Below are 137,526 nucleotides of genomic sequence, written 5' to 3' on the forward strand. Positions count from 1 at the left end.
TGGATCCAGCGCAGCGCACCCTCTTTGGGTCCAGCTCTTCTTTCTGCGCTGCTTAGAATAGTTATTAACCAATTAATTAATCATACAAACTAAGTCACAACAGCTCTGTCGGCTCCATCGTGGTTCGGAGCTCTGAATCGGTTTCACTTGGTGTCTAACATGTTTTTTCCCCGAGGAGAGGCTAAGTTTCAAAGTTAATTAGTTTTCTCATAAGTGTGTCAGTCAATAAAATTGAGTTACGATTGTTAAAACCACAAAGGTGACAGGAGTCTCACGGATCTGGTCTATTTCTGAAAATGTATTCATCCCATGCAAATGTCATCGGGATACAGATCATCTGCACTTCATGCTCTGACAAGACAAGATGCTGAGACAGGGATGAGCTCCAAAAGGACTGCTGAAAAGAAAAAAAACGCATTCCACAGTCATGGGGTTTTTTTGGTTGCGTTTGGGGGGGCGGGGTGGCTTTAACAAAAGAGTGCAGTGTTGGCCGGCAGCAGCCTGCAGAGCACTTTTGCTGCCTGATCTCTCCTTTTCTTCTCTTCCACTCCTCTTTCAGGGCTGTAATTGTCATTTGGATAGTTTTAGAAGAGCAGTTAAGTTGCTCGCCTGTGTCAATGTGCTGGTAATACCAGGAAGGTGAATGCTTGAACCGGTCGGGCGGGTAGGAATGAATAACTTGGCTGCAGGTAGAACTTCTGAGGGAAGACCAGCAAAACCAGGAAGCAAATAGCAAGTTCCCAAAAAATGTGCGGGTGTCAAACACATAAAAGTTTCATTGCCGAATGTTTTTGGGAATATGTTCCCAATGGCTATTTTTAGTAAACATAAATTTTCAGGAGATTCAGGGTTGTGCGTGGCAAAACATGTCCCTCTGTTTTTGTGTCCTGCCGCACAAACGGCCGGCGGCAGGGCTCTTGTTCCCTGCTCTCGCTATTGCCACAGCAGGGCTGCGATATTTAGACCTAAGAGATGGGTTTAGGAATGGAAGGAGAGAGAACGCCTGTGTTCTGTAAGGGCTATGAATGCTGACCCTTTGTCTCCGTCTGCCGCTTTTCCTGTGCGGGTGATGAAGCTGTTTTACTTTTCTCTGTTGTTCCAGGTCTAAATAGCTGCGAAGCTGTCGCCGCTGTGGGTGCGCAATTTGTGTTGCTGTGTTTCTGTGGAGTTCTAGCTACGGCTCGCTTCTAGTGTGGCCAAGCGTCAAGGTAGGGCTTTCAGTTTAAAGCTTCAGAAGCGCTGCGCGCCGAGATGGGTGTAGGTGAAACTGCTGTTGCGCCTGCAGCTGTGCTCGCAGGGATGCTGGGTGGCTCTGCATCAAACCGGCGAGGTGCGCGTGGACCTCCGTCGGGCTGCGCCCTGGGTGCGCGAGCGTGCGGTGTTTTTGCTGTTCCGGCTTGTAGGTGCGAGGGCTTAACGTTTGATTTAATGCATTTCCTTTAACGGCAGGCTGTAGTTGGGCTCTAGACGGTATTCCTACGTGGGCACAAGAGCTGTGGAATGGTTAAGCTGTTGCTGTGCCTCCAGGTGACTTGTTCAGTAACGCTGTTTTTCCAGGTGCAGATGGATGAGTCGTGCAGGGCAACGGAGGAGGGCCCAGGGGAGCGCTGTAAGAAGGTGAGTCTGTGTAGTACTGGAGGGAAGATGTGACTGATGGCTATAGGGCTCCATTATGGGTTTTACTCTTTTTTTTTTTTGTGATCTGAGGGTGCTAAGCGATGAGCCGAGCGTGATGTGGGCCCTGGAGGTGAGTCAGGCAAGGTGACCGGTGCTTGGTGGGCTGGAGTAGGTGTTCTTTTTCAGGTTATTCAGGGTTTTTTCTCCTTCTCTTCACTTTCCCATCCCAATTTGGGGCCGATTCCCTCAAACGGGGACTTCCCCCTGTGGGGCTGCTTATGCAGCCTGGGAGCTGCTGCCTGGGCACAAAAATACCTCAAACCCCTTACTCTGGGTCTGCAATGGGGGGTGAAAAAACAGAAAGAATTCTGGTGGAAAGAAAACAACTTGGGGCTTCTGGGAAAGCCAACTCCAGCTGGATTTGTGCAGCTGGAAAGGAAAAAAAGGGTGGTGGTGGGGAAGGAACAACCACCTAAAAGCACCCACCAACCATTCTCATGCACAAAACCGAAAGTGAAAATGACCATTTTTTGTAGGGTAAAAGCACAAAAAGTCCACAGAACTCAGTAGTTTGGAAAAGCAACCCCAATTATTACATTATGTAAAGAAGGCGGGGAAAAAAAGAAAACCAAAACAAAACCCTATCACAACCCTGATGCCACATGCCTACCAGCAGTTCCTGGGGCTTATTCTGCGGGGGTGGGGAACCCAACCTTGTTCCCCAGGTTTGCTGTGCTGCTTCTCCTCCCTCGGGCATGGGGGGGGGCAGTGGCATGGACAGTAGCAAGCACCAGATGTTTTTAAGCGGTCGAGAGGAAAGGACAAATGCTCGAGACGCTTTGCTGTTTGGTGCAGAGGCAATGAATGGTGCTGCTGGGGCTGCGAGGGGGAAAGGTGCAGAGGAATAGAAGCTCTGTGGATGCAGCCAAGTTACGGTTTCTGGATGGTATTAATCGAGAAGAGTAATTCAGATAATGCTGCTGCCCAGCGACCAGAATTGGGTACTGAGCCCGGGAGCCGCGCACGCGCGGTGGCGTCCCTGTGATCCCCATTGCTCTCTCCGCAGGTAACAGCCCTGCGATGCTGCGGTGCCTGCGAGGTGATGCCGCCGTGCTCGTTGCTGCTTCCTGGTAAGGAAAGGCCTCCTCCGCTCCTGCTGCAGCGTGGTGGTGTGTCGGACACGATTCCCTGTGTCGGGTGAGGCCTAGGGCTGCCGGCGAGGTGAGCGAGCGCCTTTGGTGGGTGCAGGGGTGTCTCCTTGTGTGCCTGCACTACTGGGGCTGGTGGGATGGGAAGCTTCAAACGACCCGCCGAGGCAGGCTTCTGGTATGCTAAAGGCGAGTGGGTGAGGGCAGCCCTAGGAGTTACTCGGGAGCTGATAGAAGGGAAGAGGGAAAGGAGGAGGAGGATGATGACCTTTTCCCCCTGCCCAGGGTGCAGAAGATGGCCGACTCTCCAGCTCACCAGAGCTCCCCCTCAGCCTCCCCTGGCCCCCCTTGCCCAGTGCGCCTGCTCCCAGCTCCAGCACGAGCGAGCTAGGCTACGTGCCGAGGAAGCCTCATCTCGTAAGAGCTGTAAGACACCCATGTGTTCTCTTCAGGTGGAGGACGGCCTAGAGTCTGGAGCTGCAGAAGAGGCAGGGAGGAGAGAAGGGGAAAGAAGCATGTGAACGGCTAAATTGTGCCAGCAGCGCTGAGAGCGAGAGTCGCGGTGAGTCCTGGGCCACTGGGGCCCTGCTGCCTCTCTTGTGCGTCCTGGGCCCTCCCTGTCTCTCCCCCGGCCCCCTCTCTTTCCTTACCTGCTGCAAAATATTATTTTTTCTTTTGGGCCCCCCCCGCACCTTCTTTCTCCATCTCGCTCTGAGTGGCTCCCTGCCTCCCCGTCTTTTTCAGTCCTCCCTCTCTCTGTCCTGTAGCCTGTGGCTCCTTTTTCTATCTCCGCCTCTCTCTGCCTGGCTCTGGCTCCGTTTTTTTATTCCTCCTGCTCTGTCCTGTAGCCTGTCGGTATTTTGTCTTTCTCTGGCCCTCTTGGTCTGACTCCCTGTGTTACCGAAAAACGCGGTAAAATCGGAAACGACTCCTCAACGCCAATTTAGTATTAAAGAGCAGGCATTCTTTATTCACGGCGCCGGATGCACGGGGGATCGCTCCTCCTGGCGTGCGTACCTCACGCACCTTTCCCGTACAATTTGTAGATCAAAATTTTAGGTATTCATACATATTCATTATTGTCCTGTCTACTGATCGGTACAAACTTGCTCGTTCCGTATGTAAATCGCTGCGCAGGCTCGGTTGTCCTCTTCCGTTGTTCTCTTCTGAGTAGGTGGTATTACTTGGGTTGGTGGTGGTCTGTGAGTCGGTGGTCGCGATCTCCCCCTGCGTAAAGGAATTACCTTTTTACCTTCTTGGCTAGTTTTCTCAGTCCGCTCCACGAAACCGTGTTTTGTCATCCTTTTCTGACAGAAGCACATTGTCTGTTCTGTTCGCATTAACGATCGCCTAGGGACTAAAATGCAGATCGACGGATGCGCTGATTCGTACGCTCCATGTTCCCGTAATGGAACACTGTCTCTGGTTGGTTGATTTCATGGCTTTGGTTACATTTCCCCCGTATGGAAGTTCTGAAATAATAATTTTCTCACTACTTCCATCCTAGATCAATAATATTCCACTATGTCAGTTCGGTGTTTGGTTCATCTTCTCAAAGTTTTCACTTGATGGTGGTCTCCAGGGTGTATGCAGGTCCCATTTTCTACCCAAAATTTTATTAATTTGTTGAACTACCTCTGCAAAAAAATGTGGTGCTCTATCAGAGGACATTCCCGTTGGCACTCTAAATCTCGGTATTATTTCTTTCAGCAACGTTTTAACTACTACTCTAGCTTTGTTGGTGCAGCACGAGAAAGCTTCTGGCCATCTAGAAAATTTGTCAATCGGCACTAACAAATACTGCTCTATCTATTTTGTCTGGGTAACTCAGAGAACTTAATTTGCTAATAATTTCCGGGAGAATTTTTTGTTTTGTTACTCCTAAAGGTGGTTTCCTTTGGTTCAGGGGATTATTTCTAGGACAGATTGGACACTTAGCTACTATGGGTTTAACTATTCTTGTCATGCCTACACACGCTACAGATGTTTTTAAACTCAAAACCGTAGCGTCTACACCCCAATGTGTTTGATCATGCTTTTCTTTTCAAGTTCTGTCATAACTTGTGGGGTTGTTATTATTATTACTTGTTTTTCTGGTGTTATCTACCACCTCTCTGTGTTTTGTGATGTTTCCAATTGTTCTGCTAATTGCTCATCCAATTTATTATATCTCGGTTTCAACTTTGGAATTCTGATCTGTTTTACTGGTACTAGCGCAAGGATACCTTGCTCTGCAGTCCTCTTTGCAGCTTTATCTGTCGATCGTTTGCTTATGTTTACAGCCGTCTGGCCGAATTGATGAGCTTTGCAACGCTTTACCGCCACTTCTTTTGGTTTCTGCACATCTTCCGGAAGTTGGAGAGTGTCGTCTTTATGCTGTATCGATGATTTTTGGGCTGATGGCAGTCCTTTCTCCTTCCCAATAGCTCCATGATCGTGGATCACACCAAATGCATGTTTGGAATCAGTCTAGATATTTATCCTTTGTCCTTCTGCCATTCGCAGAGCTCGCTTCAATGCTACCAATGCTGCTTTCTGTGCTGAGGTGTTTGCAGGCAGCACCCCTGACTCCGTTCCCTCGGCGGCGATAACGACAGCATATCCGGCCATTCGCTTCTCTTCTCGCCCAGAGCTTCTTCCATCTGTAAACAACTCCAGATCAGGGTTTTCCCAGAGGTTTGTGTCTCAGGTCTGGTCTGCTGGAATAGACTTGTTCAATAGTTAGCAAGCGATCGTGTTCGAAATTGTCCGTAAGGTTTTCTGTTGTTAAAAACGTAGCAGGATTCAGTATAGCAGTAGTCTTCGATTCCACATCGTCTTGTTCTAACAGAACAACGTGATATTTCAACATTCTGCTAAGGGATAGCCAACGACCCCCCTTTTGTCCTAAAACAGTCACCGCTATGTGCGGGACACATACTGTCATCTTCTGTCCCATTGTTAACTTTGGGGCTTCCCGGATCGGCAGCGCTGTTGTTGCTACTGCCCGTAAACACCTAGGCCGTCTTTTACTCACGTGGTCGAGTTGTTTGGAGAAGTAGCCCACAGGTCTCTTCCAGGTTCCCAGTCGCTGTGTCAGCACTCCAAGGGCTAAATGTTGTCTTTCGTGGACAAACAACTCAAAAGGTTTAGCGAAATCAGGTAGGCCTAATGCAGGGGCCATCATCGAGGCTCTTTTCAGTTCTTTGAATGCCGCTTGGCATTCGGGCGTCCGGGTTAAATATTTATCCTTTGATTCTTTCAATGCCTCATATAATGGTTTTACATAGAGTCTGTAGTTCAGAATCCAGAGCTGACGCCATTTCACTATTTTCAGAAAAGCTCTCAATTCCTTCGGGCCGCTAGGTTTGGGAATTTGACAAATAGTTTCTTTCTTTTCACTTTCTAATTGTCTTTGTCTTTGAGATATTTCAAATCCTAAATAAATGGCTGCTGCTTCTCCTATTTGGGTTTTGTTTCTGGAAACTCTGCATCTTCCTTGGCCCAGAAAATTTAAAAATTTCAAAACATTATTCTTTACTTTCTGCCACTATCAGAATGTGACCTGCATTCTGTAACAATATGCCTCTCCCTGGGTTCTGTTTTTTCTATACATTTCTACATTTCTAATTTTTTTCTTGCCAGCTGAGTCCCAAATATCGTAGGACTAATTTTAAATCCTTGTGTAAGTACGGTCCATGTTAGCTGTGTCTTTCATTCTGTGGTGGGGCTTTCCCATTCCAAAGCAAATAGGCTTTGACTTTTTATGCCTGGAGGTATGCAAAAGAAGGCATCCTTCAAATCTAGTACAGTAAACCATTTATGCTCCTCCTTTAAAAGAGGTCAGTAAAGTGTATGGATTAGCTACTACCGGATGTATGTCTTGGGCCACCTGATATATAGCCCTTAAATGGTGAACTAGCTAATACTCCTTGCCTCTAGATTTCTTTACTGGCGACACAGGAGTACTATATTCTGATTCACATTCCACTAAAAGCTCATATTCTGAAAAATTTTATAATTAACTTCTCTAATCCTTCTTGAGCCTCTCGCTTAATAGGGTATTGTTTTTGTCTTACCGGCTTGGCTCCAGGCTTTAAGGTTACTTTTACCGGCTCTGCCCACTTAGATCGCTCCGGAGCTCCGCTCGCTCAAACCAAAGGAGAATTACTACGTTTTCCACTTCTTCGGGAACCTGTTCCTCCCTGGAGGAATCCTGTAACATAAACGCTCTCGCCTCTGTGGCTTTAGATTCTGGTATTAGTAATTTAATCTCTCCATCTTTAAAAGTTACTTGAGCATCTAATTTACTTAATAGATCTCATCATAACAGAGGCAGTGGACATTCAGGCATATACAGAAATTGGTGAGTTGCCCATTGCTTCTCCAATTTAAACTTTAATGGCTCTGAGAGGGGCTAATTTTTCTTTGCCCTGTCGCACTAACACCACCTACGGATTTATGATTAAATTTCTCTTTACGTGTATTCAATACCAAAGAAGTGGCTCCCGTATCTACCAAAAATTCTATTTCTTCATTCCCTAGCTTCAGTGTAACCAGGTGTTCAGCTAGGGTTGATTCCCCTGGTCTCCTTCATGCCAAGCTACTTCAAGCATTTTACCCAGATCTCTGGATTCGGGTTCTTCTAGCTTCTGAAGGTTTCTTCTCCCCCCCGCCCCCCCCCCCCCCCCCACTATCTGGGGCTGATTGTCTTATGAATATAGAGACCAACTGAATTGCTTTTTCTGGTTTTTCTGCGTTCAAATGAGTATATTTTCTGGCAGTCACCTTCAGTCTTTCCATAAAGGCTGAAGGGGACTCCTTTAATTCTTGTCTCGCTTCAGAAATTTTGACCCATTTATTGCTTTTGGCATTGCATGTCTTACTCCAAATAAAATCTCTCTCTGACATCTAGTCAACATTCCCCTGGGTCCTGGCTGATTCGGGTCCCACTCGGGATTTGTAGATGGAAAATTCTTATTAATTGTTCTCTGTAAATTCCTGTTAGCATGTGCTCCCTGCACCTGCCTTCTGGCTGTATTCAATACTATTTTCTTGTCAGTTCCATCAAGTGAAGTATCCAGTATCACAAGTAGAGCAACACTTCAAGTTCTCACCACATTTTCCTCTCTCCAAAAACATTGCCGTAGAATCCTGTGGACGTATCTCACGCTGTTTCTGCCACGCTGGATGATTCCACAGTGTAAAGAGCAAATCAACATATGCCACTTCTTCCCATTTGCCTTCCCTTTTTACAAAACAACATTAATTGCAAGATGGTACGATATTGCAACGTCTCACGTTCTGGCCATTTGTGCCCACCTTCCAATTGATACGTTGGCCACCAATGATTGCAATATTCAATTAATGGTTTCCGAGTTAGTAGGTCATCACCCCCGATGTCTTTCCAGTGCTTCAAAATACATCCCAAAGGTGTTCTCTGTGGGATAGGTTTCTTACTCAGAAATGCTCCCATCTCCCAGTCAACTAGCAGTTGTGATTGTGCGCTATCGCAAATAGTAGTCAGAGGGACTCCAACCCCCGTTAGAGGTCTCACTGGAAATCCGCCACTGGGATCTGTAGCGCCCTGCTAGATATCCCTGGAGACTTCAACCCCCTGTTGAAGACCCCCCTACCCTCGGGTCCCGCTCCACAGGCTTTCGCCTAGCAGAGACTTACCAACCGAGGTACCTCTTGGCCCCAACCCTGCGTGGCTTTTGCCGCGCCTTACGGGCAGGCCCGTGGGACTCAAACCCACTATCCTATCCTATGTGGGAAGCTAACCCCATGTATTATTCTACCTAAGTTTCTTCTTAAAAGAATGCCTTATTTACTTCAGTCCAAGGGATCTTGCTCAGAATTCTCTGGCCTGGGGATCGGAAGCTCTCCCCGAGAATTCCTTGGGGCTGGCTGCAGGTCCCACGGTCCCGCGGATCCGTCGAGATTCAAAAGCAGGGTCCCATCTGGGGTGCCAAAACTGTTACCGAAAAACGCGGTAAAATCAGAAATATCTATTCAACACAAATCTAGTATCAAAGAGCAGGCATTCTTTATTCACAGCGCCAGACGCACGGGGGATCGCTCCTCCTGGCGTGCGTACCTCACGCACCTTTCCCGTACAATTTGTAGATCAAAATTTTAGGTATTCATACATAGTCATTATTGCCCTGTCTACTGATCGGTACAAACTTGCTCGTTCCGTATGTAAATCGCTGCGCAGGCTCGGTGGTGGTCCGTGAGTCGGTGGTCGCGATCTCCCCCTGCCAGAATTGCCTTTTGCCTTCTTGGCTCTTAATCTTGGCGGTCTTGGCTAGTTCTCTCAGTCCGCTCCACGAAACTGCGTTTTGTCATCCTTTTCTGACAGAAGCACGTTGTCTGTTGTTCTGTTGACGTTAACGATCGCCTAGTGACTAAAATGCAGATCGACAGACACACCGATTCGTACGCTCCATGTTCCCGTAATGGAACACCGTCTCTGGTTGGCTGATTTCATCGCTTTGGTTACACCTGTTCCTGTTGTTCAGTTTCTTCTTTTTTGGCTTTGTTTGATTCTCTCTGTGATTCCGTTTTTCTCTGCCTCGCTTTTCCCAGCTCCCCGTCCCTCACTTTGAATGCCCGTTATCCTTCAGCAGCTCACTCTCCCTTGGTTGCCATCCCCGTTTCTGAATTCCTCCTGCTTTGCCACGTAGCCCGTGACTTTTTTCTTAATCTCTGTCTGCCTCAACGCTCCCCCCGCGCTTTTTAATTCGTCTGCTCTGCTCTGTACCCTGCTACTGTTCTTGCCTTTCTGAGTTCTTCTCTGTCGAGCTCCCTTTCCCTATTTGTGAATTCCTGTTCTTCCTGCAGCCACCGCTGTTCCCTGTGACCTCCGTCTCTCTCTGTCCAGCTCCCTGTCCCTAGGTTTTAATTCCTGCCTCTGCCCGCTGTAGCCCGTCTAGATTTTTCTCTCGGCCTCTCTCTCTGTCCGGCTCCCTCTGTCTGTGTTCTAATTCCACGTTCTCTGTCACGTAGACCCGTGCTATTTGTTTGTCCTCATCTCTCTCTGTCCAGCTCCTTGCTGCTATGTTTTATTTCTTCCCTCTCTCTCTGTCTTTGTAGCCCGTTGCCGTTGTTGTGGTTTTTTTTTTTTTTTTCCCACTTGTTTCTTCGTTTGTCTCTGTCTGCCTCCCAGTGCCTGATCTTTAATTCCTCCTTCCCTGTTGGGCCGCTGTTCCTTTTTTCCATTCTACGTTGTGTTCTCTTTGGTCTCCTGTTCTTATTCATCGGTTCCCTCCTCGCCGCCCTGTGGCTTGTCCCCATTTTAGTGTTGCCTCTCCCTCCCTCTCTCTGGCTTCTTGCCCCTGTTTTTAAAATTCCTCCCTCTCTTCTCTCTTCCCTGTTGGCCGTGTGATCGTCAGCCTTTCTCCACCTCTTTCTGCCCAGCTCTCTGTGTCTATCCATTAATTCTTCCCTCTCTGCCCTGTAGCCTGTAGCTTTTGTCCTTTCTCCATCTTGCTGTCTCTGGCTTCCCCGTGAACCTGTTTTAGAATTGTTTCTCTCTTCTTTCTGTACGCATTGCGATTCCTTTTGCTCCCCATCTCCCTTTGTTTTGGGTGTTGTTTTGTTGTTGTTTTTCTGGCTCCCTGTCCCTAATTCTTAATTCTCTGCCTTCTCGTGCTCTGTACCACGTAGCCCCGTGGTTTGTTTTGTCGTGTTCCCTCCCCGGCCCCTTCCCTCTGTCGTTGGCTGTCTCGGCTCCCTGTCCCCGTGGCTTCATTCTTCCCTTTCTGCCCTGTTCTTGTCGCTTATCTTGTCTGTCTCCATCTCGCTCGGTCCAGCTTCCTGCCCCTGTTCTTCTTTCCTCCCTCGCTGTCGTGCTGCCTGCCCCAGGTTCTTTGTGCGTCTCCAGCCTGCTCCTCTTCCTTCTTTGTTGGTCTGTGTCCTGCTCTTCCCTCTTTCTGCTGCCTCTCTTCCCCTCTCTCTGCTGCTTTTATCTCCACCTCCGTCAGGCTCCCTGTCCTTCTCTGGCCGTCCTGTTCCCTGCCTCGTGCCTTCTCACTACACGCACACACGTCCCCCCCGCCCCCGTCCAGCCGGATGCCGCTCTTCTCTTCTCTCTTCCTACTGTCCCGTGCCCTGCTCCTCACCTTTGGTGGCCTCCCCCTCTGCCCAGCAGCCCGTCGCCCCAGGAGCCAGGCGACGGACGGTCCGTTCCCTGCCAAACCGGGACAAGCGCGTGCCGTGGCTTAGCCCCAGCTGGCAACTCTGCACCAGGGAGCTGCTTGCTCGCTCCACCCTCAGTGGGCTGGGGGAGAGAGCTGGAAGGGTAAGAGTGAGAAAAATCATGGGTTGAGATCAAGACTGTTTAATAGGTAAAGCAAAAGCTGTGCGTGGAAGCAAAGCAAGGAATTAATTCACTCCTCCTTTTCGGCGGGCAGGTGTTGAGCTGTTTCTGGGAAAGCAGGGCTCTGTCATGTGTAACGGTTACTTAGGGAGAGAAATGCCGTAGCCCCCAAGGACTCCCCCTTCTTCCCCCAGCTGCGTGTGCTGAGCATGATGTCAAATGGTATGGAATATCCCTTTGGTCAGTTAGCTGGGAAAGCTTTCCCAGCTGTGTCCTCTCCCAGCCTACCTGCTGGTGGGGCACTGAGAGAACCAGAAGAGGCCCTGACTGTGGAAGCAGTGCTCAGCAAGAACCAAAACATCTCTACATTATTAACGGTGTTTTGAGCATAAATCCAAAACGTATCCCTTCCTAGCTACTGTGGCGAAAATGAGCACTATCGCAGCCAACACCAGCTCCGTGCGGCTGCGGCAACGGCGGCCGAGGTGGCCTTGGGGCAGGGGGGGAGCGTTGGGGACCCTGAGCCACGAATGGCTCCTGGGACTTGTTACGTGTGCGCCTGCACAAACACCTGCCCTCTCGTTTGCCCTCAGGGCTGCGTTTGCGCTGCCTTTGCGTGGGGCAAGGGGCTGTGATGGAGCCCAGGGGAGGAGGTGGTGCACTGTGGGGGTGAGGGGAGGGGGCCCCCCCGTTGCTGCTGCGCCTCAGCTGTGGGCGGGGTCTGGATGGAGGGGCCCCAGGTGCGGGCAGTGGGGCTGACGGCCCGGTTCCTCCCTGGAAAAGGGGTGGTGCCCGGCTCCGGGGGGCCAGTGTGAGCCGAGGGCGGAGCGGAGCGGAGCTGTGGCCGAGCGTCAGCGGGCTGCGACTGTAGCGAGGGAGGAGGTGAGCGGGGGCTGGGTGGTGGAGTGCTGCGTCCCGGGTCAAGCCCCGAGGAGGGCTGCGGCGGGGCAGCGCCGGGTCGGAGCGGGCGGTGGGGAGAGCGAGGCTGTGGTGAGGGCTCGGTGGGGCTTCCGGGTGCATCGGCGGGAGGGACGGTGGCCCGCAGGGTCCGAGAGCGGGGAGGGCGGGCTGGCGGCGTGCCGGGAGCTGTGGTGGTGCGCCTGGAGGCTGGCCGTGCGGCCGTGTTGTGGCGCAGAGCATGCCGGGAGGTGTAGTCCTTGCGGCGCGCGGCTGCCGGGCGGCCGTGTTGTGGCGCAGAGCATGCCGGGAGGTGTAGTCCTGGCGCAGTGGCTGCCGGCGCTGTCACGTGGTTCGCCGGGGCGTGGCGGGAGGCGCGGTCTTTCGGCGCTCGAGCGCCGGGCGGCCGTGCCGCGTACGGTAGGCGCGGTGTATTTGGGGTTGGATTCGTGTTGATTTCTGGGGGCTTGCGGGTGCGGCCGCTCCCCGAGAAGCGGTGAGTTCCCCGGGAGCTGACAGAAGGGAAGAGGGAAAGGAGGAGGACCTTTTCCCCCTGCCCAGGGCGCAGATGATGGCCGCCTCCCCGGCTCGCCGGAGCTCCTGCTCAGCCTCCCGCTCAGCCTCCCCTTGCCCCCCCCTTGCCCCGTGCGCCTGCCCCCAGCCCCGGCACCTCCCCTGAAGCGTGCTGCGTAGCCCTTGGCCGCCCCCAGGCCCTGTCGTGAAGGCAGCGAGCCGGCCCTCAAGCGCACTGGATTCCCCCTCGGCGCAGGGGCCCTTAGCAGTAGTGCGGTGAAGGGGCGCTGTGTCCGGAAGCCCCTGCGCAAGGAGAGGCTTTGGTCAGGGTCGATCGACGGTAATGACGGTCGCTGTTTCTTCTTTCCCTCTCCCAGAGACTGTGCTGAGGACGTGGCTGTCTGTCCTTCCCCCGGGGACGCCATCGACTGCGGCCGTCTCAGGCTTGCGTGGCTTCTCTCTGCCCGGCTTTGCCATCCTCGCGGCGCCGGGGCGAAAAGGGACACACAGAGCCCTTCCCGGCTGTGGACAGGAGCTGCCTCGGCTGAAGCTGGAGACGCCAACGAAAGGTAAAGCAGAAGAAACTGAAGGCGCTCTGGCTGCCAGCTGCCTTCCTGCTGCGGGCAAGAGAGAGCCTGTCCCTGCAGGTGAGGGAGGAAGGATCCCCCTTCATAGTCCGCAGCGGGCCAGGCCACCAACGTGCACCGCAGGGTCCGTACGCGTAACCCGGAGTTGGGTACGGGCGTGTAGGGCACGAGCGAGCTAGGCTACGTGCCTAGGAAGCCTCATCTCGTAAGAGCGGTAAGACACCCACGTGTTCTCTTTAGGTGGAGGTCGGCCTAGAGTCTGGAGCTGCAGAAGAGGCAGGGAGGAGAGGAGGGGAAAGAAGCATCTGAACGGCTAAATTGTGCCAGCAGCGCTGAGAGCGAGAGTCGCGGTGAGTCCTGGGCCAGTGGGGCCCCGTTGCCTCTCTTGTGCGTCCTGGGCCCTCCCTGTCTCTCCCCTGGCCCCCTCTCTTTCCTTACCTGCTGCAAAATGATTTTTTTTTTTTTTGCGCCCCCCCCGCACCTTCTTTCTCCGTCTCGCTCTGAGTGGCTCCCTGTCTCCCCGTCTTTTTCAGTCCTCCCTCTCTCTGTCCTGTAGCCTGTGGCTACTTGTTCTTTCTCCGCCTCTCTCTGCCTGGCTCTGGCTCCGTTTTTATTTTTTTACTCCTCCTGCTCTGTCCTGTAGCCTGTCGGTATTTTGTCTTTCTCTGGCCCTCTTGGTCTGACTCCCTGCGTTACCGAAAAACGCGGTAAAATCGGAAACAACTCCTCAACGCCAATTTAGTATTAAAGAGCAGGCATTCTTCATTCACGGCGCCGGATGCACGGGGGATCGCTCCTCCTGGCGTGCGTACCTCACACACCTTTCCCGTTCAATTTGTAGATCAAAATTTTAGGTATTCATACACATTCATTATTGTCCTGTCTACTGATCGGTACAAACTTGCTCGTTCCGTATGTAAATTACTGCGCAGGCTCGGCGGTGGTCCGTGAGTCGGTGGTCGCGATCTCCCCCTGCCAGAATTGCCTTTTGCCTTCTTGGCTCTTAATCTTGGCGGTCTTGGCTAGTTCTCTCAGTCCGCTCCACGAAACCGCGTTTTGTCATCCTTTTCTGACAGAAGCACGTTGTCTGTTGTTCTGTTGACGTTAACGATCGCCTAGTGACTAAAATGCAGATCGACAGACACACCGATTCGTACGCTCCATGTTCCCGTAATGGAACACCGTCTCTGGTTGGCTGATTTCATCGCTTTGGTTACACCTGTTCCTGTTGTTCAGTTTCTTCTTTTTTGGCTTTGTTTGATTCTCTCTGTGATTCCATTTTTCTCTGCCTCGCTTTTCCCAGCTCCCCGTCCCTCGCTTTGAATGCCCGTTATCCTTCAGCAGCTCACTCTCCCTTGGTTGCCATCCCCGTTTCTGAATTCCTCCTGCTTTGCCACGTAGCCCGTGACTTTTTTCTTAATCTCTGTCTGCCTCAACGCTCCCGCCGCGCTTTTTAATTCGTCTGCTCTGCTCTGTACCCTGCTACTGTTCTTGCCTTTCTGAGTTCTTCTCTGTCGAGCTCCCTTTCCCTGTTCATGAATTCCTGTTCTTCCTGCACCCGCCGCTGTTCCCTGTGACCTCCGTCTCTCTCTGTCCAGCTCCCTGTCCCTAGGTTTTAATTCCTGCCTCTGCCCGCTGTAGCCCGTCTAGATTTTTCTCTCGGCCTCTCTCTCTGTCCGGCTCCCTCTCTCTGTGTTCTAATTCCACGTTCTCTGTCACGTAGACCCGTGCTATTTGTTTGTCCTCATCTCTCTCTGTCCAGCTCCTTGCTGCTATGTTTTATTTCTTCCCTCTCTCTCTGTCTTTGTAGCCCGTTGCCGTTGTTGTGGTTTTTTTTTTTTTTTTCCCACTTGTTTATTCGTTTGTCTCTGTCTGCCTCCCAGTGCCTGATCTTTAATTCCTCCTTCCCTGTTGGGCCGCTGTTCCTTTTTTCCATTCTACATTGTGTTCTCTTTGGTCTCCTGTTCTTATTCATCGATTCCCTCCTCGCTGCCCTGTGGCTTGTCCCCATTTATTGTTGCCTCTCTCTCCCTCTCTCTGGCTTCTTGCCCCTGTTTTTAAAATTCCTCCCTCTCTTCTCTCTTCCCTGTTGGCCGTGTGATCTTCAGCCTTTCTCCACCTCTTTCTGCCCAGCTCTCTGCGTCTATTCATTAATTCTTCCCTCTCTGCCCTGTAGCCTGTAGCTTTTGTCCTTTCTCCATCTTGCTGTCTCTGGCTTCCCCGTGACCCTCTTTTAGAATTGTTTCTCTCTTCTCTCTGTACGCATTGCGATTCCTTTTGCTCTCCATCTCCCTTTGTTTTGGTGTTTTTTTTGTTGTTTTTCTGGCTCCCTGTCCCTAATTGTTAATTCTCTGCCTTCTCATGCTCTGTACCACATAGCCCCGTGGTTTGTTTTGTGGTGTTCCCTCCCTGGCCCCTTCCCTCCGTCGCTGGCCGTCTCGGCTCCCTGTCCCCGTGGCTTCATTCTTCCCTCTCTGCCCTGTTCTTGTCGCTTATCTTGTCTGTCTCCATCTCGCTCGGTCCAGCTTCCTGCCCCTGTTCTTCTTTCCTCCCTCGCTGTCGTGCTGCCTGCCCCAGGTTCTTTGTGCGTCTCCAGCCTGCTCCTCATCCTTCTTTGTTGGTCTGTGTCCTGCTCTTCCCTTCTCTCTGCTGCTTTTATCTCCACCTCCGTCAGGCTCCCTGTCCTCCTCTGGCCGTCCTGTTCCCTGCCTCGTGCCTTCTCACTACACGCACATACGCCCCCCCGCCCCCACCCCCCCGCCCCCGTCCAGCCTGATGCTGCTCTTCTCTTCTCTCCTCCTACTGTCCTGTGCCCTGCTCCTCACCTTTGGTGGCCTCCCCCTCTGCCCAGCAGCCCGTCGCTCCAGGAGCCAGGCGACGGACGGTCCGTTCCCTGCCAAACCGGGACAAGCGCGTGCCGTGGCTTAGCCCCAGCTGGCAACTCTGCAGCAGGGAGCTGCTTGCTCGCTCCACCCTCAGTGGGCTGGGGGAGAGAGCTGGAAGAGTAAAAGTGAGAAAAATCATGGGTTGAGATCAAGACGGTTTAATAGGTAAAGCAAAAGCTGTGCGTGGAAGCAAAGCAAGGAATTAATTCGCTCCTCCTTTTCGGCGGGCAGGTGTTGAGCTGTTTCTGGGAAAGCAGGGCTCTGTCATGTGTAACGGTTACTTAGGAAGAGAGATGCCGTAGCCCCCAAGGACTCCCCCTTCTTCCCACAGTTGGAACCCGCAGTTCGGTACGGGCGTGTAGTGCACGAGCGAGCTAGGCTACGTGCCTAGGAAGCCTCATCTCGTAAGAGCTGTAAGACACCCCCGTGTTCTCTTCAGGTGGAGGTCGGCCTAGAGTCTGGAGCTGCAGAAGAGGCAGGGAGGAGAGGAGGGGAAAGAAGCATGTGAACGGCTAAATTGTGCCAGCAGCGCTGAGAGCGAGAGTCGCGGTGAGTCCTGGGCCAGTGGGGCCCCGTTGCCTCTCTTGTGCGTCCTGGGCCCTCCCTGTCTCTCCCCCGGCCCCCTCTCTTTCCTTACCTGCTGCAAAATTTTTTTTTTTTTGCGCCCCCCCCGCACCTTCTTTCTCCGTCTCGCTCTGAGTGGCTCCCTGCCTCCCCGTCTTTTCAGTCCTCCCTCTCTCTGTCCTGTAGCCTGTGGCTACTTGTTCTTTCTCCGCCTCTCTCTGCCTGGCTCTGGCTCCGTTTTTATTTTTTTACTCCTCCTGCTCTGTCCTGTAGCCTGTCGGTATTTTTGTCTTTCTCTGGCTCTCTCGGTCTGACTCCCTGTGTTACCGAAAAACGCGGTAAAATCGGAAACGACTCCTCAACGCCAATTTAGTATTAAAGAGCAGGCATTCTTTATTCACGGCGCCGGATGCACGGGGGATCGCTCCTCCTGGCGTGCGTACCTCACGCACCTTTCCCGTACAATTTGTAGATCAAAATTTTAGGTATTCATACATATTCATTTTTGTCCTGTCTACTGATCGGTACAAACTTGCTCGTTCCGTATGTAAATCGCTGCGCAGGCTCGGTTGTCCTCTTCCGTTGTTCTCTTCTGAGTAGGTGGTATTACTTGGGTTGGTGGTGGTCTGTGAGTCGGTGGTCGCGATCTCCCCCTGCGTAAAGGAATTACCTTTTTACCTTCTTGGCTAGTTTTCTCAGTCCGCTCCACGAAACCGCGTTTTGTCATCCTTTTCTGACAGAAGCACATTGTCTGTTCTGTTCGCATTAACGATCGCCTAGGGACTAAAATGCAGATCGACGGATGCGCTGATTCGTACGCTCCATGTTCCCGTAATGGAACACTGTCTCTGGTTGGTTGATTTCATGGCTTTGGTTACATTTCCCCCGTATGGAAGTTCTGAAATAATAATTTTCTCACTACTTCCATCCTAGATCAATAATATTCCACTATGTCAGTTCGGTGTTTGGTTCATCTTCTCAAAGTTTTCACTTGATTGTGGTCTCCAGGGTGTATGCAGGTCCCATTTTCTACCCAAAATTTTATTAATTTGTTGAACTACCTCTGCAAAAAAATGTGGTGCTCTATCAGAGGACATTCCCGTTGGCACTCTAAATCTTGGTATTATTTCTTTCAGCAACGTTTTAACTACTACTCTAGCTTTGTTGGTGCAGCACGAGAAAGCTTCTGGCCATCTAGAAAATTTGTCAATCGGCACTAACAAATACTGCTCTATCTATTTTGTCTGGGTAACTCAGAGAACTTAATTTGCTAATAATTTCCGGGAGAATTTTTTGTTTTGTTACTCCTAAAGGTGGTTTCCTTTGGTTCAGGGGATTATTTCTAGGACAGATTGGACACTTAGCTACTATGGGTTTAACTATTCTTGTCATGCCTACACACGCTACAGATGTTTTTAAACTCAAAACCGTAGCATCTACACCCCAATGTGTTTGATCATGCTTTTCTTTTCAAGTTCTGTCATAACTTGTGGGGTTGTTATTATTATTACTTGTTTTTCTGGTGTTATCTACCACCTCTCTGTGTTTTGTGATGTTTCCAATTGTTCTGCTAATTGCTCATCCAATTTATTATATCTCGGTTTCAACTTTGGAATTCTGATCTGTTTTACCGGTACTAGCGCAAGGATACCTTGCTCTGCAGTCCTCTTTGCAGCTTTATCTGTCAATCGTTTGCTTATGTTTACAGCCGTCTGGCCGAATTGATGAGCTTTGCAACGCTTTACCGCCACTTCTTTTGGTTTCTGCACATCTTCCGGAAGTTGGAGAGTGTCGTCTTTATGCTGTATCGATGATTTTTGGGCTGATGGCAGTCCTTTCTCCTTCCCAATAGCTCCATGATCGTGGATCACACCAAATGCATGTTTGGAATCGGTCTAGATATTTATCCTTTGTCCTTCTGCCATTCGCAGAGCTCGCTTCAATGCTACCAATGCTGCTTTCTGTGCTGAGGTGTTTGCAGGCAGCACCCCTGACTCCGTTCCCTCGGCGGCGATAACGACAGCATATCCGGCCATTCGCTTCTCTTCTCGCCCAGAGCTTCTTCCATCTGTAAACAACTCCAGATCAGGATTTTCCCAGAGGTTTGTGTCTCAGGTCTGGTCTGCTGGAATAGACTTGTTCAATAGTTAGCAAGCGATCGTGTTCGAAATTGTCCGTAAGGTTTTCTGTTGTTAAAAACGTAGCAGGATTCAGTATAGCAGTAGTCTTCGATTCCACATCGTCTTGTTCTAACAGAACAACGTGATATTTCAACATTCTGCTAAGGGATAGCCAACGACCCCCCTTTTGTCCTAAAACAGTCACCGCTATGTGCGGGACACATACTGTCATCTTCTGTCCCATTGTTAACTTTGGGGCTTCCCGGATCGGCAGCGCTGTTGTTGCTACTGCCCGTAAACACCTAGGCCGTCTTTTACTCACGTGGTCGAGTTGTTTGGAGAAGTAGCCCACAGGTCTCTTCCAGGTTCCCAGTCGCTGTGTCAGCACTCCAAGGGCTAAATGTTGTCTTTCGTGGACAAACAACTCAAAAGGTTTAGCGAAATCAGGTAGGCCTAATGCAGGGGCCATCATCGAGGCTCTTTTCAGTTCTTTGAATGCCGCTTGGCATTCGGGCGTCCGGGTTAAATATTTATTCTTTGATTCTTTCAATGCCTCATATAATGGTTTTACATAGAGTCTGTAGTTCAGAATCCAGAGCTGACGCCATTTCACTATTTTCAGAAAAGCTCTCAATTCCTTTGGGCCGCTAGGTTTGGGAATTTGACAAATAGTTTCTTTCTTTTCACTTTCTAATTGTCTTTGTCTTTGAGATATTTCAAATCCTAAATAAATGGCTGCTGCTTCTCCTATTTGGGTTTTGTTTCTGGAAACTCTGCATCTTCCTTGGCCCAGAAAATTTAAAAATTTCAAAACATTATTCTTTACTTTCTGCCACTATCAGAATGTCACCTGCATTCTGTAACAATATGCCTCTCCCTGGGTTCTGTTTTTTCTATACATTTCTACATTTCTAATTTTTTTCTTGCCAGCTGAGTCCCAAATATCGTAGGACTAATTTTAAATCCTTGTGTAAGTACGGTCCATGTTAGCTGTGTCTTTCATTCTGCGGTGGGGCTTTCCCATTCCAAAGCAAATAGGCTTTGACTTTTTATGCCTGGAGGTATGCAAAAGAAGGCATCCTTCAAATCTAGTACAGTAAACCATTTATGCTCCTCCTTTAAAAGAGGTCAGTAAAGTGTATGGATTAGCTACTACCGGATGTATGTCTTGGGCCACCTGATATATAGCCCTTAAATGGTGAACTAGCTAATACTCCTTGCCTCTAGATTTCTTTACTGGCGACACAGGAGTACTATATTCTGATTCACATTCCACTAAAAGCTCATATTCTGAAAAATTTTATAATTAACTTCTCTAATCCTTCTTGAGCCTCTCGCTTAATAGGGTATTGTTTTTGTCTTACCGGCTTGGCTCCAGGCTTTAAGGTTACTTTTACCGGCTCTGCCCACTTAGATCGCTCCGGAGCTCCGCTCGCTCAAACCAAAGGAATTACTACGTTTTCCACTTCTTCGGGAACCTGTTCCTCCCTGGAGGAATCCTGTAACATAAACGCTCTCGCCTCTGTGGCTTTTGATTCTGGTATTAGTAATTTAATCTCTCCATCTTTAAAAGTTACTTGAGCATCTAATTTACTTAATAGATCTCATCATAACAGAGGCAGTGGACATTCAGGCATATACAGAAATTGGTGAGTTGCCCATTGCTTCTCCAATTTAAACTTTAATGGCTCTGAGAGGGGCTAATTTTTCTTTGCCCTGTCGCACTAACAACACCTACGGATTTATGATTAAATTTCTCTTTACGTGTATTCAATACCAAAGAAGTGGCTCCCGTATCTACCAAAAATTCTATTTCTTCATTCCCTAGCTTCAGTGTAACCAGGTGTTCAGCTAGGGTTGATTCCCCTGGTCTCCTTCATGCCAAGCTACTTCAAGCATTTTACCCAGATCTCTGGATTCGGGTTCTTCTAGCTTCTGAAGGTTTCTTCTCCCCCCCGCCCCCCCCCCCCCCCCCACTATCTGGGGCTGATTGTCTTATGAATATAGAGACCAACTGAATTGCTTTTTCTGGTTTTTCTGCGTTCAAATGAGTATATTTTCTGGCAGTCACCTTCAGTCTTTCCATAAAGGCTGAAGGGGACTCCTTTAATTCTTGTCTCGCTTCAGAAATTTTGACCCATTTATTGCTTTTGGCATTGCATGTCTTACTCCAAATAAAATCTCTCTCTGACATCTAGTCAACATTCCCCTGGGTCCTGGCTGATTCGGGTCCCACTCGGGATTTGTAGATGGAAAATTCTTATTAATTGTTCTCTGTAAATTCCTGTTAGCATGTGCTCCCTGCACCTGCCTTCTGGCTGTATTCAATACTATTTTCTTGTCAGTTCCATCAAGTGAAGTATCCAGTATCACAAGTAGAGCAACACTTCAAGTTCTCACCACATTTTCCTCTCTCCAAAAACATTGCCGTAGAATCCTGTGGACGTATCTCACGCTGTTTCTGCCACGCTGGATGATTCCACAGTGTAAAGAGCAAATCAACATATGCCACTTCTTCCCATTTGCCTTCCCTTTTTACAAAACAACATTAATTGCAAGATGGTACGATATTGCAACGTCTCACGTTCTGGCCATTTGTGCCCACCTTCCAATTGATACGTTGGCCACCAATGATTGCAATATTCAATTAATGGTTTCCGAGTTAGTAGGTCATCACCCCCGATGTCTTTCCAGTGCTTCAAAATACATCCCAAAGGTGTTCTCTGTGGGATAGGTTTCTTACTCAGAAATGCTCCCATCTCCCAGTCAACTAGTAGTTGTGATTGTGCGCTATCGCAAATAGTAGTCAGAGGGACTCCAACCCCCGTTAGAGGTCTCACTGGAAATCCGCCACTGGGATCTGTAGCGCCCTGCTAGATATCCCTGGAGACTTCAACCCCCTGTTGAAGACCCCCCTACCCTCGGGTCCCGCTCCACAGGCTTTCGCCTAGCAGAGACTTACCAACCGAGGTACCTCTTGGCCCCAACCCTGCGTGGCTTTTGCCGCGCCTTACGGGCAGGCCCGTGGGACTCAAACCCACTATCCTATCCTATGTGGGAAGCTAACCCCACGTATTATTCTACCTAAGTTTCTTCTTAAAAGAATGCCTTGTTTACTTCAGTCCAAGGGATCTTGCTCAGAATTCTCTGGCCTGGGGATCGGAAGCTCTCCCCGAGAATTCCTTGGGGCTGGCTGCAGGTCCCACGGTCCTGCGGATCCGTCGAGATTCAAAAGCAGGGTCCCATCTGGGGTGCCAAAACTGTTACCGAAAAACGCGGTAAAATCAGAAATATCTATTCAACACAAATCTAGTATTAAAGAGCAGGCATCCTTTATTCACAGCGCCAGACGCACGGGGGATCGCTCCTCCTGGCGTGCGTACCTCACGCACCTTTCCCGTACAATTTGTAGATCAAAATTTTAGGTATTCATACATAGTCATTATTGCCCTGTCTACTGATCGGTACAAACTTGCTCGTTCCGTATGTAAATCGCTGCGCAGGCTCGGTGGTGGTCCGTGAGTCGGTGGTCGCGATCTCCCCCTGCCAGAATTGCCTTTTGCCTTCTTGGCTCTTAATCTTGGCGGTCTTGGCTAGTTTGCTCAGTCCGCTCCACGAAACCGCGTTTTGTCATCCTTTTCTGACAGAAGCACGTTGTCTGTTGTTCTGTTGACATTAACGATCGCCTAGTGACTAAAATGCAGATCGACAGACACACCGATTCGTACGCTCCACGTTCCTGTAATGGAACACCGTCTCTGGTTGGCTGATTTCATCGCTTTGGTTACACCTGTTCCTGTTGTTCAGTTTCTTCTTTTTTGGCTTTGTGTGATTCTCTCTGTGATTCTGTTTTTCTCTGCCTCGCTTTTCCCAGCTCCCCGTCCCTCACTTTGAATGCCCGTTATCCTTCAGCAGCTCACTCTCCCTTGGTTGCCATCCCCGTTTCTGAATTCCTCCTGCTTTGCCACGTAGCCCGTGACTTTTTTCTTAATCTCTCTGTCTGCCTCAACGCTCCCGCCGCGCTTTTTAATTCGTCTGCTCTGTACCCTGCTACTGTTCTTGCCTTTCTGAGTTCTTCTCTGTCCAGCTCCCTTTCCCTGTTCATGAATTCGTGTTCTTCCTGCACCCGCGGCTGTTCCCTGTGATCTCCGTCTCTCTCTGTCCAGCTCCCTGTCCCTAGGTTTTAATTCCTGCCTCTGCCCGCTGTAGCCCGTCTAGATTTTTCTCTCGGCCTCTCTCTCTGTCCGGCTCCCTCTGTCTGTGTTCTAATTCCACGTTCTCTGTCACGTAGACCCGTGCTATTTGTTTGTCCTCATCTCTCTCTGTCCAGCTCCTTGCTGCTATGTTTTATTTCTTCCCTCTCTCTCTGTCTTTGTAGCCCGTTGCTGTTGTTGTGTTTTTGGTTTTTTTTTTTTTCCCCCCACTTGTTTCTTCGTTTGTCTCTGTCTGCCTCCCAGTGCCTGATCTTTAATTCCTCCTTCCCTGTTGGGCCGCTGTTCCTTTTTTCCATTCTACGTTGTGTTCTCTTTGGTCTCCTGTTCTTATTCATCGGTTCCCTCCTCGCCGCCCTGTGGCTTGTCCCCATTTTAGTGTTGCCTCTCCCTCCCTCTCTCTGGCTTCTTGCCCCTGTTTTTAAAATTCCTCCCTCTCTTCTCTCTTCCCTGTTGGCCGTGTGATCGTCAGCCTTTCTCCACCTCTTTCTGCCCAGCTCTCTGTGTCTATCCATTAATTCTTCCCTCTCTGCCCTGTAGCCTGTAGCTTTTGTCCTTTCTCCATCTTGCTGTCTCTGGCTTCCCCGTGACCCTCTTTTAGAATTGTTTCTCTCTTCTTTCTGTACGCATTGCGATTCCTTTTGCTCCCCATCTCCCTTTGTTTTGGGTGTTGTTTTGTTGTTGTTTTTCTGGCTCCCTGTCCCGAATTGTTAATTCTCTGCCTTCTCGTGCTCTGTACCACGTAGCCCCGTGGTTTGTTTTGTGGTGTTCCCTCCCCGGCCCCTTCCCTCCGTCGTTGGCCGTCTCGGCTCCCTGTCCCCGTGGCTTCATTCTTCCCTTTCTGCCCTGTTCTTGTCGCTTATCTTGTCTTTCTCCATTGCGCTCGGTCCAGCTTCCTGCCCCTATTCTTCTTTCCTCCCTCGCTGTCGTGCTGCCTGCCCCAGGTTCTTTGTGCGTCTCCAGCCTGCTCCTCTTCCTTCTTTGTTGGTCTGTGTCCTGCTCTTCCCTCTTTCTGCTGCCTCTCTTCCCCTCTCTCTGCTGCTTTTATCTCCACCTCCGTCAGGCTCCCTGTCCTTCTCTGGCCGTCCTGTTCCCTGCCTCGTGCCTTCTCACTACACGCACACACGTCCCCCCCGCCCCGTCCAGCCGGATGCCGCTCTTCTCTTCTCTCTTCCTACTGTCCCGTGCCCTGCTCCTCACCTTTGGTGGCCTCCCCCTCTGCCCAGCAGCCCGTCGCCCCAGGAGCCAGGCGACGGACGGTCCGTTCCCTGCCAAACCGGGACAAGCGCGTGCCGTGGCTTAGCCCCAGCTGGCTATTCTGCACCAGGGAGCTGCTTGCTCGCTCCACCCTCAGTGGGCTGGGGGAGAGAGCTGGAAGGGTAAGAGTGAGAAAAATCATGGGTTGAGATCAAGGCTGTTTAATAGGTAAAGCAAAAGCTGTGCGTGGAAGCAAAGCAAGGAATTAATTCACTCCTCCTTTTCGGCGGGCAGGTGTTGAGCCACCTCTGGGAAAGCAGGGCTGTCATGTGTAACGGTTACTTAGGGAGAGAAATGCCGTAGCCCCTGCCCCCTCCCCCCCCCAAGGACTCCCCCTTCTTCCCCCAGCTGCGTGTGCTGAGCATGATGTCAAATGGTATGGAATATCCCTTTGGTCAGTTAGCTGGGAAAGCTTTCCCAGCTGTGTCCTCTCCCAGCCTACCTGCTGGTGGGGCACTGAGAGAACCAGAAGAGGCCCTGACTGTGGAAGCAGTGCTCAGCAAGAACCAAAACATCTCTACATTATTAACGGTGTTTTGAGCATAAATCCAAAACGTATCCCTTCCTAGCTACTGTGGAGAAAATGAGCACTATCGCAGCCAACACCAGCTCCGTGCGGCTGCGGCAACGGCGGCCGAGGTGGCCTTGGGGCAGGGGGGGAGCGTTGGGGACCCTGACCCACGAATGGCTCCTGGGACTTGTTACGTGCGCGCCTGCACAAACACCTGCCCTCTCCTTTGCCCTCAGGGCTGCGTTTGCGCTGCCTTTGCGTGGGGCAAGGGGCTGTGATGGAGCCCAGGGGAGGAGGTGGTGCACTGTGGGGGTGAGGGGAGGGCGCCCCCCGTTGCTGCTGCGCCTCAGCTGATGGCGGGGTCTGGATGGAGGAGCCCCAGGTGCGGGCGGTGGGGCTGACGGTGCCGGCTCCTCCCTGGAAAAGGGGTGGTGCCCGGCTCCGGGGGGCCAGTGTGAGCCGAGGGCGGAGCGGAGCTGTGGCCGAGCGTCAGCGGGCTGCGACTGTAGCGAGGGAGGAGGTGAGCGGGGGCTGGGTGGTGGAGCGCTGCGTCCCGGGTAAAGCCCCGAGGAGGGCTGCGGCGGGGCAGCGCTGGGTCGGAGCGGGCGGTGGGGAGAGCGAGGCTGTGCTGAGGGGCTCGGTGGGGGTTCCGGGTGCATCGGCGGCCGGGACGGTGGCCCGCAGGGTCCGAGAGCGGGGAGGGCGGGCTGGCGGCGTGCCGGGAGCTGTGGTGGTGCGCCTGGAGGCTGGCCGTGCGGCCGTGTTGTGGCGCAGAGCATGCCGGGAGGTGTAGTCCTGGCGGCGCGCGGCTGCCGGGCGGCCGTGTTGTGGCGCAGAGCATGCCGGGAGGTGTAGTCCTGGCGCAGTGGCTGCCGGCCCTGTCACGTGGTTCGCCGGGGCGTGGCGGGAGGCGCGGTCTTCCGGCGCTCGGGTGCCGGGCGGCCGTGCCGCGTACGGTAGGCGCGGTGTATTTGGGGTTGGATTCGTGTTGATTTCTGGGGGCTTGCGGGTGCGGCCGCTCCCCGAGAAGCGGTGAGTTCCCCGGGAGCTGACAGAAGGGAAGAGGGAAAGGAGGAGGACCTTTTCCCCCTGCCCAGGGCGCAGATGATGGCCGCCTCCCCGGCTCGCCGGAGCTCCCGCTCAGCCTCCCCTGGCCCCCCCTTGCCCCGTGCGCCTGCCCCCAGCCCCGGCACCTCCCCTGAAGCGTGCTGCGTAGCCCTTGGCCGCCCCCAGGCCCTGTCGTGAAGGCAGCGAGGCGGCCCTCAAGCGCACTGGATTCCCCCTCGGCGCAGGGGCCCGTAGCAGTAGCGCGGGGAAGGGGCGCTGTGTCCGGAAGCCCCTGCGCAAGGAGAGGCTTTGGTCAGGGTCGATCGACGGTAATGACGGTCGCTGTTTCTTCTTTCCCTCTCCCAGAGACCGTGCTGAGGACGTGGTTGTCTGTCCTTCGCCCGGGGACGCCGTCGACTGCGGCCGTCTCAGGCTTGCGTGGCTTCTCTCTGCCCGGCTTTGCCATCCTCGCGGCGCCGGGGCGAAAAGGGACACACAGAGCCCTTCCCGGCTGTGGAGAGGAGCTGCCTCGGCTGAAGCTGGAGACGCCAACGAAAGGTAAAGCAGAAGAAACTGAAGGCGCTCTGGCTGCCAGCTGCCTTCCTGCTGCAGGCAAGAGAGAGCCTGTCCCTGCAGGTGAGGGAGGAAGGATCCCCCTTCATAGCCCGCAGCGGGCCAGGCCACCAACGTGCACCGCAGGGTCCGTACGCGGTAACCCGGAGTTGGGTACGGGCGTGTAGTGCACGAGCGAGCTAGGCTACGTGCCGAGGAAGCCTCATCTCGTAAGAGCTGTAAGACACCCCCGTGTGCTCTTCAGGTGGAGGTCGGCCTAGAGTCTGGAGCTGCAGAAGAGGCAGGGAGGAGAGAAGGGGAAAGAAGCATGTGAACGGCTAAATTGTGCCAGCAGCGCTGAGAGCGAGAGTCGCGGTGAGTCCTGGGCCAGTGGGGCCCCGTTGCCTCTCTTGTGCGTCCTGGGCCCTCCCTGTCTCTCCCCCGGCCCCCTCTCTTTCCTTACCTGCTGTAAAAATTTTTTTTTTTCTTTTGCGCCCCCCCCGCACCTTCTTTCTCCGTCTCGCTCTGAGTGGCTCCCTGCCTCCCCGTCTTTTCAGTCCTCCCTCTCTCTGTCCTGTAGCCTGTGGCTACTTGTTCTTTCTCCGCCTCTCTCTGCCTGGCTCTGGCTCCGTTTTTATTTTTTTATTCCTCCTGCTCTGTCCTGTAGCCTGTCGGTATTTTGTCTTTCTCTGGCCCTCTTGGTCTGACTCCCTGTGTTACCGAAAAACGCGGTAAAATCGGAAACAACTCCTCAACGCCAATTTAGTATTAAAGAGCAGGCGTTGTTTATTCACGGCGCCAGACGCACGGGGGATCGCTCCTCCTGGCGTGCGTACCTCACGCACCTTTCCCGTTCAATTTGTAGATCAAAATTTTAGGTATTCATACACATTCATTATTGTCCTGTCTACTGATTGTCCTTTTACCTTCTTGGCTGTTAATCTTGGCAGTCTTGGCTAGTTTTCTCAGTCCGCTCCACGAAACCGCGTTTTGTCATCCTTTTCTGACAGAAGCACGTTGTCTGTTGTTCTGCTGACGTTAACGATCGCCTAGGGACTAAAATGCAGATCAACAGGTGCGCTGATTCGTACGCTCCATGTTCCCGTAATGGAACACCGTCTCTGGTTGGCTGATTTCATCGCTTTGGTTACACCTGTTCCTGTTGTTCAGTTTCTTCTTTTTTGGCTTTGTGTGATTCTCTCTGTGATTCTGTTTTTCTCTGCCTCGCTTTTCCCAGCTCCCCGTCCCTCACTTGGAATGCCCGTTGTCCTTCACCAGCTCACTCTCCCTTGGTTGCCATCCCCGTTTCTGAATTCCTCCTGCTTTGCCACGTAGCCCGTGACTTTTTTCTTAATCTCTCTCTGTCTGCCTCAACGCTCCCCCCGCGCTTTTTCATTCGTCTGCTCTGCTCTGCACCCTGCTACTGTTCTTGCCTTTCTGAGTTCTTCTCTGTCGAGCTCCCTTTCCCTATTTGTGGATTCCTGTTCTTCCTGCAGCCACCGCTGTTCCCTGTGACCTCCGTCTCTCTCTGTCCAGCTCCCTGTCCCTAGGTTTTAATCCCTGCCTCTGCCCGCTGTAGCCCGTCTAGGTTTTTCTCTCGGCCTCTCTCTCTGTCCGGCTCCCTCTCTCTGTGTTCTAATTCCACGTTCTCTGTCACGTAGACCCGTGCTATTTGTTTGTCCTCATCTCTCTCTGTCCAGCTCCTTGCTGCGATGTTTTATTTCTTCCCTCTCTGTCTGTCTTTGTAGCCCGTTGCCGTTGTTGTTTTTTTTTTTTTTCCCACTTGTTTCTTCATGTGTCTCTGTCTGCCTCCCAGTGCCTGATCTTTAATTCCTCCTTCCCTGTAGGCCGCTGTTCCTTTTTTCCATTCTACATTGTGTTCTCTTTGGTCTGCTGTTCTTATTCATCGATTCCCTCCTCGCTGCCCTGTGGCTTGTCCCCATTTATTGTTGCCTCTCTCTCCCTCTCTCTGGCTTCTTGCCCCTGTTTTTAAAATTCCTCCCTCTCTTCTCTCTTCCCTGTTGGCCGTGTGATCTTCAGCCTTTCTCCACCTCTTTCTGCCCAGCTCTCTGCGTCTATTCATTAATTCTTCCCTCTCTGCCCTGTAGCCTGTAGCTTCTGTCCTTTCTCCATCTTGCTGTCTCTGGCTTCCCCGTGACCCTCTCTTAGAATTGTTTCTCTCTTCTCTCTGTACGCATTGCGATTCCTTTTGCTCTCCATCTCCCTTTGTTTTGGTGTTTTTTTTGTTGTTTTTCTGGCTCCCTGTCCCTAATTGTTAATTCTCTGCCTTCTCATGCTCTGTACCACGTAGCCCCGTGGTTTGTTTTGTGGTGTTCCCTCCCCGGCCCCTTCCCTCCGTCGTTGGCCGTCTCGGCTCCCTGTCCCCGTGGCTTCATTCTTCCCTTTCTGCCCTGTTCTTGTCGCTTATCTTGTCTGTCTCCATCTCGCTCGGTCCAGCTTCCTGCCCCTGTTCTTCTTTCCTCCCTCGCTGTCGTGCTGCCTGCCCCAGGTTCTTTGTGCGTCTCCAGCCTGCTCCTCATCCTTCTTTGTTGGTCTGTGTCCTGCTCTTCCCCTCTCTCTGCTGCTTTTATCTCCACCTCCGTCAGGCTCCCTGTCCTTCTCTGGCCGTCCTGTTCCCTGCCTCGTGCCTTCTCACTACACGCACACACGCCCCCCCCGCCCCCGTCCAGCCGGATGCTGCTCTTCTCTCCTCCTACTGTCCTGTGCCCTGCTCGTCACCTTTGGTGGCCTCCCCCTCTGCCCAGCAGCCCGTCGCTCCAGGAGCCAGGCGACGGACGGTCCGTTCCCTGCCAAACCGGGACAAGCGCGTGCCGTGGCTTAGCCTCAGCTGGCAACTCTGCACCAGGGAGCTGCTTGCTCGCTCCACCCTCAGTGGGCTGGGGGAGAGAGCTGGAAGGGTAAGAGTGAGAAAAATCATGGGTTGAGATCAAGACGGTTTAATAGGTAAAGCAAAAGCTGTGCGTGGAAGCAAAGCAAGGAATTAATTCGCTCCTCCTTTTCGGCGGGCAGGTGTTGAGCTGTTTCTGGGAAAGCAGGGCTCTGTCATGTGTAACGGTTAGTTAGGAAGAGAAATGCCGTAGCCCCCAAGGACTCCCCCTTCTTCCCACAGTTGGAACCCGCAGTTCGGTACGGGCGTGTAGTGCACGAGCGAGCTAGGCTACGTGCCTAGGAAGCCTCATCTCGTAAGAGCTGTAAGACACCCCCGTGTTCTCTTCAGGTGGAGGTCGGCCTAGAGTCTGGAGCTGCAGAAGAGGCAGGGAGGAGAGGAGGGGAAAGAAGCATGTGAACGGCTAAATTGTGCCAGCAGCGCTGAGAGCGAGAGTCGCGGTGAGTCCTGGGCCAGTGGGGCCCCGTTGCCTCTCTTGTACGTCCTGGGCCCTCCCTGTCTCTCCCCCGGCCCCCTCTCTTTCCTTACCTGCTGCAAAATTATTTTTTTTTGCGCCCCCCCCGCACCTTCTTTCTCCGTCTCGCTCTGAGTGGCTCCCTGCCTCCCCGTCTTTTCAGTCCTCCCTCACTCTGTCCTGTAGCCTGTGGCTACTTGTTCTTTCTCCGCCTCTCTCTGCCTGGCTCTGGCTCCGTTTTTATTTTTTTACTCCTCCTGCTCTGTCCTGTAGCCTGTCGGTATTTTTGTCTTTCTCTGGCTCTCTCGGTCTGACTCCCTGTGTTACCGAAAAACGCGGTAAAATCGGAAACAACTCCTCAAGACCAATTTAGTATTAAAGAGCAGGCATTCTTCATTCACGGCGCCGGATGCACGGGGGATCGCTCCTCCTGGCGTGCGTACCTCACGCACCTTTCCCGTTCAATTTGTAGATCAAAATTTTACGTATTCATACGTATTCATTATTGTCCTGTCTGCTGATCGGTACAAACTTGCTCGTTCCGTATGTAAATCGCTGCGCAGGCTCGGTGGTGGTCCGTGAGTCGGTGGTCGCGATCTCCCCCTGCCAGAATTGCCTTTTACCTTCTTGGCTGTTAATCTTGGCAGTCTTGGCTAGTTCTCTCAGTCCGCTCCACGAAACCGCGTTTTGTCGTCCTTTTCTGACAGAAGCACGTTGTCTGTTGTTCTGCTGACGTTAACGATCGCCTAGGGACTAAAATGCAGATCGACAGACACACCGATTCGTACGCTCCACGTTCCCGTAATGGAACACCGTCTCTGGTTGGTTGATTTCATCGCTTTGGTTACACCTGTTCCTGTTGTTCAGTTTCTTCTTTTTTGGCTTTGTGTGATTCTCTCTGTGATTCTGTTTTTCTCTGCCTCGCTTTTCCCAGCTCCCCGTCCCTCACTTGGAATGCCCGTTGTCCTTCACCAGCTCACTCTCCCTTGGTTGCCATCCCCGTTTCTGAATTCCTCCTGCTTTGCCACGTAGCCCGTGACTTTTTTCTTAATCTCTCTGTCTGCCTCAACGCTCCCGCCGCGCTTTTTAATTCGTCTGCTCTGTACCCTGCTACTGTTCTTGCCTTTCTGAGTTCTTCTCTGTCCAGCTCCCTTTCCCTGTTCATGAATTCCTGTTCTTCCTGCACCCGCCGCTGTTCCCTGTGACCTCCGTCTCTCTCTGTCCAGCTCCCTGTCCCTAGGTTTTAATTCCTGCCTCTGCCCGCTGTAGCCCGTCTAGATTTTTCTCTCGGCCTCTCTCTCTGTCCGGCTCCCTCTCTCTGTGTTCTAATTCCACGTTCTCTGTCACGTAGACCCGTGCTATTTGTTTGTCCTCATCTCTCTCTGTCCAGCTCCTTGCTGCTATGTTTTCTTTCTTCCCTCTCTGTCTGTCTTTGTAGCCCATTGCTGTTGTTGTGTTTTTGGTTTTGTTTTTTTTTTCCACTTGTTTCTTCGTTTGTCTCTGTCTGCCTCCCAGTGCCTGATCTTTAATTCCTCCTTCCCTGTTGGGCCGCTGTTCCTTTTTTCCATTCTACGTTGTGTTCTCTTTGGTCTCCTGTTCTTATTCATCGGTTCCCTCCTCGCCGCCCTGTGGCTTGTCCCCATTTTAGTGTTGCCTCTCTCTCCCTCTCTCTGGCTTCTTGCCCCTGTTTTTAAAATTCCTCCCTCTCTTCTCTCTTCCCTGTTGGCCGTGTGATCGTCAGCCTTTCTCCACCTCTTTCTGCCCAGCTCTCTGTGTCTATCCATTAATTCTTCCCTCTCTGCCCTGTAGCCTGTAGCTTTTGTCCTTTCTCCATCTTGCTGTCTCTGGCTTCCCCGTGACCCTCTTTTAGAATTGTTTCTCTCTTCTTTCTGTACGCATTGCGATTCCTTTTGCTCCCCATCTCCCTTTGTTTTGGGTGTTGTTTTGTTGTTGTTTTTCTGGCTCCCTGTCCCTAATTGTTAATTCTCTGCCTTCTCGTGCTCTGTACCACGTAGCCCCGTGGTTTGTTTTGTGGTGTTCCCTCCCCGGCCCCTTCCCTCCGTCGTTGGCTGTCTCGGCTCCCTGTCCCCGTGGCTTCATTCTTCCCTTTCTGCCCTGTTCTTGTCGCTTATCTTGTCTTTCTCCATCGCGCTCGGTCCAGCTTCCTGCCCCTATTCTTCTTTCCTCCCTCGCTGTCGTGCTGCCTGCCCCAGGTTCTTTGTGCGTCTCCAGCCTGCTCCTCTTCCTTCTTTGTTGGTCTGTGTCCTGCTCTTCCCTCTTTCTGCTGCCTCTCTTCCCCTCTCTCTGCTGCTTTTATCTCCACCTCCGTCAGGCTCCCTGTCCTTCTCTGGCCGTCCTGTTCCCTGCCTCGTGCCTTCTCACTACACGCACACACGCCCCCCCGCCCGTCCAGCCGGATGCCGCTCTTCTCTTCTCTCCTCCTACTGTCCCGTGCCCTGCTCCTCACCTTTGGTGGCCTCCCCCTCTGCCCAGCAGCCCGTCGCCCCAGGAGCCAGGCGACGGACGGTCCGTTCCCTGCCAAACCGGGACAAGCGCGTGCCGTGGCTTAGCCCCAGCTGGCAACTCTGCACCAGGGAGCTGCTTGCTCGCTCCACCCTCAGTGGGCTGGGGGAGAGAGCTGGAAGGGTAAGAGTGAGAAAAATCATGGGTTGAGATCAAGGCTGTTTAATAGGTAAAGCAAAAGCTGTGCGTGGAAGCAAAGCAAGGAATTAATTCACTCCTCCTTTTCGGCGGGCAGGTGTTGAGCCACCTCTGGGAAAGCAGGGCTCTGTCATGTGTAACGGTTAGTTAGGAAGAGAAATGCCGTAGCCCCCAAGGACTCCCCCTTCTTCCCCCAGCTGCGTGTGCTGAGCATGATGTCAAATGGTATGGAATATCCCTTTGGTCAGTTAGCTGGGAAAGCTTTCCCAGCTGTGTCCTCTCCCAGCCTACTTGCTGGTGGGGCACTGAGAGAACCAGAAGAGGCCCTGACTGTGGAAGCAGTGCTCAGCAAGAACCAAAACATCTCTACATTATTAACGGTGTTTTGAGCATAAATCCAAAACGTATCCCTTCCTAGCTACTGTGGAGAAAATGAGCACTATCGCAGCCAACACCAGCTCCGTGCGGCTGCGGCAACGGCGGCCGAGGTGGCCTTGGGGCAGGGGGAGCGTTGGGGACCCTGACCCACGAATGGCTCCTGGGACTTGTTACGTGCGCGCCTGCACAAACACCTGCCCTCTCCTTTGCCCTCAGGGCTGCGTTTGCGCTGCCTTTGCGTGGGGCAAGGGGCTGTGATGGAGCCCAGGGGAGGAGGTGGTGCACTGTGGGGGTGAGGGGAGGGCGCCCCCCGTTGCTGCTGCGCCTCAGCTGATGGCGGGGTCTGGATGGAGGAGCCCCAGGTGCGGGCGGTGGGGCTGACGGTGCCGGCTCCTCCCTGGAAAAGGGGTGGTGCCCGGCTCCGGGGGGCCAGTGTGAGCCGAGGGCGGAGCGGAGCTGTGGCCGAGCGTCAGCGGGCTGCGACTGTAGCGAGGGAGGAGGTGAGCGGGGGCTGGGTGGTGGAGCGCTGCGTCCCGGGTCAAGCCCCGAGGAGGGCTGCGGCGGGGCAGCGCTGGGTCGGAGCGGGCGGTGGGGAGAGCGAGGCTGTGCTGAGGGCTCGGTGGGGCTTCCGGGTGCATCGGCGGGAGGGACGGTGGCCCGCAGGGTCCGAGAGCGGGGAGGGCGGGCTGGCGGCGTGCCGGGAGCTGTGGTGGTGCGCCTGGAGGCTGGCCGTGCGGCCGTGTTGTGGCGCAGAGCGTGCCGGGAGGTGTAGTCCTTGCGGCGCGCGGCTGCCGGGCGGCCGTGTTGTGCCGCAGAGCGTGCCGGGAGCTGCAGTCCTTGCGGCGCGCGGCTGCCGGGCGGCCGTGTTGTGGCGCAGAGCGTGCCGGGAGGTGTAGTCCTTGCGGCGCGCGGCTGCCGGGCGGCCGTGTTGTGGCGCAGAGCATGCCGGGAGGTGTAGTCCTGGCGCAGTGGCTGCCGGCCCTGTCACGTGGTTCGCCGGGGCGTGGCAGGAGGCGCGGTCTTCCGGCGCTCGGGTGCCGGGCGGCCGTGCCGCGTACGGTAGGCGCGGTGTATTTTTGGGGTTGGATTCATGTTGATTTCTGGGGGCTTGCGGGTGCGGCCGCTCCCCGAGAAGCGGTGAGTTCCCCGGGAGCTGACAGAAGGGAAGAGGGAAAGGAGGAGGACCTTTTCCCCCTGCCCAGGGCGCAGATGATGGCCGCCTCCCCGGCTCGCCGGAGCTCCCGCTCAGCCTCCCGCTCAGCCTCCCCTTGCCCCGTGCGCCTGCCCCCAGCCCCGGCACCTCCCCTGAAGCGTGCTGCGTAGCCCTTGGCCACCCCCAGGCCCTGTCGTGAAGGCAGCGAGCCGGCCCTCAAGCGCACTGGATTCCCCCTCGGCGCAGGGGCCCGTAGCAGTAGCGCGGGGAAGGGGCGCTGTGTCCAGAAGCCCCTGCGCAAGGAGGGGCTTTGGTCAGGGTCGATCGACGGTAATGACGGTCGCTGTTTCTTCTTTCCCTCTCCCAGAGACCGTGCTGAGGACGTGGTTGTCTGTCCTTCCCCCGGGGACGCCGTCGACTGCGGCCGTCTCAGGCTTGCGTGGCTTCTCTCTGCCCGGCTTTGCCATCCTCGCGGCGCCGGGGCGAAAAGGGACACACAGAGCCCTTCCCGGCTGTGGAGAGGAGCTGCCTCGGCTGAAGCTGGAGACGCCAACGAAAGGTAAAGCAGAAGAAACTGAAGGCGCTCTGGCTGCCAGCTGCCTTCCTGCTGCAGGCAAGAGAGAGCCTGTCCCTGCAGGTGAGGGAGGAAGGATCCCCCTTCATAGTCCGCAGCGGGCCAGGCCACCAACGTGCACCGCAGGGTCCGTACGCGTAACCCGGAGTTGGGTACGGGCGTGTAGTGCACGAGCGAGCTAGGCTACGTGCCGAGGAAGCCTCATCTCGTAAGAGCGGTAAGACACCCACGTATCCTCTTTAGGTGGAGGTCGGCCTAGAGTCTGGAGCTGCAGAAGAGGCAGGGAGGAGAGGAGGGGAAAGAAGCATGTGAACGGCTAAATTGTGCCAGCAGCGCTGAGAGCGAGAGTCGCGGTGAGTCCTGGGCCACTGGGGCCCCGTTGCCTCTCTTGTGCGTCCTGGGCCCTCCCTGTCTCTCCCCCGGCCCCGTCTCTTTCCTTACCTGCTGCAAAATTTTTTTTTGTTTGTTTGTTTTTTTTTTTTTTCTTTTGCGCCCCCCCCGCACCTTCTTTCTCCATCTCGCTCTGAGTGGCTCCCTGCCTCCCTGTCTTTTCAGTCCTCCCTCTCTCTGTCCTGTAGCCTGTGGCTACTTTTCTCTGCCTCTCTCTGCCTGCACTGGATTCCCCCTCGGCGCAGGGGCCCGTAGCAGTAGCGCGGGGAAGGAGCGGTGTGTCCAGAAGCCCCTGTGGAAGGAGGCTTTGGTCAGGGTTGATCTGCGGTAATAACGGTTGCTGTTTCCTCTTTCCCTCTCCCAGAGGCTGTGCTCAGGATGGGGTTGTCTGTCCTTCCTGTTCGTCTCTTCCTCTCTCTATTCCTTTGCGCTGGTCCCTCTCCCTATTGTTTCTTGTTTTGCTTCTCTGAACCTTTTTTTATTCCCAGCGTTTTCCCGTGACAGGAGCAGCAAAGAAGGGAGCGGAGCATCGGGGTATCCATGGAGAGAGCATTGGGCGTTCTCCTGTCTTTGTGGGGCTGACCCTGAGGAAGTGTGGTACGTGGGTCGGTAGCATGAATATATATATTTTGTGGGTGCACAAACCCGTTTCAGAGTGTCAGAGGGTAAGGGTTTTGTTCTGTTCAGTGTAAACATTGTTCTGTTTGGTGAATTTGTCGAAGATGAGAGTTCAGTGGGGGAGGAAGTCAGCTCTCTGGCTGGTTTGAGGGTAAGGTGGGCTGTACGTGTTTGTCGGTCATCTCTCACCTGCCAGATGTTTTGAACTAGTTGTATCTGGTTTTCGTAGGGAGTCACGAAGGGGTTTGGGGCTCCCCAGTGGCGGGTGCTGTGGCCAAAAGAGAAAGCAGGGTCACAGAGTGCTTCATTTACGGGGCTGGCCTCGGCCATCTACTGCACAAACTTCTGGTATGTAGCAATCGGGACTCGATTTCCTGAAGGAGGAGAGGATGATGGAGCTCGTTATAAGAGCATAATCGTTTTGTCTTCTTTTGGCAGTACGGGCACCCGAGGACCAGCTTGCTTTTGAGGAACGGCACGAGGATGTTGGTGTCGACGCTCAGCAGAGGAAGGAAGCTTCTTTTGGAGGCCAAGAAGATGAAGTAGACTGCTTATTTGTTGTGTTTGATTTTCATTGCGGGGATGGGGAGGGGTGGAACATGCAAAACGCGGTCCTGGGCAGGGGAGGTTTCTGATGTGGGAGGCCGTGAGAGAGATCATGGACGCTGCTGGACAGGCGTTAGAACCCGTTGCTCAGGTTGGACGGACCCGGCAGAACCACCGCACCATCTTAAGTAATGCCTGCTCACGTACTGAGATTTTAGTAGTTGCCCCCGCATCAGCTTTGGCTTTTCCTCGTCGAGCTTGTGTTTTGGCAAGAAGCGTCTTTCGTTAAGCGTTTGGGTCTAAGGGGTGTCCGTGAGGCTACGTGGTGCCCATCCCCATGAGATTTTGTGACCATCAAGTGATATTCAGCATCCATCTTATGCCCGTCTCCTGTAACTACTCTGCAGTTTTCGCTTAAGGCTTGATAGCGCAGCGTTAGCTGAGGGCGGCATTTCCCCCGCTGGCCCCTCCACGCCGACGGCGTTTCCCCTGCCGGCCGCTGTCCGTTCCCTGTAACTGTGACTCTTGTCCCGGCAGAACCTTTGCCAAAGCCACCTTTGTGCTCCACAGCAGTCTGTTTTCTGTCTCGAGTATGTTTCTTTTCGGTATCCGATACCCCAGAGCTGTGTACCGTTGGCTCAGGTCTCTTCTTGAGCTTCTGCGAGAAGAGAGAGCCTTCATCTGTTTTAATCCATGTGTCTCCTGGGGTGTTTTTTTGTTGTCCTTTACAATTTAGTTTTGCCCCAGCTACTGAGGTGTTAATTTAGCTGCTTCATACGGTTCCCGATACGCTTGTGTATTTCCACGTTTCTTTTCGTGTTTTTTGTCCTTTGAGACTGATCTAGTTCTGTTAAGGGACTGAGCGAGAGAGAGCGTTGAGGTGACTCCGAATGGTTGATGGCTTTACAATAAATGATTTACTTTATAACCAGAGATATTTTTTGAGAAGGGGTTCTTAAAAGATTTCGTTCTGCTTTGCCATTCCGCTGGGGTAGATGAGCCCCAGCCTTTTTTCAGGAGGCTCATTCTGCTCCTGGGCTTCTCTGGTACTGTTCCTTGAGTTGGTTGCAGGTTTTGAGCTGTCTAAGCTCTTTGGGTAGGTGTGTTTTGACATTCAGAGATGGGGAGGTTTCTGGTTGAGGTAAGAGATTAAGGAGCAGTCAAAGTTGAGCAGCAGATATATATTAGGAAGTACACTTGTACGAGCTTTTGTTTTCCCTTGGGTCAGTAAGTTTTTGTTGGGTGTTCAGGGGTAGCAAGATGGTCTAATAGTGTGTTTTGGATTATTTGGTTTTGTGGGGGTGTTATGGTTTTGTCTGGGTTTTTTTGTTTGTGGTTTGTTGGGTTTTTTTGTGTGTGGTAGGTTTTTTGTTTGTTTTGTCTTGTTTTCCAGGAATTTTGACTTGACTGAAGGTAGAACCTTATATTTTTTCCACCAGTTTTGCCTGTGTTGTGCAAGTTGTTGACGTTATCTCTCAATAGGACTGATGGTGAGATGCTGCGGTAGGGGTTAGGGTGAGTGTGTTGTACACATCTGTATATGGAGCTCTAGCCTTCCTTCAGAAAGCAGCAGGGACGTAACGCATAGTGTGTGTCGGTGTACGGGACTGCTCGTCGCCTTTCCCGATCGCCCGCAGAGTACCACGTTGTCCCGAGAACCTTTGCAGCTTGCGGCAGGTCCCTTGTAGATTATAAGCATCAGGGCTTCTGTTATTTTGTGGGCCTGTAGAGAGCACGGAGTCTGCGGGAAGCCGGAAGGTGGGAGGTGCTCGCAGAACGCGGGGCAGAGGTGGGAAGGGCGGCTCCCGAGGAGCGGCTGACAGAGGGGCTTTAGGGGTGCAAATACAGGGCAGGAGCGGTCGGGAAGGAGTGAGGTTCCTTCCCTGACAGTTCAGGAGGAGAGGAGGGGTTTTTGAAGTCTTGGTACCGGGGAATGGTTGGGAAAGGGGTGTTTAAGTGTTAGCTAATGGTCGTGTTCTGTGTGCAAGCAGCCTCCGGTAGCCCAGTCTCCTTCCCCGTATGTGTCAGCACGGCCGCTCGAGCGTGCTGTCTGCCGAGAGGTTCTCCACGCGGCTGTTCATGGAGTCGCTCAGGAGTGAGTTACCTACAAAAGGAGAGTGTGTCGCTACACCAGCCACGCCTGTTTGCTTCCCGTACTGCTTTTGGCATTTGCCCTATCGGTGTCCGCCTGTGCTTGAGTCATCTGACACGAACTGTGATTTTTGTGTGTTGCGTGGTTTGACTTTTTCTTGCAGGTTAAGTAACAGGTCGAGGGTTAAGCAGGACAGTCGAGCGAGGCGTGACGGCAAAGGCGAGCAGATGGCGTCGTGTGCTGTGACGGGGCGGGCTGTGAGGTCACTCGTCTGGGATTTCTGCCTTTGGGGTCTCTGTGTTGCCGAACAAGTCGGTCAAAAGGATTTGTTAGTTTGTTTTGCGTGGTGAGCTCTTGCTTTTGGAAAGCAGTGTCCAACATCTGTGTGCCTCTCCGTATTTCCCCAGAAGTGGGCCCGGCATTGAAGGTGACGGTTCCCCAGCCATCGGGGACGGACCGAGAATGCGAGCAGGCACCTGACGTGGCCACTGACCCGGGAGGCACGGACTGGGAGGTGAGCGGAGCCGTGTTGGCACGGTAGGGGAAAGGATGAGTCTGGAATGTGGCTGTTGGTGCAGATGCGCGGTAGGGAGCCGGACACGGAAGGGAGGGGGCGAACAGAGCATCGTGAGAAGGTAGGTCAGCACGTGACAACGGAGGGGTCGTGCAGTGCGAGCACCTATGTGACTAGTTAATGAAGGGACTCACAAAACTATATGCAAAGCGGGATGTCTGCCCCGAGCTCGTTGGGCAAGGTGAGCGATGAACAGGGAGCCGTAGCAGCTGTTATTTTTGAGGTGTGGAATTGTTTGTGAGCGGGCGGCCGCTTCCAGGCGCAGGGGTCGCCTTGTCTCTCTGGTTCTCTAGGCACCGTAGGTGGCGGCGGCCACGACATCCAGCCTCATTAGAGCGTGGGGGAGCGGAAGTTCACGGCGCTTCCGAGGAGGCTGTTGTTGCGGAAGTGGCCGGCGTTGAGTGGTGCGATGCTGAGTGATGGCACCGCACGTTTGGAGATGAAGAGTATCCGTGTGACCGCAGCCCCATCCTACGTAGCCTGTGTGGCCTTTTTAAAGGATGGCTTTTGAGCCCCCGGATTTGGAAGGGAAGCTGAGGGGCCGATGCGGTCTTTGTGCGGGTGGCCGGTCGGTTGGGGGAAGCGCAGGTGGGGCGGGCAGGGGTTGTAAAATCAGCGGAGGGTACCGTTCAGAGACCGGACACGTTTGGGCCGAGAGAGGTTGTGGTGTCCTTTCTGCAAAACAGAAGCATCTGCCAGGCAGGGGAGTTCCTGCCTGTGCTTGTGCTGTTGTGTGGATTTTGTAGTCTGTCTTTGTTCCTTACTGTACTCGGGTCTCGATGTGTCTGTTGTTCTCCGTGCTGAGCAGGCACCTAGGTAGCAATATTGAGGGTTTTGCAAGCCCTGGCTCATCGGCATAATGGTAACCGAGAGCTTCCTTTCTCGCATTTTAAGTCTACTGCATAGATTTGTCTTGTGTCTGAAATATTAGACCTTTATAGAAGGTCATCTTTTTGCAGCGGTGATTAAGGCGGCCTCGATACTGCTGCTGACGAGCAGTCTGAATACGCAGAGCCCTTTTCTGGGACCTGTTCCCTGCACCTGAACCGTTCTGAGGTCTTTAAGAGTGGCTTGTCGCTCGTACGTCGTCCTAGTTGTGGGTATATGGTTTCATTGCAGGTGATGATGGTAGGTGACTTCTCTGCGGATGCTATAGCTTCTTCCTCGCTGCCGTATAGATCTTCTCGCCCGGTGGCATCTCTGGGCCGGAAGTCCGTCGTCTCGGTGAGAGTTTTCTTAGGTGCCTCGATCGCGTCGCTTGTAGTATTTGTGAGCGGTGTCGGTCCGTGCATGTCGATGCCTGTGTCAGAGCTGCTCCGCCTGGGGGTGTAGCAATGGTAGAGCGGAGGAAAGAATAGCAATAAGAGTATATGGTTAATGTTAATATGCGTAGACTGTTTTGGCAACGCCCGTACAACCCTCGTCGGAGCGAGTGGCCGTTGGCAGCGGGCGAGGATGGTAATTTCCGGGGTGTTTTGTGGGTGCCGAGGGGATGACCGTAGCTGCCTGGGAGAGGCAGCTAGAGTGCTAGCTGAGCAGAGGGCACCTCTCAGCTGTTCAAGCTTGTACGTGCGTGGGGCTTAACATTTGATTGAAGGTATTTCCTTTAATGGCATGCAGTAGTTGGGCTCTAGATGGTATTCCTACGTGGAAGCAAGACCTGTGGAATGGTTAAGCTGTTGCTGTGCGTCCAGGTGACTTGTTCTATCATGCTGTTCTTGCAGAGGATGAAGATGGAGCTGTGCAGGGTGATGGAGCAGAGCTGAGTAGAGCACACTAAGGCAGCGGGTCCGTGTGCGGGATTAAAGGGAAGATGCGACCGAAGGCTATTTGAGGAGCATTTCAGGCGAGCTGGGTCGCAGTGAGGGGGCGCTTGGGGCTGGTGACTTTGTTCTCTTTGCTCTCAGGAGCACAGCGCTATCCCTAGGGGCTGGCAAGGTTCTAATTGTGGGGCCGGCGCCCATCGGGTGCTTCTTTTTGCGTTACAGTTTAAAGCGTGGATCGCTCTGATGTTTGAGGAGTTTCTGGGCAGTTGTCGTCTGCGGCGTCGTTCCCAGATGCGTGAACAGCTCTGCTCTGTCGCTGTCTGTTTTCAGGGAGCGTGATTTCTTCCCTGCATCCTTACGTTCTTAGGTCTTGTAGCTGGGCTTCTTGTGCCTCCTCCCTCTCAGTTTTGAGAGGAACTTCTTGTCACGGGCCCTGACGCTCTTCTAATCATTTTGGATCTCGTTAGGGCCTCCTTGCATCCCTGTCAGGGTTCTGCAGGTCTTGTTGCTGGACGAGCTCTTCCGTCCAGTTGTCTCTGTGTTTGCCGAGAGCGTTCTCTCGTCTTGGAGGCGCGCAGTTTGTAGTGTTTCTCATAGCGTTGGTGTGTGCGTTTTGTGAGTTTGGCTCGGAGCCGCCTTGCTGGCCGTGTAGAGTCGGGTAGGTGGCACAGCGATGAGAGCTTAGGGTTCATCTGTTGCTGTGCTAAGGCTGTTGGGGGAAAGGTGGTACCGTCATCTCGGATGGAGTGGCCCTCCTCAGCAGGCAAGGACCGTAATCACCGTGACGTTTTGTGGGCTCGGAGGCCGTGACCGCGGCTATCTGGGAGAGGCAGCTAGAGTTCAGCTGAGCAGATTACCTCTGCAGGGTGTTCAAGCTTGTACGTGCGTAGGGCTTCATGTTTGATGTCATATGTTTGTTTTTAATGGCAGGTTATAGTCGGTGTTCAGGAACAGTTAAGGTACTGCTGTGCAACCAGGCGACTTGTTTGGTATTGGTTTTGGAGATGCCGAGGGACGAGTCGTGCAGGGCGACGGAGGGGAACTGAGGGGACCGATGTAAGCGGGTGAGTCGGTGCGTGGTGTATATAGAGGGAAGATGTGACCGATGCCTCTATGACTCCATTGCTCCTTGCGTTTGTCTTTTGTTTTGGTTTTGAAGTAGCGTAGCAATGAGCAAAGGAGGCAAGTCGAGCAAGGCGAGTGGTGATTGGTGGGCTGAAGTAGCAGCTCTTTTCTGAGGTGTTGTGTTGCTGGTGAAGTTATAAGCAATGCGTGTCGTTTGGGTGTTACGGACGGCGGGCGAGGTGCCATGTTCAGCTGCAAGTGACGTAGGCCGGGTGGGAGGCTGTCGAGGGAAAGGGGTGCGAGACGGGGATCGGTGCGGGCAGGCTGTGGCATCGGGCAGCATCTCAGGAGGTGCCTTTTCGCTTGGCTTTTTGCAGGTGCCGCTGGCAGGCTCGGAGTGCTGCTGCCGCACGCCTATGAGAGGTCTGAGAAGGTGGGGCAGCGGCCAGCATCTAAGACCAGAGAATGCTGTGGTCCGTCGTCGAGCTCTTCAGTTTTGTAGGTAACACGTGGGCCGTCTTTGGAACGGCGTATGAGCATTAGAAGTGAGCTGGGTAGTAATGAGGAAGTCACGGGGCGGTGATTTCTCACGAGCGTAACGGTAGTTTACTGTGTGTTGATACGTTTGGTGCCACAAGCGATGACGGAAGCGGGGTGTGATGCTGGAATCTGTGCAGAGCAGGTGAGCCGATGGGCATGTTCGTTTTGATGAGGGGGGTGCTCTGGAAGAGATCTGTGTTGACCTGTGTGATACTTATTGCTGGCTCTGGGTTTTTTCCTTTTTTACATGATGAAGAGGCACCTGGCCACTGCAAGAATATCCTGGTTAGCTGGTGTGTTTCTTGTTGTGAAAGGATGCATAATCTGACCCATCTGAAAGCCCCACAGTGTGACTTTTGTTAGGAAGAGATTTTGAAGAATTGAGATATTTCTTATTCAGTGAGGTTGCATTCTATGAACTTGCCATCAGAGTGCATCTTAGAGACAGTGTCTTTGTCAGCAGAACTCATCAGCACAAGACTTGCAAAGTATTGCTTTTTTTTAAAGACAAAAAAATCCATGGTCCTTGCGGAGATCCAAGCACAGCACATACTCCAAAGGTTGATGGCATTGGTAGTGCTTGGGTTCTCAGTTGTAACAGTCGAGATACCATAAAATGCGGTTCCCCTGCATGCTTCGGTACAGCCGAACGCATTAGCAGGTCTGCCGGTCCTTCTTGGTAGCCCCGTGTATTGCAACACTGGGGATTTGATTTGTGTGGTTTTTTGTTGTGGTATTTTTTTTTTCCCCCCCCCAAAAAAGTAAAACTGTATCGGGGATCTCTTCACTCACCGATTCTTCTGTCATAAATGAAAGTTTAAAAAAAAGCTAACATCGTCTGATTTACGACGTGACTTGCGCTCTTTCAGCTGTAACTGCCAAGCAGATGTAGGGTACGATTTGTTAGGTGTACTTAAGCAGGTAGGTATTTGTTGTAAATATTTAATGAGGGGCGACTGAATGTTGTGGGGGGGTGTTTCCTGCCGGTATTTTGAGGGAGCGCTCTTAAGTACTTTATTTCAGTCTCGCTTTCGACGCGCGTTTCCCTGGCAGTTCAGCAGCATCTCTTGGGCGGGGCAGCCGGGCGGACGTCCCTCCCGACTCCGTAACACGCCAAAACCCCCCAGTCACGTTGCTGCTGTGTATTTTGGAGATAGATAATCTTATGGCGGGCGTGAACGGCTGTGCGAGTTGAATGAACGCAGAAGGAAAATGGAAAGCTTTTAGAGCCTAGACGCTCATATTGGATGCGCGTAAACACGCGCCCGCCTTCTCAGCACAAAGTGAATTACTGAGATTTATTCTTAATTTTTTACGTTACTCTTTCAAGTTTGACACGCTTCACTTCAGGCTTCGTGGAGCCAGGCAGCAAGACGTGCGGCGGCAGGGCGAGGGCTGTAGCTGCTGCGGTGGGTCTGTAAGCGGAGGTTCCGGTTCCGGTACAACTTTGCCCCGCAGCCTCACGGGGTTATCTCCCCGCAGCGGTGCCGTAAGGAAGGGATGAGACGTTTTCCAGCACCAGCCAGAGCGTTCAGTGTTACGCGAAGGATCTGTTCAAAATGGTATCGGTTAGTCTTAATACCGTTTTCAAGCGTTCCAATCACTCTAGCTTTTAAAGGATGTGTTGTGTTTTGACGTGACCCGTTTGCCTGGAATCTTGCTGCGGCTCAATTTCCTTCCTACCCCTTATGCTGACTGAGCTCCTCCATTTTCTTCTGTGCTATTTTATTAACGTGCTGAAATATAGTTTGGGATTTCTGTTTTTCAGATGTCGTCTAAGTGTCTCGTGATGCTCAAGAGATGCCTGCCGGTCGTTAAGCGTGGTGAAGGTAAGGGGCCATCCCTCGGCCTGGAGGCTCCTGGCTCTGTCTCCAGCGGGTGCCCCGCAGGTGCGGCCGCGAGGGCTGCCCGGTGGGGAGAGTCGGGGCCCCCAGGGACCGGGGCTGTTTGTCACCCCGGGGAGCCCGTCCCAGTGCGGGAACATGTCCGAGCGGAGCCCGAGAGAGACGTGACACCGTCCTCTGGCACGCTCCTGCTCTGCCGTGGGGCAGGCGCCAGCCTGCGGACAGGGGCTGGGGGGGCTGCAGCTGTTTGGGGGGGCTGCCCCACCTTTTAGATTTTAGCAGAGCTCCCCCTTTTCTGGGGGGTGTGGGAGGGGTGTGCGTGTACCTTTGTAAATGGCACTATTAAAGTAATGAGCTGCAGGTTGGAGCAGGTTCCCTTGTTTAGTGCCCTTCTTGGGGGTGAATAAAATTGGGGGAGTCCTGGGGGGGGTGTGACGATGTCACGTGGGGTGCCCCGGTGTCACTGGGGGAGCTGATAATGCGTCAGAGGAACAGGTGAGTGGGGGCGTCATGTAGGGGTTCCCCCCCAAAAAGGGGGGTTACAGCCCCAAAATGCCTGAAAATTCAGGGGGGCTATTACAAAAACCTCTTATATATATTGACATGTGTAATATTAATTTATAGATGGATAAAGGGATTTTGAGATAAGAACTTATCTCTCCTATATTATATAACGGATTTCGGGATACAAAAATTCTGCATCGAGATGCAGGGTTTTAAAACACAAAAGTAACTCGACCGTCTATATATCTAGATCAAAAAATAAAGGAGTTTAAAGTGAAAAGGATAGATGAAGGAATTCAAAGCAGAAGAAAGTCTGACTAGAGCGAGCATCTACGCTTAGTGTGTGTTACATAGTCTAAGTAGATGTGTAATCTAAATAGAGGTTATATAGAGTGAAATAAGCCGAGGTATAACTGTAAGTAGATGTCTAAATAGAGAAGTCGAAAAAGATTGAAGTGTCAAAGGGTAAGTAAGCAGATAGCTAGCCTAAATAGCTGTTTTATGTACGTGTTAATATGGAAGTCTAAACAGGTATGTGTAAAGAGATATTCTGGGTAAGTGTAAATAGCCTAAATAGGTGTAAGTGTAAATATAATAGCTAAGTCTAAACAGATGTTGTATGTAAATGTAAAACAGATAGTATATATAAAATATAGATGTACTCCGTAAGGATGTGTAAGTAGACACATAGTGCAAATGTCTATGCTATGTAAGGTTTTAAAATGCAAAGAAACCACGTTGATAGAGATGTTTATAGAGAAGATTTAAAAATTAGACACACAGCCCACCCCCCAATCAACTGAAGGCACAAAAGCGCTTTCAAATGCTGCCCCTTCCCCGTTCTCCTTCTCCCATCCCGATTTGGGGCCGATTCCCCCAAATGGGGACTTTCCCCTCTGGGGCTGCGTAGGCAGCCTGGGAGCTGCTGCCAGGGCAGACACACACTCCAAAGCCCCTGAGTCTGGGTCTGCAATGGGGGGTGAAAAACCCCAAACAGGTTTGGGGGAAAGACAACAATTCGGGGCTCTTGGGAAAGCCCACTCCTGCTGGGTTTGTGCAGTTGGAAAGGAGGGGGGTAAAAAAAGCGGGGGTGGGGGGGCGGAACCCTGCTAACCATTCTCATGCACAAAAGCAAAAAATCGCCAATTTCAATGTTGTGGAAAGGGTGAAAAAAACCCGGAAGTGAACCGTTTGGAAAAGCAATCCCAACTTTTACCTTATGGAAAAGCAAAAAAAAAAAAAAACCCCTAACGGACAAAACCAAAGTAACCCGAACAACAACAAAAAAAGCCAAACCATCCAACCGGAAATCACCAAAACTAAATAAACCCACCGAAAACCCTAAACTGGGGAAAATTTGGGGTGAAACACCGGCAGTTTGAGGGGCATTGCTGGGGCTTATCTGGAATGGATTCGCCGGAGCGGGTCAGTTATCTGGAGCGGATCATCTGCTGCAGGTTAGCCCAGGTGAGTTGCCCGTTGTGGATTATCCTGGGGGGGACCCCCTGGTGTCAGTCATCCCCATGCATGTTCCCCGTGGCGTGTCTGCCCAGACATGCCCCTGTCCAGCGGTGTCCGCCTCCTCCCCCGCCCTCCCTCTGCGTGTGTCTGTGCCCTCCCAAACGCTTTCCCCTGACATGGCCCCCCCGCATGACTTTTTTTTCCCCGGTGACGTCCTCCCTCTCCCTGGCCTCCTGTTCTGTGCTCGCTGAAGCCTTGTGCTTACGCAGGATGAGCAGAGCAGGGTGCTGGCAGTGCAGAGGCGAGGCGAGGCGCTGCCAAGCCAACGAAGCCCAAGGCTCAGCAGCGCACAAGTCCTTTGCAGGTCAGCCACTGGCACCTGGTCTGCCTGGCTGCCCCGTGCCCTGACGCACAGCTGCCCCCCTCACCCCAGGCAGCCTGCCTTCGGAAGGGCAGCTGTGTTCCCCTGATTGATTTTCTTCTTTAACCCTCTAGGACCTGTTGACTTGCTGCTCTCCCTGTCACAGCCCTGATGCCGCAGGCCTACAGCAACTGATGGGGCTCACTCCGGGGGGGTGGGGGGTGGGAAAGGGGACCTTTCTCCCCAGGTCGTTTGTGCTGCTTCTCCTCCCTAGGGCGTGGGGTGGGGGTGAGTGGGGCAGGAGGGAGGACGGTAACGGCCACCTGATTTTTAAAGCAGTCGAGACGGAAGGACTAAAATGCTCGAGGCACTTTGGTGGTGGGCGGTGCGGAGGCAATGACTGACACTGCTGGGGCTGCGGGAGTGGGGAAGGTGCAGAGAAACATGAGCTCTGCGCACGCAGTAACAGTTCCGTTATCCCGGCGAACGTGACCCAGAGCCGGCGCGGGTCTTGCCCCAGAGAAGAGTCACGGACGTCGTGCCGCTGCCGCCGTGCTGTGCTACGGCAGCCGGGAATCGCGCATGCGGAGTGGCGATGGTGGACCCTGCTGACACCGTGCGGCCAAAGTGCGGTACCGCACCCGGGACAGACGCATGCGCAGTGGCGACGATGTGTCACTGCTCGCTGCTGCCACCGAGCGACCGAACCGCGGAACAGCACGGGGGGCCAGCTGCGCTACCCTGCTCGCGGCAGTCACCGAGCGCTCAAAACCGGGTACTGCAGACGGGCAGCCGCCCGTTCCCGAGGGTGAAGTTTTTTCGCTGGTCGCTGCTGCCACCGTGCAAGCAGATGCCGGTACTGCAGCCAGGCAGTTCCGTATGCACTGTGGCGCTTTACTTTCTGCCCCTGCTTCCACCGACCGCCCAAACGCTCGCAGTGCAGGTGGGCAGCCGCGCATGCGCAGTGGCGCCTTTTTGTGCTCGCTGCTGCCACCGAGCGACCAAAGAGCGGTACTGCAGGTGGGCGGCCGCGCATGCGCAGTGGCGCCTCTTTCTGCTCTCTGCTGCCACCGTGCGACCAGACCGCGGTACTGCAGGTGAGCAGCCGCGCATGCGCAGTGGCGCCTTTTTGCTCTCTGCTGCCTCCGTGCGATCAAACCGCGGTACTGCAGGTGGGCAGCCGCGCATGCGCAGTGGCGCCTCTTTCTGCTCTCTGCTGCCACCGTGCGATCAGACCGCGGTAGTGCAGGTGAGCAGCCGCGCATGCGCAGTGGCGCCTTTTTGCTCTCTGCTGCCACCGTGCGATCAAACCGGGGTACTGCAGGTGGGCAGCCGCGCATGCGCAGTGGCGCCCTTTTGCTCTCTGCTACCACCGTGCGACCAGACCGCGGTACTGCAGGTGGGCGGCCGCGCATGCGCAGTGGCGCCTTTTTGCTCTCTGCTGCCACCGCGCGACCAAACCGCGGTACTGCAGGTGGGCGGCTGCGCATGCGCAGTGGCGCCCTTTTGCTCTCTGCTACCACCGTGCGACCAGACCGCGGTACTGCAGGTGCGTAGCCGCGCATGCGCAGTGGCGTCTCTTCATGCTCTCTGCTGCCACCGTGCGATCAAACAGCAGTACTGCAGGTGGACAGGCGCGCATGCGCAGTGGCGTCTCTTTCTGCTCTCTGCTGCCACCGTGCGATCAGACCGCGGTACTGCAGATGGGCAGCCGCGCATGCGCAGTGGGCCTTTTTGCTCTCTGCTGCCACCGAGCGATCAGACCGCGGTACTGCAGGTGGGCAGCCGCGCATGCGCAGTGGCCACCCTTTGTATTCTGCTCGCTGCTTCCACCAAGCGACCGAACCCCGGGACTGCAGGCGGGAGCTGCGCTACCCTGGTAGAGATTTCCACCCGCCCCTTACCCGATCGCGGCAGTCACCGGTCGATCAAAACCGGGTACTGCAGACGGGAAGCTGCCCGTTCCCCAGGCTGAAGTTTTCCTCTGGTCGCTGCTCCCACCGTGCAAGCAGATGCCGGTACTGCAGCCAGGCAGTTCCGTATGCGCGGTGGCGCTTTATTTTCTGCCCCCTACTTCCACCGAGCGCCCAAACCCTCGTACCGCAGGTGGGCAGCCGCGCATGCGCAGTGGCGACCTTTTAGCTCTCTGCTGCCACCGTGCGACCAAACCGCGGTACTGCAGCCAGCAGCCGTGCACGGGCTGTAGCGACATTTTGCCGCGCTCACTTCTCCACGCCACTTAGTGACCCCCCCGCACGCTACGTGGTGACGTCACCGTGGGGGCCGGAACCGTGTAGGCACAGCCCCTAGCGACAGGTGTTGACCCCTTGCGATAGCCCGTTGAGGGCGGTCCTGATACCCCTCGCCACGCTCTTAGCAACGGGCCCTGCCCCCGGCGATGGGCAGGCGGGCCGTCTGATGTCCGACCCACCTGGCCCCACCCACCCACTTTGGTGCTGTGCGGTGCACTTTGCTCTCTGCTGCCACCCTGCGAGCCTTCATCCCTCGGGGGGGCTCGGCCCGCCCCTTTTGCGGGGCGCTGTGGGAAGGGCGGGGGCGGGGCCCGGGGGTCGAAGAGGCCCAGCCGGGGCTCGGGCAGCTCTTGCTGCCCCTGGGCTTCTCTGCCGTCGGTGCTCCCGTGTTCCCTCGGGCGGTCGCAGCTTTGGGGCTGTCTCAGCCCCCCGGGCAGGCGTGCTCTGGCGTTTAGAGAAGCGGAGGCGTTGCCTGAGGTAAGGATTCCAGAGCTTGGCACTCTTTGGCAGCATCTGTACTAGAAAGGTCCCTTGTGGCCTGCTTTGCTTTTTTTCTCCCGGGATGTTGTTTCGGGCGCTGAGGGGGCGGTGAGACGGTTTAGTGGTATGGTGTTCTGTTTGGGGTTTGTTTTTTGCTTTGCTGGTTTTCTTCCCCCTTGTGAGATCATTTCATTCATTTATCATTTCATATTATCATTTACCCCACGCCATTTCCGTCCCCTCTGGGCAGCAGCGGATCTGCCGCCGCTTCAGGCGGCCGCTTTCTCGAGGGCAAGGAGCTGGGACGACAACGGGCCGCTGCAGGCTCTGGTCAGGGTAAGAGGCTGTTCCCTGGGGAGCCGGCGCAGGGGGAGCGGAGGTACGCACGGGCACTTGTCGGTGCCCCTGACCGGTAAAGGGAAGGTTAAATTGTTAGAGTGCAAATAAATACATTTTATTTAGGGAGGAGTCGTGACTAAATTTAATCGCACCTATTACTGAGCAAACCAGGCAGTCATTATTCCTAATCTGTAATTAAAAAAAAAATAAAGGCAGTCCTTTTTTATGCCATAAATAGAGTTGCGAGTCATTAATAGCTCAATCTAAATACAGCCGTTATTACATCAACTGCAGGCATTAATGACTCCTGATCAGAAACAAAATAAGGACAGTTTTAGAATCTACAATGAAAATTGAACTGGAAAGCTAAATTGGGAGTGGGTAATACTGAAATTGTAACAGGGCTGTTAGAAAGTTCAGAGGCAGCGACAGCTCCTGCTTCCAACCCAAGCAGTAAACGAAGCTTTAGATTCTTAAATGAACAGAAATAAAGGTGAGCTGTTAAACAGTGGCTGGGTTCAAGCGTAGGCATTAAGAAAATTTGCAGGTGCGGGTGATTCCTGACGAGAACTAACAATTCCAGAAGATTTAGATTTAAAATGACAAAGCTAATGGAGTGCCACAACCGCCCGGATGTAACTGCAGCCGCTTTGGGGGAATGCCCCAGCCCTCCCCAACCACCGCTATTAATTACTGCCAAGGAGAGCGAAAGTGAAAGTAGAAGCAGTGCAGGTGAAGTGCGAGCAGTACGCTTTTTCCTAAGTCATCTCTTCGTGTCAGGAGAGGAAAGAAAATGGAAAGAAGATGTTTGCAGGGGGTCTGTGCTGGGTTGCCTGCGCGTCTCTTCCGTGCGTCCTTGAGGAGACATTTAGCTCCTGTTGGGCGCTCGCAGGTGGAGACAGGGCGAGCTGGAGGCAGGATCGGTGCTGGCCCTGAAAAAGGGATGGGCAACGAGCTGAGAGAAGAGGGGGCAAGGGCTGAAAAAGGGTCTCCAGTTCTGCAGGGAAGGCAGCGGGATGTGACTCGGCAACCGCTCTGAGGAGTGCAGGGTCATTCGCTGCGATGAAGTCAGGGTCTGCGGCTGGCCCAGAGAGGCAGCAGAAATCCCAAACTCTTTGCAGGGGTACCGGCCAGATTAAGGCAACACCTGAACAGTAAAACCATTTAGGGGAAGCAGAGCTGGGCTGCACCGCGTGGCCAACCTCCCTCTTCTCCGTGAGTCCCAAAGGGGCAGCTCCAAGAATGTGCTGAGAATTCATCCCTTGCGCTACAAATGAGACGTAAGTAGCACCCACCCGTGAATTTTATTTTCTCTCTCGCTCTGCGGCTCCTGCCTGCTTGTCTCTCCTCAGCGCTCACCTGCACCCGTGCTCGGATGGGGCAGCTGAGGGAAGGTGCTGCCATCTCCCCAGCCCCGGCGGACCGCCCCTCAGCTGTGTCCTCTGTCAGGGAGCGTCGTCATCTCTCCTGCCTCCCAGAGCGTGTCCTGTAGTGGCAGACGCGCGGGCTTTTCCCTGCACGCGCATACGGGAAGGGAAGCGCAGTGAGAGCTGGGCTTGTCAAAGAGTAACGGGGGTGGTGGGAAGCGTAGCTAGAACCGGAGAGCTACAGCGCAAAAGCAAAGCAGACGGGACACAAAAGTAAAATGGTGCACAGGAATGCTGAGGCGAGAACTCCCGCAGCACACAGGAAATCAGTGTCGGAATCTATTTTCTTCTGACTGCCAAATTAAAAATAATGGCACGCTTTGCAACGCTAAGCTCGCTCTGATCGTCTGAACTGTTTCTTTCCAACTCCCCACCGCCCCCAGCACACCGTTCAGCCTCCTCAGCCTGAAATGCCTTGTTTTCCTTCTTTTTTTTTTTTTTTTTTTTTTATGACAGGGCAACTTCTGTTCCCGAGGTGGTGCCCACGGTACAGCTATCTCTTCGAAGGCAGTTTGGTTTAGGTCAGAGAATGTTTAGCCTGGACTGAATCAGCCTCTGTTTCTATTTCTGGAAATCATCGGTCCTGTGCATAAAGCCCGGAAAAAAGGAAATATGAACCAAAGGACGTGGGGCCTGCAGGGGTAGGAAAATATTTGAGAAGAGGTTCAGTGGGGAAATGATTGTTTGTCTGTGGGGCGTCCAGGCAAGCAACCCAGCTGCTAGAAAGCGGCGCTGTCCCCAGGATGGCCTCGGCGGTCCCGTCGGAGTCGGGGGAACAAGGACAAGGCAGGGTGAAGCATCTGACCTGCCGTGTGGAACGTGACTGTACAAAGCACGTGTGATGCACTGCAAGTTCATTTGTTTAAACTGTGAGTTAAAGAAGGTGTGCAGTTGCTTTGTAAACAGCCGACGCTCTAAAGCTACACCCGTCTAACTGCTAGCTGTATTAAATCTATCGTATTGCTGTTTCTGCATTAAAAAAAGTAACAAACCAACACACCTATGTAAGCACGTCTAAGTACAATGGAAAACCACTGTTTAACGCGTGGCATGTGTGGGTTGTTTTTTTGGGGTGGGAGGGTGGGGTGTATGACAAAAACCTGCGAGAGACACACGCACACACGCACATGTAATGTTTAGCGCTCACCTAAACCCAAAAAAGAAAATCCACTCTTTATTTTGCAGCATTAGCATTAGCTTCCAGCGCACAGCCTGAGCGCGTACCTCTGCTCTCACCATCTGCTCCCTCTTCAACCGTGTGTGGCTGTCATCATCAGCTTGCACAGGCTTTCCTCGTGCAAGTTTCCGCGACAGCTTACGAGAAGGCAGGGAAACCAACCCAGCAAGACGCGTAGTGCCTTCCTCTATGGGCTCCGTCCAGCCTTTGTTAAAATGAGCAGAAAAGAAATCTGCTGCTGCCTTTACCCTGACTCGCTCTTACAGAGAGCATCTGACTTGACCCGCAGCAAAGCGATGCCCCAGGCAGCAGCACGTATTGGCGCGCGCCGCGGTTTCACCCACCTGTTTTACTGCGCCGGTCCTTTCCCACGGCCGATGCCGCAGATGTGGCGCGCCCCACCCCCAAACCTCTTTACGAGGGTTCCCTGGGCTCTGCAAGTCGCCTGCTGGACGTGTTGCTGATTCAGGCACGGGCAAAGTCAGCTTCTTCGCTGGCCTCGGGCCAGGGCAGCCACGTACTCGAGGGAAACTGAGAATATCTCCAGCGAGATCTCACCGGGAGGCTGGGACCTCGTCAGTAGGGGAGAAAGCCAAGCGACTGACACTGAAAGGGAGCTCTTTGCTAGGCTGTAGATCGTAAAGTTAACAAAGAAAACAAATCTGCCTTTTTAAAAATGCCCTCTTTTGAGTCTGCCACGTTTGATACAGATTTTTAAAATTGCAGGGTATATCTCCTACAGGCCTCATGCAAAGGGAAGTGAGTACTTCTGGCTCTCAGGACAAGGGGGTCCCTCAGGAGCCCAGGCGCTCACGCCAGCCGGCATCTGGCACAGCACAGGGCAGGAGCTTTGGCAGTAGTACGTGAGCTGAGAATGAGAGTCAGGCAGCACTGCGCGCTTCTCCTGTGAGCCGCCGAGGCTCGCGCGCTGTACCTTCCACGAATAAAAGGCCAGAAGAGTCAGCATTTCTGCTAGTTCCAGCCTCATCCGTACCCTCGTTAGTGTAACTGTAAGCGAGCGTCCCGTAGCGACTGGGAGCGTGGCAGCTGGGCTTCCTGCGCTGCCTTAGGTTGTGCCCTTGGAGAGACCCTTCTCCGAGCCCCGGGCTGGGTGGGCTGCGGTGCCGTTCAACGCTGAATAGGCACGAAGGCCTATAAACAAAATGTATTTATATTGCACCCATACCCGGCAGCCAACCGCCGCTTTATTTACGTATTCTGCACCTCCTGCCGACGCTTTTAAACTTAGCCGATATTGCCGCAGTTTTCTCTGACGGGGCAGGGGACTGCCACGCAGCAGGGGGAGTTTCTGGGTGCCTCCCACGGACACAGACGTCCTCAGCTGGGTAGGGACAGGGTGAGAGCTGGAACAACTCTGCTGACATGTAAGGGCCGTCCCAGGGCAAGGCTCCTCGGTCTGGGGGCTGAAAGGCGAGCCGCGCTGGGTGGTTGGTGTGGGAGTTGTGGAGCAAGTAGGGGAAAAAAAAACCAAAAAGAAAAAACCATCCAAATGTTTCACAGCAGGTAGAAAGCTTGGCAGAAAGCAAACTGAATGCTGTAAAGACAAAAGCCGAAAGCCGGCTATGGACTGTACGAAAAGAGTCAGTGCCACGGAAAGAGGTTATTTCTTCAACTGACCATAGGAGGCTTTTTGTGAGATAACACAACACCTCTTCTTTCTGCTACAGCGCGGCACCGCAGCAGTAATGGGCCAGAGCGTGCGAGCGCCTTTGGCAGGATCGGTAACGGCCGGGGCACGGCCGACCGGCCAGCCCACCTTCCGCACAAGGAAAACACCATTCCCCTGGAACGCCACGCAGACCCAGGACGGGTAAGGCGGAGGCCGAGCCCAGGCGCCCCCATTGCCAAGGACCACCTTGGCCTTGCAGCGTCTCACGCTTCGGGGTGTTCTGCTGGCCGTGGCTAAGCTCAGGCCCTCTGCTCGTGGCTGCCCCCGGTCCCCCGGCGCCGGTCGGGCCCCAGCCCCCAGCGCGGTGCGGCGCAGGGCAGTGACCTAGCAGGGCGGCCCCACGGGCCCCAGCCCCCCACCCCTCGCCGTGCCTGCGGCCAGGGCCCCGCGGCCGCCGGCCCCTTCCTCCTCTGCCCGCTCCCGTCGCGGACGGCTCGGTATGTGTCACGAGGGGCAGCCCCGTTGAGCAGCTCTGGGAGGGCGCGCGGCTCTGCCCGGCCGTGACCGGGGCCCGCAGGGGTTTCCCGCTCGCTCGCTCGCCCCGAAAGGAGCTGGCCCCGAGCCGGCGCGTCCCCCCCCGCCCGGCCCACGGCGCCCTCGCGAGCTGAGCGCGGCCCGGCCAGCAGGGGGCGCTGGCGCTCAACGGCTGGGCGCGGGGGCGGTCCGGCGCGGGGGAGGGGCCGGTGGGGGCCGGTCCTTCCGGCCGCCCTCTAAGGGCCGCCCCGCGGGGCTCCGGCTTCCGGTGGCGCAGCGCGGCGGAGCGGAGGTGGGAGCGGTGCGTGGGGCGGCTGCGCCGCGAGGTGTCTCTTTGCGGTGCCGGGGCCCCTCTGCGGCCCGGCGTGGGAAGCCCGTGGCCGGCGGAGACTGCTCGGAGCTGGGCGGGGAGCGCCGCGGCAGTCCGACCGCAGGCAGCCATCCCCTGCGGTGGCCGCCAGCTCCTCAGGACTCCTGGAGGCCTGGCAGCGCCCGACCCTCGCCTGCGGCAGCCGCCTGGGAGAGCAGCGCGGCCGTGGCCAGGGGCCGGAGAGCGCTGGTGAGTGAGTTCGGGCAGCGGTGGAGGCTCCGTGCCGGGCCCGGGCCCGGGGCCGGGGTGGGGGGGGGCGGCTCCGTGCCGGGCCCGGGCCCGGGGCCGGGGTGGGGGGGGGGCGGCTCCGTGCCGGGCCCGGGGCCGGGGTGGGGGGGGGGCGGCTCCGTGCCGGGCCCGGGGCCGGGGTGGGGGGGGGGCGGCTCCGTGCCGGGCCCGGGGCCGGGGCCGGGCCGGGGTGGGGGGGGGGGGGCGGCTCCGGGCCGGGCCCGGGCCCGGGCCGCTCCGGGCCGGGGTGGGGGGGGGGGGGCGGCTCCGTGCCGGGCCCGGGCCCGGGCCGCTCCGGGCCGGGGTGGGGGGGGGGGGGGCGGCTCCGGGCCGGGCCCGGGCCCGGGCCGCTCCGGGCCGGGGTGGGGGGGGGGGGGCGGCTCCGGGCCGGGCCCGGGCCCGGGCCGCTCCGGGCCGGGGTGGGGGGGGGGGGGCGGCTCCGGGCCGGGGTGGGGGGGGGGGGCGGCTCCGGGCCGGGCCTGGGCCGCTCCGGGCCGGGGTGGGGGGGGGGGGCGGCTCCGGGCCGGGCCCGGGCCGGGGTGGGGGTGGGGCGGCTCCCTGCCGGGCCCGGGCCCGGGCCCGACCCCGCGGTGGGGGGGGGGCGGCTCCGTGCCGGGCCCGGGCCCGGGCCCGACCCCGCGGTGGGGGGGGGCGGCTCCGTGCCGGGCCCGGGCCCCGCAGAGAAGCCCTGGTCGGGCATCGTTCGCTTTTGCACAATGTAGGGCTTTCCCCGTCTATTTTCTGTGTACTGTGTTTTGGGCCACCTGAAACCCTTTGGCCGGGTAGGTTTGGTGCGGGGAGATGGCAGGTCTGGAGCCTGAAAGATCTCGGGTGGGGGGCGGGGGAGGTATTTTTGCCTTAAAACTCTGAGCCCACCTCGTGTGTCATGTCGTGTTATCACGTCGTGAGTCTGGTGACTGTGGCAAATGGCTCAGTTGGGCGTTTTCTGATAAATAACTTCTGAACGTGTGCGTGTGTAGGCACGGGGAGATTTGTGCAGGGTGACAGAGCCCCTTGTGCTTCTGTGCTAATGTCTACCTGTTCTAGACCTCCAGTGTTGGAAAGCCTTTGTTTAGTGCCTAGTTGTGCCTGCGTAACAAATGTTTTAGCTGCTGATGTGTTATACCTCTGCTGTGAACTTTTTCCTGGGTGGCTTGATTGTTTCTGGTTGTCCGTGTAAATCTAGGCAGATATTTTCTGCCCGGTGGTGAAGCCTATCGCTTTGGATAACAAAGGGCAGGAGAGCAATAAAGAAAAAGGTGATTCGTCTGCTGCAGCTCCTTGGAAACGATTCGTTCCTTATTTTCTGCCGTTGGGGAGGTGTTGTGCTTTCCAGATAATGCAGCCTCTCCTGTGCCTGTCCACGCCGTGCATTTTTGTCCTGCCCTTGCTTGAAAAGGCTCTCCTTGCCTTCTTCCTCTGTGCTGCAGTTGGCTTAATCTCTCGCTGCTGCTGCTGCTGGAAGAGGGATAAAGGGAGTGTTGTCGATCGGGTTGTTAAAAGCTTTTTCGCGGGCTGTAACGCGCGGGAAGGGGTGGGCGGGGGGGGGGCGACTCAGTACGGGGGAGGGGGAGGATCAGGCTGCGGGGAAAATGGGAAACCAACATCACCCTTCCCTCCTACGGCGCAGCCCGGCTGCACGGCTCCCCGGGGATGCCCCTGCCCCGCGGGTGTACCGTGTGTGCGCCCCCCGCGTGGGGCGGGGGGGGACGACACACCCCCACACAGTCGGCGGCACTGGGGCAACCCCTGCCCCAGGGCTCCGCGCTCGTACCCGGCTCTCCCCGCTCCGGCACGGCACGGGGCTGGACGCACCGAGGAGACCCCGGAGCGGCTTCTCGCGGCTGGGCGAGAACAGGGCCTGGCCCCGAGCAGCCGAGCGGGCACCGCCGGTAGCTCGGAGGAGCGGGGCCGGCTCGGCTCGAGGCGTCAGAGCGAAAAGGGACGGGAACCGTCCCGGAGCGTTGCGGGGGCGGCGGATGGTCCGGTGGCCGGGTTCGGCTCCGTGCCGGGCCGTGGGGCAGCCGGAGCCGCGCCGGGGGGCAGGTGAGGAGCCGCGTGGCCGGGCGCGCTGTGGGTCGGCGGGTTTCGGCTGTGGGGTCTCCCGGTCCGCGGAGTCCCCGGGGGGGGGTTGCGGGCAGCAGTGGCCCCGGGCCGAGCGCTTTCGTGGGTCGGTGGTTGTGTTTTGGGGCCGAGCCCGTGCCCGGCCGTGGGGAAGTAGGGGCAGCCCCACCCGGCTCTCGGCTGCTCCTCGTCGGGGTCGGGCGGCGGCGGCGACCCCGGCGGGGGCTCCTGTGGTGCCGGGCGGGTCCCCCCTTGCCCGCGAGGCAGGCAAGGACCCTGGCTGCTGCCGCCGCGGTTTGCTGGAGGCGGGCTGGGCCCGGCCCCCTGTGGGGTTGGGGTGCGGGCCCGGCGCTGCCGGGGAAACGCGGCCTGCGAGAGCAGGAAGAAAGCGCTGCCGGGCCGGCGCTGGGCTGCCCCGCCGGGGTGCGGGGCCGGGCCCGCGCAGTTCAGTTCCCAAGGCCTCCCCGACAGTGCCCGCGTGGGCCGTGGGGGTGCAGGGCTGTGGGGTGGCTGCGCTCTCCGCGCCCCTGAGCGTTGCCCGTGGGGACTGCGGAGGGGGCCGGGACGCAGCCAGGCTCAGCTGGTTTGGTCCCTGAACGGGGAGAGCACAGCTCTTCTGTTCCTGGGCCTTGAGAGCAGGCTCCTGTGGCTGACGCCGGGGCCCTGAAACAGATCGAGTCGTGCGTTTTGAGGGCCTGAGCGAGGGGACTAAGTCGTGTGGTTTTGGGCTGAGGAGCAGAGGTCAAGTGCTGCATTTTTGGGACTTGAGAACAGGCTCAGCAGCTGGGCTTTTTGGCTCAGAACCGGTCCCAAAGTGAGCTGGTTTGGGGGCCAAAAGCAGCAGCCGGTTTGGCTGCTTGTGCAGGCTGGGGGGTGGGGGCATTGGGGGCTGCAGGGGAAAGCAGGGGTTGGGCAGGGTACGAGGACCCTCCCCGGAGGTGGGGGTCCGGTCACATCGGACCCCGAAGTTCGGGAGGCCGGCATGCACCAGAGCGAACTCGCCACCTGAGGCGGGTCTCTGGAGGAAGGGTGCTTTTTGGATCCAGCGCAGCGCACCCTCTTTGGGTCCAGCTCTTCTTTCTGCGCTGCTTAGAATAGTTATTAACCAATTAATTAATCATACAAACTAAGTCACAACAGCTCTGTCGGCTCCATCGTGGTTCGGAGCTCTGAATCGGTTTCACTTGGTGTCTAACATGTTTTTTCCCCGAGGAGAGGCTAAGTTTCAAAGTTAATTAGTTTTCTCATAAGTGTGTCAGTCGATAAAATTGAGTTACGATTGTTAAAACCACAAAGGTGACAGGAGTCTCACGGATCTGGTCTATTTCTGAAAATGTATTCATCCCATGCAAATGTCATCGGGATACAGATCATCTGCACTTCATGCTCTGACAAGACAAGATGCTGAGACAGGGATGAGCTCCAAAAGGACTACTGAAAAGAAAAAAAACGCATTCCACAGTCATGGGGTTTTTTTGGTTGCGTTTGGGGGGGCGGGGTGGCTTTAACAAAAGAGTGCAGTGTTGGCCGGCAGCAGCCTGCAGAGCACTTTTGCTGCCTGATCTCTCCTTTTCTTCTCTTCCACTCCTCTTTCAGGGCTGTAATTGTCATTTGGATAGTTTTAGAAGAGCAGTTAAGTTGCTCGCCTGTGTCAATGTGCTGGTAATACCAGGAAGGTGAATGCTTGAACCGGTCGGGCGGGTAGGAATGAATAACTTGGCTGCAGGTAGAACTTCTGAGGGAAGACCAGCAAAACCAGGAAGCAAATAGCAAGTTCCCAAAAAATGTGCGGGTGTCAAACACATAAAAGTTTCATTGCCGAATGTTTTTGGGAATATGTTCCCAATGGCTATTTTTAGTAAACATAACTTTTCAGGAGATTCAGGGTTGTGCGTGGCAAAACATGTCCCTCTGTTTTTGTGTCCTGCCGCACAAACGGCCGGCGGCAGGGCTCTTGTTCCCTGCTCTCGCTATTGCCACAGCAGGGCTGCGATATTTAGACCTAAGAGATGGGTTTAGGAATGGAAGGAGAGAGAACGCCTGTGTTCTGTAAGGGCTATGAATGCTGACCCTTTGTCTCCGTCTGCCGCTTTTCCTGTGCGGGTGATGAAGCTGTTTTACTTTTCTCTGTTGTTCCAGGTCTAAATAGCTGCGAAGCTGTCGCCGCTGTGGGTGCGCAATTTGTGTTGCTGTGTTTCTGTGGAGTTCTAGCTACGGCTCGCTTCTAGTGTGGCCAAGCGTCAAGGTAGGGCTTTCAGTTTAAAGCTTCAGAAGCGCTGCGCGCCGAGATGGGTGTAGGTGAAACTGCTGTTGCGCCTGCAGCTGTGCTCGCAGGGATGCTGGGTGGCTCTGCATCAAACCGGCGAGGTGCGCGTGGACCTCCGTCGGGCTGCGCCCTGGGTGCGCGAGCGTGCGGTGTTTTTGCTGTTCCGGCTTGCACGTGCGAGGGCTTAACGTTTGATTTAATGCATTTCCTTTAACGGCAGGCTGTAGTTGGGCTCTAGACGGTATTCCTACGTGGGCACAAGAGCTGTGGAATGGTTAAGCTGTTGCTGTGCCTCCAGGTGACTTGTTCAGTAACGCTGTTTTTCCAGGTGCAGACGGATGAGTCGTGCAGGGCAACGGAGGAGGGCCCAGGGGAGCGCTGTAAGAAGGTGAGTCTGTGTAGTACTGGAGGGAAGATGTGACTGATGGCTATAGGGCTCCATTATGGGTTTTACTCTTTTTTTTTTTTGTGATCCGAGGGTGCTAAGCGATGAGCCGAGCGTGATCTGGGCCCTGGAGGTGAGTCAGGCAAGGTGACCGGTGCTTGGTGGGCTGGAGTAGGTGTTCTTTTTCAGGTTATTCAGGGTTTTTTCTCCTTCTCTTCACTTTCCCATCCCAATTTGGGGCCGATTCCCTCAAACGGGGACTTCCCCCTGTGGGGCTGCTTATGCAGCCTGGGAGCTGCTGCCTGGGCACAAAAATACCTCAAACCCCTTACTCTGGGTCTGCAATGGGGGGTGAAAAAACAGAAAGAATTCTGGTGGAAAGAAAACAACTTGGGGCTTCTGGGAAAGCCAACTCCAGCTGGATTTGTGCAGCTGGAAAGGAAAAAAAGGGTGGTGGTGGGGAAGGAACAACCACCTAAAAGCACCCACCAACCATTCTCATGCACAAAACCGAAAGTGAAAATGACCATTTTTTGTAGGGTAAAAGCACAAAAAGTCCCCACAGAACTCAGTAGTTTGGAAAAGCAACCCCAATTATTACATTATGTAAAGAAGGCGGGGAAAAAAAGAAAACCAAAACAAAACCCTATCACAACCCTGATGCCACATGCCTACCAGCAGTTCCTGGGGCTTATTCTGCGGGGGTGGGGAACCCAACCTTGTTCCCCAGGTTTGCTGTGCTGCTTCTCCTCCCTCGGGCATGCGGGGGGCAGTGGCATGGACAGTAGCAAGCACCAGACGTTTTTAAGCGGTCGAGAGGAAAGGACAAATGCTCGAGACGCTTTGCTGTTTGGTGCAGAGGCAATGAATGGTGCTGCTGGGGCTGCGAGGGGGAAAGGTGCAGAGGAATAGAAGCTCTGTGGATGCAGCCAAGTTACGGTTTCTGGATGGTATTAATCGAGAAGAGTAATTCAGATAATGCTGCTGCCCAGCGACCAGAATTGGGTACTGAGCCCGGGAGCCGCGCACGCGCGGTGGCGTCCCTGTGATCCCCATTGCTCTCTCCGCAGGTAACAGCCCTGCGATGCTGCGGTGCCTGCGAGGTGATGCCGCCGTGCTCGTTGCTGCTTCCTGGTAAGGAAAGGCCTCCTCCGCTCCTGCTGCAGCGTGGTGGTGTGTCGGACACGATTCCCTGTGTCGGGTGAGGCCTAGGGCTGCCGGCGAGGTGAGCGAGCGCCTTTGGTGGGTGCAGGGGTGTCTCCTTGTGTGCCTGCACTACTGGGGCTGGTGGGATGGGAAGCTTCAAAAGACCCGCCGAGGCAGGCTTCTGGTATGCTAAAGGCGAGTGGGTGAGGGCAGCCCTAGGAGTTACTCGGGAGCTGATAGAAGGGAAGAGGGAAAGGAGGAGGATGATGACCTTTTCCCCCTGCCCAGGGTGCAGAAGATGGCCGACTCTCCAGCTCACCAGAGCTCCCCCTCAGCCTCCCCTGGCCCCCCTTGCCCAGTGCGCCTGCTCCCAGCTCCAGCACGAGCGAGCTAGGCTACGTGCCGAGGAAGCCTCATCTCGTAAGAGCTGTAAGACACCCATGTGTTCTCTTCAGGTGGAGGACGGCCTAGAGTCTGGAGCTGCAGAAGAGGCAGGGAGGAGAGAAGGGGAAAGAAGCATCTGAACGGCTAAATTGTGCCAGCAGCGCTGAGAGCGAGAGTCGCGGTGAGTCCTGGGCCAGTGGGGCCCCGTTGCCTCTCTTGTGCGTCCTGGGCCCTCCCTGTCTCTCCCCCGGCCCCCTCTCTTTCCTTACCTGCTGCAAAATTTTTTTTTTTTTGCGCCCCCCCCGCACCTTCTTTCTCCATCTCGCTCTGAGTGGCTCCCTGCCTCCCCGTCTTTTTCAGTCCTCCCTTTCTCTGTCCTGTAGCCTGTGGCTCCTTTTTCTATCTCCGCCTCTCTCTGCCTGGTTCTGGCTCCGTTTTTTTATTCCTCCTGCTCTGTCCTGTAGCCTGTCGGTATTTTGTCTTTCTCTGGCCCTCTTGGTCTGACTCCCTGTGTTACCGAAAAACGCGGTAAAATCGGAAACGACTCCTCAACGCCAATTTAGTATTAAAGAGCAGGCATTCTTTATTCACGGCGCCAGATGCACGGGGGATCGCTCCTCCTGGCGTGCGTACCTCACACACCTTTCCCGTACAATTTGTAGATCAAAATTTTACGTATTCATATATATTCATTATTGCCCTGTCTGCTGATCGGTACAAACTTGCTCGTTCCGTATGTAAATCGCTGCGCAGGCTCGGTTGTCCTCTTCCGTTGTTCTCTTCTGAGTAGGTGGTATTACTTGGGTCGGTGGTGGTCTGTGAGTCGGTGGTCGTGATCTCCCCCTGCCGGAATTACCTTTTTACCTTCTTGGCTAGTTTTCTCAGTCCGCTCCACGAAACCGCGTTTTGTCATCCTTTTCTGACAGAAGCACGTTGTCTGTTGTTCTGTTGACGTTAACGATCGCCTAGTGACTAAAATGCAGATCGACAGACACACCGATTCGTACGCTCCATGTTCCCGTAATGGAACACCGTCTCTGGTTGGTTGATTTCATCGCTTTGGTTACACCTGTTCCTGTTGTTCAGTTTCTTCTTTTTTGGCTTTGTTTGATTCTCTCTGTGATTCTGTTTTTCTCTGCCTCGCTTTTCCCAGCTCCCCGTCCCTCACTTTGAATGCCCGTTATCCTTCACCAGCTCACTCTCCCTTGGTTGCCATCCCCGTTTCTGAATTCCTCCTGCTTTGCCACGTAGCCTGTGGCTTTTTTCTTAATCTCTCTGTCTGCCTCAACGCTCCCGCCGCGCTTTTTAATTCGTCTGCTCTGTACCCTGCTACTGTTCTTGCCTTTCTGAGTTCTTCTCTGTCCAGCTCCCTTTCCCTGTTCATGAATTCCTGTTCTTCCTGCACCCGCCGCTGTTCCCTGTGATCTCCGTCTCTCTCTGTCCAGCTCCCTGTCCCTAGGTTTTAATTCCTGCCTCTGCCCGCTGTAGCCCGTCTAGATTTTTCTCTCGGCCTCTCTCTCTGTCCGGCTCCCTCTGTCTGTGTTCTAATTCCACGTTCTCTGTCACGTAGACCCGTGCTATTTGTTTGTCCTCATCTCTCTCTGTCCAGCTCCTTGCTGCTATGTTTTATTTCTTCCCTCTCTCTCTGTCTTTGTAGCCCGTTGCTGTTGTTGTGTTTTTGGTTTTTTTTTCCCCCCACTTGTTTCTTCGTTTGTCTCTGTCTGCCTCCCAGTGCCTGATCTTTAATTCCTCCTTCCCTGTTGGGCCGCTGTTCCTTTTTTCCATTCTACGTTGTGTTCTCTTTGGTCTCCTGTTCTTATTCATCGGTTCCCTCCTCGCCGCCCTGTGGCTTGTCCCCATTTTAGTGTTGCCTCTCCCTCCCTCTCTCTGGCTTCTTGCCCGTTTTTAAAATTCCTCCCTCTCTTCTCTCTTCCCTGTTGGCCGTGTGATCTTCAGCCTTTCTCCACCTCTTTCTGCCCAGCTCTCTGTGTCTATCCATTAATTCTTCCCTCTCTGCCCTGTAGCCTGTAGCTTTTGTCCTTTCTCCATCTTGCCGTCTCTGGCTTCCCCGTGACCCTGTTTTAGAGTTGTTTCTCTCTTCTTTCTGTACGCATTGCGATTCCTTTTGCTCCCCATCTCCCTTTGTTTTGGGTGTTGTTTTGTTGTTGTTTTTCTGGCTCCCTGTCCCTAATTCTTAATTCTCTGCCTTCTCGTGCTCTGTACCACGTAGCCCCGTGGTTTGTTTTGTGGTGTTCCCTCCCCGGCCCCTTCCCTCTGTCGTTGGCTGTCTCGGCTCCCTGTCCCCGTGGCTTCATTCTTCCCTTTCTGCCCTGTTCTTGTCGCTTATCTTGTCTTTCTCCATCGCGCTCGGTCCAGCTTCCTGCCCCTGTTCTTCTTTCCTCCCTCGCTGTCGTGCTGCCTGCCCCAGGTTCTTTGTGCGTCTCCAGCCTGCTCCTCTTCCTTCTTTGTTGGTCTGTGTCCTGCTCTTCCCTCTTTCTGCTGCCTCTCTTCCCCTCTCTCTGCTGCTTTTATCTCCACCTCCGTCAGGCTCCCTGTCCTTCTCTGGCCGTCCTGTTCCCTGCCTCGTGCCTTCTCACTACACGCACACACGCCCCCCCCGCCCCGTCCAGCCGGATGCCGCTCTTCTCTTCTCTCTTCCTACTGTCCCGTGCCCTGCTCCTCACCTTTGGTGGCCTCCCCTTCTGCCCAGCAGCCCGTCGCCCCAGGAGCCAGGCGACGGACGGTCCGTTCCCTGCCAAACCGGGACAAGCGCGTGCCGTGGCTTAGCCCCAGCTGGCTATTCTGCACCAGGGAGCTGCTTGCTCACTCCACCCTCAGTGGGCTGGGGGAGAGAGCTGGAAGGGTAAGAGTGAGAAAAATCATGGGTTGAGATCAAGGCTGTTTAATAGGTAAAGCAAAAGCTGTGCGTGGAAGCAAAGCAAGGAATGAATTCGCTCCTCCTTTTCGGCGGGCAGGTGTTGAGCCACCTCTGGGAAAGCAGGGCTCTGTCATGTGTAACGGTTACTTAGGGAGAGAAATGCTGTAGCCCCTGCCCTCCCTCCCCCCCCCTCCCCCCCCCTCCCCCCCCCCCCCCCCTCCCCCCCAAGGACTCCCCGTTCTTCCCGCAGCTGCGTGTGCTGAGCATGATGTCAAATGGTATGGAATATCCCTTTGGTCAGTTAGCTGGGAAAGCTTTCCCAGCTGTGTCCTCTCCCAGCCTACTTGCTGGTGGGGCACTGAGAGAACCAGAAGAGGCTCTGACTGTGGAAGCAGTGCTCAGCAAGAACGAAAACATCTCTACATTATTAACGGTGTTTTGAGCATAAATCCAAAACGTATCCCTTCCTAGCTACTGTGGAGAAAATGAGCACTATCCCAGCCAACACCAGCTCCGTGCAGCTGCGGCAACGGCGGCCGAGGTGGCCTTGGGGCAGGGGGAGCGTTGGGGACCCTGAGCCACGAATGGCTCCTGGGACTTGTTACGTGCGCGCCTGCACAAACACCTGCCCTCTCGTTTGCCCTCAGGGCTGCGTTTGCGCTGCCTTTGCGTGGGGCAAGGGGCTGTGATGGAGCCCAGGGGAGGAGGTGGTGCACTGTGGGGGTGAGGGGAGGGGGCCCCCCGTTGCTGCTGCGCCTCAGCTGTGGGCGGGGTCTGGATGGAGGAGCCCCAGGTGCGGGCGGTGGGGCTGACGGTGCCGGCTCCTCCCTGGAAAAGGGGTGGTGCCCGGCTCCGGGGGGCCAGTGTGAGCCGAGGGCGGAGCGGAGCTGTGGCCGAGCGTCAGCGGGCTGCGACTGTAGCGAGGGTGGAGGTGAGCGGGGGCTGGGTGGTGGAGCGCTGCGTCCCGGGTCAAGCCCCGAGGAGGGCTGCGGCGGGGCAGCGCCGGGTCGGAGCGGGCGGTGGGGAGAGCGAGGCTGTGGTGAGGGCTCGGTGGGGGTTCCGGGTGCATCGGCGGGAGGGACGGTGGCCCGTAGGGTCCGAGAGCGGGGCGGAGCCGAGGGCGGGCTGGCGGCGTGCCGGGAGCTGTGGTGGTGCGCCTGGCGGCTGGCCGTGCGGCCGTGTTGTGGCGCAGAGCATGGCGGGAGGTGTAGTCCTTGCGGCGCGCGGCTGCCGGGCGGCCGTGTTGTGGCGCAGAGCATGGCGGGAGGTGTAGTCCTTGCGGCGCGCGGCTGCCGGGCGGCCGTGTTGTGTCGCAGAGCATGCCGGGAGCTGTAGTCCAGGCGCAGTGGCTGCCGGCCCTGTCACGTGGTTCGCCGGGGCGTGGCGGGAGGCGCGGTCTTCCGGCGCTCGGGTGCCGGGCGGCCGTGCCGCGTACGGTAGGCGCGGTGTATTTTTGGGGTTGGGTTCGTGTTGATTTCTGGGGGCTTCCAGGTGCGGCCCCTCCCCGAGAAGCGGTGAGTTCCCCGGGAGCTGACAGAAGGGAAGAGGGAAAGGAGGAGGACCTTTTCCCCCTGCCCAGGGCGCAGATGATGGCCGCCTCCCCGGCTCGCCGGAGCTCCCGCTCAGCCTCCCCTGGCCCCCCCTTGCCCCGTGCGCCTGCCCCCAGCCCCGGCACCTCCCCTGAAGCGTGCTGCGTAGCCCTTGGCCGCCCCCAGGCCCTGTCGTGAAGGCAGCGAGCCGGCCCTCGAGCGCACTGGATTCCCCCTCGGCGCAGGGGCCCGTAGCAGTAGCGCGGGCAAGGGGCGGTGTGTCCGGAAGCCCCTGCGCAAGGAGAGGCTTTGGTCAGGGTCGATCGACGGTAATGACGGTCGCTGTTTCTTCTTTCCCTCTCCCAGAGACCGTGCTGAGGACGTGGTTGTCTGTCCTTCCCCCGGGGACGCCGTCGACTGCGGCCGTCTCAGGCTTGCGTGGCTTCTCTCTGCCCGGCTTTGCCATCCTCGCGGCGCCGGGGCGAAAAGGGACACACAGAGCCCTTCCCGGCTGTGGACAGGAGCTGCCTCGGCTGAAGCTGGAGACGCCAACGAAAGGTAAAGCAGAAGAAACTGAAGGCGCTCTGGCTGCCAGCTGCCTTCCTGCTGCAGGCAAGAGAGAGCCTGTCCCTGCAGGTGAGGGAGGAAGGATCCCCCTTCATAGCCCGCAGCGGGCCAGGCCACCAACGTGCACCGCAGGGTCCGTACGCGTAACCCGGAGTTGGGTACGGGCGTGTAGGGCACGAGCGAGCTAGGCTACGTGCCGAGGAAGCCTCATCTCGTAAGAGCGGTAAGACACCCACGTATCCTCTTTAGGTGGAGGTCGGCCTAGAGTCTGGAGCTGCAGAAGAGGCAGGGAGGAGAGAAGGGGAAAGAAGCATGTGAACGGCTAAATTGTGCCAGCAGCGCTGAGAGCGAGAGTCGCGGTGAGTCCTGGGCCAGTGGGGCCCCGTTGCCTCTCTTGTGCGTCCTGGGCCCTCCCTGTCTCTCCCCCGGCCCCCTCTCTTTCCTTACCTGCTGCAAAATTTTATTTTTTCTTTTGGGCCCCCCCCCGCACCTTCTCTCTCCATCTCGCTCTGAGTGGCTCCCTGCCTCCCCGTCTTTTTCAGTCCTCCCTCTCTCTGTCCTGTAGCCTGTGGCTCCTTTTTCTATCTCCGCCTCTCTCTGCCTGGCTCTGGCTCCGTTTTTTTATTCCTCCTGCTCTGTCCTGTAGCCTGTCGGTATTTTGTCTTTCTCTGGCCCTCTTGGTCTGACTCCCTGTGTTACCGAAAAACGCGGTAAAATCGGAAACGACTCCTCAACGCCAATTTAGTATTAAAGAGCAGGCATTCTTTATTCACGGCGCCGGATGCACAGGGGATCGCTCCTGCTGGCGTGCGTACCTCACACACCTTTCCCGTACAATTTGTAGATCAAAATTTTAGGTATTCATACATATTCATTATTGTCCTGTCTACTGATCGGTACAAACTTGCTCGTTCCGTATGTAAATCGCTGCGCAGGCTCAGTTGTCCTCTTCCGTTGTTCTCTTCTGAGTAGGTGGTATTACTTGGGTTGGTGGTGGTCTGTGAGTCGGTGGTTACGATCTCCCCCTGCGTAAAGGAATTACCTTTTTGCCTTCTTCGCTAGTTTTCTCAGTCCGCTCCACGAAACCGTGTTTTGTCATCCTTTTCTGACAGAAGCACATTGTCTGTTCTGTTCGCATTAACGATCGCCTAGGGACTAAAATGCAGATCGACGGATGCGCTGATTCGTACGCTCCGTGTTCCCGTAATGGAACACTGTCTCTGGTTGGTTGATTTCATCGCTTTGGTTACATTTCCCCCGTATGGAAGTTCTGAAATAATAATTTTCTCGCTACTTCCATCCTAGATCAATAATATTCCACTATGTCAGTTCGGCGTTTGGTTCATCTTCTCAAAGTTTTCACTTGATGGTGGTCTCCAGGGTGTATGCAGGTCCCATTTTCTACCCAAAATTTTATTAATTTGTTGAACTACCTCTGCAAAAAAATGTGGTGCTCTATCAGAGGACATTCCCGTTGGCACTCTAAATCTCGGTATTATTTCTTTCAGCAACGTTTTAACTACTACTCTAGCTTTGTTGGTGCAGCACGAGAAAGCTTCTGGCCATCTAGAAAATTTGTCAATCAGCACTAACAAATACTGCTCTATCTATTTTGTCTGGGTAACTCAGAGAACTTAATTTGCTAATAATTTCCGGGAGAATTTTTTGTTTTGTTACTCCTAAAGGTGGTTTCCTTTGGTTCAGGGGATTATTTCTAGGACAGATTGGACACTTAGCTACTATGGGTTTAACTATTCTTGTCATGCCTACACATGCTACAGATGTTTTTAAACTCAAAACCGTAGCGTCTACACCCCAATGTGTTTGCTCATGCTTTTCTTTTCAAGTTCTGTCATAACTTGTGGGGTTGTTATTATTATTACTTGTTTTTCTGGTGTTATCTACCACCTCTCTGTGTTTTGTGATGTTTCCAATTGTTCTGCTAATTGCTCATCCAATTTATTATATCTCGGTTTCAACTTTGGAATTCTGATCTGTTTTACCGGTACTAGCGCAAGGATACCTTGCTCTGCAGTCCTCTTTGCAGCTTTATCTGTCGGTCGTTTGCTTATGTTTACAGCCGTCTGGCCGAATTGATGAGCTTTGCAACGCTTTACCGCCACTTCTTTTGGTTTCTGCACATCTTCCGGAAGTTGGAGAATGTCGTCTTTATGCTGTATCGATGATTTTTGGGCTGATGGCAGTCCTTTCTCCTTCCCAATAGCTCCATGATCGTGGATCACACCAAATGCATGTTTGGAATCAGTCTAGATATTTATCCTTTGTCCTTCTGCCATTCGCAGAGCTCGCTTCAATGCTACCAATGCTGCTTTCTGTGCTGAGGTGTTTGCAGGCAGCACCCCTGACTCCGTTCCCTCGGCGGCGATAACGACAGCATATCCGGCCGTTCGCTTCTCTTCTCGCCCAGAGCTTCTTCCATCTGTAAACAGCTCCAGATCAGGATTTTCCCAGAGGTTTGTGTCTCAGGTCTGGTCTGCTGGAATAGACTTGTTCAATAGTTAGCAAGCGATCGTGTTCGAAATTGTCCGTAAGGTTTTCTGTTGTTAAAAACGTAGCAGGATTCAGTATAGCAGTAGTCTTCGATTCCACATCGTCTTGTTCTAACAGAACAACTTGATATTTCAACATTCTGCTAAGGGATAGCCAACGACCCCCCTTTTGTCCTAAAACAGTCACCGCTATGTGCGGGACACATACTGTCATCTTCTGTCCCATTGTTAACTTTGGGGCTTCCCGGATGGGCAGCGCTGTTGTTGCTACTGCCCGTAAACACCTAGGCCGTCTTTTACTCGCGTGGTCGAGTTGTTTGGAGAAGTAGCCCACAGGTCTCTTCCAGGTTCCCAGTCGCTGTGTCAGCACTCCAAGGGCTAAATGTTGTCTTTCGTGGACAAACAACTCAAAAGGTTTAGCGAAATCAGGTAGGCCTAATGCAGGGGCCATCATCGAGGCTCTTTTCAGTTCTTTGAATGCCGCTTGGCATTCGGGCGTCCGGGTTAAATATTTATCCTTTGATTCTTTCAATGCCTCATATAATGGTTTTACATAGAGTCTGTAGTTCAGAATCCAGAGCTGACGCCATTTCACTGTTTTCAGAAAAGCTCTCAATTCCTTTGGGCCGCTAGGTTTGGGAATTTGACAAATAGTTTCTTTCTTTTCACTTTCTAATTGTCTTTGTCTTTGAGATATTTCAAATCCTAAATAAATGGCTGCTGCTTCTCCTATTTGGGTTTTGTTTCTGGAAACTCTGCATCTTCCTTGGCCCAGAAAATTTAAAAATTTCAAAACATTATTCTTTACTTTCTGCCACTATCAGAATGTCACCTGCATTCTGTAACAATATGCCTCTCCCTGGGTTCTGTTTTTTCTATACATTTCTACATTTCTAATTTTTTTCTTGCCAGCTGAGTCCCAAATATCGTAGGACTAATTTTAAATCCTTGTGTAAGTACGGTCCATGTTAGCTGTGTCTTTCATTCTGTGGTGGGGCTTTCCCATTCCAAAGCAAATAGGCTTTGACTTTTTATGCCTGGAGGTATGCAAAAGAAGGCATCCTTCAAATCTAGTACAGTAAACCATTTATGCTCCTCCTTTAGAAGAGGTCAGTAAAGTGTATGGATTAGCTACTACCGGATGTATGTCTTGGGCCACCTGATATATAGCCCTTAAATGGTGAACTAGCTAATACTCTTTGCCTCTAGATTTCTCTACTGGCGACACAGGAGTACTATATTCTGATTCACATTCCACTAAAAGCTCATATTCTGAAAAATTTTATAATTAACTTCTCTAATCCTTCTTGAGCCTCTCGCTTAATAGGGTATTGTTTTTGTCTTACCGGCTTGGCTCCAGGCTTTAAGGTTACTTTTACCGGCTCTGCCCACTTAGATCGCTCCGGAGCTCCGCTCGCTCAAACCAAAGGAGAATTACTACGTTTTCCACTTCTTCGGGAACCTGTTCCTCCCTGGAGGAATCCTGTAACATAAACGCTCTCGCCTCTGTGGCTTTTGATTCTGGTATTAGTAATTTAATCTCTCCATCTTTAAAAGTTACTTGAGCATCTAATTTACTTAATAGATCTCATCATAACAGAGGCAGTGGACATTCAGGCATATACAGAAATTGGTGAGTTGCCCATTGCTTCTCCAATTTAAACTTTAATGGCTCTGAGAGGGGCTAATTTTTCTTTGCCCTGTCGCACTAACAACACCTACGGATTTATGATTAAATTTCTCTTTACGTGTATTCAATACCAAAGAAGTGGCTCCCGTATCTACCAAAAATTCTATTTCTTCATTCCCTAGCTTCAGTGTAACCAGGTGTTCAGCTAGGGTTGATTCCCCTGGTCTCCTTCATGCCAAGCTACTTCAAGCATTTTACCCAGATCTCTGGATTCAGGTTCTTCTAGCTTCTGAAGGTTTCTTCTCCCCCCCCCCCCCCCCACTATCTGGGGCTGATTGTCTTATGAATATAGAGACCAACTGAATTGCTTTTTCTGGTTTTTCTGCGTTCAAATGAGTATATTTTCTGGCAGTCACCTTCAGTCTTTCCATAAAGGCTGAAGGGGACTCCTTTAATTCTTGTCTCGCTTCATAAATTTTGACCCATTTATTGCTTTTGGCATTGCATGTCTTACTCCAAATAAAATCTCTCTCTGACATCTAGTCAACATTCCCCTGGGTCCTGGCTGATTCGGGTCCCACTCGGGATTTGTAGATGGAAAATTCTTATTAATTGTTCTCTGTAAATTCCTGTTAGCATGTGCTCCCTGCACCTGCCTTCTGGCTGTATTCAATACTATTTTCTTGTCAGTTCCATCAAGTGAAGTATCCACTATCACAAGTAGAGCAACACTTCAAGTTCTCACCACATTTTCCTCTCTCCAAAAACATTGCCGTAGAATCCTGTGGACGTATCTCACGCTGTTTCTGCCACGCTGGATGATTCCACAGTGTAAAGAGCAAATCAACATATGCCACTTCTTCCCATTTGCCTTCCCTTTTTACAAAACAACATTAATTGCAAGATGGTACGATATTGCAACGTCTCACGTTCTGGCCATTTGTGCCCCCCTTCCAATTGATACGTTGGCCACCAATGATTGCAATATTCAATTAATGGTTTCCGAGTTAGTAGGTCATCACCCCCGATGTCTTTCCAGTGCTTCAAAATACATCCCAAAGGTGTTCTCTGTGGGATAGGTTTCTTACTCAGAAATGCTCCCATCGCCCAGTCAACTAGTAGTTGTGATTGTGCGCTATCGCAAATAGTAGTCAGAGGGACTCCAACCCCCGTTAGAGGTCTCGCTGGAAATCCGCCACTGGGATCTGTAGCGCCCTGCTAGATATCCCTGGAGACTTCAACCCCCTGTTGAAGACCCCCCTGCCCTCGGGTCCCGCTCCACAGGCTTTCGCCTAGCAGAGACTTACCAACCGAGGTACCTCTTGGCCCCAACCCTGCGTGGCTTTTGCCGCGCCTTACGGGCAGGCCCGTGGGACTCAAACCCACTATCCTATCCGATGTGGGAAGATAACCCCACGTATTATTCTACCTAAGTTTCTTCTTAAAAGAATGCCTTGTTTACTTCAGTCCAAGGGATCTTGCTCAGAATTCTCTGGCCTGGGGATCGGAAGCTCTCCCCGAGAATTCCTTGGGGCTGGCTGCAGGTCCCACGGTCCCGCGGATCCGTCGAGATTCAAAAGCAGGGTCCCATCTGGGGTGCCAAAACTGTTACCGAAAAACGCGGTAAAATCAGAAATATCTATTCAACACAAATCTAGTATTAAAGAGCAGGCATTCTTTATTCACAGCGCCAGACGCACGGGGGATCGCTCCTCCTGGCGTGCGTACCTCACGCACCTTTCCCGTTCAATTTGTAGATCAAAATTTTACGTATTCATACGTATTCATTATTGCCCTGTCTGCTGATCGGTACAAACTTGCTCGTTCCGTATGTAAATCGCTGCGCAGGCTCGGTGGTGGTCCGTGAGTCGGTGGTCGCGATCTCCCCCTGCCGGAATTGCCTTTTACCTTCTCGGCTGTTAATCTTGGCAGTCTTGGCTAGTTCTCTCAGTCCGCTCCACGAAACCGCGTTTTGTCGTCCTTTTCTGACAGAAGCACGTTGTCTGTTGTTCTGCTGACGTTAACGATCGCCTAGGGACTAAAATGCAGATCAACAGGTGCGCTGATTCGTACGCTCCACGTTCCCGTAATGGAACACCGTCTCTGGTTGGCTGATTTCATCGCTTTGGTTACACCTGTTCCTGTTGTTCAGTTTCTTCTTTTTTGGCTTTGTGTGATTCTCTCTGTGATTCTGTTTTTCTCTGCCTCGCTTTTCCCAGCTCCCCGTCCCTCACTTGGAATGCCCGTTGTCCTTCACCAGCTCACTCTCCCTTGGTTGCCATCCCCGTTTCTGAATTCCTCCTGCTTTGCCACGTAGCCCGTGACTTTTTTCTTAATCTCTCTCTGTCTGCCTCAACGCTCCCCCCGCGCTTTTTCATTCGTCTGCTCTGCTCTGCACCCTGCTACTGTTCTTGCCTTTCTGAGTTCTTCTCTGTCGAGCTCCCTTTCCCTATTTGTGAATTCCTGTTCTTCCTGCAGCCACCGCTGTTCCCTGTGACCTCCGTCTCTCTCTGTCCAGCTCCCTGTCCCTAGGTTTTAATCCCTGCCTCTGCCCGCTGTAGCCCGTCTAGGTTTTTCTCTCGGCCTCTCTCTCTGTCCGGCTCCCTCTCTCTGTGTTCTAATTCCACGTTCTCTGTCACGTAGACCCGTGCTATTTGTTTGTCCTCATCTCTCTCTGTCCAGCTCCTTGCTGCGATGTTTTATTTCTTCCCTCTCTGTCTGTCTTTGTAGCCCGTTGCCGTTGTTGTTTTTTTTTTTTTTCCCACTTGTTTCTTCATGTGTCTCTGTCTGCCTCCCAGTGCCTGATCTTTAATTCCTCCTTCCCTGTTGGGCCGCTGTTCCTTTTTTCCATTCTACGTTGTGTTCTCTTTGGTCTGCTGTTCTTATTCATCGATTCCCTCCTCGCTGCCCTGTGGCTTGTCCCCATTTATTGTTGCCTCTCTCTCCCTCTCTCTGGCTTCTTGCCCCTGTTTTTAAAATTCCTCCCTCTCTTCTCTCTTCCCTGTTGGCCGTGTGATCTTCAGCCTTTCTCCACCTCTTTCTGCCCAGCTCTCTGCATCTATTCATTAATTCTTCCCTCTCTGCCCTGTAGCCTGTAGCTTCTGTCCTTTCTCCATCTTGCTGTCTCTGGCTTCCCCGTGACCCTCTTTTAGAATTGTTTCTCTCTTCTCTCTGTACGCATTGCGATTCCTTTTGCTCTCCATCTCCCTTTGTTTTGGTGTTTTTTTTGTTGTTTTTCTGGCTCCCTGTCCCTAATTGTTAATTCTCTGCCTTCTCATGCTCTGTACCACGTAGCCCCGTGGTTTGTTTTGTGGTGTTCCCTCCCCGGCCCCTTCCCTCCGTCGTTGGCTGTCTCGGCTCCCTGTCCCCGTGGCTTCATTCTTCCCTTTCTGCCCTGTTCTTGTCGCTTATCTTGTCTGTCTCCATCTCGCTCGGTCCAGCTTCCTGCCCCTGTTCTTCTTTCCTCCCTCGCTGTCGTGCTGCCTGCCCCAGGTTCTTTGTGCGTCTCCAGCCTGCTCCTCATCCTTCTTTGTTGGTCTGTGTCCTGCTCTTCCCCTCTCTCTGCTGCTTTTATCTCCACCTCCGTCAGGCTCCCTGTCCTCCTCTGGCCGTCCTGTTCCCTGCCTCGTGCCTTCTCACTACACGCACACACGCCCCCCCCCGCCCCCGTCCAGCCGGATGCTGCTCTTCTCTTCTCTCCTCCTACTGTCCCGTGCCCTGCTCCTCACCTTTGGTGGCCTCCCCCTCTGCCCAGCAGCCCGTCGCCCCAGGAGCCAGGCGACGGACGGTCCGTTCCCTGCCAAACCGGGACAAGCGCGTGCCGTGGCTTAGCCCCAGCTGGCAACTCTGCACCAGGGAGCTGCTTGCTCGCTCCACCCTCAGTGGGCTGGGGGAGAGAGCTGGAAGGGTAAAAGTGAGAAAAATCATGGGTTGAGATCAAGACGGTTTAATAGGTAAAGCAAAAGCTGTGCGTGGAAGCAAAGCAAGGAATTAATTCGCTCCTCCTTTTCGGCGGGCAGGTGTTGAGCTGTTTCTGGGAAAGCAGGGCTCTGTCATGTGTAATGGTTACTTAGGAAGAGAAATGCCGTAGCCCCCAAGGACTCCCCCTTCTTCCCCCAGCTGCGTGTGCTGAGCATGATGTCAAATGGTATGGAATATCCCTTTGGTCAGTTAGCTGGGAAAGCTTTCCCAGCTGTGTCCTCTCCCAGCCTACTTGCTGGTGGGGCACTGAGAGAACCAGAAGAGGCCCTGACTGTGGAAGCAGTGCTCAGCAAGAACCAAAACATCTCTACATTATTAACGGTGTTTTGAGCATAAATCCAAAACTTATCCCTTCCTAGCTACTCTGGAGAAAATGAGCACTATCCCAGCCAACACCAGCTCCGTGCGGCTGCGGCAACGGCGGCCGAGGTGGCCTTGGGGCAGGGGGGGAGCGTTGGGGACCCTGAGCCACGAATGGCTCCTGGGACTTGTTACGCGTGTGCGCCTGCACAAACACCTGCCCTCTCCTTTGCCCTCAGGGCTGCGTTTGCGCTGCCTTTGCGTGGGGCAAGGGGCTGTGATGGAGCCCAGGGGAGGAGGTGGTGCACTGTGGGGGTGAGGGGAGGGGGCCCCCCGTTGCTGCTGTGCCTCAGCTGCGCGCGGGGGCTGGAGGAGCCCCAGGTGCGGGCAGTGGGGCTGATGGTGCCGGCTCCTCCCTGGAAAAGGGGTGGTGCCCTGCTCCGGGGGGCCAGTGTGAGCCGAGAGCGGAGCGGAGCTGTGGCCGAGCGTCAGCGGGCTGCGACTGTAGCGAGGGAGAAGGTGAGCGGGGGCTGGGGGGTGGGCCGCTGGGTCCCGGGTAAAGTCCCGAGGAGGGCTGCGGCGGGGCAGCGCCGGGTCGGAGCGGAGCTGTGGGGAGAGCGAGGCTGTGGTGAGGGCTCGGTGGGGGTTCCGGGTGCATCGGCGGGAGGGACGGTGCCCCGCAGGGTCCGAGAGCGGGAGGGCGGGCTCGCGGCATTCCGGGAGCTGTGGTGGTGCGGCTGTGGGCTGGCCGTGCGGCCGTGTTGTGGCGCAGAGCATGCCGGGAGGTGTAGTCCTTGCGGCGCGCGGCTGCCGGGCGGCCGTGTTGTGGCGCAGAGCATGCCGGGAGGTGTAGTCCTTGGGGCGCGCGGCTGCCGGGCGGCCGTGTTGTGGCGCAGAGCATGCCGGGAGCTGTAGTCCAGGCGCAGTGGCTGCCGGCGCTGTCACGTGGTTCGCCGGGGCGTGGCGGGAGGCGCGGTCTTCCGGCGCTCGGGTGCCGGGCGGCCGTGCCGCGTACGGTACGCGCGGTGTATTTGGGGTTGGATTCGTGTTGATTTCTGGGGGCTTGCGGGTGCGGCCGCTCCCCGAGAAGCGGTGAGTTCCCCGGGAGCTGACAGAAGGGAAGAGGGAAAGGAGGAGGACGGTGACGTTTTCCCCGTGCCCAGGGCGCAGATGATGGCCGCCTCCCCGGCTCGCCGGAGCTCCCGCTCAGCCTCCCCTTGCCCCGCCCTTGCCCCGTGCGCCTGCCCCCAGCCCCGGCACCTCCCCTGCAGCGTGCCGCGTAGCCCTTGGCCGCCCCCAGGCCCTGTCGTGAAGGCAGCGAGCCGGCCCTCAAGCGCACTGGATTCCCCCTCGGCGCAGGGGCCCTTAGCAGTAGCGCGGGGAAGGGGCGGTGTGTCCAGAAGCCCCTGCGCAAGGAGAGACTTTGGCCAGGGTCGATCGACGGTAATGACGGTCGCTGTTTCTTCTTTCCCTCTCCCAGAGACCGTGCTGAGGACGTGGTTGTCTGTCCTTCCCCCGGGGATGCCGTTGACTGCGGCCGTCTCAGGCTCGCGTGGCTTCTCTCTGCCCGGCCTCGCCGTCCTTGCAGCGCAGGGCCGAAAAGGGATAGACAAAGCCCTTCCCGGCTGTGGAGAGGAGCTGCCTCGGCTGAAGCTGGAGACGCCAACGAAAGGTAAAGCAGAAGAAACTGAAGGCGCTCTGGCTGCCAGCTGCTTTCCTGCTGCAGGCAAGAGAGAGCCTGTCCCTGCAGGTGAGGGAGGAAGGATCCCCCTTCATAGCCTGCAGCGGGCCAGGCCACCAACGTGCACCGCAGGGTCTGTACGCGTAACCCGCAGTTCGGTACGGGCGTGTAGTGCACGAGCGAGCTAGGCTACGTGCCGAGGAAGCCTCATCTCGTAAGAGCTGTAAGACACCCCCGTGTTCTCTTCAGGTGGAGGTCGGCCTAGAGTCTGGAGCTGCAGAAGAGGCAGGGAGGAGAGGAGGGGAAAGAAGCATGTGAACGGCTAAATTGTGCCAGCAGCGCTGAGAGCGAGAGTCGCGGTGAGTCCTGGGCCAGTGGGGCCCCGTTGCCTCTCTTGTACGTCCTGGGCCCTCCCTGTCTCTCCCCCGGCCCCCTCTCTTTCCTTACCTGCTGCAAAATTATTTTTTTTTTGCGCCCCCCCCGCACCTTCTTTCTCCGTCTCGCTCTGAGTGGCTCCCTGCCTCCCCGTCTTTTCAGTCCTCCCTCTCTCTGTCCTGTAGCCTGTGGCTACTTGTTCTTTCTCCGCCTCTCTCTGCCTGGCTCTGGCTCCGTTTTTATTTTTTTACTCCTCCTGCTCTGTCCTGTAGCCTGTCGGTATTTTTGTCTTTCTCTGGCTCTCTCGGTCTGACTCCCTGTGTTACCGAAAAACGCGGTAAAATCGGAAACAACTCCTCAAGACCAATTTAGTATTAAAGAGCAGGCATTCTTTATTCACGGCGCCGGATGCACGGGGGATCGCTCCTCGTGGCGTGCGTACCTCACGCACCTTTCCCGTTCAATTTGTAGATCAAAATTTTACGTATTCATACGTATTCATTATTGTCCTGTCTGCTGATCGGTACAAACTTGCTCGTTCCGTATGTAAATCGCTGCGCAGGCTCGGTGGTGGTCCGTGAGTCGGTGGTCGCGATCTCCCCCTGCCAGAATTGCCTTTTACCTTCTTGGCTGTTAATCTTGGCAGTCTTGGCTAGTTCTCTCAGTCCGCTCCACGAAACCGCGTTTTGTCGTCCTTTTCTGACAGAAGCACGTTGTCTGTTGTTCTGCTGACGTTAACGATCGCCTAGGGACTAAAATGCAGATCAACAGGTGCGCTGATTCGTACGCTCCATGTTCCCGTAATGGAACACCGTCTCTGGTTGGCTGATTTCATCGCTTTGGTTACACCTGTTCCTGTTGTTCGGTTTCTTCTTTTTTGGCTTTGTGTGATTCTCTCTGTGATTCTGTTTTTCTCTGCCTCGCTTTTCCCAGCTCCCCGTCCCTCACTTGGAATGCCCGTTGTCCTTCACCAGCTCACTCTCCCTTGGTTGCCATCCCCGTTTCTGAATTCCTCCTGCTTTGCCACGTAGCCCGTGACTTTTTTCTTAATCTCTCTCTGTCTGCCTCAACGCTCCCCCCGCGCTTTTTCATTCGTCTGCTCTGCTCTGCACCCTGCTACTGTTCTTGCCTTTCTGAGTTCTTCTCTGTCGAGCTCCCTTTCCCTATTTGTGGATTCCTGTTCTTCCTGCAGCCACCGCTGTTCCCTGTGACCTCCGTCTCTCTCTGTCCAGCTCCCTGTCCCTAGGTTTTAATCCCTGCCTCTGCCCGCTGTAGCCCGTCTAGGTTTTTCTCTCGGCCTCTCTCTCTGTCCGGCTCCCTCTCTCTGTGTTCTAATTCCACGTTCTCTGTCACGTAGACCCGTGCTATTTGTTTGTCCTCATCTCTCTCTGTCCAGCTCCTTGCTGCGATGTTTTATTTCTTCCCTCTCTGTCTGTCTTTGTAGCCCGTTGCCGTTGTTGGTTTTGTTTTTTTTTTTCCCACTTGTTTCTTCATGTGTCTCTGTCTGCCTCCCAGTGCCTGATCTTTAATTCCTCCTTCCCTGTTGGGCCGCTGTTCCTTTTTTCCATTCTACGTTGTGTTCTCTTTGGTCTGCTGTTCTTATTCATCGATTCCCTCCTCGCTGCCCTGTGGCTTGTCCCCATTTATTGTTGCCTCTCTCTCCCTCTCTCTGGCTTCTTGCCCCTGTTTTTAAAATTCCTCCCTCTCTTCTCTCTTCCCTGTTGGCCGTGTGATCTTCAGCCTTTCTCCACCTCTTTCTGCCCAGCTCTCTGCGTCTATTCATTAATTCTTCCCTCTCTGCCCTGTAGCCTGTAGCTTCTGTCCTTTCTCCATCTTGCTGTCTCTGGCTTCCCCGTGACCCTCTTTTAGAATTGTTTCTCTCTTCTCTCTGTACGCATTGCGATTCCTTTTGCTCTCCATCTCCCTTTGTTTTGGTGTTTTTTTTGTTGTTTTTCTGGCTCCCTGTCCCTAATTGTTAATTCTCTGCCTTCTCATGCTCTGTACCACGTAGCCCCGTGGTTTGTTTTGTGGTGTTCCCTCCCCGGCCCCTTCCCTCCGTCGTTGGCTGTCTCGGCTCCCTGTCCCCGTGGCTTCATTCTTCCCTTTCTGCCCTGTTCTTGTCGCTTATCTTGTCTGTCTCCATCTCGCTCGGTCCAGCTTCCTGCCCCTGTTCTTCTTTCCTCCCTCGCTGTCGTGCTGCCTGCCCCAGGTTCTTTGTGCGTCTCCAGCCTGCTCCTCATCCTTCTTTGTTGGTCTGTGTCCTGCTCTTCCCCTCTCTCTGCTGCTTTTATCTCCACCTCCGTCAGGCTCCCTGTCCTCCTCTGGCCGTCCTGTTCCCTGCCTCGTGCCTTCTCACTACACGCACACACGCCCCCCCCGCCCCCGTCCAGCCGGATGCTGCTCTTCTCTCCTCCTACTGTCCTGTGCCCTGCTCCTCACCTTTGGTGGCCTCCCCCTCTGCCCAGCAGCCCGTCGCTCCAGGAGCCAGGCGACGGACGGTCCGTTCCCTGCCAAACCGGGACAAGCGCGTGCCGTGGCTTAGCCTCAGCTGGCAACTCTGCACCAGGGAGCTGCTTGCTCGCTCCACCCTCAGTGGGCTGGGGGAGAGAGCTGGAAGGGTAAAAGTGAGAAAAATCATGGGTTGAGATCAAGACGGTTTAATAGGTAAAGCAAAAGCTGTGCGTGGAAGCAAAGCAAGGAATTAATTCGCTCCTCCTTTTCGGCGGGCAGGTGTTGAGCTGTTTCTGGGAAAGCAGGGCTCTGTCATGTGTAACGGTTACTTAGGAAGAGAAATGCCGTAGCCCCCAAGGACTCCCCCTTCTTCCCCCAGCTGCGTGTGCTGAGCATGATGTCAAATGGTATGGAATATCCCTTTGGTCAGTTAGCTGGGAAAGCTTTCCCAGCTGTGTCCTCTCCCAGCCTACTTGCTGGTGGGGCACTGAGAGAACCAGAAGAGGCCCTGACTGTGGAAGCAGTGCTCAGCAAGAACCAAAACATCTCTATATTATTAACGGTGTTTTGAGCATAAATCCAAAACTTATCCCTTCCTAGCTACTCTGGAGAAAATGAGCACTATCCCAGCCAACACCAGCTCCGTGCGGCTGCGGCAACGGCGGCCGAGGTGGCCTTGGGGCAGGGGGGGAGCGTTGGGGACCCTGAGCCACGAATGGCTCCTGGGACTTGTTACGCGTGTGCGCCTGCACAAACACCTGCCCTCTCCTTTGCCCTCAGGGCTGCGTTTGCGCTGCCTTTGCGTGGGGCAAGGGGCTGTGATGGAGCCCAGGGGAGGAGGTGGTGCACTGTGGGGGTGAGGGGAGGGGGCCCCCCGTTGCTGCTGTGCCTCAGCTGCGCGCGGGGGCTGGAGGAGCCCCAGGTGCGGGCAGTGGGGCTGATGGTGCCGGCTCCTCCCTGGAAAAGGGGTGGTGCCCTGCTCCGGGGGGCCAGTGTGAGCCGAGGGCTGAGCGGAGCGGAGCTGTGGCCGAGCGTCAGCGGGCTGCGACTGTAGCGAGGGAGAAGGTGAGCGGGGGCTGGGGGGTGGGCCGCTGGGTCCCGGGTAAAGCCCCGAGGAGGGCTGCGGCGGGGCAGCGCCGGGTCGGAGCGGAGCTGTGGGGAGAGCGAGGCTGTGGTGAGGGCTCGGTGGGGGTTCCGGGTGCATCGGCGGGAGGGACGGTGCCCCGCAGGGTCCGAGAGCGGGAGGGCGGGCTCGCGGCATTCCGGGAGCTGTGGTGGTGCGGCTGTGGGCTGGCCGTGCGGCCGTGTTGTGGCGCAGAGCATGCCGGGAGGTGTAGTCCTTGCGGCGCGCGGCTGCCGGGCGGCCGTGTTGTGGCGCAGAGCATGCCGGGAGGTGTAGTCCTTGGGGCGCGCGGCTGCCGGGCGGCCGTGTTGTGGCGCAGAGCATGCCGGGAGCTGTAGTCCAGGCGCAGTGGCTGCCGGCGCTGTCACGTGGTTCGCCGGGGCGTGGCGGGAGGCGCGGTCTTCCGGCGCTCGGGTGCCGGGCGGCCGTGCCGCGTACGGTACGCGCGGTGTATTTGGGGTTGGATTCGTGTTGATTTCTGGGGGCTTGCGGGTGCGGCCGCTCCCCGAGAAGCGGTGAGTTCCCGGGAGCTGACAGAAGGGAAGAGGGAAAGGAGGAGGACGGTGACGTTTTCCCCGTGCCCAGGGCGCAGATGATGGCCGCCTCCCCGGCTCGCCGGAGCTCCCGCTCAGCCTCCCCTTGCCCCGCCCTTGCCCCGTGCGCCTGCCCCCAGCCCCGGCACCTCCCCTGCAGCGTGCCGCGTAGCCCTTGGCCGCCCCCAGGCCCTGTCGTGAAGGCAGCGAGCCGGCCCTCAAGCGCACTGGATTCCCCCTCGGCGCAGGGGCCCTTAGCAGTAGCGCGGGGAAGGGGCGGTGTGTCCAGAAGCCCCTGCGCAAGGAGAGACTTTGGCCAGGGTCGATCGACGGTAATGACGGTCGCTGTTTCTTCTTTCCCTCTCCCAGAGACCGTGCTGAGGACGTGGTTGTCTGTCCTTCCCCCGGGGATGCCGTTGACTGCGGCCGTCTCAGGCTCGCGTGGCTTCTCTCTGCCCGGCCTCGCCGTCCTTGCAGCGCAGGGCCGAAAAGGGATAGACAAAGCCCTTCCCGGCTGTGGAGAGGAGCTGCCTCGGCTGAAGCTGGAGACGCCAACGAAAGGTAAAGCAGAAGAAACTGAAGGCGCTCTGGCTGCCAGCTGCTTTCCTGCTGCAGGCAAGAGAGAGCCTGTCCCTGCAGGTGAGGGAGGAAGGATCCCCCTTCATAGCCCGCAGCGGGCCAGGCCACCAACGTGCACCGCAGGGTCTGTACGCGTAACCCGCAGTTCGGTACGGGCGTGTAGTGCACGAGCGAGCTAGGCTACGTGCCGAGGAAGCCTCATCTCGTAAGAGCTGTAAGACACCCCCGTGTTCTCTTCAGGTGGAGGTCGGCCTAGAGTCTGGAGCTGCAGAAGAGGCAGGGAGGAGAGGAGGGGAAAGAAGCATGTGAACGGCTAAATTGTGCCAGCAGCGCTGAGAGCGAGAGTCGCGGTGAGTCCTGGGCCAGTGGGGCCCCGTTGCCTCTCTTGTACGTCCTGGGCCCTCCCTGTCTCTCCCCCGGCCCCCTCTCTTTCCTTACCTGCTGCAAAATTATTTTTTTTTTGCGCCCCCCCCGCACCTTCTTTCTCCGTCTCGCTCTGAGTGGCTCCCTGCCTCCCCGTCTTTTCAGTCCTCCCTCTCTCTGTCCTGTAGCCTGTGGCTACTTGTTCTTTCTCCGCCTCTCTCTGCCTGGCTCTGGCTCCGTTTTTATTTTTTTACTCCTCCTGCTCTGTCCTGTAGCCTGTCGGTATTTTTGTCTTTCTCTGGCTCTCTCGGTCTGACTCCCTGTGTTACCGAAAAACGCGGTAAAATCGGAAACAACTCCTCAAGACCAATTTAGTATTAAAGAGCAGGCATTCTTTATTCACGGCGCCGGATGCACGGGGGATCGCTCCTCGTGGCGTGCGTACCTCACGCACCTTTCCCGTTCAATTTGTAGATCAAAATTTTACGTATTCATACGTATTCATTATTGTCCTGTCTGCTGATCGGTACAAACTTGCTCGTTCCGTATGTAAATCGCTGCGCAGGCTCGGTGGTGGTCCGTGAGTCGGTGGTCGCGATCTCCCCCTGCCAGAATTGCCTTTTACCTTCTTGGCTGTTAATCTTGGCAGTCTTGGCTAGTTCTCTCAGTCCGCTCCACGAAACCGCGTTTTGTCGTCCTTTTCTGACAGAAGCACGTTGTCTGTTGTTCTGCTGACGTTAACGATCGCCTAGGGACTAAAATGCAGATCAACAGGTGCGCTGATTCGTACGCTCCATGTTCCCGTAATGGAACACCGTCTCTGGTTGGCTGATTTCATCGCTTTGGTTACACCTGTTCCTGTTGTTCGGTTTCTTCTTTTTTGGCTTTGTGTGATTCTCTCTGTGATTCTGTTTTTCTCTGCCTCGCTTTTCCCAGCTCCCCGTCCCTCACTTGGAATGCCCGTTGTCCTTCACCAGCTCACTCTCCCTTGGTTGCCATCCCCGTTTCTGAATTCCTCCTGCTTTGCCACGTAGCCCGTGACTTTTTTCTTAATCTCTCTCTGTCTGCCTCAACGCTCCCCCCGCGCTTTTTCATTCGTCTGCTCTGCTCTGCACCCTGCTACTGTTCTTGCCTTTCTGAGTTCTTCTCTGTCGAGCTCCCTTTCCCTATTTGTGAATTCCTGTTCTTCCTGCAGCCACCGCTGTTCCCTGTGACCTCCGTCTCTCTCTGTCCAGCTCCCTGTCCCTAGGTTTTAATCCCTGCCTCTGCCCGCTGTAGCCCGTCTAGGTTTTTCTCTCGGCCTCTCTCTCTGTCCGGCTCCCTCTCTCTGTGTTCTAATTCCACGTTCTCTGTCACGTAGACCCGTGCTATTTGTTTGTCCTCATCTCTCTCTGTCCAGCTCCTTGCTGCGATGTTTTATTTCTTCCCTCTCTGTCTGTCTTTGTAGCCCGTTGCCGTTGTTGGTTTTTTTTTTTTTTCCCACTTGTTTCTTCATGTGTCTCTGTCTGCCTCCCAGTGCCTGATCTTTAATTCCTCCTTCCCTGTCGGGCCGCTGTTCCTTTTTTCCATTCTACGTTGTGTTCTCTTTGGTCTGCTGTTCTTATTCATCGATTCCCTCCTCGCTGCCCTGTGGCTTGTCCCCATTTATTGTTGCCTCTCTCTCCCTCTCTCTGGCTTCTTGCCCCTGTTTTTAAAATTCCTCCCTCTCTTCTCTCTTCCCTGTTGGCCGTGTGATCTTCAGCCTTTCTCCACCTCTTTCTGCCCAGCTCTCTGCGTCTATTCATTAATTCTTCCCTCTCTGCCCTGTAGCCTGTAGCTTCTGTCCTTTCTCCATCTTGCTGTCTCTGGCTTCCCCGTGACCCTCTTTTAGAATTGTTTCTCTCTTCTCTCTGTACGCATTGCGATTCCTTTTGCTCTCCATCTCCCTTTGTTTTGGTGTTTTTTTTGTTGTTTTTCTGGCTCCCTGTCCCTAATTGTTAATTCTCTGCCTTCTCATGCTCTGTACCACGTAGCCCCATGGTTTGTTTTGTGGTGTTCCCTCCCCGGCCCCTTCCCTCCGTCGTTGGCCGTCTCGGCTCCCTGTCCCCGTGGCTTCATTCTTCCCTTTCTGCCCTGTTCTTGTCGCTTATCTTGTCTGTCTCCATCTCGCTCGGTCCAGCTTCCTGCCCCTGTTCTTCTTTCCTCCCTCGCTGTCGTGCTGCCTGCCCCAGGTTCTTTGTGCGTCTCCAGCCTGCTCCTCATCCTTCTTTGTTGGTCTGTGTCCTGCTCTTCCCCTCTCTCTGCTGCTTTTATCTCCACCTCCGTCAGGCTCCCTGTCCTCCTCTGGCCGTCCTGTTCCCTGCCTCGTGCCTTCTCACTACACGCACACACGCCCCCCCCGCCCCCGTCCAGCCGGATGCTGCTCTTCTCTCCTCCTACTGTCCTGTGCCCTGCTCCTCACCTTTGGTGGCCTCCCCCTCTGCCCAGCAGCCCGTCGCTCCAGGAGCCAGGCGACGGACGGTCCGTTCCCTGCCAAACCGGGACAAGCGCGTGCCGTGGCTTAGCCCCAGCTGGCTATTCTGCACCAGGGAGCTGCTTGCTCGCTCCACCCTCAGTGGGCTGGGGGAGAGAGCTGGAAGGGTAAAAGTGAGAAAAATCATGGGTTGAGATCAAGACGGTTTAATAGGTAAAGCAAAAGCTGTGCGTGGAAGCAAAGCAAGGAATTAATTCGCTCCTCCTTTTCGGCGGGCAGGTGTTGAGCTGTTTCTGGGAAAGCAGGGCTCTGTCATGTGTAACGGTTAGTTAGGAAGAGAAATGCCGTAGCCCCCAAGGACTCCCCCTTCTTCCCACAGTTGGAACCCGCAGTTCGGTACGGGTGTGTAGGGCACGAGCGAGCTAGGCTACGTGCCGAGGAAGCCTCATCTCGTAAGAGCTGTAAGACACCCCCGTGTTCTCTTCAGGTGGAGGTCGGCCTAGAGTCTGGAGCTGCAGAAGAGGCAGGGAGGAGAGGAGGGGAAAGAAGCATGTGAACGGCTAAATTGTGCCAGCAGCGCTGAGAGCGAGAGTCGCGGTGAGTCCTGGGCCAGTGGGGCCCCGTTGCCTCTCTTGTACGTCCTGGGCCCTCCCTGTCTCTCCCCCGGCCCCCTCTCTTTCCTTACCTGCTGCAAAATTATTTTTTTTTGCGCCCCCCCCCCCGCACCTTCTTTCTCCGTCTCGCTCTGAGTGGCTCCCTGCCTCCCCGTCTTTTCAGTCCTCCCTCTCTCTGTCCTGTAGCCTGTGGCTACTTGTTCTTTCTCCGCCTCTCTCTGCCTGGCTCTGGCTCCGTTTTTATTTTTTTACTCCTCCTGCTCTGTCCTGTAGCCTGTCGGTATTTTTGTCTTTCTCTGGCTCTCTCGGTCTGACTCCCTGTGTTACCGAAAAACGCGGTAAAATCGGAAACAACTCCTCAAGACCAATTTAGTATTAAAGAGCAGGCATTCTTTATTCACGGCGCCGGATGCACGGGGGATCGCTCCTCCTGGCGTGCGTACCTCACGCACCTTTCCCGTTCAATTTGTAGATCAAAATTTTACGTATTCATACGTATTCATTATTGTCCTGTCTGCTGATCGGTACAAACTTGCTCGTTCCGTATGTAAATCGCTGCGCAGGCTCGGTGGTGGTCCGTGAGTCGGTGGTCGCGATCTCCCCCTGCCGGAATTGCCTTTTACCTTCTTGGCTGTTAATCTTGGCGGTCTTGGCTAGTTCTCTCAGTCCGCTCCACGAAACCGCGTTTTGTCGTCCTTTTCTGACAGAAGCACGTTGTCTGTTGTTCTGCTGACGTTAACGATCGCCTAGGGACTAAAATGCAGATCGACAGACACACCGATTCGTACGCTCCACGTTCCCGTAATGGAACACCGTCTCTGGTTGGTTGATTTCATCGCTTTGGTTACACCTGTTCCTGTTGTTCAGTTTCTTCTTTTTTGGCTTTGTGTGATTCTCTCTGTGATTCTGTTTTTCTCTGCCTCGCTTTTCCCAGCTCCCCGTCCCTCACTTGGAATGCCCGTTGTCCTTCACCAGCTCACTCTCCCTTGGTTGCCATCCCCGTTTCTGAATTCCTCCTGCTTTGCCACGTAGCCCGTGACTTTTTTCTTAATCTCTCTCTGTCTGCCTCAACGCTCCCCCCGCGCTTTTTCATTCGTCTGCTCTGCTCTGCACCCTGCTACTGTTCTTGCCTTTCTGAGTTCTTCTCTGTCGAGCTCCCTTTCCCTATTTGTGGATTCCTGTTCTTCCTGCAGCCACCGCTGTTCCCTGTGACCTCCGTCTCTCTCTGTCCAGCTCCCTGTCCCTAGGTTTTAATCCCTGCCTCTGCCCGCTGTAGCCCGTCTAGGTTTTTCTCTCGGCCTCTCTCTCTGTCCGGCTCCCTCTCTCTGTGTTCTAATTCCACGTTCTCTGTCACGTAGACCCGTGCTATTTGTTTGTCCTCATCTCTCTCTGTCCAGCTCCTTGCTGCGATGTTTTATTTCTTCCCTCTCTGTCTGTCTTTGTAGCCCGTTGCCGTTGTTGGTTTTGTTTTTTTTTTTCCCACTTGTTTCTTCATGTGTCTCTGTCTGCCTCCCAGTGCCTGATCTTTAATTCCTCCTTCCCTGTTGGGCCGCTGTTCCTTTTTTCCATTCTACGTTGTGTTCTCTTTGGTCTGCTGTTCTTATTCATCGATTCCCTCCTCGCTGCCCTGTGGCTTGTCCCCATTTATTGTTGCCTCTCTCTCCCTCTCTCTGGCTTCTTGCCCCTGTTTTTAAAATTCCTCCCTCTCTTCTCTCTTCCCTGTTGGCCGTGTGATCTTCAGCCTTTCTCCACCTCTTTCTGCCCAGCTCTCTGCGTCTATTCATTAATTCTTCCCTCTCTGCCCTGTAGCCTGTAGCTTCTGTCCTTTCTCCATCTTGCTGTCTCTGGCTTCCCCGTGACCCTCTTTTAGAATTGTTTCTCTCTTCTCTCTGTACGCATTGCGATTCCTTTTGCTCTCCATCTCCCTTTGTTTTGGTGTTTTTTTTGTTGTTTTTCTGGCTCCCTGTCCCTAATTGTTAATTCTCTGCCTTCTCATGCTCTGTACCACGTAGCCCCGTGGTTTGTTTTGTGGTGTTCCCTCCCCGGCCCCTTCCCTCCGTCGTTGGCTGTCTCGGCTCCCTGTCCCCGTGGCTTCATTCTTCCCTTTCTGCCCTGTTCTTGTCGCTTATCTTGTCTGTCTCCATCTCGCTCGGTCCAGCTTCCTGCCCCTGTTCTTCTTTCCTCCCTCGCTGTCGTGCTGCCTGCCCCAGGTTCTTTGTGCGTCTCCAGCCTGCTCCTCATCCTTCTTTGTTGGTCTGTGTCCTGCTCTTCCCCTCTCTCTGCTGCTTTTATCTCCACCTCCGTCAGGCTCCCTGTCCTCCTCTGGCCGTCCTGTTCCCTGCCTCGTGCCTTCTCACTACACGCACACACGCCCCCCCCGCCCCCGTCCAGCCGGATGCTGCTCTTCTCTCCTCCTACTGTCCTGTGCCCTGCTCCTCACCTTTGGTGGCCTCCCCCTCTGCCCAGCAGCCCGTCGCTCCAGGAGCCAGGCGACGGACGGTCCGTTCCCTGCCAAACCGGGACAAGCGCGTGCCGTGGCTTAGCCCCAGCTGGCAACTCTGCACCAGGGAGCTGCTTGCTCACTCCACCCTCAGTGGGCTGGGGGAGAGAGCTGGAAGGGTAAAAGCGAGAAAAATCATGGGTTGAGATCAAGACGGTTTAATAGGTAAAGCAAAAGCTGTGCGTGGAAGCAAAGCAAGGAATTAATTCGCTCCTCCTTTTCGGCGGGCAGGTGTTGAGCTGTTTCTGGGAAAGCAGGGCTCTGTCATGTGTAACGGTTACTTAGGAAGAGAAATGCCGTAGCCCCCAAGGACTCCCCCTTCTTCCCACAGTTGGAACCCGCAGTTCGGTACGGGCGTGTAGTGCACGAGCGAGCTAGGCTACGTGCCTAGGAAGCCTCATCTCGTAAGAGCTGTAAGACACCCCCGTGTTCTCTTCAGGTGGAGGTCGGCCTAGAGTCTGGAGCTGCAGAAGAGGCAGGGAGGAGAGGAGGGGAAAGAAGCATGTGAACGGCTAAATTGTGCCAGCAGCGCTGAGAGCGAGAGTCGCGGTGAGTCCTGGGCCAGTGGGGCCCCGTTGCCTCTCTTATACGTCCTGGGCCCTCCCTGTCTCTCCCCCGGCCCCCTCTCTTTCCTTACCTGCTGCAAAATTATTTTTTTTTTGCACCCCCCCCGCACCTTCTTTCTCCGTCTCGCTCTGAGTGGCTCCCTGCCTCCCCGTCTTTTCAGTCCTCCCTCTCTCTTTCCTGTAGCCTGTGGCTACTTTTCCTTTCTCCGCCTCTCTCTGCCTGCAGTGGATTCCCCCTCAGTGCAGGGGCCCTTGGCAGTAGCGCAGGGAAGGAGCGGTGTGTCCAGAAGCCCCTGCGGAAGGAGAGGCTTTGGTCTGAGTCGATCTGCGGTAATGACGGTCGCTGTTTCCTCTTTCCCTCTCCCAGAGGCTGTGCTCAGGATGGGGTTGTCTGTCCTTCCTGTTCGTCTCTTCCTCTCTCTATTCCTTTGCACTGGTCCCTCTCCCTATTGTTTATTGTTTTGCTTCTCTGAACCTTTTTTTATTCCCAGCATTTTCCCGTGACAGGAGCGGCGAAGAAGGGAGCGGAGTATCGGGGTATCTGTGGAGAGAGCATCGGGTGTTCTCCTGTCTTTGCGGGGCTGACCCTGAGGAAGTGTGGCACGTGGGTCGATAGCATGAATATATATATTTTGTGGGTGCACAAATCCTTTTCAGAGTGTCAGAGGGGTAAGGGTTTTGTTCTGTTCAGCGTAAACATTGTTCTGTTTGGTGTATTTGTCGAAGACGAGAGTTTAGTGGGGGAGGAAGTCAGCTCTCTAGCTGGTTTGAGGTGGGCTATACGTGTTTGTCGGTCATCTCTCTCCTGCCAGATGTTTTGAACTAGTTGTATCTGGTTTTCCTAGGGAGTCACAAAGGGGTTTGGGGCTCCCCGGTGGCGGGTGCTGTGGCCAAAAGAGAAAGCAGGGTCACAGAGTGCTTCATTTACGGGGCTGGCCTCGGACATCTCCTGCACAAACTTCTGGTATGTAGTGATCGGGATTCGATTTCCTGAAGAAGGAGAGGATGATGGAGCTCATTATAAGAGCATAATCATTTTCTCTTCCTTTGGCAGTACGGGCACCCGAGGGCCAGCCTGCTTTTGAGGAACAGCATGAGGATGTCGGTGTCGACGCTCAGCAGTGGAAGGAAGCTTCTTTTGGAGGCCAAGAAGATGAAGTAGAGTGCGTATTTGTTGTGTTTGATTTTCATTGCGGGGATGGGGAGGGGTGGGACATGCAAAACGCGGTCCTGGGCAGGGGAGGTTTCTGATGTGGGAGGCCGTGAGAGAGATCATGGACGCTGCTGGACAGGCGTTAGAACCCGTTGCTCAGGTTGGACGGACCCGGCAGAACCACCGCACCATCTTAAGTAATGCCTGCTCACGTACTGAGATTTTAGTAGTTGCCCCCGCATCAGCTTTGGCTTTTCCTCGTCGAGCTTGTGTTTTGGCAAGAAGCGTCTTTCGTTAAGCGTTTGGGTCTAAGGGGTGTCCGTGAGGCTACGTGGTGCCCATCCCCATGAGATTTTGTGACCATCAAGTGATATTCAGCATCCATCTTATGCCCGTCTCCTGTAACTACTCTGCAGTTTTCGCTTAAGGCTTGATAGCGCAGCGTTAGCTGAGGGCGGCATTTACCCCGCTGGCCCCTCCACGCCGACGGCGTTTCCCCTGCCGGCCGCTGTCCGTTCCCTGTAACTGTGACTCTTGTCCCGGCAGAACCTTTGCCAAAGCCACCTTTGTGCTCCACAGCAGTCTGTTTTCTGTCTCGAGTATGTTTCTTTTCGGTATCCGATACCCCAGAGCTGTGTACCGTTGGCTCATGTCTCTCCTTGAGCTTCTGCGAGAAGAGAGAGCCTTCATCTGTTTTTATCGATGCGTCTCCTGGGGTGTTTTTTTGTTGTCCTTTACAATTTAGTTTTGTCCCAGCTATTGAGGTGTTAATTTAACTGCTTCATACAGTTCCCGATACGCTTGTGTATTTCCACGTTTCTTCATGTTTTTTGTCCTTTGAGACTGATCCAGTTCTGTTAAGGGACTGAGCGAGAGAGAGCGTTGAGGTGACTCCGAATGGTTGATGGTTTTACAGTAAATGATTGACTTTATAACCAGAGATATTTTTTGAGAAGGGGTTCTTAAAAAATTTCGTTCTGCTTTGCCATTCCGCTGGCGTAGATGAGCCCCAGCCTTTTTTCGGGAGGCTCATTCTGCTCCTGGGCTTCTCTGGTACTGTTCCTTGAGTTGGTTGCAGGTTTTGAGCTGTCTAAGCTCTTTGGGTAGGTGTGTTTTGACATTCAGAGATGGGGAGGTTTCTGGCTGAGGTAAGAGATTAAGGAGCAGTCAAAGTTGAGCAGCAGATATATATTAGAAAGTACACTTGTACGAGCTTTTGTTTTTCCTTGGGTCAGTAAGTTTGTGTTGGGTGTTCAGGGGTAGCAAGATGGTCTGATAGATTGTTTTGGATTATTTGGTTTTGTGGGGGTGTTATGGTTTTGTCTGGGTTTTTTTGTTTGTGGTTTGTTGTTCTTTTGTGTGTGTGGTAGGTTTTTTTGTTTGGTTGTTTTGTTTTCCCGGAATTTTATGACTTGACCAAAGATAGAAGCTTATATTTTTTCCACCGGTTTTGCCTGTGTGTTGTGGAAGTTGTTGACGTTATCTCTCAATAGGACTGACGGTGAGATGCTGCGGTAGGGGTTAGGGTGAGCGTGTTGTACGTGTCTGTATATGGAGCTCTAGCCTTCCTTCAGAAAGCAGCAGGGGCGTAATGCATAGTGTGTGTCGGTGTACGGGACTGCTCGTCGCCTTTCCCGATCGCCCGCAGAGTACCACGTTGTCCCGAGAACCTTTGCAGCTTGCGGCAGGTCCCTTGTAGATTATAAGCATCAGGGCTTCTGTTATTTTGTGGGCCTGTAGAGAGCACGGAGTCTGCGGGAAGCCGGAAGGTGGGAGGTGCTCGCAGAACGCGGGGCAGAGGTGGGAAGGGCAGCTCCCGAGGAGCGGCTGACAGAGGGGCTTTAGGGGTGCAAATACAGGGCAGGAGCTGTCGGGAAGGAGTGAGGTTCCTTCCCTGACAGTTCAGGAGGAGAGGAGGGGTTTTTGAAGTCTTGGTACCGGGGAATGGTTGGGAAAGGGGTGTTTAAGTGTTAGCTAATGGTCGTGTTCTGTGTGCAAGCAGCCTCCGGTAGCCCAGTCTCCTTCCCCGTATGTGTCAGCGCGGCCACTCGAGCGTGCTGTCTGCCGAGAGGTTCTCCACGCGGCTGTTCATGGAGTCGCTCAGGAGTGAGTTACCTACAAAAGGAGAGTGTGTCGCTACACCAGCCACGCCTGTTTGCTTCCTGTATTGCTTTTGGCATTTGCCCTATCGGTGTCCGCCTGTGCTTGAGTCATCTGACACGAACTGTGATTTTTGTGTGTTGCGTGGTTTGACTTTTTCTTGCAGTTTAAGTAACAGGTCGAGGGTTAAGCAGGACAGTCGAGCGAGGCGTGACGGCAAAGGCGAGCAGATGGCGTCGTGTGCTGTGACGGGGCGGGCTGTGAGGTCACTCGTCTGGGATTTCTGCCTTTGGGGTCTCTGTGTTGCCGAACAAGTCAGTCAAAAGGATTTGTTTGTTTTGCGTGGTGAGCTCTTGCTTTTGGAAAGCAGTGTCTAATATCTGTGTGCCTCTCCGTATTTCCCCAGAAGTGGGCCCAGCATTGAAGGTGACGGTTCCCCAGCCATCGGGGACGGACCGAGTACGTGAGCAGGCGCCTGACGCGGCCACTGACCCGGGAGGCACGGACTGGGAGGTGAGCGGAGCCGTGTTGGCACGGTAGGGGAAAGGATGAGTCTGGAATGTGGCTGTTGGTGGAGATGCATGGCAGGGAGCCGGACACGGGAGGGAGGGGGCGAACAGAGCATCGTGAGAAGGTAGGTCAGCACGTGACAACGGAGGGGTCGTGCAGTGCGAGCACCTATGTGACTAGTTAATGAAGGGACTCACAAAACTATATGCAAAGCGGGATGTCTGCCCCGAGCTCGTCGGGCAAGGTGAGCGATGAACAGGAAACCGTAGCAGCTGTTATTTTTGAGGTGTGGAGTTGTTTGTGAGCGGGCGGCCGCTTCCAGGCGCAGCGGTCACCTTGTCTCTCTGGTTCTGTAGGCACCGTAGGTGGCGGCGGCCACGACATCCAGCCTCATTAGAGCGTGGGGGAGCGGAAGTTCACGGCGCTTCCGAGGAGGCTGTTGTTGCGGAAGTGGCCGGCGTTGAGTGGTGTGACGCTGAGTGATGGCACCGCACATTTGGAGATGAAGAGTATCCGTGTGACCACAGCCCCATCCTACATAGCCTGTGTGGCCTTCTTAAAGGATGGCTTTTGAGCCCCCGGATTTGGAAGGGAAGCTGAGGGGCCGATGCTGTCTTTGTGCAGGTGGCCGGTCGGTTGGGGGAAGCGCAGGTGGGGCAGGCAAGGGTTGTAAAATCAGTGGAGGGTACCGTTCAGAGACCGGACACGTTTGGGCCGAGAGAGGTTGTGGTGTCCTTTCTGCAAAACAGAAGCATCTGCCAGGCAGGGGGAGTTCCTGCCTGTGCTTGTGCTGTTGTGTGGATTTTGTAGTCTGTTCCTTACTGTACTTGGGTCTCGATGTGTCTGTTGTTCTCCGTGCTGAGCAGGCACCTAGGTAGCAATATTGAGGGTTTTGCAAGCCCTGGCTCATCGGCATAATGGTAACCGAGAGCTTCCTTTCTCGCATTTTAAGTCTACTGCATAGATTTGTCTTGTGTCTGAAATATTAGACCTTTATAGAAGGTCATCTTTTTGCGGCGGTGATTAAGGCGGCCTCAGTACTGCTGCTGAAGAGCAGTCTGAATACGCAGGGCCCTTTTCTGGGACCTGTTCCCTGCACCTGTACGTTCTGAGGTCTTTAAGAGTGGCTTGTCGCTCGTGCATCGTCCTAGTTGTGGGTATATGGTTTCATCGCAGGTGATGATGGTACGTGACTTCTCTGCGGATGCTATAGCTTCTTCCTCGCTGCCGTATAGATCTTCTCGCCCGGTGGCATCTCTGGGCCGGAAGTCCGTCGTCTCGGTGAGAGTTTTCTTAGGTGCCTCGATCGCGTCGCTTGTAGTATTTGTGAGCGGTGTCGGTCCATGCACGTCGATGCCTGTGTCAGAGCTGCTCCGCCTGGGGGTGTAGCAATGGTAGAGCGGAGGAAAGAATAGCAATAAGAGTATATGGTTAATGTTAATATGCATAGACTGTTTTGGCAACGCCCGTACAACCCTCGTCGGAGCGAGTGGCCGTTGGCAGCGGGCGAGGATGGTAATTTCCGGGGTGTTTTGTGGGTGCTGAGGGGATGACCGTAGCTGCCTGGGAGAGGCAGCTAGAGTGCTAGCTGAGCAGAGGGCACCTCTCAGCTGTTCAAGCTTGTACGTGCGTGGGGCTTAACATTTGATTGAAGGTATTTCCTTTAATGGCATGCAGTAGTTGGGCTCTAGATGGTATTCCTACGTGGAAGCAAGACCTGTGGAATGGTTAAGCTGTTGCTGTGCGTCCAGGTGACTTGTTCTATCATGCTGTTCTTGCAGAGGATGAAGATGGAGCTGTGCAGGGTGATGGAGCAGAGCTGAGTAGAGCACACTAAGGCAGCGGGTCCGTGTGCGGGATTAAAGGGAAGATGCGACCGAAGGCTATTTGAGGAGCATTTCAGGCGAGCTGGGTCGCAGTGAGGGGGCGCATGGGGCTGGTGACTTTGTTCTCTTTGCTCTCAGGAGCACAGCGCTATCCCTAGGGGCTGGCAAGGTTCTAATTGTGGGGCCGGCGCCCATCGGGTGCTTCTTTTTGCGTTACAGTTTAAAGCGTGGATCGCTCTGATGTTTGAGGAGTTTCTGGGCAGTTGTCGTCTGCGGCGTCGTTCCCAGATGCGTGAACAGCTCTGCTCTGTCGCTGTCTGTTTTCAGGGAGCGTGATTTCTTCCCTGCATCCTTACGTTCTTAGGTCTTGTAGCTGGGCTTCTTGTGCCTCCTCCCTCTCAGTTTTGAGAGGAACTTCTTGTCACGGGCCCTGACGCTCTTCTAATCATTTTGGATCTCGTTAGGGCCTCCTTGCACCACTGTCAGGGTTCTGCAGGTCTTGTTGCTGGACGAGCTCTTCCGTCCAGTTGTCTCTGTGTTTGCCGAGAGCGTTCTCTCGTCTCGGAGGCGCGCAGTTTGTAGTGTTTCTCATAGCGTTGGTGTGTGCGTTTTGTGAGTTTGGCTCGGAGCCGCCTTGCTGGCCGTGTAGAGTCGGGTAGGTGGCACAGCAATGAGAGCTTAGGGTTCATCTGTTGCTATGCTAAGGCTGTTGGGGGAAAGGTGGTACCGTCATCTCGGATGGAGTGGCCCTCCTCAGCAGGCAAGGACCGTAATCACCGTGACGTTTTGTGGGCTCGGAGGCCGTGACCGTGGCTATCTGGGAGAGGCAGCTAGAGTTCAGCTGAGCAGATTACCTCTGCAGGGCGTTCAAGCTTGTACGTGCGTAGGGCTTCATGTTTGATGTCATATGTTTGTTTTTAATGGCAGGTTATAGTCGGTGTTCAGGAACAGTTAAGGTACTGCTGTGCAACCAGGCGACTTGTTTGGTATTGGTTTTGGAGATGCCGAGGGACGAGTCGTGCAGGGCGACGGAGGGGAACTGAGGGGACCGATGTAAGCGGGTGAGTCGGTGCGTGGTGTATATAGAGGGAAGATGTGACCGATGCCTCTGTGACTCCATTGCTCCTTGCGTTTGTCTTTTGTTTTGGTTTTGAAGTAGCGTAGCAATGAGCAAAGGAGGCAAGTCGAGCAAGGCGAGTGGTGATTGGTGGGCTGAAGTAGCAGCTCTTTTCTGAGGTGTTGTGTTGCTGGTGAAGTTATAAGCAACGCGTGTCGTTTGGGTGTTACGGACGGCGGGCGAGGTGCCGTGTTCAGCTGCAAGTGACGTAGGCCGGGTGGGAGGCTGTCGAGGGAAAGGGGTGCGAGACGGGGATCGGTGCGGGCAGGCTGTGGCATCGGGCAGCATCTCAGGAGGTGCCTTTTCGCTTGGCTTTTTGCAGGTGCCGCTGGCAGGCTCGGAGTGCTGCTGCCGCACGCCTATGAGAGGTCTGAGAAGGTGGGGCAGCGGCCAGCATCTAAGACCAGAGAATGCTGTGGTCTGTCGTCGAGCTCTTCAGTTTTGTAGGTAACACGTGGGCCGTCTTTGGAACGGCGTATGAGCATTAGAAGTGAGCTGGGTAGTAATGAGGAAGTCACGGGGCGGTGATTTCTCACGAGCGTAACGGTAGTTTACTGTGTGTTGATACGTTTGGTGCCACAAGCGATGACGGAAGCGGGGTGTGATGCTGGAATCTGTGCAGAGCAGGTGAGCCGATGGGCATGTTCGTTTTGATGAGGGGGGTGCTCTGGAAGAGATCTGTGTTGACCTGTGTGATACTTATTGCTGGCTCTGGGTTTTTTCCTTTTTTACATGATGAAGAGGCACCTGGCCACTGCAAGAATATCCTGGTTAGCTGGTGTGTTTCTTGTTGTGAAAGGATTCATAATCTGACCCATCTGAAAGCCCCACAGTGTGACTTTTGTTAGGAAGAGATTTTGAAAAATTGAGATTTCTTATTCAGTGAGGTTGCATTCTATGAACTTGCCATCAGAGTGCATCTTAGAGACAGTGTCTTTGTCAGCAGAACTCATCAGCACAAGACTTGCAAAGTATTGCTTTTTTTTAAAGACAAAAAAATCCATGGTCCTTGCGGAGATCCAAGCACAGCACATACTCCAAAGGTTGATGGCATTGGTAGTGCTTGGGTTCTCAGTTGTAACAGTCGAGATACCATAAAATGCGGTTCGCCTGCATGCTTCGGTACAGCCGAACGCATTAGCAGGTCTGCCGGTCCTTCTTGGTAGCCCCGTGTATTGCAACACTGGGGATTTGATTTGTGTGGTTTTTTGTTGTGGTATTATTTTTTTCCCCCCCCCAAAAAAGTAAAACTGTATCGGGGATCTCTTCACTCACCGATTCTTCTGTCATAAATGAAAGTTTAAAAAAAAGCTAACATCGTCTGATTTACGACGTGACTTGCGCTCTTTCAGCTGTAACTGCCAAGCAGATGTAGGGTACGATTTGTTAGGTGTACTTAAGCAGGTAGGTATTTGTTGTAAATATTTAATGAGGGGCGACTGAATGTTGTGGGGGGGTGTTTCCTGCCGGTATTTTGAGGGAGCGCTCTTAAGTACTTTATTTCAGTCTCGCTTTCGACGCGCGTTTCCCTGGCAGTTCAGCAGCACCTCTTGGGCGGGGCAGCCGGGCGGACGTCCCTCCCGACTCCGTAACACGCCAAAACCCCCCAGTCACGTTGCTGCTGTGTATTTTGGAGATAGATAATCTTATGGCGGGCGTGAACGGCTGTGCGAGTTGAATGAACGCAGAAGGAAAATGGAAAGCTTTTAGAGCCTAGACGCTCATATTGGATGCGCGTAAACACGCGCCCGCCTTCTCAGCACAAAGTGAATTACTGAGATTTATTCTTAATTTTTTACGTTACTCTTTCAAGTTTGACACGCTTCACTTCAGGCTTCGTGGAGCCAGGCAGCAAGACGTGCGGCGGCAGGGCGAGGGCTGTAGCTGCTGCGGTGGGTCTGTAAGCGGAGGTTCCGGTTCCGGTACAACTTTGCCCCGCAGCCTCACGGGGTTATCTCCCCGCAGCGGTGCCGTAAGGAAGGGATGAGACCTTTTCCAGCACCAGCCAGAGCGTTCAGTGTTACGCGAAGGATCTGTTCAAAATGGTATCGGTTAGTCTTAATACCGTTTTCAAGCGTTCCAATCACTCTAGCTTTTAAAGGATGTGTTGTGTTTTGACGTGACCCGTTTGCCTGGAATCTTGCTGCGGCTCAATTTCCTTCCTACCCCTTATGCTGACTGAGCTCCTCCATTTTCTTCTGTGCTATTTTCTTAACGTGCTGAAATATAGTTTGGGATTTCTGTTTTTCAGATGTCGTCTAAGTGTCTCGTGATGCTCAAGAGATGCCTGCCGGTCGTTAAGCGTGGTGAAGGTAAGGGGCCATCCCTCGGCCTGGAGGCTCCTGGCTCTGTCTCCAGCGGGTGCCCCGCAGGTGCGGCCGCGAGGGCTGCCCGGTGGGGAGAGTCGGGGCCCCCAGGGACCGGGGCTGTTTGTCACCCCGGGGAGCCCGTCCCAGTGCGGGAACATGTCCGAGCGGAGCCCGAGAGAGACGTGACACCGTCCTCTGGCACGCTCCTGCTCTGCCGTGGGGCAGGCGCCAGCCTGCGGACAGGGGCTGGGGGGGCTGCAGCTGTTTGGGGGGGCTGCCCCACCTTTTAGATTTTAGCAGAGCTCCCCCTTTTCTGGGGGGTGTGGGAGGGGTGTGCGTGTACCTTTGTAAATGGCACTATTAAAGTAATGAGCTGCAGGTTGGAGCAGGTTCCCTTGTTTAGTGCCCTTCTTGGGGGTGAATAAAATTGGGGGAGTCCTGGGGGGGGTGTGACGATGTCACGTGGGGTGCCCCGGTGTCACTGGGGGAGCTGATAATGCGTCAGAGGAACAGGTGAGTGGGGGCGTCATGTAGGGGTTCCCCCCCAAAAAGGGGGGTTACAGCCCCAAAATGCCTGAAAATTCAGGGGGGCTATTACAAAAACCTCTTATATATATTGACATGTGTAATATTAATTTATAGATGGATAAAGGGATTTTGAGATAAGAACTTATCTCTCCTATATTATATAACGGATTTCGGGATACAAAAATTCTGCATCGAGATGCAGGGTTTTAAAACACAAAAGTAACTCGACCGTCTATATATCTAGATCAAAAAATAAAGGAGTTTAAAGTGAAAAGGATAGATGAAGGAATTCAAAGCAGAAGAAAGTCTGACTAGAGCGAGCATCTACGCTTAGTGTGTGTTACATAGTCTAAGTAGATGTGTAATCTAAATAGAGGTTATATAGAGTGAAATAAGCCGAGGTATAACTGTAAGTAGATGTCTAAATAGAGAAGTCGAAAAAGATTGAAGTGTCAAAGGGTAAGTAAGCAGATAGCTAGCCTAAATAGCTGTTTTATGTACGTGTTAATATGGAAGTCTAAACAGGTATGTGTAAAGAGATATTCTGGGTAAGTGTAAATAGCCTAAATAGGTGTAAGTGTAAATATAATAGCTAAGTCTAAACAGATGTTGTATGTAAATGTAAAACAGATAGTATATATAAAATATAGATGTACTCCGTAAGGATGTGTAAGTAGACACATAGTGCAAATGTCTATGCTATGTAAGGTTTTAAAATGCAAAGAAACCACGTTGATAGAGATGTTTATAGAGAAGATTTAAAAATTAGACACACAGCCCACCCCCCAATCAACTGAAGGCACAAAAGCGCTTTCAAATGCTGCCCCTTCCCCGTTCTCCTTCTCCCATCCCGATTTGGGGCCGATTCCCCCAAATGGGGACTTTCCCCTCTGGGGCTGCGTAGGCAGCCTGGGAGCTGCTGCCAGGGCAGACACACACTCCAAAGCCCCTGAGTCTGGGTCTGCAGTGGGGGGTGAAAAACCCCAAACAGGTTTGGGGGAAAGACAACAATTCGGGGCTCTTGGGAAAGCCCACTCCTGCTGGGTTTGTGCAGTTGGAAAGGAGGGGGGTAAAAAAAGCGGGGGTGGGGGGGCGGAACCCTGCTAACCATTCTCATGCACAAAAGCAAAAAATCGCCAATTTCAATGTTGTGGAAAGGGTGAAAAAAACCCGGAAGTGAACCGTTTGGAAAAGCAATCCCAACTTTTACCTTATGGAAAAGCAAAAAAAAAAAAAAACCCCAAACGAACAAAACCAAAGTAACCCGAACGACAACAAAAAAAGCCAAAACATCCAACCGGAAATCACCAAAACTAAATAAACCCACCGAAAACCCTAAACTGGGGAAAATTTGGGGTGAAACACCGGCAGTTTGAGGGGCATTGCTGGGGCTTCTCTGGAATGGATTCTCCGGAGCGGGTCAGTTATCTGGAGCGGATCATCTGCTGCAGGTTAGCCCAGGTGAGTTGCCCGTTGTGGATTATCCTGGGGGGGACCCCCTGGTGTCAGTCATCCCCATGCATGTTCCCCGTGGCGTGTCTGCCCAGACATGCCCCTGTCCAGCGGTGTCCGCCTCCTCCCCCGCCCTCCCTCTGCGTGTGTCTGTGCCCTCCCAAACGCTTTCCCCTGACACGGCCCCCCCGCATGACTCTTTTTTCCCCCGGTGACGTCCTCCCTCTCCCTGGCCTCCTGTTCTGTGCTCGCTGAAGCCTTGTGCTTACGCAGGATGAGCAGAGCAGGGTGCTGGCAGTGCAGAGGCGAGGCGAGGCGCTGCCAAGCCAACGAAGCCCAAGGCTCAGCAGCGCACAAGTCCTTTGCAGGTCAGCCACTGGCACCTGGTCTGCCTGGCTGCCCCGTGCCCTGACGCACAGCTGCCCCCCTCACCCCAGGCAGCCTGCCTTCGGAAGGGCAGCTGTGTTCCCCTGATTGATTTTCTTCTTTAACCCTCTAGGACCTGTTGACTTGCTGCTCTCCCTGTCACAGCCCTGATGCCGCAGGCCTACAGCAACTGATGGGGCTCACTCCGGGGGGGTGGGGGGTGGGAAAGGGGACCTTTCTCCCCAGGTCGTTTGTGCTGCTTCTCCTCCCTAGGGCGTGGGGTGGGGGTGAGTGGGGCAGGAGGGAGGACGGTAACGGCCACCTGATTTTTAAAGCAGTCGAGACGGAAGGACTAAAATGCTCGAGGCACTTTGGTGGTGGGCGGTGCGGAGGCAACGACTGACACTGCTGGGGCTGCGGGAGTGGGGAAGGTGCAGAGAAACATGAGCTCTGCGCACGCAGTAACAGTTCCGTTATCCCGGCGAACGTGACCCAGAGCCGGCGCGGGTCTTGCCCCAGAGAAGAGTCACGGACGTCGTGCCGCTGCCGCCGTGCTGTGCTACGGCAGCCGGGAATCGCGCATGCGGAGTGGCGATGGTGGACCCTGCTGACACCGTGCGGCCAAAGTGGGGTACTGCACCCGGAACAGACGCATGCGCAGTGGCGACGACGTGTCACTGCTCGCTGCTGCCACCGAGCGACCGAACCGCGGAACAGCACGGGGGGCCAGCTGCGCTACCCTGCTCGCGGCAGTCACCGAGCGCTCAAAACCGGGTACTGCAGACGGGCAGCCGCCCGTTCCCGAGGGTGAAGTTTTTTCGCTGGTCGCTGCTGCCACCGTGCAAGCAGATGCCGGTACTGCAGCCAGGCAGTTCCGTATGCACTGTGGCGCTTTACTTTCTGCCCCTGCTTCCACCGACCGCCCAAACGCTCGCAGTGCAGGTGGGCAGCCGCGCATGCGCAGTGGCGCCTTTTTGTGCTCGCTGCTGCCACCGTGCGACCAGACCGAGGTACTGCAGGTGGGCGGCCGCGCATGCGCAATGGCGCCTTTTGTGCTCGCTGCTGCCACCGAGCGACCGAACCGCGGAACAGCACGGGGGGGAGCTGCGCTACCCTGCTCGCGGCAGTCACCGAGCGATCAAAACCGGGTACTGCAGACGGGCAGCCGCCCGTTCCCGACGGTGAAGTTTTTCCGCTGGTCGCTGCTGCCACCGTGCAAGCAGATTCCGGTACTGCAGCCAGGCAGTTCCGTATGCACAGTGGCGCTTTACTTTCTGCCCCTGCTTCCACCGACCGCCCAAATGCTCGCATTGCAGGTGGGCAGCCGCGCATGCGCAGTGGCGTCTTTTCTGCTCTCTGCTGCCACCGTGCGACCAAAGAGCGGTACTGCAGGTGGGCGGCCGCGCATGCGCAGTGGCGCCTCTTTCTGCTCTCTGCTGCCACCGTGCGATCAGACCGCGGTACTGCAGGTGAGCAGCCGCGCATGCGCAGTGGCGCCTTTTGCTCTCTGCTGCCACCGTGCGATCAAACCGCGGTACTGCAGGTGGGCAGCCGCGCATGCGCAGTGGCGCCTCTTTCTGCTCTCTGCTGCCACCGTGCGATCAGACCGCGGTAGTGCAGGTGAGCAGCCGCGCATGCGCAGTGGCGCCTTTTTGCTCTCTGCTGCCACCGTGCGATCAAACCGGGGTACTGCAGGTGGGCAGCCGCGCATGCGCAGTGGCGCCTTTTCTGCTCTCTGCTGCCACCGTGCGATCAGACCGCGGTACTGCAGGTGGGCAGCCGCGCATGCGCAGTAGCGCCTTTTTGTGCTCGCTGCTGCCACCTTGCGATGAAACCGCGGTACTGCAGGTGGGCGGCCGCGCATGCGCAGTGGCGCCTTTGTGCTCTCTGCTACCACCGTGCGACCAGACCGGGGTACTGCAGGAGGGCAGCCGCGCATGCGCAGTGGCCCTTTTGGCTCTCTGCTGCCACCGTGCGATCAAACCCGGGTACTGCATGTGGGGGGCCGCGCATGCGCAGTGGTCCTCTTTGCTCTCTGGTGCCACCGTGCGACCAAACCGCGGTACTGCAGGTGGGTGGCTGCGCATGCGCAGTGGCGCCTTTTGCTCTCTGCTGCCACCGTGCGATCAGACCGCGGTACTGCAGGTGGGCAGCCGCGCATGCGCAGTGGCGTCTCTTCATGCTCTCTGCTGCCACCGTGCGATCAAACAGCCGTACTGCAGGTGGACAGGCGCGCATGCGCAGTGGCGTCTCTTTCTGCTCTCTGCTGCCACCGTGCGATCAGACCGCGGTACTGCAGGTGGGCAGCCGCGCATGCGCAGTGGGCCTTTTTGCTCTCTGCTGCCACCGTGCGACCAAACCGCGGTACTGCAGGTGGGCAGCCGCGCATGCGCAGTGGCGCCTTTTTCTGCTCGCTGCTGCCACCGTGCGATCAGACCGCGGTACTGCAGGTGGGCAGCCGCGCATGCGCAGTGGCCCTTTTTGCTCTCTGCTGCCACCGTGCGATCAGACCGCGGTACTGCAGGTGGGCAGCCGCGCATGCGCAGTGGCCACCCTTTGTATTCTGCTCGCTGCTTCCACCAAGCGACCAAACCCCGGGACTGCAGGCGGGAGCTGCGCTACCCTGGTAGAGATTTCCACCCGCCCCTTACCCGATCGCGGCAGTCACCGGTCGATCAAAACCGGGTACTGCAGACGGGAAGCTGCCCGTTCCCCAGGCTGAAGTTTTCCTCTGGTCGCTGCTCCCACCGTGCAAGCAGATGCCGGTACTGCAGCCAGGCAGTTCCGTATGCGCGGTGGCGCTTTATTTTCTGCCCCCTACTTCCACCGAGCGCCCAAACCCTCGTACCGCAGGTGGGCAGCCGCGCATGCGCAGTGGCGACCTTTTAGCTCTCTGCTGCCACCGTGCGACCAAACCGCGGTACTGCAGCCAGCAGCCGTGCACGGGCTGTAGCGACATTTTGCCGCGCTCACTTCTCCACGCCACTTAGTGACCCCCCGCACGCTACGTGGTGACGTCACCGTGGGGGCCGGAACCGTGTAGGCACAGCCCCTAGCGACAGGTGTTGACCCCTTGCGATAGCCCGTTGAGGGCGGTCCTGATACCCCTCGCCACGCTCTTAGCAACGGGCCCTGCCCCCGGCGATGGGCAGGCGGGCCGTCTGATGTCCGACCCACCTGGCCCCACCCACCCACTTTGGTGCTGTGCGGTGCACTTTGCTCTCTGCTGCCACCCTGCGAGCCTTCATCCCTCGGGGGGGGCTCGGCCCGCCCCTTTTGCGGGGCGCTGTGGGAAGGGCGGGGGCGGGGCCCGGGGGTCGAAGAGCCCCAGCCGGGGCTCGGGCAGCTCTTGCTGCCCCTGGGCTTCTCTGCCGTCGGTGCTCCCGTGTTCCCTCGGGCGGTCGCAGCTTTGGGGCTGTCTCAGCCCCCCGCGCAGGCGTGCTCTGGCGTTTAGAGAAGCGGAGGCGTTGCCTGAGGTAAGGATTCCAGAGCTTGGCACTCTTTGGCAGCATCTGTACTAGAAAGGTCCCTTGTGGCCTGCTTTGCTTTTTTTCTCCCGGGATGTTGTTTCGGGCGCTGAGGGGGCGGTGAGACGGTTTAGTGGTATGGTGTTCTGTTTGGGGTTTGTTTTTTGCTTTGCTGGTTTTCTTCCCCCTTGTGAGATCATTTCATTCATTTATCATTTCATATTATCATTTACCCCGCGCCATTTCCGTCCCCTTTGGGCAGCAGCGGATCTGCTGCCGCTTCAGGCGGCCGCTTTCTCGAGGGCGAGGAGCTGGGACGACAACGGGCCGCTGCAGGCTCTGGTCAGGGTAAGAGGCTGTTCCCTGGGGAGCCGGCGCAGGGGGAGCGGAGGTACGCACGGGCACTTGTCGGTGCCCCTGGCCGGTAAAGGGAAGGTTAAATTGTTAGAGTGCAAATAAATACATTTTATTTAGGGAGGAGTCGTGACTAAATTTAATCGCACCTATTACTGAGCAAACCAGGCAGTCATTATTCCTAATCTGTAATTAAAAAAAAAATAAAGGCAGTCCTTTTTTATGCCATAAATAGAGTTGCGAGTCATTAATAGCTCAATCTAAATACAGCCGTTATTACATCAACTGCAGGCATTAATGACTCCTGATCAGAAACAAAATAAGGACAGTTTTAGAATCTACAATGAAAATTGAACTGGAAAGCTAAATTGGGAGTGGGTAATACTGAAATTGTAACAGGGCTGTTAGAAAGTTCAGAGGCAGCGACAGCTCCTGCTTCCAACCCAAGCAGTAAACGAAGCTTTAGATTCTTAAATGAACAGAAGTAAAGGTGAGCTGTTAAACAGTGGCTGGGTTCAAGCGTAGGCATTAAGAAAATTTGCAGGTGCGGGTGATTCCTGACGAGAACTAACAATTCCAGAAGATTTAGATTTAAAATGACAAAGCTAATGGAGTGCCACAACCGCCCGGATGTAACTGCAGCCGCTTTGGGGGAATGCCCCAGCCCTCCCCAACCACCGCTATTAATTACTGCCAAGGAGAGCGAAAGTGAAAGTAGAAGCAGTGCAGGTGAAATGCGAGCAGTACGCTTTTTCCTAAGTCATCTCTTCGTGTCAGGAGAGGAAAGAAAATGGAAAGAAGATGTTTGCAGGGGGTCTGTGCTGGGTTGCCTACGCGTCTCTTCCGTGCGTCCTTGAGGAGACATTTAGCTCCTGTTGGGCGCTCGCAGGTGGAGACAGGGCGAGCTGGAGGCGGGATCGGTGCCGGCCCTGAAAAAGGGATGGGCAACGAGCTGAGAGAAGAGGGGGCAAGGGCTGAAAAAGGGTCTCCAGTTCTGCAGGGAAGGCAGCGGGATGTGACTCGGCAACCGCTCTGAGGAGTGCAGGGTCATTCGCTGCGATGAAGTCAGGGTCTGCGGCTGGCCCGGAGAGGCAGCAGAAATCCCAAACTCTTTGCAGGGGTACCGGCCAGATTAAGGCAACACCTGAACAGTAAAACCATTTAGGGGAAGCAGAGCTGGGCTGCACCGCGTGGCCAACCTCCCTCTTCTCCGTGAGTCCCAAAGGGGCAGCTCCAAGAATGTGCTGAGAATTCATCCCTTGCGCTACAAATGAGACGTAAGTAGCACCCACCCGTGAATTTTATTTTCTCTCTCGCTCTGCGGCTCCTGCCTGCTTGTCTCTCCTCAGCGCTCACCTGCACCCGTGCTCGGATGGGGCAGCTGAGGGAAGGTGCTGCCATCTCCCCAGCCCCGGCGGACCGCCCCTCAGCTGTGTCCTCTGTCAGGGAGCGTCGTCATCTCTCCTGCCTCCCAGAGCGTGTCCTGTAGTGGCAGACGCGCGGGCTTTTCCCTGCACGCGCATACGGGAAGGGAAGCGCAGTGAGAGCTGGGCTTGTCAAAGAGTAACGGGGGTGGTGGGAAGCGTAGCTAGAACCGGAGAGCTACAGCGCAAAAGCAAAGCAGACGGGACACAAAAGTAAAATGGTGCACAGGAATGCTGAGGCGAGAACTCCCGCAGCACACAGGAAATCAGTGTCGGAATCTATTTTCTTCTGACTGCCAAATTAAAAATAATGGCACGCTTTGCAACGCTAAGCTCGCTCTGATCGTCTGAACTGTTTCTTTCCAACTCCCCACCGCCCCCAGCACACCGTTCAGCCTCCTCAGCCTGAAATGCCTTGTTTTCCTTCTTTTTTTTTTTTTTTTTTTTTTATGACAGGGCAACTTCTGTTCCCGAGGTGGTGCCCACAGTACAGCTATCTCTTCGAAGGCAGTTTGGTTTAGGTCAGAGAATGTTTAGCCTGGACTGAATCAGCCTCTGTTTCTATTTCTGGAAATCATCGGTCCTGTGCATAAAGCCCGGAAAAAAGGAAATATGAACCAAAGGACGTGGGGCCTGCAGGGGTAGGAAAATATTTGAGAAGAGGTTCAGTGGGGAAATGATTGTTTGTCTGTGGGGCGTCCAGGCAAGCAACCCAGCTGCTAGAAAGCGGCGCTGTCCCCAGGATGGCCTCGGCGGTCCCGTCGGAGTCGGGGGAACAAGGACAAGGCAGGGTGAAGCACCTGACCTGCCGTGTGGAACGTGACTGTACAAAGCACGTGTGATGCACTGCAAGTTCATTTGTTTAAACTGTGAGTTAAAGAAGGTGTGCAGTTGCTTTGTAAACAGCCGACGCTCTAAAGCTACACCCGTCTAACTGCTAGCTGTATTAAATCTATCGTATTGCTGTTTCTGCATTAAAAAAAGTAACAAACCAACACACCTATGTAAGCACGTCTAAGTACAATGGAAAACCACTGTTTAATGCGTGGCATGTGTGGGTTGTTTTTTTGGGGTGGGAGGGTGGGGTGTATGACAAAAACCTGCGAGAGACACACGCACACACGCACATGTCATGTTTAGCGCTCACCTAAACCCAAAAAAGAAAATCCACTCTTTATTTTGCAGCATTAGCATTAGCTTCCAGCGCACAGCCTGAGCGCGTACCTCTGCTCTCACCATCTGCTCCCTCTTCAACCGTGTGTGGCTGTCATCATCAGCTTGCACAGGCTTTCCTCGTGCAAGTTTCCGCGACAGCTTACGAGAAGGCAGGGAAACCAACCCAGCAAGACGCGTAGTGCCTTCCTCTATGGGCTCCGTCCAGCCTTTGTTAAAATGAGCAGAAAAGAAATCTGCTGCTGCCTTTACCCTGACTCGCTCTTACAGAGAGCATCTGACTTGACCCGCAGCAAAGCGATGCCCCAGGCAGCAGCACGTATTGGCGCGCGCCGCGGTTTCACCCACCTGTTTTACTGCGCCGGTCCTTTCCCACGGCCGATGCCGCAGATGTGGCGCGCCCCACCCCCAAACCTCTTTACGAGGGTTCCCTGGGCTCTGCAAGTCGCCTGCTGGACGTGTTGCTGATTCAGGCACGGGCAAAGTCAGCTTCTTCGCTGGCCTCGGGCCAGGGCAGCCACGTACTCGAGGGAAACTGAGAATATCTCCAGCGAGATCTCACCGGGAGGCTGGGACCTCGTCAGTAGGGGAGAAAGCCAAGCGACTGACACTGAAAGGGAGCTCTTTGCTAGGCTGTAGATCGTAAAGTTAAAAAAGAAAACAAACCTGCCTTTTTAAAAATGCCCTCTTTTGAGTCTGCCACGTTTGATACAGATTTTTAAAATTGCAGGGTATATCTCCTACAGGCCTCATGCAAAGGGAAGCGAGTACTTCTGGCTCTCAGGACAAGGGGGTCCCTCAGGAGCCCAGGCGCTCACGCCAGCCGGCATCTGGCACAGCACAGGGCAGGAGCTTTGGCAGTAGTACGTGAGCTGAGAATGAGAGTCAGGCAGCACTGCGCGCTTCTCCTGTGAGCCGCCGAGGCTCGCGCGCTGTACCTTCCACGAATAAAAGGCCAGAAGAGTCAGCATTTCTGCTAGTTCCAGCCTCATCCGTACCCTCGTTAGTGTAACTGTAAGCGAGCGTCCCGTAGCGACTGGGAGCGTGGCAGCTGGGCTTCCTGCGCTGCCTTAGGTTGTGCCCTTGGAGAGACCCTTCTCCGAGCCCCGGGCTGGGTGGGCTGCGGTGCCGTTCAACGCTGAATAGGCACGAAGGCCTATAAACAAAATGTATTTATATTGCACCCATAGCCGGCAGCCAACCGCCGCTTTATTTACGTATTCTGCACCTCCTGCCGACGCTTTTAAACTTAGCCGATATTGCCGCAGTTTTCTCTGACGGGGCAGGGGACTGCCACGCAGCAGGGGGAGTTTCTGGGTGCCTCCCACGGACACAGACGTCCTCAGCTGGGTAGGGACAGGGTGAGAGCTGGAACAACTCTGCTGACATGTAAGGGCCGTCCCAGGGCAAGGCTCCTCGGTCTGGGGGCTGAAAGGCGAGCCGCGCTGGGTGGTTGGTGTGGGAGTTGTGGAGCAAGTAGGGGAAAAAAAAACCAACAAAAAAAACCATCCAAATGTTTCACAGCAGGTAGAAAGCTTGGCAGAAAGCAAACTGAATGCTGTAAAGACAAAAGCCGAAAGCCGGCTATGGACTGTACGAAAAGAGTCAGTGCCACGGAAGGAGGTTATTTCTTCAACTGACCATAGGAGGCTTTTTGTGAGATAACACAACACCTCTTCTTTCTGCTACAGCGCGGCACCGCAGCAGTAATGGGCCAGAGCGTGCGAGCGCCTTTGGCAGGATCGGTAACGGCCGGGGCACGGCCCTCCGGCCAGCCCACCTTCCGCACAAGGAAAACACCATTCCCCTGGAACGCCACGCAGACCCAGGACGGGTAAGGCGGAGGCCGAGGCCAGCCGCCCCCATTGCCAAGGGACCACCTTGGCCTTGCAGCGTCTCACGCTTCGGGGTGTTCTGCTGGCCGTGGCTAAGCTCAGGCCCTCTGCTCGTGGCTGCCCCCCGGTCCCCCGGCGCCGGTCGGGCCCCAGCCCCCAGCGCGGTGCGGCGCAGGGCAGTGACCCAGCAGGGCGGCCCCACGGGCCCCAGCCCCCCACCCCCCGCCGTGCCTGCGGCCGGGGCCCCGCGGCCGCCGGCCCCTTCCTCCTCTGCCCGCTCCCGTCGCGGACGGCTCGGTATGTGTCACGAGGGGCAGCCCCGTTGAGCAGCTCTCGGAGGGCGCGCGGCTCTGCCCGGCCGTGACCGGGGCCCGCAGGGGTTTCCCGCTCGCTCGCTCGCCCCGAAAGGAGCTGGCCCCGAGCCGGCGCGTCCCCCCCCGCCCGGCCCACGGCGCCCTCGCGAGCTGAGCGCGGCCCGGCCAGCAGGGGGCGCTGGCGCTCAACGGCTGGGCGCGGGGGCGGTCCGGCGCGGGGGAGGGGCCGGTGGGGGCCGGTCCTTCCGGCCGCCCTCTAAGGGCCGCCCCGCGGGGCTCCGGCTTCCGGTGGCGCAGCGCGGCGGAGCGGAGGTGGGAGCGGTGCGTGGGGCGGCTGCGCCGCGAGGTGTCTCTTTGCGGTGCCGGGGCCCCTCTGCGGCCCGGCGTGGGAAGCCCGTGGCCGGCGGAGACTGCTCGGAGCTGGGCGGGGAGCGCCGCGGCAGTCCGACCGCAGGCAGCCATCCCCTGCGGTGGCCGCCAGCTCCTCAGGACTCCTGGAGGCCTGGCAGCGCCCCGACCCTCGCCTGCGGCAGCCGCCTGGGAGAGCAGCGCGGCCGTGGCCAGGGGCCGGAGAGCGCTGGTGAGTGAGTTCGGGCAGCGGTGGAGGCTCCGTGCCGGGCCCGGGCCCGGGGCCGGGGTGGGGGGGGGGCGGCTCCGTGCCGGGCCCGGGCCCGGGGCCGGGGTGGGGGGGGGGCGGCTCCGTGCCGGGCCCGGGGCCGGGGCCGGGGCCGGGGTGGGGGGGGGCGGCTCCGTGCCGGGCCCGGGGCCGGGGCCGGGCCGGGGTGGGGGGGGGGGGGCGGCTCCGTGCCGGGCCCGGGCCCGGGCCGCTCCGGGCCGGGGTGGGGGGGGGGGGCGGCTCCGTGCCGGGCCCGGGCCCGGGCCGCTCCGGGCCGGGGTGGGGGGGGGGGGGCGGCTCCGGGCCGGGCCCGGGCCCGGGCCGCTCCGGGCCGGGGTGGGGGGGGGGGGCGGCTCCGGGCCGGGACCGGGCCCGGGCCGCTCCGGGCCGGGGTGGGGGGGGGGGGCGGCTCCGGGCCGGGCCCGGGCCCGGGCCGCTCCGGGCCGGGGTGGGGGGGGGGGGCGGCTCCGGGCCGGGCCCGGGCCGCTCCGGGCCGGGGTGGGGGGGGGGGGCGGCTCCGGGCCGGGCCCGGGCCGGGGTGGGGGGTGGGGCGGCTCCGTGCCGGGCCCGGGTGGGGGTGGGGCGGCTCCGTGCCGGGCCCGGGCCCGACCCCGCGGTGGGGGGGGGGCGGCTCCGTGCCGGGCCCGGGCCCGGGCCCGACCCCGCGGTGGGGGGGGGCGGCTCCGTGCCGGGCCCGGGCCCGGGCCCGACCCCGCGGTGGGGGGGGGGCGGCTCCGTGCCGGGCCCGGGCCCGGGCCCGACCCCGCGGTGGGGGGGGGCGGCTCCGTGCCGGGCCCGGGCCCGGGCCCGACCCCGCGGTGGGGGGGGGCGGCTCCGTGCCGGGCCCGGGCCCGGGCCCGACCCCGCGGTGGGGGGGGGCGGCTCCGTGCCGGGCCCGGGCCCGGGCCCGACCCCGCGGTGGGGGGGGGGCGGCTCCGTGCCGGGCCCGGGCCCCGCAGAGAAGCCCTGGTCGGGCATCGTTCGCTTTTGCACAATGTAGGGCTTTCCCCGTCTATTTTCTGTGTACTGTGTTTTGCCACCTGAAACCCTTTGGCCGGGTAGGTTTGGTGCGGGGAGATGGCAGGTCTGGAGCCTGAAAGATCTCGGGTGGGGGGGCGGGGGAGGTATTTTTGCCTTAAAACTCTGAGCCCACCTCGTGTGTCATGTCGTGTTATCACGTCGTGAGTCTGGTGACTGTGGCAAATGGCTCAGTTGGGCGTTTTTCTGATAAATAACTTCTGAACGTGTGCGTGTGTAGGCACGGGGAGATTTGTGCAGGGTGACAGAGCCCCTTGTGCTTCTGTGCTAATGTCTACCTGTTCTAGACCTCCAGTGTTGGAAAGCCTTTGTTTAGTGCCTAGTTGTGCCTGCGTAACAAATGTTTTAGCTGCTGATGTGTTATACCTCTGCTGTGAACTTTTTCCTGGGTGGCTTGATTGTTTCTGGTTGTCCGTGTAAATCTAGGCAGATATTTTCTGCCCGGTGGTGAAGCCTATCGCTTTGGATAACAAAGGGCAGGAGAGCAATAAAGAAAAAGGTGATTCGTCTGCTGCAGCTCCTTGGAAACGATTCGTTCCTTATTTTCTGCCGTTGGGGAGGTGTTGTGCTTTCCAGATAATGCAGCCTCTCCTGTGCCTGTCCACGCCGTGCATTTTTGTCCTGCCCTTGCTTGAAAAGGCTCTCCTTGCCTTCTTCCTCTGTGCTGCAGTTGGCTTAATCTCTCGCTGCTGCTGCTGCTGGAAGAGGGATAAAGGGAGTGTTGTCGATCGGGTTGTTAAAAGCTTTTTCGCGGGCTGTAACGCGCGGGAAGGGGTGGGCGGGGGGGGGCCGACTCAGTACGGGGGAGGGGGAGGATCAGGCTGCGGGGAAAATGGGAAACCAACATCACCCTTCCCTCCTACGGCGCAGCCCGGCTGCACGGCTCCCCGGGGATGCCCCTGCCCCGCGGGTGTACCGTGTGTGCGCCCCCCGCGTGGGGCGGGGGGGGACGACACACCCCCACACAGTCGGCGGCACTGGGGCAACCCCTGCCCCAGGGCTCCGCGCTCGTACCCGGCTCTCCCCGCTCCGGCACGGCACGGGGCTGGACGCACCGAGGAGACCCCGGAGCGGCTTCTCGCGGCTGGGCGAGAACAGGGCCTGGCCCCGAGCAGCCGAGCGGGCACCGCCGGTAGCTCGGAGGAGCGGGGCCGGCTCGGCTCGAGGCGTCAGAGCGAAAAGGGACGAGAACCGTCCCGGAGCGTTGGGGGGGCGGCGGATGGTCCGGTGGCCGGGTTCGGCTCCGTGCCGGGCCGTGGGGCAGCCGGAGCCGCGCCGGGGGGCAGGTGAGGAGCCGCGTGGCCGGGCGCGCTGTGGGTCGGCGGGTTTCGGCTGTGGGGTCTCCCGGTCCGCGGAGTCCCCGGGGGGGGGTTGCGGGCAGCAGTGGCCCCGGGCCGAGCGCTTTCGTGGGTCGGTGGTTGTGTTTTGGGGCCGAGCCCGTGCCCGGCCGTGGGGAAGTAGGGGCAGCCCCACCCGGCTCTCGGCTGCTCCTCGTCGGGGTCGGGCGGCGGCGGCGACCCCGGCGGGGGCTCCTGTGGTGCCGGGCGGGTCCCCCCTTGCCCGCGAGGCAGGCAAGGACCCTGGCTGCTGCCGCCGCGGTTTGCTGGAGGCGGGCTGGGCCCGGCCCCCTGTGGGGTTGGGGTGCGGGCCCGGCGCTGCCGGGGAAACGCGGCCTGCGAGAGCAGGAAGAAAGCGCTGCCGGGCCGGCGCTGGGCTGCCCCGCCGGGGTGCGGGGCCGGGCCCGCGCAGTTCAGTTCCCAAGGCCTCCCCGACAGTGCCCGCGTGGGCCGTGGGGGTGCAGGGCTGTGGGGTGGCTGCGCTCTCCGCGCCCCTGAGCGTTGCCCGTGGGGACTGCGGAGGGGGCCGGGACGCAGCCAGGCTCAGCTGGTTTGGTCCCTGAACGGGGAGAGCACAGCTCTTCTGTTCCTGGGCCTTGAGAGCAGGCTCCTGTGGCTGATGCCGGGGCCCTGAAACAGATCGAGTCGTGCGTTTTGAGGGCCTGAGCGAGGGGACTAAGTCGTGTGGTTTTGGGCTGAGGAGCAGAGGTCAAGTGCTGCATTTTTGGGACTTGAGAACAGGCTCAGCAGCTGGGCTTTTTGGCTCAGAACCGGTCCCAAAGTGAGCTGGTTTGGGGGCCAAAAGCAGCAGCCGGTTTGGCTGCTTGTGCAGGCTGGGGGGTGGGGGCATTGGGGGCTGCAGGGGAAAGCAGGGGTTGGGCAGGGTACGAGGACCCTCCCCGGAGGTGGGGGTCCGGTCACATCGGACCCCGAAGTTCGGGAGGCCGGCATGCACCAGAGCGAACTCGCCACCTGAGGCGGGTCTCTGGAGGAAGGGTGCTTTTTGGATCCAGCGCAGCGCACCCTCTTTGGGTCCAGCTCTTCTTTCTGCGCTGCTTAGAATAGTTATTAACCAATTAATTAATCATACAAACTAAGTCACAACAGCTCTGTCGGCTCCATCGTGGTTCGGAGCTCTGAATCGGTTTCACTTGGTGTCTAACATGTTTTTTCCCCGAGGAGAGGCTAAGTTTCAAAGTTAATTAGTTTTCTCATAAGTGTGTCAGTCGATAAAATTGAGTTACGATTGTTAAAACCACAAAGGTGACAGGAGTCTCACGGATCTGGTCTATTTCTGAAAATGTATTCATCCCATGCAAATGTCATCGGGATACAGATCATCTGCACTTCATGCTCTGACAAGACAAGATGCTGAGACAGGGATGAGCTCCAAAAGGACTACTGAAAAGAAAAAAAACGCATTCCACAGTCATGGGGTTTTTTTGGTTGCGTTTGGGGGGGCGGGGTGGCTTTAACAAAAGAGTGCAGTGTTGGCCGGCAGCAGCCTGCAGAGCACTTTTGCTGCCTGATCTCTCCTTTTCTTCTCTTCCACTCCTCTTTCAGGGCTGTAATTGTCATTTGGATAGTTTTAGAAGAGCAGTTAAGTTGCTCGCCTGTGTCAATGTGCTGGTAATACCAGGAAGGTGAATGCTTGAACCGGTCGGGCGGGTAGGAATAACTTGGCTGCAGGTAGAATTTCTGAGGGAAGACCAGCAAAACCAGGAAGCAAATAGCAAGTTCCCAAAAAATGTGCGGGTGTCAAACACACAAAAGTTTCATTGCCGAATGTTTTTGGGAATATGTTCCCAATGGCTATTTTTAGTAAACATAAATTTTCAGGAGATTCAGGGTTGTGCGTGGCAAAACATGTCCCTCTGTTTTTGTGTCCTGCTGCACAAACGGCCGGCGGCAGGGCTCTTGTTCCCTGCTCTCGCTATTGCCACAGCAGGGCTGCGATATTTAGACCTAAGTGGGGATGGGTTTAGGAATGGAAGGAGAGAGAACGCCTGTGTTCTGTAAGGGCTATGAATGCTGACCATTTGTCTCCGTCTGCCGCTTTTCCTGTGCGGGTGATGAAGCTGTTTTACTTTTCTCTGTTGTTCCAGGTCTAAATAGCTGCGAAGCTGTCGCCGCTGTGGGTGCGCAATTTGTGTTGCTGTGTTTCTGTGGAGTTCTAGCTACGGCTCGCTTCTAGTGTGGCCAAGCGTCAAGGTAGGGCTTTCAGTTTAAAGCTTCAGAAGCGCTGCGCGCCGAGATGGGTGTAGGTGAAACTGCTGTTGCGCCTGCAGCTGTGCTCGCAGGGATGCTGGGTGGCTCCGCATCAAACCGGCGAGGTGCGCGTGGACCTCCGTCGGGCTGCGCCCTGGGTGCGCGAGCGTGCCGTGTTTTTGCTGTTCCGGCTTGCACGTGCGAGGGCTTAACGTTTGATTTAATGCATTTCCTTTAACGGCGGGCTGTAGTTGGGCTCTAGACGGTATTCCTACGTGGGCACAAGAGCTGTGGAATGGTTAAGCTGTTGCTGTGCCTCCAGGTGACTTGTTCAGTAACGCTGTTTTTCCAGGTGCAGATGGATGAGTCGTGCAGGGCAACGGAGGAGGGCCCAGGGGAGCGCTGTAAGAAGGTGAGTCTGTGTAGTACTGGAGGGAAGATGTGACTGATGGCTATAGGGCTCCATTATGGGTTTTACTCTTTTTTTTTTTTTTTTGTGATCCGAGGGTGCTAAGCGATGAGCCGAGCATGATCTGGGCCCTGGAGGTGAGTCAGGCAAGGTGACCGGTGCTTGGTGGGCTGGAGTAGGTGTTCTTTTTCAGGTTATTCAGGGGTTTTTTCTCCTTCTCTTCACTTTCCCATCCCAATTTGGGGCCGATTCCCTCAAACGGGGACTTCCCCCTGTGGGGCTGCTTATGCAGCCTGGGAGCTGCTGCCTGGGCACAAAAATACCTCAAACCCCTTACTCTGGGTCTGCAATGGGGGGTGAAAAAACAGAAAGAATTCTGGTGGAAAGAAAACAACTTGGGGCTTCTGGGAAAGCCAACTCCAGCTGGATTTGTGCAGCTGGAAAGGAAAAAAAGGGTGGTGGTGGGGAAGGAACAACCACCTAAAAGCACCCACCAACCATTCTCATGCACAAAACCGAAAGTGAAAATGACCATTTTTTGTAGGGTAAAAGCACAAAAAGTCCCCACAGAACTCAGTAGTTTGGAAAAGCAACCCCAATTATTACATTATGTAAAGAAGGCGGGGAAAAAAAGAAAACCAAAACAAAACCCTATCACAACCCTGATGCCACATGCCTACCAGCAGTTCCTGGGGCTTATTCTGCGGGGGTGGGGAACCCAACCTTGTTCCCCAGGTTTGCTGTGCTGCTTCTCCTGCCTCGGGCATGGGGGGGGCAGTGGCATGGACAGTAGCAAGCACCAGACGTTTTTAAGCGGTCGAGAGGAAAGGACAAATGCTCGAGACGCTTTGCTGTTTGGTGCAGAGGCAATGAACGGCGCTGCTGGGGCTGCGAGGGGGAAAGGTGCAGAGGAATAGAAGCTCTGTGGATGCAGCCAAGTTACGGTTTCTGGATGGTATTAATCGAGAAGAGTAATTCAGATAATGCTGCTGCCCAGCGACCAGAATTGGGTACTGAGCCCGGGAGCCGCGCACGCGCGGTGGCGTCCCTGTGATCCCCATTGCTCTCTCCACAGGTAACAGCCCTGCGATGCTGCGGTGCCTGCGAGGTGATGCCGCCGTGCTCGTTGCTGCTTCCTGGTAAGGAAAGGCCTCCTCCGCTCCTGCTGCAGCGTGGTGGTGTGTCGGACACGATTCCCTGTGTCGGGTGAGGCCTAGGGCTGCCGGCGAGGTGAGCGAGCGCCTTTGGTGGGTGCAGGGGTGTCTCCTTGTGTGCCTGCACTACTGGGGCTGGTGGGATGGGAAGCTTCAAACGACCCGCCGAGGCAGGCTTCTGGTATGCTAAAGGCGAGTGGGTGAGGGCAGCCCTAGGAGTTACTCGGGAGCTGATAGAAGGGAAGAGGGAAAGGAGGAGGAGGATGATGACCTTTTCCCCCTGCCCAGGGTGCAGAAGATGGCCGACTCTCCAGCTCACCAGAGCTCCCCCTCAGCCTCCCCTGGCCCCCCTTGCCCAGTGCGCCTGCTCCCAGCTCCAGCACGAGCGAGCTAGGCTACGTGCCGAGGAAGCCTCATCTCGTAAGAGCTGTAAGACACCCATGTGTTCTCTTCAGGTGGAGGACGGCCTAGAGTCTGGAGCTGCAGAAGAGGCAGGGAGGAGAGAAGGGGAAAGACGCATCTGAACGGCTAAATTGTGCCAGCAGCGCTGAGAGCGAGAGTCGCGGTGAGTCCTGGGCCAGTGGGGCCCCGTTGCCTCTCTTGTGCGTCCTGGGCCCTCCCTGTCTCTCCCCCGGCCCCCTCTCTTTCCTTACCTGCTGCAAAATTTTATTTTTTCTTTTGGGCCCCCCCCGCACCTTCTTTCTCCATCTCGCTCTGAGTGGCTCCCTGCCTCCCCGTCTTTTTCAGTCCTCCCTCTCTCTGTCCTGTAGCCTGTGGCTCCTTTTTCTATCTCCGCCTCTCTCTGCCTGGCTCTGGCTCCGTTTTTTTATTCCTCCTGCTCTGTCCTGTAGCCTGTATGTATTTTGTCTTTCTCTGGCCTTCTTGGTCTGACTCCCTGTGTTACCGAAAAACGCGGTAAAATCGGAAACGACTCCTCAACGCCAATTTAGTATTAAAGAGCAGGCATTCTTTATTCACGGCGCCGGATGCACGGGGGATCGCTCCTCCTGGCGTGCGTACCTCACACACCTTTCCCGTACAATTTGTAGATCAAAATTTTACGTATTCATATATATTCATTATTGTCCTGTCTGCTGATCGGTACAAACTTGCTCGTTCCGTATGTAAATCGCTGCGCAGGCTCGGTTGTCCTCTTCCGTTGTTCTCTTCTGAGTAGGTGGTATTACTTGGGTCGGTGGTGGTCTGTGAGTCGGTGGTCGCGATCTCCCCCTGCCGGAATTACCTTTTTACCTTCTTGGCTAGTTTTCACAGTCCGCTCCACGAAACCGCGTTTTGTCGTCCTTTTCTGACAGAAGCACGTTGTCTGTTGTTCTGCTGACGTTAACGATCGCCTAGGGACTAAAATGCAGATCAACAGGTGCGCTGATTCGTACGCTCCATGTTCCCGTAATGGAACACCGTCTCTGGTTGGCTGATTTCATCGCTTTGGTTACACCTGTTCCTGTTGTTCAGTTTCTTCTTTTTTGGCTTTGTGTGATTCTCCCTGTGATTCTGTTTTTCTCTGCCTCGCTTTTCCCAGCTCCCCGTCCCTCACTTGGAATGCCCGTTGTCCTTCACCAGCTCACTCTCCCTTGGTTGCCATCCCCGTTTCTGAATTCCTCCTGCTTTGCCACGTAGCCCGTGACTTTTTTCTTAATCTCTCTCTGTCTGCCTCAACGCTCCCCCCGCGCTTTTTCATTCGTCTGCTCTGCTCTGCACCCTGCTACTGTTCTTGCCTTTCTGAGTTCTTCTCTGTCGAGCTCCCTTTCCCTATTTGTGGATTCCTGTTCTTCCTGCAGCCACCGCTGTTCCCTGTGACCTCCGTCTCTCTCTGTCCAGCTCCCTGTCCCTAGGTTTTAATCCCTGCCTCTGCCCGCTGTAGCCCGTCTAGGTTTTTCTCTCGGCCTCTCTCTCTGTCCGGCTCCCTCTCTCTGTGTTCTAATTCCACGTTCTCTGTCACGTAGACCCGTGCTATTTGTTTGTCCTCATCTCTCTCTGTCCAGCTCCTTGCTGCGATGTTTTATTTCTTCCCTCTCTGTCTGTCTTTGTAGCCTGTTGCCGTTGTTGTTTTTTTTTTTTTTTCCCACTTGTTTCTTCATGTGTCTCTGTCTGCCTCCCAGTGCCTGATCTTTAATTCCTCCTTCCCTGTAGGCCGCTGTTCCTTTTTTCCATTCTACGTTGTGTTCTCTTTGGTCTGCTGTTCTTATTCATCGATTCCCTCCTCGCTGCCCTGTGGCTTGTCCCCATTTATTGTTGCCTCTCTCTCCCTCTCTCTGGCTTCTTGCCCCTGTTTTTAAAATTCCTCCCTCTCTTCTCTCTTCCCTGTTGGCCGTGTGATCTTCAGCCTTTCTCCACCTCTTTCTGCCCAGCTCTCTGCGTCTATTCATTAATTCTTCCCTCTCTGCCCTGTAGCCTGTAGCTTCTGTCCTTTCTCCATCTTGCTGTCTCTGGCTTCCCCGTGACCCTCTTTTAGAATTGTTTCTCTCTTCTCTCTGTACGCATTGCGATTCCTTTTGCTCTCCATCTCCCTTTGTTTTGGTGTTTTTTTTTGTTGTTTTTCTGGCTCCCTGTCCCTAATTGTTAATTCTCTGCCTTCTCATGCTCTGTACCACGTAGCCCCGTGGTTTGTTTTGTGGTGTTCCCTCCCCGGCCCCTTCCCTCCGTCGCTGGCCGTCTCGGCTCCCTGTCCCCGTGGCTTCATTCTTCCCTTTCTGCCCTGTTCTTGTCGCTTATCTTGTCTGTCTCCATCTCGCTCGGTCCAGCTTCCTGCCCCTGTTCTTCTTTCCTCCCTCGCTGTCGTGCTGCCTGCCCCAGGTTCTTTGTGCGTCTCCAGCCTGCTCCTCATCCTTCTTTGTTGGTCTGTGTCCTGCTCTTCCCCTCTCTCTGCTGCTTTTATCTCCACCTCCGTCAGGCTCCCTGTCCTCCTCTGGCCGTCCTGTTCCCTGCCTCGTGCCTTCTCACTACACGCACACACGCCCCCCCCGCCCCCGTCCAGCCGGATGCTGCTCTTCTCTCCTCCTACTGTCCTGTGCCCTGCTCCTCACCTTTGGTGGCCTCCCCCTCTGCCCAGCAGCCCGTCGCTCCAGGAGCCAGGCGACGGACGGTCCGTTCCCTGCCAAACCGGGACAAGCGCGTGCCGTGGCTTAGCCTCAGCTGGCAACTCTGCACCAGGGAGCTGCTTGCTCGCTCCACCCTCAGTGGGCTGGGGGAGAGAGCTGGAAGGGTAAAAGTGAGAAAAATCATGGGTTGAGATCAAGACGGTTTAATAGGTAAAGCAAAAGCTGTGCGTGGAAGCAAAGCAAGGAATTAATTCGCTCCTCCTTTTCGGCGGGCAGGTGTTGAGCTGTTTCTGGGAAAGCAGGGCTCTGTCATGTGTAACGGTTACTTAGGAAGAGAAATGCCGTAGCCCCCAAGGACTCCCCCTTCTTCCCCCAGCTGCGTGTGCTGAGCATGATGTCAAATGGTATGGAATATCCCTTTGGTCAGTTAGCTGGGAAAGCTTTCCCAGCTGTGTCCTCTCCCAGCCTACTTGCTGGTGGGGCACTGAGAGAACCAGAAGAGGCCCTGACTGTGGAAGCAGTGCTCAGCAAGAACCAAAACATCTCTACATTATTAACGGTGTTTTGAGCATAAATCCAAAACGTATCCCTTCCTAGCTACTGTGGAGAAAATGAGCACTATCGCAGCCAACACCAGCTCCGTGCGGCTGCGGCAACGGCGGCCGAGGTGGCCTTGGGGCAGTGGGAGCGTTGGGGACCCTGAGCCACGAATGGCTCCTGGGACTTGTTACGTGTGTGCGCCTGCACAAACACTTGCCCTCTCCTTTGCCCTCAGGGCTGCGTTTGCGCTGCCTTTGCGTGGGGCAAGGGGCTGTGATGGAGCCCAGGGGAGGAGGTGGTGCACTGTGGGGGTGAGGGGAGGGGGCCCCCCGTTGCTGCTGTGCCTCAGCTGCGCGCGGGGGCTGGAGGAGCCCCAGGTGCGGGCAGTGGGGCTGATGGTGCCGGCTCCTCCCTGGAAAAGGGGTGGTGCCCTGCTCCGGGGGGCCAGTGTGAGCCGAGGGCGGAGCGGAGCGGAGCTGTGGCCGAGCGTCAGCGGGCTGCGACTGTAGCGAGGGAGAAGGTGAGCGGGGGCTGGGGGGTGGGCCGCTGGGTCCCGGGTAAAGCCCCGAGGAGGGCTGCGGCGGGGCAGCGCCGGGTCGGAGCGGAGCTGTGGGGAGAGCGAGGCTGTGGTGAGGGCTCGGTGGGGGTTCCGGGTGCATCGGCGGGAGGGACGGTGGCCCGCAGGGTCCGAGAGCGGGAGGGCGGGCTCGCGGCATTCCGGGAGCTGTGGTGGTGCCGCTGTGGGCTGGCCGTGCGGCCGTGTTGTGGCGCAGAGCATGCCGGGAGGTGTAGTCCTTGCGGCGCGCGGCTGCCGGGCGGCCGTGTTGTGGCGCAGAGCATGCCGGGAGCTGTAGTCCAGGCGCAGTGGCTGCCGGCGCTGTCACGTGGTTCGCCGGGGCGTGGCGGGAGGCGCGGTCTTCCGGCGCTCGGGTGCCGGGCGGCCGTGCCGCGTACGGTACGCGCGGTGTATTTGGGGTTGGATTCGTGTTGATTTCTGGGGGCTTGCGGGTGCGGCCGCTCCCCGAGAAGCGGTGAGTTCCCGGGAGCTGACAGAAGGGAAGAGGGAAAGGAGGAGGACGGTGACGTTTTCCCCGTGCCCAGGGCGCAGATGAGGGCCGCCTCCCCGGCTCGCCGGAGCTCCCGCTCAGCCTCCCCTTGCCCCGCCCTTGCCCCGTGCGCCTGCCCCCAGCCCCGGCACCTCCCCTGCAGCGTGCCGCGTAGCCCTTGGCCGCCCCCAGGCCCTGTCGTGAAGGCAGCGAGCCGGCCCTCAAGCGCACTGGATTCCCCCTCGGCGCAGGGGCCCTTAGCAGTAGCGCGGGGAAGGGGCGGTGTGTCCAGAAGCCCCTGCGCAAGGAGAGACTTTGGCCAGGGTCGATCGACGGTAATGACGGTCGCTGTTTCTTCTTTCCCTCTCCCAGAGACCGTGCTGAGGACGTGGTTGTCTGTCCTTCCCCCGGGGATGCCGTTGACTGCGGCCGTCTCAGGCTCGCGTGGCTTCTCTCTGCCCGGCCTCGCCGTCCTTGCAGCGCAGGGCCGAAAAGGGATAGACAAAGCCCTTCCCGGCTGTGGAGAGGAGCTGCCTCGGCTGAAGCTGGAGACGCCAACGAAAGGTAAAGCAGAAGAAACTGAAGGCGCTCTGGCTGCCAGCTGCTTTCCTGCTGCAGGCAAGAGAGAGCCTGTCCCTGCAGGTGAGGGAGGAAGGATCCCCCTTCATAGCCCGCAGCGGGCCAGGCCACCAACGTGCACCGCAGGGTCTGTACGCGTAACCCGCAGTTCGGTACGGGTGTGTAGGGCACGAGTGAGCTAGGCTACGTGCCTAGGAAGCCTCATCTCGTAAGAGCTGTAAGACACCCCCGTGTTCTCTTCAGGTGGAGGTCGGCCTAGAGTCTGGAGCTGCAGAAGAGGCAGGGAGGAGAGGAGGGGAAAGAAGCATGTGAACGGCTAAATTGTGCCAGCAGCGCTGAGAGCGAGAGTCGCGGTGAGTCCTGGGCCAGTGGGGCCCCGTTGCCTCTCTTGTACGTCCTGGGCCCTCCCTGTCTCTCCCCCGGCCCCCTCTCTTTCCTTACCTGCTGCAAAATTATTTTTTTTTTGCGCCCCCCCCGCACCTTCTTTCTCCGTCTCGCTCTGAGTGGCTCCCTGCCTCCCCGTCTTTTCAGTCCTCCCTCTCTCTGTCCTGTAGCCTGTGGCTACTTGTTCTTTCTCCGCCTCTCTCTGCCTGGCTCTGGCTCCGTTTTTATTTTTTTACTCCTCCTGCTCTGTCCTGTAGCCTGTCGGTATTTTTGTCTTTCTCTGGCTCTCTCGGTCTGACTCCCTGTGTTACCGAAAAACGCGGTAAAATCGGAAACAACTCCTCAAGGCCAATTTAGTATTAAAGAGCAGGCATTCTTTATTCACGGCGCCGGATGCACGGGGGATCGCTCCTCCTGGCGTGCGTACCTCACGCACCTTTCCCGTTCAATTTGTAGATCAAAATTTTACGTATTCATACGTATTCATTATTGTCCTGTCTGCTGATCGGTACAAACTTGCTCGTTCCGTATGTAAATCGCTGCGCAGGCTCGGTGGTGGTCCGTGAGTCGGTGGTCGCGATCTCCCCCTGCCAGAATTGCCTTTTACCTTCTTGGCTGTTAATCTTGGCAGTCTTGGCTAGTTCTCTCAGTCCGCTCCACGAAACCGCGTTTTGTCGTCCTTTTCTGACAGAAGCACGTTGTCTGTTGTTCTGCTGACGTTAACGATCGCCTAGGGACTAAAATGCAGATCAACAGGTGCGCTGATTCGTACGCTCCATGTTCCCGTAATGGAACACCGTCTCTGGTTGGCTGATTTCATCGCTTTGGTTACACCTGTTCCTGTTGTTCAGTTTCTTCTTTTTTGGCTTTGTGTGATTCTCTCTGTGATTCTGTTTTTCTCTGCCTCGCTTTTCCCAGCTCCCCGTCCCTCACTTGGAATGCCCGTTGTCCTTCACCAGCTCACTCTCCCTTGGTTGCCATCCCCGTTTCTGAATTCCTCCTGCTTTGCCACGTAGCCCGTGACTTTTTTCTTAATCTCTCTCTGTCTGCCTCAACGCTCCCCCCGCGCTTTTTCATTCGTCTGCTCTGCTCTGCACCCTGCTACTGTTCTTGCCTTTCTGAGTTCTTCTCTGTCGAGCTCCCTTTCCCTATTTGTGAATTCCTGTTCTTCCTGCAGCCACCGCTGTTCCCTGTGACCTCCGTCTCTCTCTGTCCAGCTCCCTGTCCCTAGGTTTTAATCCCTGCCTCTGCCCGCTGTAGCCCGTCTAGGTTTTTCTCTCGGCCTCTCTCTCTGTCCGGCTCCCTCTCTCTGTGTTCTAATTCCACGTTCTCTGTCACGTAGACCCGTGCTATTTGTTTGTCCTCATCTCTCTCTGTCCAGCTCCTTGCTGCGATGTTTTATTTCTTCCCTCTCTGTCTGTCTTTGTAGCCCGTTGCCGTTGTTGTTTTTTTTTTTTTTTCCCACTTGTTTCTTCATGTGTCTCTGTCTGCCTCCCAGTGCCTGATCTTTAATTCCTCCTTCCCTGTAGGCCGCTGTTCCTTTTTTCCATTCTACGTTGTGTTCTCTTTGGTCTGCTGTTCTTATTCATCGATTCCCTCCTCGCTGCCCTGTGGCTTGTCCCCATTTATTGTTGCCTCTCTCTCCCTCTCTCTGGCTTCTTGCCCCTGTTTTTAAAATTCCTCCCTCTCTTCTCTCTTCCCTGTTGGCCGTGTGATCTTCAGCCTTTCTCCACCTCTTTCTGCCCAGCTCTCTGCGTCTATTCATTAATTCTTCCCTCTCTGCCCTGTAGCCTGTAGCTTCTGTCCTTTCTCCATCTTGCTGTCTCTGGCTTCCCCGTGACCCTCTTTTAGAATTGTTTCTCTCTTCTCTCTGTACGCATTGCGATTCCTTTTGCTCTCCATCTCCCTTTGTTTTGGTGTTTTTTTTGTTGTTTTTCTGGCTCCCTGTCCCTAATTGTTAATTCTCTGCCTTCTCATGCTCTGTACCACGTAGCCCCGTGGTTTGTTTTGTGGTGTTCCCTCCCCGGCCCCTTCCCTCCGTCGTTGGCTGTCTCGGCTCCCTGTCCCCGTGGCTTCATTCTTCCCTTTCTGCCCTGTTCTTGTCGCTTATCTTGTCTGTCTCCATCTCGCTCGGTCCAGCTTCCTGCCCCTGTTCTTCTTTCCTCCCTCGCTGTCGTGCTGCCTGCCCCAGGTTCTTTGTGCGTCTCCAGCCTGCTCCTCATCCTTCTTTGTTGGTCTGTGTCCTGCTCTTCCCCTCTCTCTGCTGCTTTTATCTCCACCTCCGTCAGGCTCCCTGTCCTCCTCTGGCCGTCCTGTTCCCTGCCTCGTGCCTTCTCACTACACGCACACACGCCCCCCCCGCCCCCGTCCAGCCGGATGCTGCTCTTCTCTCCTCCTACTGTCCTGTGCCCTGCTCCTCACCTTTGGTGGCCTCCCCCTCTGCCCAGCAGCCCGTCGCTCCAGGAGCCAGGCGACGGACGGTCCGTTCCCTGCCAAACCGGGACAAGCGCGTGCCGTGGCTTAGCCTCAGCTGGCAACTCTGCACCAGGGAGCTGCTTGCTCGCTCCACCCTCAGTGGGCTGGGGGAGAGAGCTGGAAGGGTAAAAGTGAGAAAAATCATGGGTTGAGATCAAGACGGTTTAATAGGTAAAGCAAAAGCTGTGCGTGGAAGCAAAGCAAGGAATTAATTCGCTCCTCCTTTTTGGCGGGCAGGTGTTGAGCTGTTTCTGGGAAAGCAGGGCTCTGTCATGTGTAACGGTTAGTTAGGAAGAGAAATGCCGTAGCCCCCAAGGACTCCCCCTTCTTCCCCCAGCTGTGTGTGCTGAGCATGATGTCAAATGGTATGGAATATCCCTTTGGTCAGTTAGCTGGGAAAGCTTTCCCAGCTGTGTCCTCTCCCAGCCTACTTGCTGGTGGGGCACTGAGAGAACCAGAAGAGGCCCTGACTGTGGAAGCAGTGCTCAGCAAGAACCAAAACATCTCTACATTATTAACGGTGTTTTGAGCATAAATCCAAAACGTATCCCTTCCTAGCTACTGTGGAGAAAATGAGCACTATCGCAGCCAACACCAGCTCCGTGCGGCTGCGGCAACGGCGGCCGAGGTGGCCTTGGGGCAGTGGGAGCGTTGGGGACCCTGACCCACGAATGGCTCCTGGGACTTATTACGTGCGCGCCTGCACAAACACCTGCCCTCTCCTTTGCCCTCAGGGCTGCGTTTGCGCTGCCTTTGCGTGGGGCAAGGGGCTGTGATGGAGCCCAGGGGAGGAGGTGGTGCACTGTGGGGGTGAGGGGAGGGGGCCCCCCGTTGCTGCTGCGCCTCAGCTGATGGCGGGGTCTGGATGGAGGAGCCCCAGGTGCGGGCAGTGGGGCTGATGGTGCCGGCTCCTCCCTGGAAAAGGGGTGGTGCCCTGCTCCGGGGGGCCAGTGTGAGCCGAGGGCGGAGCGGAGCTGTGGCCGAGCGTCAGCGGGCTGCGACTGTAGCGAGGGAGAAGGTGAGCGGGGGCTGGGGGGTGGGCCGCTGGGTCCCGGGTAAAGCCCCGAGGAGGGCTGCGGCGGGGCAGCGCCGGGTCGGAGCGGAGCTGTGGGGAGAGCGAGGCTGTGGTGAGGGCTCGGTGGGGGTTCCGGGTGCATCGGCGGGAGGGACGGTGCCCCGCAGGGTCAGAGAGCGGGAGGGCGGGCTCGCGGCATTCCGGGAGCTGTGGTGGTGCGGCTGTGGGCTGGGCGTGCGGCCGTGTTGTGGCGCAGAGCATGCCGGGAGCTGTGGTGGTGCGGCTGTGGGCTGGCCGGGCGGCCGTGTTGTGGCGCAGAGCATGCCGGGAGCTGCAGTCCTTGCGCCGCGCGGCTGCCGGGCGGCCGTGTTGTGGCGCAGAGCATGCCGGGAGGTGTAGTCCTTGGGGCGCGCGGCTGCCGGGCGGCCGTGTTGTGGCGCAGAGCATGCCGGGAGGTGTAGTCCTTGGGGCGCGCGGCTGCCGGGCGGCCGTGTTGTGGCGCAGAGCATGCCGGGAGGCGTAGTCCTTGGGGCGCGCGGCTGCCGGGCGGCCGTGTTGTGTCGCAGAGCATGCCGGGAGCTGCAGTCCTTGTGGCGCGCGGCTGCGGTGCGGCCGTGTTGTGGCGCAGAGCATGCCGGGAGGTGTAGTCCTTGGGGCGCGCGGCTGCCGGGCGGCCGTGTTGTGGCGCAGAGCATGCCGGGAGGTGTAGTCCAGGCGCAGTGGCTGCCGGCGCTGTCACGTGGTTCGCCGGGGCGTGGCGGGAGGCGCGGTCTTCCGGTGCTCGGGTGCCGGGCGGCCGTGCCGCGTACGGTACGCGCGGTGTATTTGGGGTTGGATTCGTGTTGATTTCTGGGGGCTTGCGGGTGCGGCCGCTCCCCGAGAAGCGGTGAGTTCCCGGGAGCTGACAGAAGGGAAGAGGGAAAGGAGGAGGACGGTGACGTTTTCCCCGTGCCCAGGGCGCAGATGATGGCCGCCTCCCCGGCTCGCCGGAGCTCCCGCTCAGCGTCCCCTTGCCCCCCCCTTGCCCCGTGCGCCTGCCCCCAGCCCCGGCACCTCCCCTGCAGCGTGCCGCGTAGCCCTTGGCCGCCCCCAGGCCCTGTCGTGAAGGCAGCGAGCCGGCCCTCAAGCGCACTGGATTCCCCCTCGGCGCAGGGGCCCTTAGCAGTAGCGCGGGGAAGGGGCGGTGTGTCCAGAAGCCCCTGCGCAAGGAGAGACTTTGGCCAGGGTCGATCGACGGTAATGACGGTCGCTGTTTCTTCTTTCCCTCTCCCAGAGACCGTGCTGAGGACGTGGTTGTCTGTCCTTCCCCCGGGGATGCCGTTGACTGCGGCCGTCTCAGGCTCGCGTGGCTTCTCTCTGCCCGGCCTCGCCGTCCTTGCAGCGCAGGGCCGAAAAGGGATAGACAAAGCCCTTCCTGGCTGTGGAGAGGAGCTGCCTCGGCTGAAGCTGGAGACGCCAACGAAAGGTAAAGCAGAAGAAACTGAAGGCGCTCTGGCTGCCAGCTGCTTTCCTGCTGCAGGCAAGAGAGAGCCTGTCCCTGCAGGTGAGGGAGGAAGGATCCCCCTTCATAGCCCGCAGCGGGCCAGGCCACCAACGTGCACCGCAGGGTCTGTACGCGTAACCCGCAGTTCGGTACGGGTGTGTAGGGCACGAGTGAGCTAGGCTACGTGCCTAGGAAGCCTCATCTCGTAAGAGCTGTAAGACACCCCCGTGTTCTCTTCAGGTGGACGTCGGCCTAGAGTCTGGAGCTGCAGAAGAGGCAGGGAGGAGAGGAGGGGAAAGAAGCATGTGAACGGCTAAATTGTGCCAGCAGCGCTGAGAGCGAGAGTTGCGGTGAGTCCTGGGCCAGTGGGGCCCCGTTGCCTCTCTTGTACGTCCTGGGCCCTCCCTGTCTCTCCCCCGGCCCCCTCTCTTTCCTTACCTGCTGCAAAATTATTTTTTTTTTGCGCCCCCCCCGCACCTTCTTTCTCCGTCTCGCTCTGAGTGGCTCCCTGCCTCCCTGTCTTTTCAGTCCTCCCTCTCTCTTTCCTGTAGCCTGTGGCTACTTGTTCTTTCTCCGCCTCTCTCTGCCTGGCTCTGGCTCCGTTTTTATTTTTTTACTCCTCCTGCTCTGTCCTGTAGCCTGTCGGTATTTTTGTCTTTCTCTGGCTCTCTCGGTCTGACTCCCTGTGTTACCGAAAAACGCGGTAAAATCGGAAACAACTCCTCAAGACCAATTTAGTATTAAAGAGCAGGCATTCTTTATTCACAGCGCCGGATGCACGGGGGATCGCTCCTCCTGGCGTGCGTACCTCATGCACCTTTCCCGTTCAATTTGTAGATCAAAATTTTACGTATTCATACGTATTCATTATTGTCCTGTCTGCTGATCGGTACAAACTTGCTCGTTCCGTATGTAAATCGCTGCGCAGGCTCGGTGGTGGTCCGTGAGTCGGTGGTCGCGATCTCCCCCTGCCAGAATTGCCTTTTACCTTCTTGGCTGTTAATCTTGGCAGTCTTGGCTAGTTCTCTCAGTCCGCTCCACGAAACCGCGTTTTGTCGTCCTTTTCTGACAGAAGCACGTTGTCTGTTGTTCTGCTGACGTTAACGATCGCCTAGGGACTAAAATGCAGATCAACAGGTGCGCTGATTCGTACGCTCCATGTTCCCGTAATGGAACACCGTCTCTGGTTGGCTGATTTCATCGCTTTGGTTACACCTGTTCCTGTTGTTCAGTTTCTTCTTTTTTGGCTTTGTGTGATTCTCTCTGTGATTCTGTTTTTCTCTGCCTCGCTTTTCCCAGCTCCCCGTCCCTCACTTGGAATGCCCGTTGTCCTTCACCAGCTCACTCTCCCTTGGTTGCCATCCCCGTTTCTGAATTCCTCCTGCTTTGCCACGTAGCCCGTGACTTTTTTCTTAATCTCTCTCTGTCTGCCTCAACGCTCCCCCCGCGCTTTTTCATTCGTCTGCTCTGCTCTGCACCCTGCTACTGTTCTTGCCTTTCTGAGTTCTTCTCTGTCGAGCTCCCTTTCCCTATTTGTGAATTCCTGTTCTTCCTGCAGCCACCGCTGTTCCCTGTGACCTCCGTCTCTCTCTGTCCAGCTCCCTGTCCCTAGGTTTTAATCCCTGCCTCTGCCCGCTGTAGCCCGTCTAGGTTTTTCTCTCGGCCTCTCTCTCTGTCCGGCTCCCTCTCTCTGTGTTCTAATTCCACGTTCTCTGTCACGTAGACCCGTGCTATTTGTTTGTCCTCATCTCTCTCTGTCCAGCTCCTTGCTGCGATGTTTTATTTCTTCCCTCTCTGTCTGTCTTTGTAGCCCGTTGCCGTTGTTGTTTTTTTTTTTTTTCCCACTTGTTTCTTCATGTGTCTCTGTCTGCCTCCCAGTGCCTGATCTTTAATTCCTCCTTCCCTGTAGGCCGCTGTTCCTTTTTTCCATTCTACGTTGTGTTCTCTTTGGTCTGCTGTTCTTATTCATCGATTCCCTCCTCGCTGCCCTGTGGCTTGTCCCCATTTATTGTTGCCTCTCTCTCCCTCTCTCTGGCTTCTTGCCCCTGTTTTTAAAATTCCTCCCTCTCTTCTCTCTTCCCTGTTGGCCGTGTGATCTTCAGCCTTTCTCCACCTCTTTCTGCCCAGCTCTCTGCGTCTATTCATTAATTCTTCCCTCTCTGCCCTGTAGCCTGTAGCTTCTGTCCTTTCTCCATCTTGCTGTCTCTGGCTTCCCCGTGACCCTCTTTTAGAATTGTTTCTCTCTTCTCTCTGTACGCATTGCGATTCCTTTTGCTCTCCATCTCCCTTTGTTTTGGTGTTTTTTTTGTTGTTTTTCTGGCTCCCTGTCCCTAATTGTTAATTCTCTGCCTTCTCATGCTCTGTACCACGTAGCCCCATGGTTTGTTTTGTGGTGTTCCCTCCCCGGCCCCTTCCCTCCGTCGTTGGCCGTCTCGGCTCCCTGTCCCCGTGGCTTCATTCTTCCCTTTCTGCCCTGTTCTTGTCGCTTATCTTGTCTGTCTCCATCTCGCTCGGTCCAGCTTCCTGCCCCTGTTCTTCTTTCCTCCCTCGCTGTCGTGCTGCCTGCCCCAGGTTCTTTGTGCGTCTCCAGCCTGCTCCTCATCCTTCTTTGTTGGTCTGTGTCCTGCTCTTCCCCTCTCTCTGCTGCTTTTATCTCCACCTCCGTCAGGCTCCCTGTCCTCCTCTGGCCGTCCTGTTCCCTGCCTCGTGCCTTCTCACTACACGCACACACGCCCCCCCCGCCCCCGTCCAGCCGGATGCTGCTCTTCTCTCCTCCTACTGTCCTGTGCCCTGCTCCTCACCTTTGGTGGCCTCCCCCTCTGCCCAGCAGCCCGTCGCTCCAGGAGCCAGGCGACGGACGGTCCGTTCCCTGCCAAACCGGGACAAGCGCGTGCCGTGGCTTAGCCCCAGCTGGCTATTCTGCACCAGGGAGCTGCTTGCTCGCTCCACCCTCAGTGGGCTGGGGGAGAGAGCTGGAAGGGTAAAAGTGAGAAAAATCATGGGTTGAGATCAAGACGGTTTAATAGGTAAAGCAAAAGCTGTGCGTGGAAGCAAAGCAAGGAATTAATTCGCTCCTCCTTTTCGGCGGGCAGGTGTTGAGCTGTTTCTGGGAAAGCAGGGCTCTGTCATGTGTAACGGTTAGTTAGGAAGAGAAATGCCGTAGCCCCCAAGGACTCCCCCTTCTTCCCACAGTTGGAACCCGCAGTTCGGTACGGGTGTGTAGGGCACGAGCGAGCTAGGCTACGTGCCGAGGAAGCCTCATCTCGTAAGAGCTGTAAGACACCCCCGTGTTCTCTTCAGGTGGAGGTCGGCCTAGAGTCTGGAGCTGCAGAAGAGGCAGGGAGGAGAGGAGGGGAAAGAAGCATGTGAACGGCTAAATTGTGCCAGCAGCGCTGAGAGCGAGAGTCGCGGTGAGTCCTGGGCCAGTGGGGCCCCGTTGCCTCTCTTGTACGTCCTGGGCCCTCCCTGTCTCTCCCCCGGCCCCCTCTCTTTCCTTACCTGCCGCAAAATTATTTTTTTTTGCGCCCCCCCCCCCGCACCTTCTTTCTCCGTCTCGCTCTGAGTGGCTCCCTGCCTCCCCGTCTTTTCAGTCCTCCCTCTCTCTGTCCTGTAGCCTGTGGCTACTTGTTCTTTCTCCGCCTCTCTCTGCCTGGCTCTGGCTCCGTTTTTATTTTTTTACTCCTCCTGCTCTGTCCTGTAGCCTGTCGGTATTTTTGTCTTTCTCTGGCTCTCTCGGTCTGACTCCCTGTGTTACCGAAAAACGCGGTAAAATCGGAAACAACTCCTCAAGGCCAATTTAGTATTAAAGAGCAGGCATTCTTTATTCACGGCGCCGGATGCACGGGGGATCGCTCCTCGTGGCGTGCGTACCTCACGCACCTTTCCCGTTCAATTTGTAGATCAAAATTTTACGTATTCATACGTATTCATTATTGTCCTGTCTGCTGATCGGTACAAACTTGCTCGTTCCGTATGTAAATCGCTGCGCAGGCTCGGTGGTGGTCCGTGAGTCGGTGGTCGCGATCTCCCCCTGCCAGAATTGCCTTTTACCTTCTTGGCTGTTAATCTTGGCAGTCTTGGCTAGTTCTCTCAGTCCGCTCCACGAAACCGCGTTTTGTCGTCCTTTTCTGACAGAAGCACGTTGTCTGTTGTTCTGCTGACGTTAACGATCGCCTAGGGACTAAAATGCAGATCAACAGGTGCGCTGATTCGTACGCTCCATGTTCCCGTAATGGAACACCGTCTCTGGTTGGCTGATTTCATCGCTTTGGTTACACCTGTTCCTGTTGTTCAGTTTCTTCTTTTTTGGCTTTGTGTGATTCTCTCTGTGATTCTGTTTTTCTCTGCCTCGCTTTTCCCAGCTCCCCGTCCCTCACTTGGAATGCCCGTTGTCCTTCACCAGCTCACTCTCCCTTGGTTGCCATCCCCGTTTCTGAATTCCTCCTGCTTTGCCACGTAGCCCGTGACTTTTTTCTTAATCTCTCTCTGTCTGCCTCAACGCTCCCCCCGCGCTTTTTCATTCGTCTGCTCTGCTCTGCACCCTGCTACTGTTCTTGCCTTTCTGAGTTCTTCTCTGTCGAGCTCCCTTTCCCTATTTGTGGATTCCTGTTCTTCCTGCAGCCACCGCTGTTCCCTGTGACCTCCGTCTCTCTCTGTCCAGCTCCCTGTCCCTAGGTTTTAATCCCTGCCTCTGCCCGCTGTAGCCCGTCTAGGTTTTTCTCTCGGCCTCTCTCTCTGTCCGGCTCCCTCTCTCTGTGTTCTAATTCCACGTTCTCTGTCACGTAGACCCGTGCTATTTGTTTGTCCTCATCTCTCTCTGTCCAGCTCCTTGCTGCGATGTTTTATTTCTTCCCTCTCTGTCTGTCTTTGTAGCCCGTTGCCGTTGTGGTTTTTTTTTTTTTTCCCACTTGTTTCTTCATGTGTCTCTGTCTGCCTCCCAGTGCCTGATCTTTAATTCCTCCTTCCCTGTAGGCCGCTGTTCCTTTTTTCCATTCTACGTTGTGTTCTCTTTGGTCTGCTGTTCTTATTCATCGATTCCCTCCTCGCTGCCCTGTGGCTTGTCCCCATTTATTGTTGCCTCTCTCTCCCTCTCTCTGGCTTCTTGCCCCTGTTTTTAAAATTCCTCCCTCTCTTCTCTCTTCCCTGTTGGCCGTGTGATCTTCAGCCTTTCTCCACCTCTTTCTGCCCAGCTCTCTGCGTCTATTCATTAATTCTTCCCTCTCTGCCCTGTAGCCTGTAGCTTCTGTCCTTTCTCCATCTTGCTGTCTCTGGCTTCCCCGTGACCCTCTTTTAGAATTGTTTCTCTCTTCTCTCTGTACGCATTGCGATTCCTTTTGCTCTCCATCTCCCTTTGTTTTGGTGTTTTTTTTGTTGTTTTTCTGGCTCCCTGTCCCTAATTGTTAATTCTCTGCCTTCTCATGCTCTGTACCACGTAGCCCCGTGGTTTGTTTTGTGGTGTTCCCTCCCCGGCCCCTTCCCTCCGTCGTTGGCTGTCTCGGCTCCCTGTCCCCGTGGCTTCATTCTTCCCTTTCTGCCCTGTTCTTGTCGCTTATCTTGTCTGTCTCCATCTCGCTCGGTCCAGCTTCCTGCCCCTGTTCTTCTTTCCTCCCTCGCTGTCGTGCTGCCTGCCCCAGGTTCTTTGTGCGTCTCCAGCCTGCTCCTCATCCTTCTTTGTTGGTCTGTGTCCTGCTCTTCCCCTCTCTCTGCTGCTTTTATCTCCACCTCCGTCAGGCTCCCTGTCCTCCTCTGGCCGTCCTGTTCCCTGCCTCGTGCCTTCTCACTACACGCACACACGCCCCCCCCGCCCCCGTCCAGCCGGATGCTGCTCTTCTCTCCTCCTACTGTCCTGTGCCCTGCTCCTCACCTTTGGTGGCCTCCCCCTCTGCCCAGCAGCCCGTCGCTCCAGGAGCCAGGCGACGGACGGTCCGTTCCCTGCCAAACCGGGACAAGCGCGTGCCGTGGCTTAGCCTCAGCTGGCAACTCTGCACCAGGGAGCTGCTTGCTCGCTCCACCCTCAGTGGGCTGGGGGAGAGAGCTGGAAGGGTAAAAGTGAGAAAAATCATGGGTTGAGATCAAGACGGTTTAATAGGTAAAGCAAAAGCTGTGCGTGGAAGCAAAGCAAGGAATTAATTCGCTCCTCCTTTTCGGCGGGCAGGTGTTGAGCTGTTTCTGGGAAAGCAGGGCTCTGTCATGTGTAACGGTTAGTTAGGAAGAGAAATGCCGTAGCCCCCAAGGACTCCCCCTTCTTCCCACAGTTGGAACCCGCAGTTCGGTACGGGCGTGTAGTGCACGAGCGAGCTAGGCTACGTGCCTAGGAAGCCTCATCTCGTAAGAGCTGTAAGACACCCCCGTGTTCTCTTCAGGTGGAGGTCGGCCTAGAGTCTGGAGCTGCAGAAGAGGCAGGGAGGAGAGGAGGGGAAAGAAGCATGTGAACGGCTAAATTGTGCCAGCATCGCTGAGAGCGAGAGTCGCGGTGAGTCCTGGGCCAGTGGGGCCCCGTTGCCTCTCTTGTACGTCCTGGGCCCTCCCTGTCTCTCCCCCGGCCCCCTCTCTTTCCTTACCTGCTGCAAAATTATTTTTTTTTTGCGCCCCCCCCGCACCTTCTTTCTCCGTCTCGCTCTGAGTGGCTCCCTGCCTCCCCGTCTTTTCAGTCCTCCCTCTCTCTGTCCTGTAGCCTGTGGCTACTTGTTCTTTCTCCGCCTCTCTCTGCCTGGCTCTGGCTCCGTTTTTATTTTTTTACTCCTCCTGCTCTGTCCTGTAGCCTGTCGGTATTTTTGTCTTTCTCTGGCTCTCTCGGTCTGACTCCCTGTGTTACCGAAAAACGCGGTAAAATCGGAAACAACTCCTCAAGGCCAATTTAGTATTAAAGAGCAGGCATTCTTTATTCACGGCGCCGGATGCACGGGGGATCGCTCCTCGTGGCGTGCGTACCTCACGCACCTTTCCCGTTCAATTTGTAGATCAAAATTTTACGTATTCATACGTATTCATTATTGTCCTGTCTGCTGATCGGTACAAACTTGCTCGTTCCGTATGTAAATCGCTGCGCAGGCTCGGTGGTGGTCCGTGAGTCGGTGGTCGCGATCTCCCCCTGCCAGAATTGCCTTTTACCTTCTTGGCTGTTAATCTTGGCAGTCTTGGCTAGTTCTCTCAGTCCGCTCCACGAAACCGCGTTTTGTCGTCCTTTTCTGACAGAAGCACGTTGTCTGTTGTTCTGCTGACGTTAACGATCGCCTAGGGACTAAAATGCAGATCAACAGGTGCGCTGATTCGTACGCTCCATGTTCCCGTAATGGAACACCGTCTCTGGTTGGCTGATTTCATCGCTTTGGTTACACCTGTTCCTGTTGTTCAGTTTCTTCTTTTTTGGCTTTGTGTGATTCTCTCTGTGATTCTGTTTTTCTCTGCCTCACTTTTCCCAGCTCCCCGTCCCTCACTTGGAATGCCCGTTGTCCTTCACCAGCTCACTCTCCCTTGGTTGCCATCCCCGTTTCTGAATTCCTCCTGCTTTGCCACGTAGCCCGTGACTTTTTTCTTAATCTCTCTCTGTCTGCCTCAACGCTCCCCCCGCGCTTTTTCATTCGTCTGCTCTGCTCTGCACCCTGCTACTGTTCTTGCCTTTCTGAGTTCTTCTCTGTCGAGCTCCCTTTCCCTATTTGTGGATTCCTGTTCTTCCTGCAGCCACCGCTGTTCCCTGTGACCTCCGTCTCTCTCTGTCCAGCTCCCTGTCCCTAGGTTTTAATCCCTGCCTCTGCCCGCTGTAGCCCGTCTAGGTTTTTCTCTCGGCCTCTCTCTCTGTCCGGCTCCCTCTCTCTGTGTTCTAATTCCACGTTCTCTGTCACGTAGACCCGTGCTATTTGTTTGTCCTCATCTCTCTCTGTCCAGCTCCTTGCTGCGATGTTTTATTTCTTCCCTCTCTGTCTGTCTTTGTAGCCCGTTGCCGTTGTTGGTTTTGTTTTTTTTTTTCCCACTTGTTTCTTCATGTGTCTCTGTCTGCCTCCCAGTGCCTGATCTTTAATTCCTCCTTCCCTGTTGGGCCGCTGTTCCTTTTTTCCATTCTACGTTGTGTTCTCTTTGGTCTGCTGTTCTTATTCATCGATTCCCTCCTCGCTGCCCTGTGGCTTGTCCCCATTTATTGTTGCCTCTCTCTCCCTCTCTCTGGCTTCTTGCCCCTGTTTTTAAAATTCCTCCCTCTCTTCTCTCTTCCCTGTTGGCCGTGTGATCTTCAGCCTTTCTCCACCTCTTTCTGCCCAGCTCTCTGCGTCTATTCATTAATTCTTCCCTCTCTGCCCTGTAGCCTGTAGCTTCTGTCCTTTCTCCATCTTGCTGTCTCTGGCTTCCCCGTGACCCTCTTTTAGAATTGTTTCTCTCTTCTCTCTGTACGCATTGCGATTCCTTTTGCTCTCCATCTCCCTTTGTTTTGGTGTTTTTTTTGTTGTTTTTCTGGCTCCCTGTCCCTAATTGTTAATTCTCTGCCTTCTCATGCTCTGTACCACGTAGCCCCGTGGTTTGTTTTGTGGTGTTCCCTCCCCGGCCCCTTCCCTCCGTCGTTGGCTGTCTCGGCTCCCTGTCCCCGTGGCTTCATTCTTCCCTTTCTGCCCTGTTCTTGTCGCTTATCTTGTCTGTCTCCATCTCGCTCGGTCCAGCTTCCTGCCCCTGTTCTTCTTTCCTCCCTCGCTGTCGTGCTGCCTGCCCCAGGTTCTTTGTGCGTCTCCAGCCTGCTCCTCTTCCTTCTTTGTTGGTCTGTGTCCTGCTCTTCCCTCTTTCTGCTGCCTCTCTTCCCCTCTCTCTGCTGCTTTTATCTCCACCTCCGTCAGGCTCCCTGTCCTCCTCTGGCCGTCCTGTTCCCTGCCTCGTGCCTTCTCACTACACGCACACACGCCCCCCCCGCCCCCGTCCAGCCGGATGCTGCTCTTCTCTCCTCCTACTGTCCTGTGCCCTGCTCCTCACCTTTGGTGGCCTCCCCCTCTGCCCAGCAGCCCGTCGCTCCAGGAGCCAGGCGACGGACGGTCCGTTCCCTGCCAAACCGGGACAAGCGCGTGCCGTGGCTTAGCCTCAGCTGGCAACTCTGCACCAGGGAGCTGCTTGCTCGCTCCACCCTCAGTGGGCTGGGGGAGAGAGCTGGAAGGGTAAAAGTGAGAAAAATCATGGGTTGAGATCAAGACGGTTTAATAGGTAAAGCAAAAGCTGTGCGTGGAAGCAAAGCAAGGAATTAATTCGCTCCTCCTTTTCGGCGGGCAGGTGTTGAGCTGTTTCTGGGAAAGCAGGGCTCTGTCATGTGTAACGGTTAGTTAGGAAGAGAAATGCCGTAGCCCCCAAGGACTCCCCCTTCTTCCCACAGTTGGAACCCGCAGTTCGGTACGGGCGTGTAGTGCACGAGCGAGCTAGGCTACGTGCCTAGGAAGCCTCATCTCGTAAGAGCTGTAAGACACCCCCGTGTTCTCTTCAGGTGGAGGTCGGCCTAGAGTCTGGAGCTGCAGAAGAGGCAGGGAGGAGAGGAGGGGAAAGAAGCATGTGAACGGCTAAATTGTGCCAGCAGCGCTGAGAGCGAGAGTCGCGGTGAGTCCTGGGCCAGTGGGGCCCCGTTGCCTCTCTTGTACGTCCTGGGCCCTCCCTGTCTCTCCCCCGGCCCCCTCTCTTTCCTTACCTGCTGCAAAATTATTTTTTTTTTGCGCCCCCCCCGCACCTTCTTTCTCCGTCTCGCTCTGAGTGGCTCCCTGCCTCCCCGTCTTTTCAGTCCTCCCTCTCTCTGTCCTGTAGCCTGTGGCTACTTGTTCTTTCTCCGCCTCTCTCTGCCTGGCTCTGGCTCCGTTTTTATTTTTTTACTCCTCCTGCTCTGTCCTGTAGCCTGTCGGTATTTTTGTCTTTCTCTGGCTCTCTCGGTCTGACTCCCTGTGTTACCGAAAAACGCGGTAAAATCGGAAACAACTCCTCAAGGCCAATTTAGTATTAAAGAGCAGGCATTCTTTATTCACGGCGCCGGATGCACGGGGGATCGCTCCTCCTGGCGTGCGTACCTCACGCACCTTTCCCGTTCAATTTGTAGATCAAAATTTTACGTATTCATACGTATTCATTATTGTCCTGGCTGCTGATCGGTACAAACTTGCTCGTTCCGTATGTAAATCGCTGCGCAGGCTCGGTGGTGGTCCGTGAGTCGGTGGTCGCGATCTCCCCCTGCCAGAATTGCCTTTTACCTTCTTGGCTGTTAATCTTGGCAGTCTTGGCTAGTTCTCTCAGTCCGCTCCACGAAACCGCGTTTTGTCGTCCTTTTCTGACAGAAGCACGTTGTCTGTTGTTCTGCTGACGTTAACGATCGCCTAGGGACTAAAATGCAGATCAACAGGTGCGCTGATTCGTACGCTCCATGTTCCCGTAATGGAACACCGTCTCTGGTTGGCTGATTTCATCGCTTTGGTTACACCTGTTCCTGTTGTTCAGTTTCTTCTTTTTTGGCTTTGTGTGATTCTCTCTGTGATTCTGTTTTTCTCTGCCTCGCTTTTCCCAGCTCCCCGTCCCTCACTTGGAATGCCCGTTGTCCTTCACCAGCTCACTCTCCCTTGGTTGCCATCCCCGTTTCTGAATTCCTCCTGCTTTGCCACGTAGCCCGTGACTTTTTTCTTAATCTCTCTCTGTCTGCCTCAACGCTCCCCCCGCGCTTTTTCATTCGTCTGCTCTGCTCTGCACCCTGCTACTGTTCTTGCCTTTCTGAGTTCTTCTCTGTCGAGCTCCCTTTCCCTATTTGTGGATTCCTGTTCTTCCTGCAGCCACCGCTGTTCCCTGTGACCTCCGTCTCTCTCTGTCCAGCTCCCTGTCCCTAGGTTTTAATCCCTGCCTCTGCCCGCTGTAGCCCGTCTAGGTTTTTCTCTCGGCCTCTCTCTCTGTCCGGCTCCCTCTCTCTGTGTTCTAATTCCACGTTCTCTGTCACGTAGACCCGTGCTATTTGTTTGTCCTCATCTCTCTCTGTCCAGCTCCTTGCTGCGATGTTTTATTTCTTCCCTCTCTGTCTGTCTTTGTAGCCCGTTGCCGTTGTTGTTTTTTTTTTTTTTTCCCACTTGTTTCTTCATGTGTCTCTGTCTGCCTCCCAGTGCCTGATCTTTAATTCCTCCTTCCCTGTAGGCCGCTGTTCCTTTTTTCCATTCTACGTTGTGTTCTCTTTGGTCTGCTGTTCTTATTCATCGATTCCCTCCTCGCTGCCCTGTGGCTTGTCCCCATTTATTGTTGCCTCTCTCTCCCTCTCTCTGGCTTCTTGCCCCTGTTTTTAAAATTCCTCCCTCTCTTCTCTCTTCCCTGTTGGCCGTGTGATCTTCAGCCTTTCTCCACCTCTTTCTGCCCAGCTCTCTGCGTCTATTCATTAATTCTTCCCTCTCTGCCCTGTAGCCTGTAGCTTCTGTCCTTTCTCCATCTTGCTGTCTCTGGCTTCCCCGTGACCCTCTTTTAGAATTGTTTCTCTCTTCTCTCTGTACGCATTGCGATTCCTTTTGCTCTCCATCTCCCTTTGTTTTGGTGTTTTTTTTGTTGTTTTTCTGGCTCCCTGTCCCTAATTGTTAATTCTCTGCCTTCTCATGCTCTGTACCACGTAGCCCCGTGGTTTGTTTTGTGGTGTTCCCTCCCCGGCCCCTTCCCTCCGTCGTTGGCTGTCTCGGCTCCCTGTCCCCGTGGCTTCATTCTTCCCTTTCTGCCCTGTTCTTGTCGCTTATCTTGTCTGTCTCCATCTCGCTCGGTCCAGCTTCCTGCCCCTGTTCTTCTTTCCTCCCTCGCTGTCGTGCTGCCTGCCCCAGGTTCTTTGTGCGTCTCCAGCCTGCTCCTCATCCTTCTTTGTTGGTCTGTGTCCTGCTCTTCCCCTCTCTCTGCTGCTTTTATCTCCACCTCCGTCAGGCTCCCTGTCCTCCTCTGGCCGTCCTGTTCCCTGCCTCGTGCCTTCTCACTACACGCACACACGCCCCCCCCGCCCCCGTCCAGCCGGATGCTGCTCTTCTCTCCTCCTACTGTCCTGTGCCCTGCTCCTCACCTTTGGTGGCCTCCCCCTCTGCCCAGCAGCCCGTCGCTCCAGGAGCCAGGCGACGGACGGTCCGTTCCCTGCCAAACCGGGACAAGCGCGTGCCGTGGCTTAGCCTCAGCTGGCAACTCTGCACCAGGGAGCTGCTTGCTCGCTCCACCCTCAGTGGGCTGGGGGAGAGAGCTGGAAGGGTAAAAGTGAGAAAAATCATGGGTTGAGATCAAGACGGTTTAATAGGTAAAGCAAAAGCTGTGCGTGGAAGCAAAGCAAGGAATTAATTCGCTCCTCCTTTTCGGCGGGCAGGTGTTGAGCTGTTTCTGGGAAAGCAGGGCTCTGTCATGTGTAACGGTTAGTTAGGAAGAGAAATGCCGTAGCCCCCAAGGACTCCCCCTTCTTCCCACAGTTGGAACCCGCAGTTCGGTACGGGCGTGTAGTGCACGAGCGAGCTAGGCTACGTGCCTAGGAAGCCTCATCTCGTAAGAGCTGTAAGACACCCCCGTGTTCTCTTCAGGTGGAGGTCGGCCTAGAGTCTGGAGCTGCAGAAGAGGCAGGGAGGAGAGGAGGGGAAAGAAGCATGTGAACGGCTAAATTGTGCCAGCATCGCTGAGAGCGAGAGTCGCGGTGAGTCCTGGGCCAGTGGGGCCCCGTTGCCTCTCTTGTACGTCCTGGGCCCTCCCTGTCTCTCCCCCGGCCCCCTCTCTTTCCTTACCTGCTGCAAAATTATTTTTTTTTTGCGCCCCCCCCGCACCTTCTTTCTCCGTCTCGCTCTGAGTGGCTCCCTGCCTCCCCGTCTTTTCAGTCCTCCCTCTCTCTGTCCTGTAGCCTGTGGCTACTTGTTCTTTC

General features: G+C 55.4%; 2 long non-coding RNA genes across 3 annotated transcripts; both read left to right on the forward strand.

Moving 5' to 3' along the window:
• Window positions 1–3,029: 3,029 nt before the first annotated feature.
• On the forward strand, window positions 3,030–96,807 carry LOC142051331 (uncharacterized). 2 transcript variants are annotated; one of them, XR_012658414.1, is made up of 7 exons: window positions 3,030–3,327; window positions 12,855–13,414; window positions 87,922–88,083; window positions 88,260–88,378; window positions 88,469–88,577; window positions 91,074–91,180; window positions 96,372–96,807. It is a non-coding gene; the product is annotated as an uncharacterized LOC142051331 (long non-coding RNA). The 2 variants fall into 2 exon arrangements; XR_012658413.1 differs by lacking the exons at window positions 3,030–3,327; window positions 12,855–13,414; window positions 96,372–96,807 and having other exon boundaries at window positions 87,767–88,378; window positions 88,469–88,764; window positions 91,074–91,940.
• LOC142051333 (uncharacterized) lies at window positions 34,591–44,134 on the forward strand. Its single transcript, XR_012658417.1, has 6 exons — window positions 34,591–35,326; window positions 35,577–35,695; window positions 35,786–35,889; window positions 38,393–38,499; window positions 41,768–43,492; window positions 43,699–44,134. It is a non-coding gene; the product is annotated as an uncharacterized LOC142051333 (long non-coding RNA).
• Window positions 96,808–137,526: the final 40,719 nt, after the last annotated feature.

The sequence above is a fragment of the Phalacrocorax aristotelis genome, unplaced genomic scaffold (assembly GCF_949628215.1).
Source record: "Phalacrocorax aristotelis unplaced genomic scaffold, bGulAri2.1 scaffold_89, whole genome shotgun sequence".
Lineage (NCBI taxonomy): Eukaryota > Metazoa > Chordata > Aves > Suliformes > Phalacrocoracidae > Phalacrocorax > Phalacrocorax aristotelis.